Source organism: Mobula hypostoma, chromosome 4, assembly GCF_963921235.1.
Source record: "Mobula hypostoma chromosome 4, sMobHyp1.1, whole genome shotgun sequence".
Taxonomy (NCBI): domain Eukaryota; kingdom Metazoa; phylum Chordata; class Chondrichthyes; order Myliobatiformes; family Myliobatidae; genus Mobula; species Mobula hypostoma.
The window spans coordinates 31664476-31807170 of record NC_086100.1 but is presented as its reverse complement, the minus strand read 5'-3'; the positions used below and the strand labels follow the sequence as shown (position 1 = coordinate 31807170).

The 142695-nt window shown below is 42.5% G+C and overlaps 2 protein-coding genes across 2 annotated transcripts; one reads left to right on the top strand and one right to left on the bottom strand.

Annotated features, from left to right (window-relative positions):
* Positions 1 to 44150: 44150 nt before the first annotated feature.
* bdh1 (3-hydroxybutyrate dehydrogenase, type 1) lies at positions 44151 to 82110 on the top strand. The gene is made up of 5 exons (XM_063045515.1): positions 44151 to 44471; positions 56650 to 56760; positions 65185 to 65326; positions 68788 to 68940; positions 80536 to 82110. The coding sequence occupies exons 1-5, from the start codon at positions 44259 to 44261 to the stop codon at positions 81003 to 81005; spliced, it is 1089 nt and encodes a 362-aa protein (XP_062901585.1). The 5' UTR covers positions 44151 to 44258; the 3' UTR covers positions 81006 to 82110.
* Positions 82111 to 103559: 21449 nt separating this feature from the next.
* Positions 103560 to 111370, bottom strand: LOC134345215 (leucine-rich alpha-2-glycoprotein-like). Its single transcript, XM_063045514.1, has 2 exons — positions 111185 to 111370; positions 103560 to 104911 (listed from the first exon to the last, which is right to left on the bottom strand). Exon 2 carries the CDS (start codon positions 104904 to 104906, stop codon positions 103890 to 103892), a length of 1017 nt encoding a protein of 338 aa, XP_062901584.1. The 5' UTR covers positions 104907 to 104911; positions 111185 to 111370; the 3' UTR covers positions 103560 to 103889.
* Between the last annotated feature and the right edge of the window lie 31325 nt (positions 111371 to 142695).

Below are 142695 nucleotides of genomic sequence, written 5' to 3'. Positions count from 1 at the left end.
CTCTGGTTGGCAATCAGTGGTGACCGGTGTGCCACAGGGGTCGGTGCTGGGCCCTCAAATGGAAGAGGGGATTGAGTGTAGTGTATCTAAGTTTGCTGATGTCACTAAATTGAGTGGAAAAGCAAATTGTGCAAAAGACGCGCAGAGTCTGCAGAGAGATATAGAATAGGTTAAGTGAGCAGGCAAGGGTCTGGTAGATGGAGTACAATGTTGGTTAAATGTGAGGTCACCCTCTATGGAAAGAAAAATGCAAGATCAGATTATTATTTAAATGGTTAAAAATTCCAGCATGCTGTTGTGCAGAGGGACCTGGGAGTGCTTGTGCATGAATCACAAAAGGTTGGCTTGCAGGTGCAGCAGGCTATCAAAAAGGCAAATGGAATGTTGGCCTTCATTGCTACAGAGATTGGATTTAAGAGCAGAGAGGTTGTGCTGCGGCAGTACTAGGTACTGGTGAGGCATCACCTGGAGTACTGCATGCAGCTCTGTTCTGCTTACCTGAAGAAGGATATACTGGCTTTGGAGGAGGTGCAGAGGAGGTTCACCAGGTCAATTCCAGAGACAAGGGGGTTAGATTATAAAGAGAGCTTGAGTCACTGGGGACTGTATTTGCAGGAATTCAGAAGAATGAGAGGAGATCTTATAGAAACATATAAAATTATGAAAGTAATAGATAAGATAGAGGCAGAAAAGTTGTTTCCACTGGTAGGTGAGACTAGAACCGGGGGAACATAGCCTCAAGATTTGGGGGAGTAGACTTAGGATGGAGATGAAGAGGAACTGCTTTTCTCAGAGAGTGGTGAATCTGTGGAACTCTCTGCCCAATGCAGCAGTGGATGCTACCTCAGTAGATATATTTAAGACAAGGTAAGATAGATTTTTGAGTAAAAGGGGAATTAAAGGTTATGGGGAGAAGGCAGGTAGGTGGAGATGAGTCCATGGCCAGATCAGCCATGATCTTATTGAATGGTGGAGCAGGCTCAACGGGCCAGACTCCTGTTCCTATTTTTTATGTTCTTATGTTAGTAAATTGACTAAGAATTCTTGCATATCTCTTCATGGCCCTCTCCTAACTTTCCCCCTCATAAGAAAAGCCTTTCTTTTTATTAAGTCTGAAAACAGCACAGCACATTATCTCACAACAAAGAAGAGAAAATCTGTAGATGCTGAAAATCCAAGCAACACACACGAAATGCTGGAGGATCTCAGCAGGCCATGCAGCATCTATGGAAAAGAGTACAGTTGATGTTTCGGGCTGGATTTTCAACATGAGTGAAGTGATTTCCTCGTGAAAATTTGCCTCTGGATTGCGTGGCTTTTCAGGCCATTTCAGACAATAGTTAACTGGCTACTTCTGGTCAGGAATAACATGCAAGGTAGACTGGCAAAGGGCATCCATCTTGGATGGATGTCCACTGAATCAAACTGTCCTCAGCCCAATCCAATAGTTTTATGAATCAAGAGAACTTATAAGAATGATAAGGAAAACAAAAATAAAATAAACTCAAGAGTAGGAATTGTTCCATTGTTCACCAATTAAAGCGACGAGGGAGATTGAAACATTGAGATGAGTAAGGATGGTGTGTGCCGGCTACCTGCCTTTTGATTGCTGGGAAAATCACTCAGCTATTGGAGAGCGCAGACTGCCTTTTGATCGCGGGGGGCATTGCTCTGCTATTGGAGGCAGGAGTCTGCCTTTTGATCACTCTGCTGTTTGAGAGAGAGACTGCCTTTTGATCACTGGGGTGATCACCCTTCTATCAGAGAGTGGAGACTGCTTTTTGATTGCTCGTGGGTTGCTCTGCTATTGGAGAGGGGAGACTGTCTTTTTGTTGCAGGGGGATTGCTCTGCTATCAGAGAGAAAAGGCTGCCTTTTGATCACCAGGAGATTGCCTGGAGAAGGGTGAAACTGCTGCTGTGCCAGGAGAATGTTACCCAGGTTTTCAGCGTTTTGGATGTGGACTTGGACTGTAGACTTGTTTTCAGTCTTATAGCTTTTTAATATTCTGTGATTTTTTTTGCCCGATCTTCCTCGATTTTTGTGCACAGGGAAGGGGATTTGGGGTCAATGTGCCTGTTCTGTTTTTGTTTCTTTTTATGTGGGGAGGAGGGATTGGGGGGGGGCGTTGATGATTGTGCTGCCGTTCTTTTCTTTCTTGTTATTGTGGCTATCTGGAGAAGAAGAATTTCAGAGTTGTATACTTTGATAATAAATGAACTTTCAAGGAAGAAGATTCCATCAAAGTGCCTTCTTCCCTGAAGACAGATGAAAGCACTTGTTTAATGTTTAACCTAACCTCAGTATTCAAAGGCATGTTCCCATTTTCACCCTTAATGGGCCCCGATTGTTCACTATCATCTTTTAAACTCTTAATATGCCCATTGAACATTTTTTGATTCCCATTTATGTTAAAGCAAATCCATTCTTTTCACTTATTTTCTTATTTTACTTTCCACTTTTGCTCCAATATTTTGTAATCAGTCTGGTTCTCACTGCCATTACAGCTTCTTTAGCTTTATCATACTTGTATCATTTTTATCATCCAGGGAAAAATATGATTTATTCTCTTTTGAGAATGTGCCCCAACTCTACCCAAACCACCTTCCTTAAGGGAACTCCATTATTTTCTTATAGATTTGTCAGCTTTTGGTTTCACTTTACTCAGGGTAGACCTGCTCTCATCCCACTGGTCTTCTTCTAAGTAATAACTTCGTTGGGTTACTCCTCTTTCTTTTTTGTTGCTAACCTAAACATTCTGATGTCATGATCACTATTTCCCAGATGTTCATGAGAAGTCAAAAAGGGGAGTAATATTGTTAAATGGCAGAAATTTATAACTTGTTTTTGTCTGAAACAAAGGTTCCAATGAATGAGTGAAACTGAAAGAAAATAGTGTTATTAAAAGAAAAGCACATGAGAAATTCATGAGATGAAAAGCTCACAAATCTGCTGGATTGAAGACCAACCATAAACACGAGGAAATCTGCAGATGCTGGAATTTCAAGGAACACACATAAAAGTTGCTGGTGAACGCAGCAGGCCAGGCAGCATCTCTAGGAAGAGGTACAGTCGACATTTCGGGCCGAGATCCTTCGTCAGGACTAACTGAAAGAAGAGCTAGTAAGAAATCTCTCCGAAACAACGATTTTACCTCTTCCTAGAGATGCTGCCTGGCCTGCTGCGTTCACCAGCAACTTTTATGTGTGTTGCTTGAAGACCAACCATCTCGGGTTTTAATAGGGTGCCTCTAGAGATACTGGATAAATTGGATTTGGTCTTCCAGAAGTTCTTTCATTTGAGGACAATTCTGATGGGTTGGAAGGTAGGAGGTTAAAACAAAAGGCAACGAAAATGAGACAGGAATTTATATTTAAGTTAGGCTGATATTGGAAATAGAGAAAATGGACATTTCCAACAAGAACATAACAAATAAGCACTTTGAGAAGTGAGAACTTTGCTGGATTTCCTGCTATTATGATTTAAAATAAGTTTCCAAGCTTGCAATGAAACACGTAAGACTATTACGAATTTTATTATGATCAAATCCAAATAGAAATGTAGATCAAGTCCTTCACCAGTGTTTCTGGATGGACAGACCAGCTTCCCTTGCCCACCACAAGCCTGTGTGATTAATCCAAAGGTGAAAATTTAGCCCCATTAAATTTGTAAAGCTTCCGAATTGTGTAATGTCAAGTCCAACTGGGTTATTGAATATTAATGTGCGTTATAAACAAAATACATACTACTCAAGCTCATCTCTTACCTTTTGCTCTGCAAATATATGGAAGGAAACCCTTGGTCACTCAGATCGTCCCTCACAAGTTAACTTATATATAACTATATAAACCATATAACAATTACAGCACGGAAACAGGCCAGCTTGGCTCTTCTAGTCTGTGCCGAACTCTTACTCTTACCTAGTCCCATCTACCTGCACTCAGCACATAACCCTCCATTCCTTTCCTGTCCATATACCTATCCAATTTTTTTTAAATGACAAAATCGAACCTGTCTTTACCACTTCTACTGGAAGCTCGTTCCACACAGCTACCACTCTCTGAGTAAAGAAGTTCCCCCTTGTGTTAACCCTAAACTTTTGCCCCTTAACTCTCAACTCATGTCCACTTGTTTGAATCTCCCCTTCTCTCAAAGGAAAAAGCCTATCCACGTCAACTCTATCTATCCCCCTCATAATTTTAAATACCTCTATCAAGTCCCCCCTCAACCTTCTATGCTCCAAAGAATAAAGACCTAAATTGTTCAACTTTTCTCTGTAACTTAGGTGCTGGAACCCAGGTAACATTCTAGTAAATCTCTGTACTCTCTCTATTTTGTTGACATCTTTCCTATAATTCGGTGACCAGAACTGTACACAATACTCCAAATTTGGCCTCACCAATGCCTTGTACAATTTTAACATTACATCTGCAACTTCTGCAACCTCCTTATATGTTTTCATGGTGGTGAACTCTACTTCACCAAAAGTTGAGATGCCAGCATTATTAATCAGCCCTCAAAAACCTAATCAAAAAATTGTGTTGAAACAGCCCAAGTGTGAGATATTTTTGAAAAGCATGATTAATTACAATACATACATCTCAACAGAGCAGTATACTTCTATGTTTCATCTTGCAAAACACATGCTTTTTCCATTTTTTGTGATGTCACTACTATCACTGAAATACAAATTATTCAGTCAGGTTTCTCAGACAGTAGAAATGAGAGAGAGGAGAAGAGAAGAGAGAGGGGGAGAGAGAGGGGGAGAGAGAGGGAGAGAGAGAGGGGGAGAGAGAGGGGGGGGGAGAAGGGGAGGGAGAGGGGGAGAGGGGGAGAGGGGGAGAGGGGGAGGGAGAGAGATCTCCATGATTTCATTAAAATCTGTGTATGCCCACGAGATCTTACTGTGGATACCCATATCAAAAGCCATGGATGAACCAGGAGGTTTGTAGGTTGCTGACGGCTATATCTGTGGCATTCAAGTCTGGTGACCAAGGTCTGTTCAGGAAAATCAGGTATGACTTGCAGAGAGCTATTTCAAGAGCTGAGGAACAATTCTGTGTGAGGTTGCGAGTTAGATTGCATGCACGTCCACTCTGGTGTGTTCTGCAGGACATTACTTCTTCCAAAGCGAAATCCAACATCACGAATAGCAATGATGTTGCACTCCCAGATGAGCTCAATGTCCTTTATGCTCGCATTAAGAGGGAGAGTAAGACTACAGCTGTGAGAATCCCTGCAGCATCTGGTGACCATGTGATCTATGTCTCAGAGGCCACCATCAGGATGCCTTTCAAGACAGTGACCCCTCACAAGGTGACAGGCCCTGATGGAGTACTTGGTAAGGCTCTGAAACCCTGTGCCAACCAGCTGCTGGGGCTGTTCAAAGATATTTTCAATCTCTCATTGCTACATTCAGAAGCTTCCACCTGCTTCAAAAGAGCCACAATTATTGCCAGTGCCCAAGAAGAGCAGGATGAGCTGTCTTAACGCCTATCATCCAGTAGCACTCACTTTGAGCATTTATTTAACCCTAGAATCAACTCATGCCTCAACGAGGACCGAGACCAACTGCAATTTGCCTATTGCCACAATAGATCTGTGGTGGACGTGATCTCAATGGCCCTCCATGTGGCCTTGGATTACTAGGACGATACAAATACATATGTCAGAATACTGTTTACTGACTATAGTTTAGTGTTTAACAACATCATTCCTGCAGTTCAGATCGAAAAACTCCAGAACCTGGGCTGCTGCATCTCCATCTGGAACTGGATCCTTGACTTCCTAACAGTGCAGCTTGGAAATAACATCTCCATCTTGCTGACCATCAACACTGGTACACCTCGGGGATATGTGCTTAGCCCACTGCTCTACTCTCTCTACACCCATGATTGTGCGGCTAGTCACAGCTCAAATGCCATCTATAAGTTTGCTGATGATACAAACATTTCTTAGCAGAACCTCAAATGGTGATGAGATGGCCTACAGGAGTGAGATATATCAGCTAATTGAGTGGCATCAGAGCAACAACCTCGCACTCTATGTCAGTAAGACCAGAGAACTGATTGTGGACTTCAGAAGGGTAAGACAAGGGAACACACATCAGTCCCATAGAGAGTTCAGTGTGGAAAGAGTGAGCAGTTTCAAGTTCCTGGGTTCCTGTGGGTGTTCCAAAGGGGTCGGTGTTGGGACCACTTCTTTTTATGCCGCATCTCAATGATTTAGATGATGGAATAGATGGCTTCGTTGCCAAGTTTGCAGATGATAGGAAGATTGATGGAGGGGCATGTAGTGTTGAGGAAACAGGTAGGCTGCAGAAGGACTTAGACAGACTAGGAGAAAGGGCAAGAGAGTGGCAAATGAAATACAATGTGGGAAAATGCATGGTCATGCACTTTGGTAGTAGAAATAAACATGCAAACTATTTCCTAAATGGAGAGAAAATCCAAAAATTGGAGATGCAAAGGGACTTGGGAGTCCTTGTGCAGAATACCCTAAAGGTTAACTTGCAGGTGAGGAAGGCAACTGTAATGTTAGCATTCATTTCAAGAGGTCTTGAATACAAGAGCAGAGATATGATGTTGAGTCTTTTTAAGGCACTGGTGAGGATGTATCTTGAGTATTGTGAACAGTTTTTGGTTCCTCACCTAAGAAACGATGTGTTGGCATTGGAGAGGGCCCAGAGACAGCTCACAAGGATGATTCCAGGAAGGAAAGGATTATCATATGAGAAACGTTTGACGGCTCTGGATCTGTAATTGTTGGAATTTAGAAGGATGAAGGGGATCTCATTGAAACCTTTCGGATGTTAAAAGGCCTAGACAAAGTAGATGTGGAAAGGTTATTTCCCATGCTGGGGGAGTCTAGGACAAGAGGGCACAGCCTCGGGATAGAGGGGCACCCATTTAAAACAGAGATGCAGAGAAATTTCTTTAGTCAGAGGGTGGTGAATTTGTGGAATTTGTTACCACAGGCAGCTGTGGAGGCCAGGTCACTGGGTGTATTTAAGGCTGAGATTGATTGGTTCTTCATTGGACATGGAATCAAAGGTTACAGGGAGAAGGCCGTGGAATGGGGTTGAGGAGGGGAGAAAAGGTCAGCCATGATTGAATGGTGGAGCAGGCTTGATGGGCCAAATGGCTTAATTCAGCTCCCATGTCTTATGGTCAATATCTCCAAGGACCTAACTTGGACCCACCATATTGATGCAGCTATGAAGAAGGCAAAACAGTCGCTTTGTTTCATTAGAATTTTGAGGAGGTTTGGTGTGCCATCAAAACACTAACAAATTTCTACAGATATACCACGGAGCACATTCTGACTGGCTGCATCACTGTCTGGTATGGGGGGGGGGGTGGAGGGGCGGTGGGGGGAGGGGCTACTGCACAGGATCAAAGTGAGATGCAGAGAATTGTAAAGTTAGTCACCTCCGTCATGCCTTCATAGTATCCAGGACATCTTCAAGAAGAAGTGCCTCAAAAAGGCGCGACATCTATCATCAAGGTTCCCCATCACCCAGGCCATGCCTTGTTCTCATTGCTACCATCAGGAAGGAGGTACAGAAGCCTGAAGGCACATAGTGATTCAAGAACAGCTTCTTGCCTTCTGCCATCCAATTTCTGAAAGGACATTGAACCCATGAACACTATCTCACTGCTTTTTTAGTTCTATTTTTGCACTACTTATTTAATTTAACTATTTAATATATATTTCATTCTGTACAATACCAACATCCTGGCTGAAAACAATACATAAATATTAAATGAATGTCGCTTCATTCCAGCGCCAGTCGCAATGGTAGTGGTCTTTCTCAGACAAGGATGAAAGTAAGCAGGGAGCCTAATGTTGCTGTGCTTGGTCAGGTCTCGACAATACTGCAATGAAAAGAAGGGAGTTAAACAGCGCCATAATGAAGCAGCAGTTAGCTGGAGCTAGCACATTCACAAACACAATTGCCAAGCTGGCGGTGGTGCGTGGACCCTGCAGTAGAGTCCATGGTTGTGACTGGGCCCCCCTCCCTAGGTGCAGCTCCTGAGGTGCCACAGACCTGTGCTTGTTGGAAGTGCTGGATGAAAGACTTGTCCAAGCTGTCATTCGCCAGGATCCAAGAATGTTCCTCAGGACCATACCCTTCCCAATCCACAAGGTACAGCACATTACCATGTACCTGATGAGATGCCAGGAGGCACCAGACAGTATTTACCAGGGAACCATCCCTCAAGCAGTAAAGAGAGGGAGGTGGGGTGACTGGAGCCGGGGGGTGTTAATACTCGGCTTGAGCTCGAAAACATAAATCTTCATTGATGCTGGTGGATGCAATCTATACAAGACCTGGTTGATATCTTTTCCCACTACAAATGGTCTCACATAGCTTGGAGCTAATTTGCAGCCCTCAACTTTCAGGGAAGGATCCTTTGATGCCATCCTAGCTTGAGAGGCCTCACCTTTTGTTGGAACTGACTGGCTTGCTGAGCACGTGGTTTCTGAGCATGCGACACAGAAGCTCTGACTCATCTCCACGTGCACTTGTAGTGCTGGATCAGCTGTTCAGCAGCAGGAACTCCCACATTAACCTCCTCATCAGGGAAGAGCGGTGGCTGGAATCCCTTCTGGTATTCAAAAGGGTACATACCAGTGGAGGACTACTAGAGGTTATTGTGGGTAATCTCTGCCCAAACCAATTGGGAGGTCCCCCACCTGGGCCTGGATCAGACTGATGGGTGGCCCTCATCTCCACCTCTATTCCCCAAATCACCAGAGCGGGGATGCACAAGTAAGGAAGGATAGGGTCTAGATAGGCATTGCCCTCAGACCTGTTGAGCTTCTGGAAGAGAGCGTTGGCCTTGGTATTCTTGCTGTTGGGACAATAGGTGAAGATGAAATTAAACCAGGTGAAAAAGGGAGCCCAACAGGCATGACAGGAGTTGAACCTATTAGCATCCCGAATATAGGAGAGGTTCCTGTGATCTATCAAACCAAAAAAGAACTTTCTACCTGCTACAGCCAGTGTCACCATCCTTCCAGAGCCTCCTTGACAGCCAGAAGCTCTTGGTTCCCACCATCATAGCTACTCTTGGCCTGAGTCAAGCAACCGAAGAGAAAGGCACAAAGATGCAATCAGCTATCTGCAGAAGTGTGCTGAGAGAGTACAGCTCCAAAGCCAAGGTCAAATGCATCCACCTCGACAATGAATAGTTGGGATGATCTGGGTGTTGCAGTACTGGGGCAGTGTTAAAATGTTACTTTAGTTCCAATTATGCTTGGTCAGCATCATCTGCCCAATAGAGTCCTGCTGAGGTCTTCCTGGTGAGCGCATTAATGAAGCCATGATAGAGATGAAATTCCAGATGAAGTGGCGATAAAAGTTTGCAAACCCCATGAAGCACCACGCCCACTTGACCGTAGATGGTTTTGGCCACTTTGTTACTGCCTGAACTTTACTCACGTCCATTTGAACACTGGAAGGGGTAAGTATATAGCCCTAAATTGACACCTGGTCTTTATGGAAATCAATGCAGGGACGGAGCATGCCATCCTTTTTGCTCACAAAAAATAAGCCCGCTCCTGCTGGTGAGGTTGACAGACAGATGAACCCAAAGCCAAGGCCTCCTTGATGTACTCTTCCATGGCCATCATTTCTGGATGAGAGAGAGAAAAGAGCTGGCTCCGGGGAGGTCTAGTACCAGGCAACAAGTCAAATGCTCAGTTATTTGGCCGGTGTGGTGGCAGGGAGGTGGCCTTCTTTTTTCTGAAGACTTCAAGAAAGTTAGCATATTCCAAAATCCCAGATAGCTTTTGCTGACACAGGAGGGGATTCACAGAATGGAGCTTAAATTGGAGCCAGACAGGTAGACAGGCATGCTGGTCCCCACTTGTGGAGTGCTTTAAGGGACCAATCAATCCATGGGTTATGTTGGGATAACTAGGGGAGACCAAGCACCAGTGGCAGTTCAGGGGAATCAACCAGATAGAAGGAAAGTTGTTCCCTATGGTTGCCTTTGAGCAGAAGTGCAGGGAGTTGGGTGGAAAGGTGGATCTAGCCGATGCCCCGAGGTTGACTGTCCAGGGTCTTGGCGTTGATTGTTCCTCTTAATTCTTGAGTCGTAACTCCCCATCCTTGAGCCAGAGAGATGTTCATAAGGTTCCTGGCAGCACTGGTGTCAAAAAATGCCTTACGTTCATCGGTCCAAGACCCCCATGACAAGAAAGCTGGGAGCATCACCAAATTAGGGGAAGCCGATGGCAGGGGAAACCAACCCATGCGGACTCCCCTCTCTCTTTTACTGGACACTTTTGAAATGATGCCTAGAAATGTTCTGGATCACCACAACAGAGGCAGGAACCTGTTCTCTTGCACCAATCTCATTCTTCTTGAGACAGGTGCCTGCGCCCACTTGCATCGGCTCCTCTGCAGACTGGATGCTGGCTGATGAGGGAGAGGGTGAAGACTCACAGTGAGTAGGAAGCATGAGACATTCTTTCCTTGCCCCACTCAATTACCTGGTTGTCCACTCGAACAGCCAGATTAATCAGGTCATCCAGGCTATCCTGCTCATCACAGACAGGATCTCATACTGGACACCTGCGCCCAGTCCATGCTGGAAGGCAGTGAGGAGGGATCTTTCATTCTATCCTGTCTTCACTGCAAGTGTGTGGAATTTGACTGCATAGGCTCTCACCATCCCCGTGCCATGGCACAGGTCCAAGAGCTGGTGGGCAGCCTCCTGACCCCGTACTGGAAGGTCAGAAAACTCTCCTTAACTCAGCAACAAAATGTCGAAACGACTGGGCTGTGGGGTATCCTGGCTCCCGTAGAGCGCTGAATAGGTTGAGTGGAGGTCCATCTAGGAGATTCACCATGTACGCCAGTGTTCGTGCACCATCACCAAACAGACGAGGCTGGGCTAGTAAAGTCAGCTCACGGTGGGTAATGAAAATCTGCAGCCACTGGAGTCACCAGATGGGGGAACAGTCGATCCTTGTACAGATATGGAAGTAATTACTGGTTTGGATGTGGGAGTGGGAGCATCACTGGCAGAGGCGATCATGGCAGCTGAAAAGCAGGACGTGCAACATACTAGGAGCGGGACTGATGAGACCAGAGGCTGCTGAATTGTATTGGCGAGAACACTAATAGCTGTCAGCTGACGCTGGCTGTTTGCTGCAAGTTCATGGACTGCCACTGTGAGAGCAGAGATCACAGGCACCTGACTCCAATTGTCTGCCGTGGGCTGCTGAGAGGGATAATACTTGTTCCTCCGGATGAGACTGGGCTTTTAGGCACGAGATTATCTGCCACATTGCTCTGGTATCTTCGCCCAGAACAGATTCAATCACTTGTCCCCTACCTGGCCAATGAATCTCAGGGCCGAGGTCAGCTGTTCTCTTTCAGTGGTCAAGACTTGCTGTCAGAACATTCCGATATGGCCCAAGTATGGCGAGAGAGAGAGACAATGACCTAAGTTGACAGTTCACTGTCTTTAATGCATTGCAAAATTTTAAGGGAAAGGAAAACAATAAACTCTAGGCCAACAGGGTCGTTACTGAAAATTCTCAAACCGAAAGTAAAGTGGCACCTTTGCAGCTGAAAACAATATCTAAGTATTAAACAAATACCGCTCCATTCCAGCATCAGTTGAAATGGTAGTCCTCTTTCTCAGGCAAGGACAAAAGTAAGCAGGAGCATAACATTGTCGTGCTTGCTCAAGTTTCGACAGTACTACAATGAGAAGGAAGAAGGTAAATAGCGCCATAATGAAATGCAATTAGCTGGAACCTGCATGTCCACAAGTGCAATTGCCAAACCTGCAGTGCAGCCCGCTTGTGGGGGTGCGTAGACCCTGCTGTAACTTCCGTGCTGTGACGGGTTTCTCCTTCTACTAAACAGTATTATTTCCCCAAGTGAGGCAGTTTTGATACTCCAAACCGACATTATGCTGTAATCACACTCCAGAAATAATCTCCAGGACGCAAGAACACACTGTCATCATCTTGAATCACAAAACTAAAATACCAGTGATTCACTGCTCTGCAATAAGCACAAACACAGTTCCATTTAATTACTACATGTGAAATACTGTATAAACACAATAACCCCCTCATCCATAACCTTCTCCTCTGGGAATCAAGTTAAATTGATGGGAATTTAAGGTATTTATTCAGTACAATTTTCTGTAAAATATATCAGAGAGTGCAATATTTTAAATAAATGCAGACTCTTTTTAAGTGTCAGTCTGCACCATAATTAATAACATCATAAGATATAGGAGCAGAATTAGTCCATTTGGGCCATTGAGTCTGCTTTGCCATTTCATCATGGCTGATCCAGTTTTCCTCAGCCCTAATCTCCTGCCTTCTCCACATATCCCTTCGTGCCCTGACCAATCAAGAATCTATCAACCTCTGCCTTGAATATCCATAAAGACTTGGCCTCCACAGCTGCCTGTGGCAAAGAATTCCCCAAATTCATCACCTTATGGCTAAAGAAATTTTTCCTCATCACTGTTCTAAATGGACAACCCTCTATTCTGAGGCTGTGTCCTCTGGTGTTAGACTCTCCCACCATTGGAAACATCCTCTCCACATCCACTCTGTTAAGGCCTTTCACCATTCGAGGTCACCCCTCATTTTACTTAATTCTAGTGCCTACAGGCCCAGAGCCGTCAAACGGCATTGATGCTAAGTGTAAACCTCCACCCTGCTTAATCTAATAGATGTGGATTGAATAAACTTCTAACTACAATAGGTTTCTAAAAATCATGTTATTTCATCATTTTACTCCAATTGTGTGCACATTTGACCTGTATTGAGAATTCATTAGAACTAACCAACATTTTTCTGAATCCATCATATGTTCTTTCACAAATTCTACTGCCCTCTCCATGTCCTCATCTTTGCAAACATCTATCTGAATCACAACCATCCGATCACTCTTCATATCCAGCTTCTAAGATCCTTCCCCACCTTTATCCTGAAAGCAGGAAGTCACTGTCAGTACAGTTTGTGGGCAAATTAGCAATTAATTCACCTTCAGCACAATCACTGATTTTTCTATATTCATGGATCTTAATATGCACCACTGGCATTCAAGATTTGTCACAGGTTGGGTTCTTGATGCTCATATTATTTTAGCAGAATATTAAGATGAGGGTATCCGTGTTGGATTGACAAGACAAAAATCCACTCCGACCAAATATTACCAGTGTAACTGAACGTTAAGCACTGAAAGAGTTTAACCAAAATACATTTTTGACCCAAGCCTAAACTAGCAATTTAAAAATATGTAAACATGGATATTAGGACTAGGCATTCCTGTGATATGTTCACAGTTATTTCCAACTTGTACCTTAAGCAGTTAGATGATTAAATATTTATTGCAACTTTGGCAGTTCAGTCAAATTTATTCTTATAGAGTATTCTGAAAGAAGATCTGGATAGTAAAATCCTAGCAAAGCTATGAATTACTTTGCAGACCTGTTGATCATATCCCTGAAGAAATTCTATCGGTTGCAAATATTTTACTCAACCCTCATTCGCTGTATAGAATGTGTTGAATCCTCTGAGAGTTAGAGTCAATGAGTGTTGGTTTCCTTCCAGCGCTGTTTAACATGTGAATTGAAGATTATGCAACTGAACATTTCACGGACAAGCTGTTCTGCCCTTTCCAATATCTTCATTTACATACTTGTGTAACCCACTCACTGTTGGCTCGTAATTAGATTAGATTATATTCAACTTTATTGTCATTGTGCCGAGTACAGATACAAAGCCGATGAAATGCAGTTAGCATCTGACCAGAAATGCAAAGAATAGTGTTATTTACAAAATAGCTGCGAATAAAAAGTAAGTACTACGGTGCACAAATATAAAAGTACTGAGACAGTACAATATGTGTGCAATACTGCTTAGCGCTGTGGTGTGAGGTTCAGCAGGGTCACAGCCTCAGGGAAGAAGCTCTTCCTGTGCCTGCTGGTGCGGGAGTGGAGGCTCCTGTAGCGCCTACCGGATGTGAGGAAAGCAAAAAGCCCATGGTTAGGGTGAGATGCATCTTTGATAATGCTTTTCGCCCTGCCCAGGCAGCGTTTATAGTAGATGTTCTCAATGGTGGGCAATTGGGTGCTGATAATCCGCTGGGCAGTTTTCACCACACGCTGGAGTGCTTTGCGATCCGATACGGGACAATTGCCATACCACACTGAGATGCAATTGGTAAGTATGCTCTTAATGGTACAGCAGTAAAAGTCCGTCAGTATTCTGGGACAGAGGTGAGCTTTCTTGATGCTCCGCAGGAAATAAAGGCACTGTTGCGCCTTTTTGATCAGGGTGGAAGAGTTCAGGGACCAGGTGATGAGTTAGCTATTATTGTGAATACAAACTAACAGCAACATAACTCTACAATAGATGGGAATAACAATGAAAAGGCCATTTTCAATAGCAAAAACATGTCTAGGTAAATATGATTCTGGTAAACATAAATCATGGAAGTTTAAATGCTCCTTCTAAGGGAAATTGAGAGAATTACCTGTATAAATACTGACACACCCATACAAATTCACTGTACGCCAGTCGACAATAATTCATCTCACACCAGTATAAGCTTAGATTGAAATTGTATTGGCAAAATATTTTAAACTATAACAAACAAAATAATACCATATAAAACAAAATAAAGATAAAGTCCTAAACATAAATATATATATTGATATTAGTTGATAGTGTGCGCATAATCATTGGAGATTATTGTTGAGTAATCAATTCACTTTGCTTCACTTTGTTTAGTCATGGTACCAAACCGTTTTGTGCTGAAAAATCAGTCAAAGGACAAAAAATATCCACACAACTTCCAAGGATAAAGGTGCCGTTCCTTCTCCAATGCTGCGTGCTAATTGCCCAACTGGAAGTTAGCGGCACATTCTTCGTGAAGAAATAGTTTGCACGAGGCTTTTCAGCCGTCTATAGCTGTCCATAAATTTGGTTCTATGAGCATTTCACCACGTTTTTCCACTATGTTCATTGTCCATTTCCCAAAATTCCTTTGATCCCGTGCTCTCTTGAGAAAAAAATGGTTACCCCACTTTTCTTGTGCTCCCTCTAGAAAAAATGTTAACAAGACAAAACCCACAGGCTAATTAACAAGCCTAACTTATCAACTGAAGGTATTACTTTAAAGAGGCAAAAAATGAAATACCCAATTGTATAATGTAATTAAAGGTACACTTTTTAAAAAATATAGATATACATTTTGAAAAATATGCAGAAAATAAAATGCCCAACAGCCTAGCAATATTAATAAAGCATGGTCTTAAACCAGGGTACCACGTTTGTGAATTGATATCTTAAGCATAGATCAGATTAGTATTTTGGACACATTATATTTGATTATTTTGGTGGTGATTAATACAATATAAAAGATTATTTTTCCTACTCTATATCAAATGTTTTAAAGTAATAACTTTTACAACAAAAAATTCTCTTTGATTTGAAATTAGTTTCCGAATCTTGAACAATAAAGAACGTAGATCATCTGTACCTTTAGTAAACACACTGTAAAAATTCTGAATCTTTTTTTGTGCAAGTGCTGGGCCAATGAAAATCCAAAACCAGTGTCACACCCAGTGACGATAACATGTTTGCCTTCATTCTGCTTTAAATAACAAAAAATAAAATTATTGCAACTACAAGGCAAATTTAATCAAATAAGGACTTCTCAAAGTGTTCCTCGCTGAGAGAATGCTTTTATTTGCTAGTTGGTGGATATAATGGTTGCTGTGTATTTTCTTTTATTCAGTCATGTAATGGAGGTGTCACAGGCAAAGCTGTTTATGTCTGCTCTTGAGGTGACTGTAAATCATCTGGATGAACAATAGGACAACATGGGGCAAGACCTCATTAAGTGAGGGATTAAATGAATTCACTATGCGGAAGGACATTGTAGTAAGAAAATCAGAGTTGGGAGTGGTGGAATCTCAGAACAAATTATCAGTGAAAAGAAAGTATTACCAATGAAAAGCAAATATTATATGTCTTGGAGATTTACTCTGCATTTCAGAGATTACAATTTGTTTTTCTTGGAACAGAGAAAGTTGAAGTATACAGAATTATAAGAGGTGTAGATAGGGCAAAGAATAAGAAATCTATCTCTTAGCAGAAGTGTCTTTGACCAGAGGGCCTATGTTTAAGGTTAGGAGTTGGAGATTCAGAGTGGAATAGAGGAAGGCTTTTTTTTTTCCAATCAGGTTAAAATCTACTTTTCAGTCCATATTGGGATAAAAGAAATATAAATCTTTCAATTCTATATTCGGTATGATAGAGGTCAAAATTAGATATTCCACTTCTGCACTAGAGATAGAGGATACAGTCAAACATCGGCTTTCTCAAGGTATCTGAATAACCCTGTACATTGGAACTGAATTTTTCCATCAGATGCCATGCAATCATTTTACAGCCGAACTACCCTGAAAACTTTAATAATACCACCATAAAAAACTAGAAGTCACTCTCCAGTTTCAATATTAGACATATCAGAGAATCAGATCCCCAAAAATAAAAATCATGCACACTACTGCCTCATGTATAACCTTTGGCACAAAAAATACACCGTTCTACACAAAAAAAAAGCACTTTTCATGGTTGTTTTACTCTATGCAATTGTTGACAGAACTACTTAAAGTGATTTTTTAAATGTAGAACCAGCTGAAAATGAATTGTAATGCATTTAGAAGAAGAACAAGTTGGTTAACTGCATTACCTTTGAGAATTCAAGAACTGGTGAGAGAGTGAGGAGAAAATTGAACAAAATTGAAATGTGAAAAACTGACGGGTATTTCCATTATGTGTGTGTTTTTTGTGCCATAGGTTAATCATGGGGCAGTTGTTTGCATGATTTTTGACTTTGGGGATTTTCCAAAAGAACCCAATTAAAAAAGAGACCTACACCCAATGTGCAGAGAAAGAGGGAGAAACACAGATCTTGCAAACAATAGAAGTTAGCAATGGTATTCTGAACCAAATTGAGTCCATAGACCCGAATCCCAGAGTAGCAGGAGTAGGCCCATACCCTTGGTCTCAGTGCATCATATGGGGGGGGGAATCGTGCAATGTTTGCAGACATGAAGGGAGCAGAAGCTGGAGCAGTCCAGCAGTCTCAGCCTTAGCGCCGAGGAGAGCTGTGTCCACATTGCTGAGCAGAACCGGCGTGACTCTCACCTCCAGTCCTGATTCCCTGCCTTTCTAGCCCATCTGGCCCAGTGTTTAAATCATCAAAGTACCAGGATCTGGACCCCACAGCAATGATACGTTGCTTCTGGCCTGTACTCAACCTTTCCAAATCGTCACAGTGCTTCGATGGATCAAACCTCACTCCTGGTTCAGGTGGACAGGCTCCGGAACAACTCCACTCCGCTCGCTCCAACCTTGTCGCCGAAGTGCCAACTTCTCCTGAAGCATGCCTTGACCTCGTTCCCGACTCCATCTCGCATCTGCGCATCTTGACCCCTGGATCAGCCTTGCCTTCGCTCGCTTCTTCATTGTTTGTGGTGATTGTTTACCACAACCTTCCATATAAAAAGTGCTATTAATAGAGTATCTAGTCAAATTTCATGCTTTGAAAACCTCAGTAAACTGTCGCCCATGTTCAGTAGCACCATCATAAAGAGGAGCTACTATGTGTCAAATAAATTACTTTTTTTCTCTTTACCCCATCCAATATATCACACTGTTTCTCCTTAACTGCAACATCACACGAATCACACTTCTTTGTAAAGATGTTTATGAACAACCTCAAGCACACTTTTACTGTGGTCACATTTTTGGTTTCTGATAGGCCCTAACCTTTCCTGGTTAGCTTATTACTCCTTACGCATTCATAAAACATTTCTGGATTTTCTTTGTTTTTAATTACAATATGTTTTCATGCCTTCTGTAATTTCTTTTTTAATTTCTCTCCGCACTTTACAGGTCCATACTCTATTAAGCATTAAGCAGTGTTACGCTGTTGGTGTCTGACATGAACTTCCCATTTTTTTTTGTATTATTTTACCTCATCACTTCTTCAAAAAGAGCATAAATACACACCACTTGGATTTGTGAGAACTATTCTGCCTTGAATCTCTTTCTTGAAACCTCCTGGGATTGTTTGATCAAACAGTAATGGGACATACCACAAATGCAATTTTTCATTGTGTACGTTTCCCAGACAACCACGCTTCAAGTCCCACAATTTGTGCTGCTCTTGTCCATTACTCATTTGCTCTATTGCAACACTGACACTGAAACTACATCATCAATGTACTGATTGCTCATTATTGTCCATTTTAACACAAAGCTTTCTGTAACCTGTTTCACTAAAAGTGATAAACCTAACGTTTCAGAAACAGAAGGTGAGAAGTGGCTTGACAGAGATGTAAAGATGATAAGAGGCAAAGATTGAATGGGCAGCCAGCACTTTTTTCCAGGCTGGAAATGGTTAATATGAAGGGGCATTATTTTAATGTGATTGGGGTAAAGTATAGGTGGGGATGTCAGAGGTAAGTTTTTTTTACATAAAGAGTGGTGGGTGTCTGGCATGAGCTGCCAGAGGTTGTAATAGATGCAGATACTTAGAAACATTTAAGAAACTCTTAGGTATGGATGATAGAAATCAAATGAAAGGCTATGTAGGAAGGAAGGGTTAGATTGATCTTAGGGTAGGTTAAAAGTCTGCATGTCTTGAGCCAAAGGGCCAGTGCTGTGCTGTAACGTTCTACGTTCCTTATAACATTTATCTATTTCACCTGGGACCCCTCAACCTTTCTTCATATTGAACTACTCACCGCCCCGATTGGCTTGCAAGCAATTGAATAATTGGGGTGCAAATTTGCAAATTGTTGGCAGAACTCTCCTGAAACAGGATATAATAGGCAAAATATAAATTATTAATTGTGTTAATTTCAGCTAGTAAAGACAGCCCTAAATCAACCACCTTCCTTGTGCAGTCAAATAAAACTCTTATCAGTGTAGTTATGTAATGAGCCACAATTTACTATGGTTGAGCATTCTAAAAGAGGCTGTCATTATTTGTACACACCATTGCAAGTTTAGGCTTTTAATTGATTTGAAGGACATGCTGCCGAAAATATCAGCTTTAATATTGTGGTGAGACAAAGAAAGTGGGCTTCGCCTTAACCAATCAGACTGATGGTTTGTAAAGTTAACAGGAAATACTGCAGAAATTACAATGGCAGAATTTAATGTTAAGTCAACTTAAAGAGAAATAAAAGTGAGGGAAACAAAGATTTTATTGTGCAGGGGAAAATAAATGATTGAAAAAGCAAAACCAATAACAATTTAGCCCCTTTTTAACATTGGTAGAAGAGCCTCAAGCCTCAGATCAGGTTCAGGAACATTTGTCACCTTTCAACCATTAGGCTTTTGAACCAGAGAGGATTATTTCACTCATCCCAACACTGAACTGATTCCACATACTATGGACTCACTCTACAACTGATATTCTTGATATTTATTTCTTATTAATTTGTTATTATTATTCTTTTTTGGATCATGTCCGTCTTTGTCTTGTGTGGTTTTTCGTTGATTTTATAGTGTTTCTTTGTTCTACTATGAATGCCCACAAGAAAATGAATCACAGGGTAGTATATGGTGACATACATTAACTGTGATGGTAAATTTCTTTTGATCTTTGAAACTTGGTGACCTACATAGACTCCTAGTTAAATAACTCAATATTAAAAGTCTCATCTTAATACCAAATCATTCCATGCCTCAGCTCTGCCTACCTCTGCAATCTCCCATGGCCCTATAACATCCAAAATATTTGCCCTTCTGCAATTTGAAACTCTTGCTCTGCTTACTGTCATCCAGCAAATCACTTGTAGTACCAGAGGAACCAACACACCGGACCACTGTTACACCACTATCAAAATGTCCTTACATGACAAGCGGTTTAAACTTGGTATCATTTTCGTGAACCTCCTCTAAATACTTTCCAATGTCAGCACATCCTTTCTAAGGTGCCCAAAACTGATCACAATACTCCAAATGAGACTTCAGCAGTGTTTTATAAAGCCTCAAAATTACATCCTTGCTTTTATATTGTAGTCCTCTTGAAATGAAGGTTAACATCACATTTGTCTTCTTCACTATGACTCAAATGTAAATTAACCTTTAGGGAATCCTAAACGAGGACCTTTGCATCTCAGATTTTTGTATTTTCTCTCCATTTAGAAAATAGTCTACCCTTTTATTTCTTCTCCTGAAGTGTATGACCGACCATGCACTCTCCAACATTGTATTCATCTGCCACTTCTTTGTCCAATCTCCTAATCTGTCTAAGTCATTCTGTACCTGCCTTTCCACCTATCTTCGTATTGTCAGCAAATTTTGCCACAAAGCCATCAATTCCATGATCCAAGCCATTGACATATGACTGTGGAACACCCCTGTGGAACACTACTAGTCACTGGCAGCCAACCAGAAATTCTTCAAAGAATTCCTACAGTTTTGTCAGGCAAGATTTTCCCTTAAGGAATCTATGCTGACAATGGCCTATTTTATCACATGCCCCCAAGTACCCCAAAAAACACATCTTTAACAATCGACTCCAACATCTTCCCAACCTTTGAGGTCAGACTAACTGGCCTATAGCTTCCTTTCTCCTGTCTCACTTCCTTCTTGAAGAGTGGAGTGACATTTGCAATTTTCCAGTCTTCCTGAACAATTTCAGAATCTAGCAATTCTTGAAAAATCATTACGAATGCCTCCAGGATCTCTTCAGCCAACTCTTTCAGAACACTGGGGTGTACACCATCTAGTCCAAGTGACTTATGTACCTTCAGACCTTTTTTTCCCAAGAACCTTCTCCCGAGTAATGGCAACTTCACACACTTCATGACACTCTTGTACTTCCAGCATACTGCTAGTGTCTTCCATAGTGAAGACTGATGCGAAGTACTAATTCACTTTGTCTGTCATTTCATTGTCTCTCATTACTACCTCTCCAGTATTGTTTTCCAGTGGTTCACTGTTCACCCGTGCCTCTCTTTTATACTTTATGCACCTGGAAAAAGCTTTGGTATCCTCTTTAATATTGTTGGCCAGCCTACTTGCATATTTCTTCCGCGGTTTGAACGGGGTGTGACTGTGCAAGTGCGTGGAGGTCAGCCAGTAAGAACAGCGAGAAGAGTTTGTAAAGAAGACAGATTAATACAGCGGGCATCAGAGCAGTGAGCGTCGGAATAGAGGGAGACAGAGTAGGAAGGCTTTGGCCCAACGGGGCTTCAGCGATTAAGGTTGAGGTGAGGTAGGTTACCCGTGTAGAATACAGACAGAAAGTACATGTGTGAGACCGGTTTTCTGTGCTCAGTGTCAGATATGGGAGGTCCTGAAGACTCCCAGCCTTCCACAGGACCACACCTGCACCAGATGCATCGAGCTGCAGCTCCTTAGGGACCATGTTAGGGAACTGGAGATGCAGCTTGATGACCTTCATCTGGTCAGGGAAAGTGAGAAGATGATAGAAAGGAGCTATAGGCAGGTAGTCACTCCGGGACATCAGGAGACAGATAAGTGGGTAACAGTCAGGAGAGGGAAGGGCAAGAAGCAGATGCTAGAGAGTACCCCAGTGGCTGTACCCCTTAACAATAAGTACTCCTGTTTGAGTACTGCTGGGGAAAATGGCCTAACTGGGGGAAGCAACAGTGGCCTCGCCTCTGGCACAGAGTCTGGCCCTGTGGCTCAGAAGGGTAGGGAAAGGAAGAGGGTGGCAGCAGTGCTAGGGGACTCTATAGTTCGGGGGTCAGACAGGTGATTCTGTGGATGCAGGAAATAAATGCAGATGGTAGTTTGCCTCCCAGATGCCAGGGTCCAGGATGTTTCTGATCGCATCCACGATATCTTGAAGTGGGAAGGAGAGCAGCCAGAGGTCGTGGTACATATTGGTACCAGCGACATAGATAGGAAAAGGGAGGAGGTCCTGAAAACAGACTACAGGGAGTTAGGAAGGAAGTTGAGAAGCAGGACCTCAAAGGTAGTAATCTCGGGATTACTTCCTGTGCCATGTGACAGTGAGTATAGGAATAGAATGAGGTGGAGGATAAATATGTGGCTGAGGGATTGGAGCATGGGGCAGGGATTCAGATTTCTGGACCATCAGGATCTCTTTTGGGGCAGGTGTGACCTGTACAAATTGGACGGGTTGCACTTGAATCCCGGGGGAACCAATATCCCGATGGGGAGGTTTGCTAAGGCTATTGGGGAGAGTTTAAACTAGAATTGCTGGTGGGTGGGAACCGAACTGAAGTGATTGATTTAAGGGAGGTTGGCTCACAACTAGATAAAGCTTGGAGACAGTGCGAAAGGGAGGATAGACAGGTGATAGAGAAGGGACGTGCTCAGTCCAATGGTTTAAGATGTGTCTATTGTAATGCGCGGACTATTATGGACAAAGCGGATGAGCTTAGAGCGTGGATCAGCACCTGGAGCTGTGATGTTGTGGCCATTACAGAGACTTGGATGGTGCAGGGGCAGGAATGGCTACTTCAAGTGCCAGGCTTCAGATGTTTCAGAAAGGACAAGGAGGGAGGCAAAAGAGGTGGGAGCATGGCACTGTTGATCAGGGATATTGTCATGGCTGCCGAAAAGTAGGATGTTATGGAGTGATTGTCTACGGAATATCTGTGGGTGGAAGTTAGGAACAGGAGGGGGTCAATAACTCTACTGGGTGTTTTTTATAGACCACCCAGTAGTGACAGGGACATCGAGGAACAGATAGGGAGACAGATTATGGAAAGGTGTAATAATAACACGGTTGTTGTGGTGGGAGATTATAATTTCCCAAATATTGATTGGCATCTCCCTAGAGTGAGGGGTTTAGATGGGGTAGAGTTTGTCAGGTATGTTCAGGAGGTTTCTTGACACAAAATGTAGATAAGCCTACAAGAGGAGAGACTGTACTTGAGCTGATATTGGGAAATTAACCTAGTCAGGTGTCAGATCTTTCAGTGGGAGAGCATTTTGGAGATAGTGATCACAATTCTATCTCCTTTACCATAGTATTAGAGAGAGATAGGAATAGACGTTAGGAGAAATGTTTAATTGGAGTAAGGGAAAATATGAGGCTATCAGGCAGGAACTTGGAAGCATAAATTGGAAATAGATGTTCTCAGGGAAATGTACGGAACAAATGTGGCAAATGTTCAGAGGATATTTGCGTGCGGTTCTGCATAGGTACGTTCCAATAAGACAGGGAAAGGATGGTGGGGTACAGGAACTGTGGTGTAAATCTAGTCAAGAAGAAAAGAAGAGCTTATGAAAGGTTCAAAAAACTAGGCAATGATAGAGATCTAGAAGATTATAAGGCTAGCAGGAAGGAGCTTAAGAATGAAATTAGGAGAGCCAGAAGGGGCCATGAGAAGGCCTTGGCAGAAAGGATTAAGGAAAACCCCAAGGCATTCAACAAGTATGTGAAGAGCAAGAGGATAAGAAGAAAGAGAATAGGGCCAATCAAGTGTGACAGTGGAAAAGTGTGTATGGAACCTGAGGAGATAGCTGAGGTACTTAATGTATACTTTGCTTCAGTATTCACTACGGGTTAGTGATCTTGGCAAATGTAGGGATAACTTGCAGTGGACTGAAAAACTTGAGCATGTAGATATTAAGGAGGAGGATGTGCTAGAGCTTTTGGAAAGCATCAAGTTGGATAATTTACCAGGACCGGATGGGACGTACCCCAAGTTATTGTGGGAAGTGAGGGGGGAGATTTCTGAGCCTCTGGTGATGATCTTTGCACCATCAATGGGGATGGGAGAGGTTCCAGAGGATTGGAGGGTTGTGGACATTGTTCCCTTATTCAAGAAAGGGAGTAGGGATAGCCCAGGAATTTATAGACCAGTGAATCTTATTTCAGTGTTTGGTAAGTTAATGGAAAAGGTCCTGAGAGGCAGGATTTATGAACATTTGGAGAGTCATAATATGATTAGGAATAGTCAGCATGGCTTTGTCAAAGGCAGGTCGTGTCTTACGAGCCTGATTGAATTTTTTGACTAAACACATTGATGAAGGTAGAGCAGTAGATGTAGTGTATATCGATTTCAGCAAGGCATTTGATAAGGTACCCCATGCAAGGTTTATTGAGAAAGTAAGGAAGCATGGGATCCAAGGGGACATTGCTTTGTGGATCCAGAACTGGCTTGCCCACAGAAGGCAAAGAGTGGTTGTAGATGGGTCATATTCTGCATGGAGGTTGGTGACCAGTGGTGTGCCTCAGGGATCTGTTCTGGGATCCCTACTCTTAGTGATTTTTATAAATGACCTGGATGAAGAAGTGGAGGGATGGGTTAGTAAATTTGCTGATGATACAAAGGTTGGAGGTGTTGTGGATAGTGTGGAGGGTTGTCAGAGGTTACAGTGGGACATCGATAGGATGCAAAACTGGGCTGAGAAGTGGCGGATGGAGTTCAACCCAGATAAGTGTGAGGTGGTTCATTTGGGTAGGTCAAATATGATGGCAGAATCTAGCATTAACAGTAAGGCTCTTGGCAGTGTGGAGGGATCTTGGGTTCTGAGTCCATAGGACACTCAAAGCTGCAAATCAGGTTGTCTCTGTGGTTAAGAAGGCATACGGTGCATTGGCCTTCATCAACCATGGGATTGAGTTTAAGAGCTGAGAGGTAATGTTGCAACTATATAGGACCCTGGTCAGACCCCAATTGGAGTACTGTGCTCGATTCTGGTTGCCTCACTATAGGAAGGATGTGGAAATCATACAAAGAGTGCAGAGGAGATTTACAAGGATGTTGCCTGGATTGGGGAGCATGCCTTATGAGAATAGGTTGAGTGAACTCGGCCTTTTCTCCTTGGAGCGACGGAGGATGAGAGGTGACCTGACAGAAGTGTACAAGATTATGGGAGGCATTGATTGTGTGGATAGTCAGAGGCTTTTTCCCAGAGCTGAAATGGCTAGCACGAGAGGGCATATTTTTAAGGTGCTTGGAAGCAGGTACAGAGGAGATGTCAGGGTAAGTTTTCTACACAGAGAGTGGTGAGTGCATGGAATGGGCTGCCTGCGGCAGTGGTGGAGGCAGAAATGATAGGGCCTTTTAAGAGACTCCTGGATAGGTACATGGAGCTTAGGAAAATAGAGGGCTATGGGTAAGCCTAGGTAAACATAGAAACATAGAAAATAGGTGCAGGAGTAGGCCATTTGGCCCTTCAAGCCTGCACTATTCAGTATGATCATGGCTGATCATCCAACTCAGAACCCTGTACCTGCCTTCCCTCCATACCCCCTGATCCCTTTAGTCACAAGGGCCATATCTAACTCCCTCTTAAATATAGCCAATGAACTGGCCTCAACTGTTTCCTGTGGCAGAAAATTCCACAGATTCACCACTCTCTGTGTGAAGAAGTTTTTCCTCATCTTGCTCCTAAAAAGCTTCCCCTTTATCCTCAACCTGTGACCCCTCGTTCTGGACTTCCCCAACATTGGGAACAATCTTCCTGCATCTAGCCTGTCCAATCCCTTTAGGATTTTATACGTTTCAATAAGATCCCCCCTCAATCTTCTAAATTTCAGAGTATAAGCCTAGCCGATCAAATCTTTCATCATGTGAAAGTCCTGCCATCCCAGGAATCAATCTGGTGAACCTTCTTTGCACTCCCTCTATGGCAAGAATGTCTTTCCTCAGATTAGGGGACCAAAACTGCACATAATACTCCAGGTGTGGTCTCACCAAGGCCTTGTACAACTGCAGTAGTACCTCCCTGCTCCTGTACTCGAATCCTCTTGCTATGAATGCTAGCTACCATTCGCCTTTTTCATCGCCTGCTGTACCTGCATGCCCACTTTCAATGACTGGTGTATAATGACACCCAGGTCTCATTGCACCTCCCCTTTTCCTAATCGGCCACCATTCAGATAATAATCTGTTTTCCTGTTTTTGCCACCAAAGTGGATAACCTCACATTTATCCACATTAAATTGCATCAGCCATGAACTTGCCCACTCACCTAACCTATCCAAGTCACCCTGCATCCTTTTTGCATCCTCCTCACAGCTAACACTGCCGCCCAGCTTCATGTCATCCGCAAACTTGGAGATGCTTTATTTAATTCTCTCGTCTAAGTCATTAATATATATTGTAAACAACTGGGGTCCCAGCACTGAGCCTTGCGGTACCCTACTAGTCACTGCCTGCCATTCTGAAAAGGTTCCGTTTATTCCCACTCTTTGCTTCCTGTCTGCCAACCAATTTTCTATCCACATCAATACCATACCCCCAATACCGTGCGCTTTAAGTTTGCACACTAATCTCCTGTGTGGGACCTTGTCAAAAGCCTTTCGAAAATCCAAATATACCACATCCACTGGTTCTCCCCTATCCACTCTACTAGTTACATCTTCAAAAAATTCTATGAGATTCGTCAGACATGATTTTCCTTTCACAAATCCATGCTGACTTTGTCCGATGATTTCACCGCTTTCCAAATGTGCTGTTATCACATCTTTGATAACTGACTAGGTAGTTCTAAGGTAAGGACATGTTTGGCAGAGCTTGATGGGCTGAAGGGCCTGTATTGTGCTGTAGATTTTCTTTGTTTCTATATTCCATCTTTTCCTTCTTCATGACCTTTTTTAGTTGCCTTCTTTTGGTTTTTAAAAGCTTCCCAAGCCTCTAACTTCCCACTAATTTTTGCTCTATCATTGCTGTCTTTGGACTTTGTGTTGGCTTTGACTTCTCTTGAAGTCATCTTGCCTTTAGAGTACTTCTTCCTCTTAGGGATGTACGTTTGTATATATCCTGCACCTTCCAGCCAGAAATTCCAGCCATTGCTGCTCTGCTGTCAACCCTGCCAGTGTCCCTTTCCGATCAATTTTGACCAGCTCCTCTCTCATGCATTTCTAATTCCCTTTACTCCACTGTATCTACATTACAACTGACTTTAGCTTCTCCTCAAATTTGAGGGTGAATTCGATCACATTATGATCATTTTCCCCTTGGGGTTCTTTTACTTTAAACTCCCTAATCAATTCTGGTTCATTGCACAACACCTAATCCTGAACAGCTGATCCCCTAGTTGGCTCAACCACGAACCCCTCTAAAATGCCACCTTGTCTGCATTCTGGAAATTCTCTCTCTTGGGATCCATCACCAATCTTATTTTCCCAATCTAGCTGCATATTGAAATCCCCCATGACTATTAGACCAGGGGTCCCCAACCTTTTTTGCACTGCGGACCAGTTTAAATTGACAATATTCTTGCGAACTGGCCGACCCGGGGTGGGGGGGGGGGGGCGTGCGGGCTGGTGTTCAATTAGGGTTAAACTCACCTCAACATGTCTTTTGCAGTTAGGGTTGCCAACTTTCTCACTCCCAAATAAGGGACAAAAATAGCAGTCAAATCCCGGGACACTTTACCCCAGGAAAGACACCCATGACCATGAAGCCTTGCGCGGGCACCTGTGTGCGCATGGGTGACGTGTGCATGCACATACGAGCTGATTTTTTTCCCTACAAATCGGTTTTGTCTTCATCTTCCTGACTACACTGTACATACATTATTTCTACATTATATAGGCTGTGTAATTTTCATATCATTCCTGCTTTTACTATACATTGGTGTTATTTATTTTCGGTTTTATGTGTTATTTGGTATGATTTGGTAGGTTATTTTTTGGGTCTGGGAACACTCAAAAATTTTTCCCATATAAATTAATGGTAATTGATTCTTCGCTTCACGCCATTTTGGCACGAAAGGTTTTATAGGAACGCTCTACCTTAGCGGGGGAAATACGGGACAAGGGCGGTCCCATATGGGACAAACCAATTTAGCCTAATATACGGGATGTACCAGCAAATACGGGACAGTTGGCAACCCTATGTTCAAGTTCAACATGCGAAAGGGAATGAGGAAAGGTGCAGCTGACTCATATTGTTTCCTCGCGGCCCGGTAGCACATGCTTTGCAGCCCGGTACCGGTCTGCGACCCGGTCGTTGGGGACCGCTGTATTAGACCATATATCATAGGAGCAGAATTAAGTCATGCAGTCCATCCAGATGCTCTGCCATTTCATCATGGCTGATCCCAGATCCCATTCAATCCCATAGACCAGCCCTCTCACCATATCCCGCGATGACCTGATCCATCAGGAATTTATTAACTTCCACTTTAAATATACCCACGGTCTAGGCATCTGTGGCAGAGCATTCCACAGATTCACTACCCTTTGGCTGAAAATAATTCCTCCTTACTTCTGTTCTGAAAGGTTGCCCCTCAGTTTTGAGTCTGCGCCCTCTGGTTCTGGATACGCCCAGCACAGGGAACATCCTCTCCACATCCACCCCATCTAGTCCTTTCAACATGAGGTTCCCACACATTCTTCTAAATTCCAGTGAGTACAGGCCCAAAGCTGCCAGATGCTCCTCATATGTTAAGCCCTTTATTCCCAGAGTCATCCTCATTAACCTCCTCTGGACTCTCTCCAGTGTGTTGTCTGAGATATGAGGCCCAAAGCTGTTGACAGTACTTTAAGTGTGGCATGACTAGCAAAACCTCAGCATTATCTCCTGGCTTTTATATTCTATTCCCCTTGAAATAAATGCCAACATTGCATTTGCCTTCTTTGCCAAAAACTCAACCTGTAAATCAACCTTCTGGGAGCCTTGCACAAGGCAAAGTCTCTTTACACCTCTGTGTTTGAATTTCCTCCCCATTTCGATAATAGTCCACATTATTATTCCTTTTACCACAATGCATTATCATACATTTCTCAACACTGTATTCCATCTGCCAACTGTTGCTGATTCTTCCAATTGTCTAAGTCCTGCTGCAATTGCATTGCTTCCTCAGCACTACCTACTGCTCTACCTGTCTTCATATCATCCACAAACTTTGCCACAACGCCATCAATTCCACTATCTAAATCATTGACAAACCATGTGAAAAGTAGCAGTCCCAATACTGACCCCAGAAGAACACCACTTGTCACTGGCAGCCAATCAGAAAAGGCCCCTTTTATTCCCACTCACTGCCTCCTGCCTATCAGCCATTCCTCTGTCCATGCCATAACTTTCCCACAATGCCATAGGAAATTATCTTGTTAAGCAGCCTCATCTGAGGCACCTTATCAAATGACATTCACTGCCTCTTCTTTGTCCACACTACTTATTACTTCCTCGAAGAACTCTAACAGATTTGTCAGGCAAGATTTCACTATAGTAACTTTGCCCTTTTGGCATGCATTTTCATCTTCCTGTTGTAATTTGTAGAGCACATCCTTACTACTGTTTGGAGGTCTGTATATACCTCCCATCAGGATCTTTTCACCCTTGCAGTTCCTTAGCTCTACCCACAATGATTCAACACCTTCTGACCCTATGTCACCTCTTTCTAATGATTTCATTTAATTTTTTTTATCAACAGAGCCATGCCACCCCCTCTGCCTACCTGCCTGTATTTTTGATACAATGTATATCCTTGGAAATTAAGCTCCCAGCTATAATCTTCTTTCAGCCATGTTTCATCAAAACATCATGAAAACCATTCTGTAGCTGCGCTACAAATTCATCTAGCTTACTCTGTACACATTCAAATATAACACCTTCGGTCCATCTTGTTGTCAATCAACAATGATACAACTCAGGGAGGTGTGCTTAGCCCACTGCTCTAATCTCTGTACATCCATGACTGTGTGGCTAGGCATCGATAAAGTTGCTGGCAATACAACCGTTGTTTGCATTATATCAAATGGTGACGGATGTTGCAGCAAACACCTTAACTGATTGCGGACAAGAACACTACGAACACAGTTCTAAGTGTTCCCAGTGAGAACAGTGTTCAAAGAACACTGAGGCTATCTACAAGACGGGTCAGAGCCGTCTCTATTTCCTGAGGAGACTGAGGTTCTTTAACATCTGCCAGATGATGCTGAGGATGTTCTACGAGTCTGTGGTGGCCAGTGCGATCATGTTTGCTGTCGTATGCTGGGGCAGCTGGCTGAGGGTAGCAGACACCAACGGAATCAACAAACTCATTCGTAAGGTCAGTGATGTTGTGGGGATGGAACTGGACTCTCTGACAGTGGTGTTCGAAAAGAGGATGCTGTCCAAGTTGCATGCCATCTTGGTCAATGTCTTCCATCCACTACATAATGTACTGGGTGGGCACAGGAGTACATTCAGCCAGAGACTCATTCCACCGAGATGCAGCACAGAGCGTCATAGGAAGTCATTCCTGCCTGTGGCCATCAAACTTTACAACTCCTCCCTTGGAGGGTCAGACACCCTGAGCCAATAGGCTGGTCCTGGACTTATTTCCTTGCATAATTTACATATTACTATTTAATTATTTATGGTTTTATTACTATTTAATTATTTATGGTGCAACTATAACGGAAACCGATTTCCCCTGGGATTCATAAAGTATGACTATGACTATGACTTCTGAAAGGGTAAGATGAGGGAACACACACCACTCCTCATAAGTGTTCAGAAGAGGAAAGAGTGAGCAATTTCAAGTTCCTGGGTGTCGATATCTCTAAGGATCTGACCTGGGCCCAACATATTTATGCAGATACAAAGAAGGCACAACAGCAGCTATATTTTATCAGGTGTTTGAGGAGATTTGGTATGTCACCTGAAACACTTACAAATTTCTACAGATGCACCGTGGAGAGCATTGTAACTGGATGCATCACCATCTGGTATGGGTTGGGGGAGAGGTGTGGGGAGGGCTGCTGCACAGGATTGAAGTAAACTGCAGACAGTTGTAAACTTAGTCAGCTCCATCATGGGCATGAGCCTTTGTAGTATCCAGGACATCTCCAAGGAGCCGCCTCAAAAAGGTGGCGTCCGTTATTAACGACCCCATCATCCCGAACATAAAATCTTCTCATTGCTAGCATCAGGAAGGAGGTACTGAAGGCACACATTCAATAATTCAGGAACAGCTTTTCTGAAATTCTCTGCAATTTCTGAACGAACACTGAATCCATGAACAAATCTCCTTTTTCTTTATTTCTATCATTGCACTATTTATTAAATTTAACTATTTATATTTACTGTAATTCACAGGTTTTTTTCTGTTATTATGCATTGCATTGTACTGTTGCCGTAAAGTTAACAAATTTTACGAGGTGCTGATGCTATTGAGCAGATTCGGATTCTGATTTCTGATTCTGTGGGGTGGTGGACGGATCAATATGTGGATGAATTTTGGTGTCAGTCAGAACCCAATCGATTCCACATTCCATTGAGTGGAATTCTGGAACCAGTTCTCCAAAAGGCTTTGAATGCCGGGTTTGTCCATAAGGCCATTAAGACATAGGAGCAGGATTAGGTCATTTGGCCCATCGAGTATGCTCCGCCATTCAATCATGGTTGTTCCTTTGTTCCCCTCCTCAACTGCACTACCTGGCCTTCTCCCCGTAACATAGAAACATAGTAAACTTACAGCACAATACAGGCTCTTCAGCTCACAATGCTATACCAAACATGTACTTAGTTAGAAATTACCTATAGCCCTCTATTTTTCTAAGCTCCATATACCTATCCAGGAGCCTCTTAAAGGACCCTATCGTAACTGCCTCCACTACCGTTGCCAGCAGCCCATTCCACGCACTCACCGTTCTCTGCGTAAAAAACTTACCCCTGACATCTCCTCTGTACCTACTTCCAAGCACCTTAGAACTGTGCCCTCTCGTGTTAACCATTTCAGCCCTGGGAAAAGGAGATCATAGTAAAGGAGATAGAACTATGATCACTATCTCCAAAATGCTCTCCCACTGAGAGATCTGACACCTGACCAGGTTCATTTTCCAATACCAGATCAAGTACAGTCTCTCCTCTTGTTGGCTTATCTACATATTGTGTCAAGAAATCTTCCTGAACACACCTAACAAACTCCACCCCGTCTGAATCCCTTGCTCTAGGGAGATGCCAATTTAATATTTGGGAAATTAAGAACTCCCACCATGACAACCCTCTTATTATTAAACCTTTCCAGAATCTGTCTCACTATCTGCTCCTCGATGTCCCTGTTACTATTGGGTGGTCTATAAAAAACACCCAGTAGAGTTATTGACCCCTTCCTGTTCCTAACTTCCATCCACAGAGACTCAGTAGACAATCCATCAATGACTTCCTCCTTTTCTACAGCCGTGACACTATCTCTGATCAGCAGTACCACAAAGCCCACCTCTTTTGTTTCCCTCCCTCCCTGTCCTTTCTGAAATATCTAAAGCCTGGCACTCCAAGTAACCATTCCTGCCCCTGAGCCATCTAAGTCTCTGTAAAGGCCACAACATCATAGCTCCAAGTATTGATCCACGCTTTAAGCTCATCCGCTTTATTCAAAATACTCCTTGCATTAGAACAGACGCATCTCAAACCATCGGTCTGAGCGTGTCCCTTCTCTATCACCTGCCTATCCTCGTCTCGCACTGTCTACAAGCTTTCTCTATTTGTGAGCCAACTGCCTCTTCCTCCGTCTCTTCAGTTCAGTTCCCACCCCCCAGCAATTTTCGTTTAAACTCTCCCCAATAGCCTTAGCAAACCTCCCCACCAGGATATTGGACTCCCTTGGATTCAAGTGCAACCCGTCCTTTTTGTACAGGTCACACCTGCCCCAAAAGGCGTCCCAATGATCCAGAAATCTGAACCCCTGCCCATGCTCCAATCCCTCTGCCACGCATTTATCCTCCACCTCATTCTATTCCTATACTCACTGTCACGTGGCACAGGCAGTAATCACAAGATTACTACCTTTGAGGTCCTGCTTCTCAACTTCCTTCATAACTCCTTGTAGTTTGTTTTCAGGATCTCCTCCCTTTTCCTACCTGTGTCGTTGGTACCAATATGTACCACGATCTCTGGCTGCTCTCCTTCCCACTTCAGGATATCGTGGACGCGATCAGAAACATCCTGGACCATGGCACCTGGGAGGCAAACTACCATCCACGTTTCTTTTCTGCATCCACAGAATTGCCTGTCTGACCCTATAACTATAGAGGCCCCTATCACTGCTGCCATCCTCTTCATTTCCCTACACTTCTGAGCCACAGGGCCAGATTCTGTGCCAGAGGTGTGGCCACTGTTGCTTCCCCCAGGTAGGCCATCCCCCCAACCCCCAAACAGTATTCAAACAGGAGTACTTATTGTTAAGGGGGACAGCCACAGGTGTACTCTTTAGCATCTGCCTCTTGCCTTTCCCTCTTCTGACTGTTACCCACTTATCTGTCTTCTGAGGTCCCGGTGTGACTACTTGCCTATAGCTCCTATCTATCACCTCCTCACTCTCCCTGATCAGATGAAGGTCATCAAGCTGCATCTCCAGTTCCCTAACTCCATCCCTAAGGAGCTGCAGATCAATGCACCTAGTGCAGATGTGGCCGTCCAGGAGGCTGGGAGTCTCCAGGAGTTCCCACATCTGGCACTGAGCACAGAACACCGGTCTCACACACATACTTCCTGAATGTATTCTACACAGGCAACCTACCTCACCATGACCCGTTATCGCCAAAGCCCTCCCACTCCAACACCCACTCTATAAAGCTGTTTCCTTTTAAACTCTTCTTGCTGTTCCAACTGGCTGATGTCTACATGCTTGCGCAGTCATGCCTCGATCAAACCACTGAAGAGATAACCGTTGATGCTGTGTCTAAACAAGAACTTAACAAGCTCTGCCTTAAATACACCCAACGATCTGGCCTCCACATCTGCCTGTGGTAATAAATTCCACAAATTCACCACCCTCTGGCTAAAGAAATTTCTTCTTATCTCTCTTTTAAATGGACGCCCCTCTATCCTAAGGCTATGCTTTCTTGTACTGGACTCCCCCACCATGGGAAACATCCTTTCTAACTTGCGGAGAGTACAGACCCACAACTATCAAACGTTCCTCATTCTGGAATCATCCTTGTGAACCTCCTCTGAACCCTCTCCAATGCCAGCACATCTTTTCTTGGATGAGAAGACCAAAGCTGTTCATAATTCTCGAGGTGAGGCCTCACTAGTGCCTTAGAAAGACTCAGCATCACATCCCTGCTCTTGTATTCTAGACCTCTTGAAATGAATACTAACATTGCATTTGCCTTCCTCACCATCAACTCTGCCTGCAAGATAACCTTTAGGGTGTTTTGCACAAGGACTCCCAAGTCCCTTTGCATCTCAGATTTTTGAATTTTTTCCCCGTTTAAAAAAATATTCTGCACCTTTATCTCTACTACCAAAGTACATGACCATGCATTTTCCAACATTGTATTTAACTTCCCTTCTTACCATTGTGCTAATGTGTCTAAGTCCTTCTGCAGCCTACCTGTTTCCTCAACCCTGCCTACCCCTCCACCAATTGTTGTATCGTCTGCAAACTTGGCAATAAGGCCATCTATTCCATCATCTAAATCATTCATATACAGCTTAAAAAGAAGTGGCCCTAACATTGATTCCTGTGGAACACCACTAGTCACTGGCAGCCAACCAGTAAAGGATCCTTTTATTCCCACCCACTGCCTCCTACCAATCAGCAAATGCTCTAAGCATTCCAGTATCCTTCCTGTAATGCCGTGGTCTCTTAACTCAGTAAGCAGCCTCATGTGTGGCACCTTGTCGAAGGCCTTCTGAAAATCCAAATATACAACATCCACTGCATCCCTTTAGTACTCCATAACCTCATCCTTAAGAATTAACTCCAACTTCTTCCCAACCATTGACGCAGGTGGATTAGTCTGTAATTTCCTTTCTGCTGCCTTTCTCCTTTCTTAAGGAGTGGAGTGACATTTGCACCATGCTAGAGTCCAATGCTTTTTGAAAAATCATTGCTAATGCCTCCACAGTTTCTACCACTACCTCTTTCAGAACCCTAGGGTGCAATTTTTCTGGCCTGAGTGACTTATGTACCCTTAGGTCTTTCACCTTTTTGAGCACCTTCTCCCTTGTAATAGTAACTGCACTCGCTTCTCTTCCTTCACACCCTTCAACATCTGGCACACTTCCTCAGTGAAGACTGATGCAAAATATTCATTCAGTTCATCTTCCATTTCCTTGGCCTCCATTATTATTTATCCAACTTCAATTTCTAGAGGTCCTATATCCACCCTCATCTCTCTTTTATTTTTTACATACATGAAAAGCTTCTTACTATCTATTTTGATATTGTTTGCTAGTTTGCTTTCATATTTCATCTTCTCCCTCTTCATGATTCTTCTGGTTGCTCTCTGTAGGGTTTTAAAGGCTTTTTAATCCTCTGTTTTCCTACTAATTTTTGCTTCGTTAATACTTTCAGCAGAAGTCTGATTTCCAGAAAGATGTAACAAAAAATATGAATCAAGTTTGACAGCAAGGTCAGTTGAGACAAATGTCAGTACCTCCAGTTGAACTCTGTCTTTTTGTGTGTTTCCCCCAGCTGTCAGTCTGTGGTTTTGTATTGCCATGTGCTTCTGTCCCCGCTCCTGCTCTACTCCGGCCCCTGTATTACTGAGTTCTCTGTCTCTCACCTGTTTCTCGTTATTGCCTGTATTGCTGCCATCTGTGTCTCATTGTGCTCCACCTATCATCTGCCCCTCTGTTTATTGCACAGATTCATCACTCCCTGGCTAAAGAAATTCTCATCATCTCTGTTCTAAAAGGACACCTCTCTATTCTGAGTTGTGTCCTCTGGTGCTAAACTCTCCCACCATCGGAAAGATCCTCTCCACATCTATTTTATTGAGATCTTTCAACATTTAATAGTTGATTTAAGTCCCAAGAATTATTTAAGTGACATCAATGAAGCCTTATTGGCAATGTTGTCCTGGAGAGACAGGATTTCTACCACGGAGGTGCTCAAACATGAGAAAATCTTCAGATGCTGGAAATCCAGAAGCGACACACACAAAATACTGGAGGAGCTCTGCAGATCAGGCTGCATCTATAGAAAAGAGTACACAGTCATCGTTTTGGGATGAGCCCCTTCTTCAGGACGCAGCAGCCTAATGAATGGTTCCCACTTGTTAACCTTCTCGCAGAACTTTTCCCGGATCGATACGATTCGCTCCCCAATTCCGCACTTCCCTACCTCAGCATGGGCGCAGCCACCTTCCACAGCACGGCCATGGTCGTGCCACTCCGACGCACGTGGTACATGATGCCAGCAGATCTGATTATTCTGATCAGAATAATGTATATCTTTTAATCAATGTCACAGTGGCAGCATCACAGCCTGGTACAGAAACACCAATGATGCCTTTGAAAGGAAAATCCTACAAAAGATCATGGATTCTGCCTAGTACATCACAGGTAAAGCCCTCCCAACCATTGAGCACACCTATATGAAACATTGTCATACAAAAGCAGCATCCATCATCAGAGATCCTCACCTCCCCAGGCCACACTCTTTCCTTGCTGCTGCCATCAGGTAGAAGGGACTCACACCACCAGATTCCGGAACAGTTACGAGGCCTCAACCATCAGGCTCTTAAACAAAAGGAGATAACTACATTTGCCCATCCATTGAGATGTTCCCTCAAACAAAGATCTCACTTTAAGGATTCTTTATCTCTCATTATCCCACGTTCCTATTATTTATTGCTATTTATTTATATTTGCATTTGCAGTTTGTTGTCTCTGCACTCTGATCGATCTTTTATTGATCCTGTTATAGTTACTATTCTATAGATTTGCTGCGTATGCCTGCAGGAAAATGAATCTCAGGGTTGTATATGGTGACATATATGAACTCTGATAATAAAATTTACTTTGACTGTGAACTTTAAGGTGTTTCTACGTGGTTGCATGGGAACATTTGTGGGCTGGGCCCAAGCACAGTCTTGTCCTGTTTTTGATCATTGACACAAAACAATGCATTTCACTGTATGGTTCGATGTACGTGTGAATCTTGCACTATGATTTAGTACATGCTTTCAGACTTTAGTATCTTCTGATCGGTGGGAGACTGGGCCGGGTGGGTCTCTGATTATGCTGACTGTTTTACTGAGGCAGCAGGAAGAGCTGATGGAGAGAGTCTGGTTTCTGTGCTGAGCTGTGCCAACAAACTCTGCACTTTCACGCGGTTGTCACACCAAGCCTTGGTGCACCTAGGTGGACTGTTTACAATAAAAATAAATTGGTGAGGGTTGATGGGGATTTGACCAATTTCTTTAGCATCCCGAGGAAGTAGATGCATTGGTGAGCCTTCTTGGTGTGACATGAACTGGTTGGACTAGGACAGGGCTTTTTGTGATGTTCACTCCTAGGGATGGGAAACTTTCAATCCTCTCAACCCTTGATGTAAACAGGAACATTTGCACCTCTCCCATTGATGACCAGTTCTTTTGTCTTGCTGACTTTGAGGGAAAGATCATTGTCTTGACAACATATGACTAAAATCTCTGTCTTCTTCCTTTACTCTGACTTATTGTTATTTGAGATACACCCACTATCATCTACAAACCTATAGATGAAGTTGGAGCAGAATCTGGCCAGGCAGTCATGTGTGTACATGGAGTAGAGCAGGGTGCTACAGACATAATCTAGTGGGGTATCAGTGTTGAGAATAGCTGTGGTGGAGGTGTTGCTGCCTATCTTTAATGACTGACTGCATGAAGTCACATATCTCCGTGTTGAATCCCAGGTCTCAGAGTTTGCTTGGAATTATCGTATTGAAGGAGTAGCTGTTGTCAATAATCCATGATCCAATTTGCCTATTACAAATCTACCCAAAACTATCCCCAATTTCGGTAGTTACTGTGGGAAAACACATAGTGTAGGGTAACACAATTGGGTAAATGAATATAATTATAAATTATAAATTATAATGAGTATAAAGTATAAAAGTATAAAGTATAATTCACAATGACCGACATTGAGTTAGGGTTTCATTTTAAGATGCTGGTCTGACGTAATGACGTTTTATGAAACGTTTTTAGTGCACTTTTTGTGTTGGTTTTGGAATTTAATTAAATGTGTTACAGATTTCATTAAATATAAAACGCCTCACTTCGTTTTATGTGCAAATCCGACATTGGTGACCCTGATGCTCTACAATAGTTTTGTAGTTACTGAACATGTTGGCCACCTGCCGGAGTTACTGGAGCAAAATACCACCGCTTGGCAAAATGTCGTTCAAACTGAGGCCCGGTTCGCTCTGCGAGAAATCTCCGCCGACAATACCAAATCTCTCTATGTGGTAGTGTGGCTCAACAACACGATAAACACTGATCACTGAAAACTCACCTTTTACAGATTTTTGGACCATCGGAGTCTGAGCACGCTAAACCTCGCCCAGTCTTGGCGATGGTAAGCCTTCGAAGCTAATGGACCACATGCTGTCTCTCCTGGGAAATCACCACCCTGTTTTATTTTTTAAAAAACGCTTCATGCAGCCTGATCCAAATTGTATAGCCCTCGCTAATGCACCCGTGAAGGACAGTCGGGAGCTTGCTAAAATGGCTGATAGTCTACACTACGCCAGGCAGAGGTGCATAATTCCTTCTCCTTTGTCCACCTCAATAAGCCCGGTCAGGAAGCCCCCAGTAAGGGCAGCTGCGGCTGCAAAACGGACGACGCCGGACTTGTGTTTTTACTTTGGTAGGAACACTAGAAAGGGCCGATTGCCTTGCGGCTTCAACAGTGCCAGCGCATCAGGACATCAGAAGTCTGTGAACACTGTGGGTTCCAGCTGGCAGGGATGTCCCCTGTTCATTATGGACACCCTTTCGGGGTGACGCTTCCTGTGTGACACGGGTGCTCAGATGAGTGTGCTGCCAGCATCGACTATTGATGAGAAGGCAAAGAGCGATGAAACATCACTGGAGGCTGCCAATGGCAGCAAGATCCAGACTTACAGCAGCAGGATCTGGAATTATGAGACACAACAAGTGACACTCTGGTTTAGTGGGTGACGTTAAACATGGGACTTCGTCCTGGCTAAAGTGGCTAGACCTCTGCTTGGTGCAGGTTCCCTTTGCCCAAGGTCTGTCAGTCAATCTTAAGAACTGCTGGCTTATGGATTTTCGGGTCGTTATCCTGCTCCCCCATTAAGATCCTTGCAACGACTCTGTCAAACGCATGCACCACCCCATGGGAGTTTACTAGACTGCTGGGCAAATTCCCAAACCTCACTAAGCACACATTCTCTAGTACAGTCACAAAACAAGGGCTCAGATTCCCACAACTGGCCCACCAGTCCATGCCTGAGTGCGTAGACTGGACCCAGAAAAGCTGGTGACCACCAAGTCTGAATTTGCCAACATGGAAAGACTTGGCATTGAATGCCGATCGAATAGCCCCTGGGCTTCACCCCTTCATGTGGTCCCTAAGTCTGCTTTATACCGGCAGACGCCGAAACTGTGCTTCCCCTGTATAATGCACTTAAAGTCAGTACCCCTAATCACGTGTTTGACGGGTCAGTGGATTTGATGACCACCAAACGAGCTCTTTCTAATGTGATCCTACTGGTGCGTCTGCTCACCAATGCACCTGTAGTCATTACGACTGACGCTTCAGACTACTCTGTGGGTGTTGTGAGCAAACAGTTGGTCGGATGTGTGTGGCAGCCGCTCACCTCCAGTCGGCAGTTCCATCCCCCTGAAAGGAAATACAACACGTTTGACCGTGAGGTTCTCGGTCTCTATTTAGATGTCCATCATTTTCTTCTAGAGAGTCTCCATTTCACACGATCGTTGACCACAAACATTTTGTGCACACAATGGCCAAAATATCAGACCCTCGGTCTACACGAGCAACACCAACTGGCCTACGTGTCCGAGTTCACAAAGGCTATGCAGCATATCAAGGGGAAAAATAATGCTGTGGCTGATTGCCTCTCACAGCCAGCCATTGAGGTCGTACACGTAGGGATTGTTCCGTGCAGGTATGGCAGCTGACCAAGTTACTGACCCAGTTTGTTTGGCACAGCCTCAGAAAGTACTATGTGATTGGACTGCAGCCTGTGTGGAGTGCCAGCGGTCAAAAACTAACTGTAATGGTCAGGCGTCATTGGCACTTTTTGGGGTTCTTGAGCAACAGTTTGACCATGTCAATGTGCACATTGTTGGTCCTCTTCCCCGCACCCCCACACCCCCCCCCCCCGTGGTTTCATGCACTTTCTTCCTATGTTGTACTATGCCACTAGGTAGCCAGAGGTTGTCCCTCTAGCATCAACAACAACCACTGACCCACCAAGTAATGCCTTTGGCATCACAATGTGAGCATGAACGTGTCTAAACACCTCAGGACGAGCCAGAGGCACCTGCTGTTCTTCTACTCGTAGAACTTCGGACCTGAGCCAGGAGGCTCAGTCGTGGTCCAGACAGGCTCACAATACCAGTTTTAGTGAATTCTGGAGTGGGGCCCGTGTAGGGTAACATAATTGAGGGAAATGTACATAGTTCACAACCACTGACATTGAATTTCACTTTAAGAGGTTGGCCTGACATAGTGACGTTATTACGAAAGGTTTTTTAACACGCTTTTGTTTGTAGGTCTTGGAATTCAATAAAGTTTGTTACAGGCTTCATTAAGCATAAAACGCTTCGCTTAATTTTATTTGTGAAAACTGTTAATAGAACAATACAGGTTAAGACTACCTGAGTAAAAGAGTAAGATTGAATAGTTTAGGATTTTATTCCCTGGAGTGTAGGAGAATCATTGGAAATTTGATAGGTATACAACATTATGAAGGGTATAGATTGTTACAAGATGCATCCAATTGTACCAGCTTTGAGGGTTGTGACGCTCTAACTTTCTGGAGTATGGATAGCTGGCACGGCCCCTTTATGATTCAGGACTGTACTACTAATTGTCAATTGAGTATTTAAAGAGCACCAGAACAAAGTCTCAATGCTCAATCAGCAGCCCAACTAGAGATATTGTCTAACATTTTGTTTATGCTCAGTTCGCATTCCAGCTTCTCGATCCTTCCCTCGGATACTCCAGCATTTGGATCCTAACTATCCTTATTAAGGTTTCTTGTCACATTGATAGGATAAACACGAGTAGGCTTTTTTCCACTGTCATTGGGTGAGACTACAACTAGAGGCCTTAGGTTGAGGGTGAAAGGTGAAATATGTAAGGGGAACATCTTCACTCAGAGGATGATGGGAGTGTGGAACGAGCTGCCAGCAGAAGTAATGGATGCAGATTTGAATTCAACATTTAAGAGAAGTTTGGATAAGTATATGGATGGGGAGGGGGTGCATATGGAGGGCCATGATCTAGGTGCAGCTTGATGAGGCTGGGCTGAATAACAGTTTGGCATGGACTAGATGGGCCTAATGGCCTGTTTCGCGCTGGACTCCTCTATGACTCTACATATGGATGCATCACAGCTTGCTATGGCAACTGCTCTTCCCCTGACCGCAAGAAACTGTAGAGGGTTGTGAACACAGCTCAGCACAGAAACCAGCCTCCCCTCCATGGATTCTTTGTGCTGCCTCAGTAAAGTAGCCAGAATAATCAGAGACCCCAACCATCCCAGTCTCCCATTCAGTAAAACAAACAAGTCTGAAAGCTTGTACCACCAGGCTTAAGGACAGCTTCTATCTCGCCGTTTTAAAACAATTAAATGGTTCCCTAGTACGATAAGATGGACTCTTGACTTCACAATCTACCTTGTCACCTTATTGTTTTTGTGCACTGCATTTTGTCTGTAGCTGATACAATTTATCCTTCATTTTGTTACTGTTTTATGTTGTACTATCTCAATGTATCCTTCCTTCATTTTGTTACTGTTTTATGTTGTACTATCTCAATGTACCATGTAATGATGTTATCTGTTTGAACATTGCTTCAGTATTCACTAAGGAAAAGGATCTTGGCAATTGTAGGGATGACTTACAGTGGATTGAAAAGCTTGAGCATATATATTAATGAGTATGTGCTGGAGCTTTTGGGAAGCATCAAGTTGGATAAGTCTCTGGGACCATACGAGATGTACCCCAGGCTACTGTGGGAGGTGAGGGAGGAGACTATTGAGCCTCTGCCAATGATCTCTGCATCATCAATGGAGACGGGGAATGTTCCGGAGGACTGGAGGGTTGCAGATGTTGCTCCCATATTCAAGAAAAGAAGTAGGGATAGCCCAGGATATTATAGACCAGTGAGTCTTACTTCAGTGGTTGGTAAGTTGAGGGACAAGATCCTGAGAGGCAGGATTTATGAACATTTGGAGAGGCATAATATGATTAGGAATAGTCAGCATGGCTTTATCAAAGGCAGATCATGCATTACGAACCTGATAAATTTTTTGAGGATGTGACTAATCACCTTGATGAAGGTAGAGAAGTAGATGTAGTGTATATGGATTCAGCAAGGCATTTGATAAGGCACCACATGCAAGGCTTATTGAGAAAGTAAGGAGGTATGGGATCCACGGGGACCTTGCTTTGTGGATCCAGAATTGGCTTGCCAACAGAAGGCAGAGTGATTGTAGACGGGTCATACTCTGCATGGAGGTCAGTGACCAGTGGTGTGCCTCAGGGATCTGTTCATGATTTTTATAAATGACCTGGATGAGGAAGTGGAGGGATGGGTTAGTAAATTTGCTGATGACACAAAGGTTGGGGGTGTTGTGGATAGTGTGGAGGGCTGTCAGAGGTTACAGCGGGATGTTGATAGGATGCAAAACTGGGCTGAGAAATGGCAGATGGAGTTCTACCCAGATAAGTGTGAGGTGGTTCATTTTGGTAGGTCAAATATGATGGCAGAATATAGTATTAATGGTAAGATTCTTGGTAGTTTGGAGGATCAGAGGGATCTTGGGGTCCAAATCCATTGGACACTCCAAGCTACTGCAAAGGTTGACTGTGTGGTTAAGAAGGCATATGGTGGCTTCATATATAGGCCTTCATCAACCGTGGGATTGAGTTTAAGAGCCAAGAGGTAATGTTACAGCTAGATTGGATCCTGGTCAGACCCCACTTGGAGTACTGTGCTCAGTTCTGGTCACCTCACTACAGGAAGGATGTGGAAACTATAGAAAGAGTGCAGAGGAGATTTACAAGGATGTTGCCTGGATTGGGGAGCATGCCTTATGAGAATAGGTTGAGTAAACTTGGACTTTCCCCTCGGAGCAACAGAGGATGAGACTTGACCTGATAGAGGTGTATGAGATGATGAGAGGCATTGATAATGTGGATAGTCAGAGGCTTTTTCCCAGGGCTGAAATGGCTAGCACGAGATGGTACCCAGGTCTCATCACATTTGAGGCAGCAGTTGTGTCACACAGTTTACTTTTTAACTTGCACCTCATTATTAGTTAATTTATTTGTGGTAATATTACTTAATGTGGTATGTGTGTGAGTTATATGTACTGTGATGTGCACCTTAGTCAGAAAACGTTTTGTTTGGTGGTATACATGTCTACGGTTGAATGACAATGAACTTGAACTGAATGCCGCAATGGAGAGAGGCTGCATCACCTCCCTTTTCTCAGCTAAGTATTAAAAACGTTCTGCTTGAAGTTGTTAGTTATTATTTTCTGTCGGAAGCAGAAAGAATTGTGCTCTCACCATGATCCCCCCTGCTCAGCTATTTGGGCAACAGACAGGAAGTGTCAAACGATCTGGTGGAAGAACTCAGGCCAACACACACAAAATGCTGGAGTAACTCAGGGATCATGCAGTATCTGTGGGAGGAAAGAAATTGTCGCTGTTTTGGGTCGAAACCCTGCTTCAGCAGAGTGCGGTGAGATGGCTAGAATGAAGAGAAGAAAGGACTCCGAGGCCATTGGCGGACTGAGGAAGACTGGAAGAAACAGGCGGGGGAGTCGAGCGGGCGCAGAATTGGAAGACTGTGGCAGCTGAATGATAGATGAAGACAGACAAAGAAAGGAAAAAGGGGAAACAACAGATGGAGCAAGGTGGGCGGAGAGGAGTGTGAAGACGGGAGAGAGCTGCTGGAGGCTGGCGCGCAGGATCACCAGTCCTGGTTCTGATAATGAGGTGAGAATGGGAGTTGGGAAGGGAGAGGTGATCGACGTTTGCAAACAGATGGGAGGTGAGGGGGAAACGTGTGTGTGAAGTGGATGGGGACAAAGACAGGCAGAGGGTACCGGCGGATCAGAGAGAGAGAGGGAGCTTGCAGCCACAGCACATCACACATTACTCCGGATTCAGGCACCTGAACCCCTTCCGTCTCTCCACATGAAGGAAGTGATCTGGTTCTGTATCCGGGGCGGGCGGGCTGAGGCGGAGTCCATCCGGAGTGGGAAGGGGTCTGCTTCGCTGTTGACAGCATCTGCGGTTTGCTGGTCAGCAGACAGCCAGTCCGGGGCTGCAGGGAGGCGAGAAAGATGACCAAGTTCTCTCGCCCGCAGATGGTTGCCATGGTGCTGTTTTCCTTCCTGCTGACCCTGAGTTTGGGCTTGTGGCTGCCCGAGATGCTGAAGGCGTTTTTCAAGGTGTTTGGTTGCCCGGAGGAACTAGTGACCCAGAACATCTTTCTGGTGTATCTGATGTTTGTGCTGTGCGTGGCGCTGCCTACTCTGCCCCGCGGCTCTGTGAAGGTAGGGCTCTCTATCGGCCTTTTACTCCGGTTAAATGCTGCTCACTTTCACCGCAGGCGACGTTTTGCAGTAACACCCGACTGGTCTCAGTCTCTGAATGATCTTCAGATGGACAAGTGTCTTGCTGGGTGGCCGTTAGTGACATTCAGAGCAGGGCATTTTAACTCGTATATCTGACTTGATTATTTATTCTTTTTCATTTTGTTTTAACTGTCCGACAATCGAAGGGCTCCGTAGTCTAAGAAAGATCTAATAAATCCATCAACTTCTAAATAATTGCCACGGGATAATTGGCTTACTGTGCTGAATTATACTACTGTTTTCAGCATTACCATTATACTCCCTGGAAGGCTATTGATTTCGTGTTGAGGATCCAGTTCAAATCTGTTTACTCCTTTCCACTGTCAAAGTTTATTCTACCATTCATTCGCGTAAAGGTAAACACAATTGGAGAAAGATGTTCTTTCTATGAAAATCTGCTTCTCCTGTATATATCTAGTTTGTCTCCCTTCAGAAACAAAAGCCTTAGTTTGGTGGCCTTGGAATGAAAAACTAAATTACCCGTCTTGTTATGAAACTCCTTCAACATTTTTCTTTTGTCTAGACAATGCAGTATTGACTATGTTTAAGCTTGATCATGAGATGTGAATTCCATTTCTTCTCAATGAAGAAGCTTCTAGGAGGAGTTTGGTTTTAAAAAATGTATTCCTGGTCTTCAGTTGCATAACGCTCAATCACCAGAAGAAGCCTTATTTTAAATTTGTTGTTCTCACAAAAAAATACAATTCATTCAGCTTTTATCATTTGGAATTTCATATTCAAAGCTTTACTCCAGTGAGTTTTTATTTTTTCCCCCCCTTTAAATTTCATTTTCTTTGTAGCATGGAGCCAAATAGTTTTTGCATTGTGATCATATTTTGATCTTAAGGTTCCATGTAGGACTTCTATTATTTTTTGAGTTCATTGTAATAAACCCCAGAATTGTTTTTGAACTTTACTGTGTTATTGATTTAAGATTAGTGTCTTTTAGATTATTTGTACCAGTGCATTATAGAATCTTAAAAAATATCAGACTCAGAAGGGGCCATTTATTTCATTGTGTTTGTGCTGGTCAAAAAACAACTACTTAGCCTAATCGTGCTTCCCTGCATTACATCATCGGCCTACCTCTAATTACTTTTTAATGCAATGAAAATATCCACCCTTGTACCGAATGAAGTGGCCACTGGGTGTATATGCATGGTCTTCCGCTGCTGTAGCCCATCCGTTTCAGGGTTCAATGTGTTGTGCTATTCTGCGCACCACTGTATAGACACTTTTCGGTTGCTCTCAGCTTCCTGTCAGCGTGAAGCAGTCTGGCCGTTCTCCTCTGACTTCTCTCATTAACAAGGCATTTTTGCCTACGGAACTGCTGTTCACTGGATGACTTTTGTTTGTCACACCATCCTCTGTAAACGCGAGAGATTGCTGTGCATGAAAATAAGGCGGGGGCTGGGAACGGACCCAAGTGCAAGACACAGGCACTGAAATACTAGGGATAGGACTAGGATACAGGGCGATGGCAAGGACGTGGACAGGAAAACCAGGAACCTGGAACAGGACTGGACAAAAGAGCTAGGAGCCCGGGCTTGGACTCTGAGCCAGAGACTGGACAGGGACCCAGTACCTGGGTCTTGCCTCTGGCTCGGACCCCAGAACTAGGCAAGGATGAGGCTTGGCAGGCAGGCAGGACGAGGCTGGAGTCTTAGAGACTTGAGGAGAGGCTTGGCAGGAGGCTAGAGACTCGAGGCGAGGCTTGGCAGGAGGCTAGAGACTCGAGGCGAGGTGAGGCTGCAGTCTTCAGGCTTGAGGCTAGGCAGGCTCCTCCAGGGCAGGGCGCGGTTCATCACCCAACGGAGGCATGGGACAGGAGGGGACAGAACCAACCGCAGGTAACGGCAAGACGGCCTGGCTTACCCGACGGAGGCAAGGGACAGGAAGGGAGCTAGGTACTGGGTGGCTCCTGGACAAGACTGCAGGCAAGACGAGGCAAGAGTTACCAGCAAGGCAAGGCTTCTGGCAAAGCAAGGCGAGACAAAAATTTCAGGCGAGGCGAGAGTTACCGGCAAGACAATGCAGGGCTTCAGGTGACAAAACAGAAGGCAGAGGAAGGGATACAAGGAGTAAGGACAAGAACAATCCAGCAACCACGCCCTGCTCTGGAGGTATTTATGCAATCAGCCCCAATGAGCATCAGCTGCCTTAATTAGAGCTAAAGAAGAACAGAAACTGGGTAAATAGGAAAACCTGGAGCAAGGGTCAATGGACCGGACCGTGAACCGGAATACAGACTTTGCGGACTGGACCATGACACCTAGGAGATCACCAGTTTCTGAGATACTCAAACCACCATGTCTGGAACCAGCATGTCAGTCCATGGTCAAAAGCGCTTAGATCACATTTGTCTGAGCAACAAATGAACCTCTTGATCATGTCTGCATGTTTTTATGCATTATGTTGCTGCTACATGATATGCTGATTAGATATTTGCATGAACGAGCAGGTGTAATTTAGTGGGCACTGAGTGTATGTCTCCCTTTTGGATTGTGAGTGCTGGTCCCTTGGCTCCCTTAAGGTGAAAAGAAATTCCGTTTTTTTTTCCTGATGGTTTAACTGATACTTTTAAATCTGTTCCCTCTGATTATTAACCACCCTGTAGTGGATAATAGGCCCTGCAAAACACATCCAATTAAATTTTTCCCACAAGCTACTCTTTTCCGAAGGAAACAACCTTAGGAAAGTTGGATACGGAAAGACTTGATAAGCTACAATTTACCAGTGTCCTTTGTACTGTCCAAAGTGCTTCACATCTTTACTGATGTGGAGACTCGAATTGTCTGCATTACTCAAGTGCCTATCTTGTGTCCAGTCCTAGCATAACCTACCTGCTCTCCTGTTTCATTTGTCATAAAATAAAGGTGAGCATCTTGTCCATCTCTATTATTTTATTGACTTGTCCTGCTAGGTTTGAGGATCTGTGTTGTTTCCCAAAGGTCCTTGTGTTTCTCCACAATATCGTGCAACATATTTTTACTTGCCTTTATGCACCTTCCCAAATACATCACTTTTGATTGGATTCTGTTTGTAGATTTTTTGCAAACCCCACCAAACTATTTATATTTTCCTGCTGCTTAAAGCAACGGTTCCCAACCTTTTTTATTCCATGGACCCCTACCATTAACTGAGGGGTTCACTGACCCCAGGTTGGGAACCCCTGGGTTAAAGGTTTGCTCTTCACTCAACTACATTGCTGATTTTTATATCATTAACAAGCAATCTTTTTACCATGACCCCTAAAAATGTGGTTCTCCTTCATTAGTCTATATTAGAAAAAGCCAAGGGTTGAGTACTAAACCTAATGAACCCTATTGTTTACAATCTCAGATCACAAAACACCCCTTTATTCATTGGCCCTTGCCTTTTGCCACTGATTTGATTTTGGAAACTGTTTCTCACATCATTTGGATCCCATAGGCTTTCATTTTTTTTTAAACCAGTCTACTGTGAAGAATCTTGCTGAAGTCCACATGGACTACATCGAATGCGCTGCTTATACAATTCTAAGCATGGATTCCTATAAATTGCGCAATGTTTAAGTTATGGTATCTGTTGCCTATTTATATAGTTCAATCAATGGTTCAACTTAATTTCAGAGATAGTATACAGTATGCAACCTGAAAATTTTACTCTTTACAGACAGCCACAAAACAGTAAAGACCCAAAGAATGAATGACAGAAACATCAGAGCCACAGTCCCCCCTCCTCCTCTCACACATAAACAGCAGCAGAAGCATTTACCTTCCCCCTCCCCACACTTGCACCAGCAAAAGCACCAACCCCCTCTTCCCCCACTATGCAAGCAACAGTCAAGACCCCAAGAAACCTTGATTGAGGGTCCAACAAAAACCACAGTTGATCCCGACCCTTTGATATCCCAGACATGCTCGTTCTCACTAGTTAATCCTTTTTTTTCCTTTTCTAAACAAAGCATGATGAGATAGATTCCTCTAATCAAACAGTACTATTTCTGGAGGCAGGGAGGACTGCCAAATTGTAGACCGAGCGTCTGCATTTTTCTCTCTTCTAACAGCTGTGATGTGTTTCATTTGGCAATTGATACTGTCCAAAGATCGAAACCCCCTTAACACTGTTTTTTTTTTATCATGTGACATTTTGCACTAAATTGCATTAAATGCAGCATTATCATAATCCATTCCTTTTGTGAGATATTTTCAGAGCATTCATTCAGAATTTCACCCATGCAGTTTACCTTGAAGGTTCTTTAAGGCTCCTACACCTTCTTAAGTTATTAACTTTATCCTTATGTGCTTAGAATGCATCTTTGGATTTCTTTTTGATTTTGATTACCAATTTTTTTCTACTAAGAAACATAGAACATAGAAAACATACAGCACAATACAGGCCCTTCGGCCCACAAAGCTATGCTGAACATGCCCCTACCTTAGAACTACCTAGGCTTTACCCATAGCCCTCTATTTTTCTAAGCTCCATGTAGCCATCCAGGAGTCTCTTAAAAGACCCTATCGTTTCCGCCTCCATCACCGCTGCCGGCAGCCCATTTCATGCACTCACCACTCTCTGCATAAAATCTTACCCCTGACAACTCCTCTGTACCTGCTTCCAAGCACCTTAGAACTATGCCCTCTGTGCTAGCCATTTCAACCCTGGGGAAAAGCCTCTGACTATCCACACGATCAATGCCTCTCATTATCTTGTACACCTCTATCAGGTCACCTCTCATCCTCCGTCGCTCTAAGCAGAAAAGGCCGATTTCCCTCAACCTATTCTCGTAAGGCATGCTCCCCAATCCAGACAACATCCTTGTAAATCTCCTCTGCAGCCTTTCTATGTTCTCCACATCCTTCCTGTAGTGAGGTGACTAGAATTGAGCACAGTATTCCAAGTAGGGTCTGACCAGGGTCCTATATGGCTGCAACATTACAAGCTCAATCCCATGGTTGATGAAGGCCAACGCACTGTCTTCATACTTTCCTAATTTCTGTTTTAATTTCACTTCTATATTTTCTGTGCTCTGTGGTCACTTTATTAGGCCTGTCCTGTGCCTATTAAGGTGGCTACTGAGTGTCTGCTTGTGATCTGCTCCTGTAGTCCAGCCACTTCAAGGATTGACTTGTGCATTAGGAAATGCTCTTCTGCACACCAGTGTTGTAACATATTGTTATTTGAGTTAGAATCTTCTTTCTGTCAGCTTGAACCAATCATGCATTTTCTCCTCTGACCGCTCATCAATAAGGCATTTTCATCCACAAAACTTCTACTCAGGGGATTTTTTTTTTTTTTGCTTTTTGCACCATTCTCTGTAAACTTCCAAGCAGGAATTTGTGTGTGAAAATCAGCAGGAGATCAGCATTTTCTTAGATTGTCACACCACCCCATCTGGTACAAACAATCATTTCATGGTCAAAGTCACTTAGATCATATTTCTTCTTTATTCTGACCAGACTGATACTATCACTTCAAAGTCCAAGGTAAATTTATTATCAAGGTACGTATACCTCACCATGATTCATGACCTGTGATTCATTTTCTTGTAGGCATACTCAATAAATCCATAGAATGATAGCCATCGCAGAATCAAAGAAAGACTGCACCAACTTGGGTTTACAACCTGCGTGCAAAAGATTACAAACTGCGCAAATACAAAAAGAAGGAAATAATAAGAATAAATAAATAAGTATCGAGTACATGAGATGAAGAGTCCTTAAAAGTGAATCTATAGGTTGTGAGAACTTTTCAATGATGGAGCAAGTGAAGTTGAGTGAAGTTATCCTCTTTGATTCAAGAGCCTGATCTTTGAGGGGTAATAACTGTTTCTGAATCTGGTGGTGTGTGTCCTGAGGCTCTTGTACCTCCTTCTCATGGCACCAGTGAGAAGAGAGGATATCCTTTGCAAAAAGAATAGCTGATCTATCAATACTTGGAAGATTTTTGTACTCGGAGAGTTAGCATTCATGGCATTAATTTTGGGTATCTGAGATATCTTTCCCCATAATTTTTTTAGACCATCTGCATGAAAAGGTGTCTGAAAAATAATCACATGCATGTGAAGTCACCCAAGTGGCAGAAAAACAGTATAAATATAAGAGAGCAGTTAGGCTTGTTAGGAATGGTCAAGGAACAGCAAGATGAATGACAGAAAGACAGAGTGAACCAGAATCCATTCTTCTACCTTCATTTTCTGTGACAGACAACTTGTTTATCTGCAACTGGCTGGAGCTTCTTTTTAACCAATAGGAATTGTACATGTGTTTTGGAAATCCCTTGTGTTTTAGAAATTATAATTTAGAAATCTTTGATAAGATGGAAATCCTCTTGAGCTTTAAATGTGTTTTAAGAATTTTATCTAAATTTAAACATGTATTACTAAAGGTAAATGAACTGTGTTTAAACTACATTGTTAGCTCCTCCTTGGAGGGGATTTGTCACTTTTATAGGCTTAGTGTTATATTAAATTCCTGATATCTGTTATAAATGTCCTTTATTTTTGCCTTAATGTACTCTATATGCATCTTCTGGTCCACTTGGCTGTCATCCCCTCCACTCCCTATTTTGTTGTAATAAATTTACCCCACGTCCACTGAATTTCCTTCAGTGCTCCTGTTGTTGTGGGACTGCTATACCTTCAGTGTAGAATCTGCAGCACAGTGATGTAGCCTACAGAGCCATTGCCAAACAGCTTCAGTGACTAATATTTGATTGATCCTCATTTCTACCGCTGACTGTGTTGAGTTAGTATGTTCTCACTAGGGCTATGTTGGTTCCCTCGGTTGCCCATATTTCCCCCACATCTAAGACGTGCATGACAGTCGATCAATTGGACATTAAACTGCCCTTAGCATGTAGCTAGAATCTTCTTGAGGAACTGAAAATATAGGAAGAGGAAAATGGGATTAGTAGGTACTTACTTGATGGTTAGTGTGGGGTGTTTTGTTTGTGTTGTTAGAATTTTTACTTATATTTTATCTTTATTTTTTTGAACATAACAATGCTAAATTTAACTGGATTATGTTCCCTGCATGGAGATTATCTTCCATGGCTGTTCCTTTAATCTGCCCAGTTTAATTCCCTGAAACTAAATCTGGAACTGAAACCCTGTCCTTTTTTGTTGGCCTTGCAGAATTATGGCTTAAAAATTCTCCTGAATGAAATTTAGGAGTTCTGTGTCCTTTTTATTTTAGAAACTGTATCCCAGTTAATATTGGGGTAATGGAAATCTACTGGTACTGGTCAGAAATTTGCTCGTTGACCTTCCTTATGTCAGTTGAAGCCCTGTTGTATACTCCAAACAGGGTGCTCGTACCTTTTTATGTTTGTGTTGAATTCCTTATTTGATAATCTTTCTGACAATGATTCTTTAAAACAGTTATGATTGTATTTTTAACCAATACTGCCAACTTCTCTGCTATCTCGTCTGACAGGAGGGTTGAGCTTCTAGTCCTGCCCCTCTTTACATGCACTGTTTTCACAGTAGCTATAATATCATATGTCCAGATATCAATTTTGATCACTGCTCTATCGAACTGAATTTCCAACTTGTATTTAAATATATGTCATTAAATATAGACAGATTCCTTTTTTGTCTACTTCTACTTCCATTTCCTCTGCCTTTTATCTTTGCCCTTCATTTCTAGTTCTTTGTTGTCCCCTTTTGACTCTTCGTCAACCTTCTCATCATCCTGTCAAGCTAATTTAAATCCATCCCAATAGTACTATCGATCAGGATATTAGTCTCATGTCTGGGGAAGTGCAAACCCACCTGTCCAACATGTCTCAACTTCCTTAGAACAGGTCTCCTTGTCCCTGTACTCCAAAGCATTGCTGTTCAACTGAACATTCATCAAAACATTCCAACAATTTTCTTTACCCACTTGGCTGTTGCATCAGCAGCAATCCAGAAATTATTACTCTGAGATCCTGATTTTTAATAATTTTGGCTCCTTTTTACCACAGGTGGACCATGATCTCTTTCTGCTCATTTTCCCACTCCAGCAAACGCTCAGTGATATCCTAGTTCTTGAGACCAGAGGAGCAGCATGTTATTCTGGAATCATACCTGCAACCACAGATACACTGTCTGCTCTTCTGAGTAAAATCTCCTTCAACTGTTATTCTTTTGACTCTGCTCCTCCCTCTTTTTACAGTTGAGCTACTTTTGGTGTCATGGTCTTGTGCCTGGCTGCACTCTTCTGGAGAGGAGTTTTCCCATCACTTTCTGGTAAGAGCAAAGATCTTTGGTGGTCTCTTGAACTAACTGCCCCTAGTTTCTTTTTTTTAACATGCCAATTACCATTTCCTTCTCTGACTGCACTTGTCTTCAAGTGCTATTTATCATCTCCCGAATATTTTATTCCTGAAAAACACGGACCATAATGGCATCATCTGTTGCTTAAGTTTCAAAACTAAGAACTCAGACTCATTCAAGTGATGATACTTCTTCTGCCTACGGTTGTCCATGACACGGGAAGCTTGCTGGAATTGCATGGGGCAGGATGTGCATTCTATATGTCTGAAGTACCCTGTCATATTCCCTTCTGTTTTAATTAGCTCAATAAGCAGGATCTAGACTTTAAATGGCTTTGCCTCCTGAAAAAAATTGAACATGTAATTGGCCATTATCAGTCCTTGGCAGCTTATTGGAGTCCTGATATTACTTCTAATATCTGAGCCAGTTTTGTTACGTGCTCGTGATCAAGTATCTTACCCATCGGCTCTGCTTTATCCAATATTAACTCACATCTGAAATTTCCTTTCAACTATTGCTCATCAGTGTTAACTGCACCAAGACTTGGCTCTCTGCCATGCTTTCGTTCAGTAATAAGGGTCAATAGGCTCATATTACAGAAAAGAGTTTTCTCGGAATGCAGCCCCTTCCACTGAATCAATTTATTGATATGTTCAGAAGCAAACAGCATGGCAGGTATCTGCTTTATTAGAAACAAGAATAAATTACACAATGATAATTGCCTGGCAGATGATAATGGGCAAGTCATAATTAGGGAGGAATTTGATGAAATGGTAAACCACTAAGAATGAAATGGAGAAATTCAGACTAACAGGAAGGGATGGTTAACTGCAAGTATGAATTATAAATTGTTAACGTTACAAGATTGTTTACAACAGCAGTTGCTGAAGTACAAAATAAACAACACCTGGGTTGGCTATGATGGTATTCCCCTGCCTTTTCTGCCTTTGTCCTTGTAGCTGTTAGATGATGTGTGTTTGGAAGGTGTTGTCTGAGGAGTCTCCATGCATCCTGTGGATGGTACCCTCTACCATTACTGTGTCGGTGGTGGGGTGAATGAATGGTTGTGGATGAGGTGCCTGTCAAATGGACTGCTATGCCTTGTATTGTGTTAAGCACCTTGAGTGTTATTGAAGTTGCTCAAATCCAGGGAAGTGGAGAGTACCCCATCACACTATCAATTTGAGTCTTGTAAATGGCGGACAGTCTTGTGGAAGTAAGCGAGTTACTTGCTGCCGAATTCCTTGCCCCTGACCTGATCTTGGTGTCACATTGTGTCTACCGCTACTTCAGTCCAGTTTCTGATCAATGGTAACCCCCAGGATATTGATAGTGGGGGACTCAGTGATAGTAATACTGTTGAATGTGATGGTATGAGAGCTGAATTTTCTCTATTCAGAAATCATTGCCTGGCAAATGCGTGGCCCGAATGTACTTGCCATTTATCAGCCCACGCCTGGGTATTGCATTGCTGTTGTGCGTTTGGTTGTGGGCTGCTTCATTAACTGAGGAGCCATTAATGTTTGTTCAGTCATGAGCAGACATCGTTACTTCTGACCTCATGACAGCAGTGTCTACCCAACAATATGAAAGTTGCTCAGATATATCCTGTCCATTTAAAAAAAAAGATGAATTCAGCTCAACTATTGATTATCTATTGGGTCTATTCTCAATTATCAGCAAGATGATGGAAGGTGTTGTGATAGTTCTGACAAGTGATACCTAAATTGGTAAATCAGTTTATTACTGTACACTGTAAAACTCATCTTGCATATCATTCATACTGATCAATACTTGTTTTTCAATTTGCATGTGACAATAAAAACCAAGTTATCACTTGATGGAACAGTCACAAACTATTCACCAATGCCTGTTTTGGGTTTTGTCAGGTCCACTTGGTTCCAGACCTCTTCAGAGCTTTGGTCTAAACATTGACTGAAGAGTTTAATTCTGGAGGTGAAATGAGATTGACTGCCCTGTACATTAGGGCATTTTTCACCTACATGGCACAGCGCGCTGTGTAAAACTGAAGTCATAAGCTATCAGAGAGAGACAGTCCAATGGCTGGAGTCATCCCTCACACAAAGAAAGATGGTTGTGATTGTCTGCTGTTAACCATCCCATTCTAAAACAGCACCAAAGGAGTTCCCCCGGGCACTGCCTGAGGCTCAACCATCTTCAATTGCTTGCTCATTGTTCTTCCTTTCATCATAACGTCTAAACTGGATCTACAGAGCTTTCGCTTTTTTTCAGAACATCTCAGAAATAAAGCAGCCCGTGCCTGAATACAGTAATACCTAGACAACATTCAGGCTGAGCTGACGAATGCTAAATAATCCTCGACAAATGATGATCTCCTGCAAGTGAGAATCTAACCACCTACCCTCATATTCAAAGGCATCACCATAACTGAGTCCCTGACCATCAACGTGGACTAACCAAATCCTTTTCTATTGCAAAAATCTCAAGTTATAAATGAATTTAGTTGCAGTGGGATTTTTAGAAGATTAACGTTAGAAACTGATTTTAGTTCCTCACTAATCAACTAGTGTTGAGTAAAGTGAAGGTTCAAACTGAAATGAAGTAGATTGACTTTTTCTCCTCTTGTTCTCTTTCATTCCCACGTTGGATCAGGACCCTGTCTTCAAATTCACTTTAACTGTACCATGATTCATTTTCTTGTAGACATTCACTGTAGAACAGAGAAATACAATCAAACCAATGAAAAACTATACACAAACCAAAACTGACAAACAATCAATGTACAAAAAGAAGGCAAACTGCAGATTAAGTAAGTAATACCGACAATATGAGTTGTAGAGTGCTTGAAAGTGGGTCCATAGGTTGTGGAATCAGTTCAAAAGTGAATGTCAGTATCCCTGCCAGTTCAGCAGACTGATGTTTGAAGGGTAATAACTTCCCTAAGCTGGTGGTGTGGGATCTACTTTAATGAGAATTGCACTCACAGCACACCTATAGAAATGTATCAAGACAACCTTGTGGAGTGTTAGAAAAAACAGTTGATGTATGTGAAAATTTGTTAGATTATGAATCACAGTCACTGATGTAAATTACAAACAGTGGAGATTGCAACACTGAATGGCAACTGGCTCTTTCTGTAAATCCCCGATCATTAAATTTTTACAGATCATTTCCTTCCAGAGATTTCTTACATTCTGACAGTAAACACAAAAGAGACATTTGTTTCTAAACCTGGTGCGCTCTATTGGAGCACAAATCTAATTTAATTTGAATGGTTACAACAACCTTTGTTAAACCCTTAATGAAAAGGAGTATTATTTCACTTAAAGTCAACGAATATTCTTTATTGTTTATGAGGTAAGTAGATAAGTGATTTGTTATGTTCAGATCCATCTGAATCATATCAAATCTTTTACACAAGCCTATTGAGAATTAAATGGATTATACAGTGGGAAATGTTGCAAATATTTTCCAAGTCAAATCATGTCTTTGCATATCTTGTCATGTATTGAGACACTGTTGTATTAAATATTTATTTGAAGGGTCAGATCTCCAATTTTGATCTGCTTTGTTAATCAGTGACTGTTCAGATGCTTCAATATGGAATATTTTGTAATGTTTCTGTGAAATGGCATAGTCAAAATGTTCGTTCGGATGTAATTTTTCAATACTCGGATAGCAAATACCGTGGACACAAGAATGTGTGCTACTCATGGTTATCGGTGTTACAGCAGTTGAAGCACCATTGCATTCCCTTGTGGGTCAGGAAGCTGTATATGATATTTATCAGCTTTAGTCTCTCACTTGCAGCAAGTGAATTAGCTGCTTTCTAGAGGTAAAATTAATATACGAGTATTATTTTATTGTTTCTAGGTTGAGGGCAAGGCCATCTTAATCACAGGATGTGATAAAGGATTTGGTTTTGCTTTGACAGAACATCTACATGCCAAAGGGTTTTCTGTTTTTGCTGCCTGCCTCTTAAAGGTGAGTCTGTGACACCTTCTGTGGATATGGAATTGAATCTGCTTTGTATATTTTCTGATCATCTTTTTGCTCAATTCAGAATTATGTAGTCATGGAAAAATAATTCACCTGTGGTTTGGAAAGGATTGGAAATTTTGAGCATTTAGATTGGAATTGTTAATAAATTTGTGAACAAAATTTCTGGCTGGATTTTCTCATTGGTCAATGTGTCTTGTGAATATTAATAACATCTAGTCGGCAGGGAGGGGAGTCTTGCAGTTGACCAGACTTACAACCTGGTTGCTGATGAGATGTAATAATAGTGTGATGTACTCACTAATGTTATTCACTATCTCTTTACAATTCCATACTGGAACATAAATCAATTGGAAGTGTTAAAGTTAGAAATATTAGAAAACTGAAGATTACATATTTTAATATTATAAAATTGAAAACCAGAAGTGCCTGTCTCTGAATTCTTAACAATGAGTTTTTATATTTCAACTTTGCCTAAAAAATTCTTCCAGGAACAAGGAGAACCTTAGGAGCACATCTCGTGCCTCTATTATTTCTAACACTAACACAATTCTTCTTAAACTTTATTAAACTCTGGTGTCCATTACCTAAAGTCTGGCATGACCAACTGACTCTCTGCCAATCTGACTAGTATTTCATAGCTCTGGGTTCAAGAACAAGACTTTACAGTGCTGTTTTCTATCCTTTCAGTTCGTCAACTGCACAACATTAAAACTTTTGCACATTTAAACACTTGAGTGTATGTTTTTCATGTTTCCCACAAAACCATTTGTCACACTCCTTCTGCTTGAAATGGTTAGAAGTATTACTCAATGGAACTTATAGTGACTGAGTCAATTATTAAAGGAGTGCATCATGCATGACTGCAATTTTGTTTACTTTTTGTCTGTTGACTGGACATTTATCCTTGAAATTCCTTTTTTTATCGTTAAAGAGCAATGCAGGAACTGCTGATTAAAAAGGGATGGAAGTTCACCTCTTTTGCCCACTACCTTCTTATAGTTATGAGATATATTGATAATTGAATTTGAATTGTTAATCAATTTCTATCGAATTGTTTGTATGAATCCCAGAATTTCCACAATGAGAATTCCAGTAGTAGACAGATCTGACAGTAAGTTCAAAATCCACTTCCCACATCAAATTGGTCAGAATGTTATTTTATGAGGGTGATAGTCTGTCATGGTTCTGTTTGGTTGTTCCCCTTTAACGCTCCTTTCTCCCTGATTATGCCCCATTACAGACATTAGATTTCCAATTGCTGCTAGTTTACTCAATTATGGTACACCTGTGAAATAAGTACGCTGGCGTCGCGACACAGGTTCGCAAGTTTGTTGGTCGACTCTTGTGAGAGTAAACCTTGTTTCCTATTCCTGAGAACTGTTAGTTTCTAAGCTTCGCATCATCTCCTGGATATTAGCTCCCCGTTCGTGGAGGTGCTACGCTGAACGACTCTGCCTCAGCATCTGTGTCCTGCACTTGGGTTCGTCCCCAGCCATGTCCTTGCAACAGCACGAACTGGCCAACATGAACCCAGTGGACACGAACCCTCTGCAACAAGCCCTCGCCAGCCAGGGCTCCCTATTGGGCTTGCACGATCAGCTGCTCCGGGAAGTCATGGCAAACCTCCGTTGCCTGTCAGAGGTAAGAAAGGTCAGTGAACAGGTCGACCGAGTATCCACCCATCTTACCCCGTCGACTCCGGGAACTCCGTCTGACCAGCCCAGACAGTCTGTGCGGCGACGCCCGAGGCGTCAACAACACGTCCGCTAAGGGAGCCTCACGTCCCTGAACCAGAACCCTACGCCGGGGATCTGGGGAAGTGCCGGGCTTTTTTGCTACAACGTTCCCTGGTGTTCGAGCAGCAGCCATCCACGTACGCCACGGACAGATCTAAAATAGCTTACATTATGGGGTTGTTACAAGGAAATGCCTTAGCGTGGGCCACCGCGATTCGGGATAATCAGCCAGAGACCTGCTGTTCCTTCCCCACCTTCATCTCAGAAATAAGGAAGGTTTTTGACCATCCTGTCTGCGGTAAAGATGCCGCTAAGCGGCTACTCACCCTCCATCAAGGCTCACGCAGTGTTGCCGAATACTCTGTGGAGTTCCGGACGCTAGCGGCCGACTCGGGCTGGAGTGATGAGGCACTCCAGGAGGTATTCCGGCAAGGCCTCTGTGACAAGGTAAAGGACGAGTTGGCGGCTAGGGATGACACTAACAGCCTGGATTCATTGATCTCCCTAGCCACCGGGCTAGACAACTGACTCCGAGAACATCAGAGAGAGAGAACCAGTTGTCCTACTCCTTTGGCCACCCCATGGCACGCTTTACCATCTACTCCCAGCCCTAACCTCTCTCCTCCTCCCACTCCTAGAATAGCATCCGGCCCGGCCGATTCCACCACCCCGGGAGAGGAACCAATGCAGCTGGGACGGAGCCGTCTTTCTCCATCAGAGCAACTCCGGAGGTTAAGAGCAGGGGATTGTTTCTATTGCGGTCAGTCGGGCCATTTTCATGCCACCTGTTCTCTTCGGCCAAAAGGGAGGGCTCACCAGTAGAAAGGGGGACCCTGGTGAGTCAGACCACATTCCCTTCTGTCCCCCAATCCCGGATGCAAGTCCAAGCCACTGTAAGCTACAACCAGCAGTCCCTGTCCTTGTCTGCCTTGATAGACTCCGGTGCTGAGGGGAATCTGTTGGATGAAGATATAGCAACCCAGGCCGGAATTCCTTGAAAGCCGTTGATTACCCCTCTGGAAGCCCGGGCACTGGACGGAAGACTTCTGGTCCGAATCACTCACTGTACCCCACCACTGTCTTTGATTCTCTTGGAGAACCATCGGGAACAGGTACAATTTAACTTGATCTCCTCCCCTCAAGCCCCAATAGTTCTTGGGTACCCATGGTTGAGCCACCTCAACCCTTGCATTGATTGGTCCAACGGGAGGATAGCCAGCTGGAGTCCGTTTTGTCACGCCACCTGTTTGCAGTCGGCCCTTTCCCTTGTGAAAACCACCTCCACCTCACCTGCAGGTGAACCCCCTGACTTGTCCAGGGTTCCAGTGGAGTACCACGACCTGGGCACGTGTTTAGTGAACAACGTGCCCTTTCCCTGCCTCCACACCGACCATATGATTGTGCTATCGACCTTCTCCCCGGAGCTCCTCTGCCCACCAGTCAGCTGTATAACGTGTCCCGGACAGAGAGGGAAGCAATGGAGGGTTACATCAGTGAATCTCTCGCGGCGGGCATCATCCGACTCTCATCCTCCCTGGTGGGCGCAGGGTTCTTCTTCGTGGGGAAGAAGGATGGTTCACTACGTCCCTGCATCGACTACCGAGGCTTAAATCATATAACCATAAAGAACAAGTACCCACTGCCTCTGATAAGTCCTGTGCTCGAACCACTTCACGGAGCCACCATCTTCTCGAAGTTGGACCTAGGAAGCCCCTGCCATCTGGTCCGAATAAGGGAGGGGGACGAGTGGATGACGGCATTCAATACCCCCTTAGGCCACTTCGAGTACTTGGTCATGCCTTCTGGCCTCACCAATGTCCCTGCAGTCTTTAAAGCCTTGATTAACGATATACTAAGAGACTTTATTAACCGCTTTGTGTTTGTCTATCTGGATGACATCCTAATCTTTTCCAGCAGTCCCCAGCAACACGTTCTTCATGTCCGTCAAGTCCTGCAGAGACTGGGGGAGAATAAGTTATTCATAAAGGCGGAGAAGTGCGAATTCCACGTCCCCTCGGTCAGCTTCCTAGGTTATATCATCGAGAGCGGACAGGTGAGAGCTGATCCCGAGAAGATCCGGGCGGTGACGGAGTGGCCCAAACCCACAGACCGCAAGCAACTCCAACGGTTCCTGGGGTTTGGGAACTTCTATCGCCAGTTTATCAGAAACTACAGTCAGGTGGCGGCTCCTCTGACCCGACTTACCTCACCTGCCACACCTTTCCTTTGGAACTCCGAGGCGGACTCAGCATTCGCGGAACTAAAGAGGCGCTTCACGTCTGCTCCCGTTCTGATTCAACCGGACCCCTCCTGTCAATTCATTGTGGAGGTTGACGCCTCCGACTCCGGGGTGGGAGCGGTACTGTCCCAATGTTCGGGGCCAGATCATGAAACTACATCCCTGTGCCTTCTTCTGTCACCGACTGTCTTCCTCTGAACAAAATTACGACATGGGGAACCGGGAGCTGCTGGTGGTCAAACTGGCGTTGGAAGAATGGAGACACTGGTTGGAGGGGGCGGAACACCCGTTCATCGTCTGGACAGATCATAAGAACCTTGAATACATCCAGACTGCCAAACGCCTGAATTCTCGCCAGGCCCGTTGGGCATTATTCTTTGGCCGGTTCAGGTTTACCCTCACCTGTCGTCCGGGGGTCCAAGAACGGGAAGCCTGATGCTTTCTCCCATCAGTATGTTTCCGAGGAGGACCTTCCCAAACCCGAGACCATCCTTCCATCATCCTGTGTAGTGGCTGCCCTCACCTGGGAGATCGAATCCAGAATCAAAGAGGCCCAACGGATTCAACCTGACCCAGGCATCGGACCTCCCAATCGTCTCTTCGTACCTGATTCTGTCCGGTCGCAGGTTCTCCAGTGGGGGCACACTTCTTGTTTCGCCTGCCATCCCGGAATCGATCGGACTCTGACTCTTCTGAAGAGACATTTCTGGTGGCCCTCCATGGACACCGACATCCGTTCCTGTGTCTCTGCATGTTCCGTCTGTGCCCGTGGAAAAGCTTCCCATCGGCCACCTGTGGGATTGCTTCGCCCCCTGCCTGTCCCTGGTCATCCCTGGTCACATATCACTCTGGATTTCGTCACCAGGTTACCCTCTTCACGTGGAAACACTGCCGTACTAACGGTGGTGGACTGTTTCTCCAAGTCGGTGCATTTTGTAGCCCTCCCTAAACTCCCTCCCGCGCAGGAAACCGCAGACCTTCTCGTCACCCACGTTTTCCGACTTCACGGAATCCCTTCGGATATTGTCTCCGACCGGGGACCTCAATTCATTTCACAAGTTTGAAGATCTTTTTGTTGAGCCCTCGGTGCCTCAGTTAGCCTATCGTCCGGGTTTCACCCACAGACCAACGGGCAAACGGAGCAGGTCAACCAGGAGTTGGAGGTGGCGTTACGTTGTATAACAGCCAACAACCCGCCTACCTGGAGCAACCATCTCGCATGGGTAGAATACGCCCATAACTCTCTGGTTAGCACCGCGACTGGAAAATCTCCTTTTGAATGCTCTCTGCGTTATCAACCCCCACTGTTTCCTGCCCAGGAAGAGGAGATTGCATTGCCGTCAGTCCAGGCCCATATACACAGGTGCCAAAAAATCTGGGAAGAAACACGCATGGCCCTGCTTCGTTCAACCAACCGTAACCAGAAAATTGCTGACTGCCATCGTACCCCTGCTCCTGAGCATCGACCTGGGCAGATGGTGTGGCTCTCATCTAGGGACATTCCTCTGAGGAACCAGCCCAAGAAGCTCGCCCCCTGCTTTCTGAGACCTTTCGAGGTTGAGAGCATATTCAACCCCACGGCAGTCCAGCTCAAACTACCTACGTCCATGCGGATCCATCCTACATTTCACGTCTCCCAGTTAAAACCAGTTTCTGTAAGTCCCTTGTGCCCTCCGACTGAACCCTCTCCACCCCCCAGATCATCGACGACCATCCGGTGTACACCGTCCGGCGGTTATTGGATGTCCGCCGTCGGGGCAGGGGTCTCCAGTACCTGGTTGACTGGGAGGGGTACGGCCTGGAGGAACGTTCCTGGGTTCCCTGCTCCTATATTCTGGACCCTTCTGTCATCTGGGATTTCCATCAGGACCGTCCAGACAAGCCTGGGGGATCGCCAGGAGGCTCCCTTTGAGGTTGGGGTACTGTCATGGTTCTGTTTGGTTGTTCCCCTTTAACGCTCCTTTCTCCCTGATTATGCCCTATTATAGACATTAGATTTTCAATTGCTGCTAGTTTACTCAATTATGGTACACCTGGTTTGCACTGTGTTGCAGGAAGTATGGGATACAGAGAGAGATGATGAGAAATAAATTAAGGGAGTTGGGGATGCAGGAATTCACATTAAAAGTGTTGCTGGGCATGGGTGAGAGAGCACAAGTCCGGGTATTTTTAGCGTTTTTAAGGGGTACAGGGGTTTTTTATAGAATATGACGAATAAACAGGAATAGGATACTAGGATGGTCAAAGGTGGGAGAGTGAAGTGTAGGTGTGTGTGTGTGTGTGTGTGTGTGTGATTGGGTGAAGGGATTTAGAATGTATGTGCACATTCTGGAGCAGAGGGTGGCAGTAATGCACCATTAAGCTGGATGCCAACCGCCGTAAAACAAGATACAGACAGACAGACCTGGTTTGCATCAGAGACTGAAACAAGTACGATGGCGTCACGACACAGGTTCGCCAGTTTGTTGGTTGACTCTTGTGAGAGTAAATCTTGTTTCCTATTCCTGAGAACTGTTAGTTCTAAGCTTCGCATCGTCTCCTGGATATCGGCTCCCCATTCACGGAGGTGCTACGCCTAATGACTCTGCCTCAGCATCTGTGTCCTGCACTTGGGTTTGTCCCCAGCCACGTCCTTGCAACATAGTCATGTTTTTATAGTTTTTGTAATTGTGCAAAAGATTAAGTGCAATTATAATTAAGATTACAGCTGTGAAAGGGTCAGAACTTATAAAATTGCAGTATTGAATATGAAGTTTCTAGCGATTTTTTAAATTGGTAGGCTTATTTATTTTGAAATCGAAAGGTCTTTGTTGTACTATTTTAGTTGGAAGATGCATTTTAAAGACAAGAAGAGCAAGGAAATCTAATGTCAGTGGGGGAAAAATGGTAATTATGTTCATATCTAATTAGAAGGCCCTGGGAATGGATTATTTTCTGGTGTAGGTTGGAAAAATACTGTTCCAAAATCAAATTGATGTTCAGTAAAATGTAAAAGAGAGGAACAGAAGATGCTCAGGTTTGTGATTTTTAAAGGCAAACTTTTAGTATGTTTCTCAGCTGAGCAGTATTTGCAATGAATATAGATTTTAACTTAAAAGCTTCAAAGTTCGAAGTAAAATTTATTATCAGAGTACATACGCATTACCACATACAACCCCAAGATTCTTTTTCCTGTGAGCATACTTTGCAAATCTACGGAACAGTAACTGTAAGTAGAATCAATGAATAACAAACTGTGCAAATGCAAGTATAAATAAATAGCAACAAATATCAAGATAAAGAGCCCTAAAAGTGAGATAATCGGTTGTGGGAACAGCAGAAATAGAATGAGTGTAGTTATCCTCTTGTGTTCAAGAGCCTGATGGTTGAGGGGTAGTAACTGTTCTTGAACCTGGTGGCGTGAGTCCTGAGGCAGTTGTACCTTTTGCCTGATGGCAGCAGCGAGAAAAGTGCATGGCCTGGGCTGTGAGAATCTTTGATGATGGATGCTGTATTTCTGTGGCAATGTTTCATGTAGATGTGCTCAGTGGTTGGGAAGGCTTTTCCTGTGATGTACTGGGCTGAATCCACTACTTTTTGTAGGAATTTCTGCTCAAAGGCATTGCTGTTCCCATACCACTTTTCACCGCACATCTATAGAAGTGGACATAGTGAAAATGAGAGAAATGGGCATTTTCTGTGTGACTGTATCACCCTATCATTTTGAAATGAACACAAAAACATAGGGTATAAATTCTGTAAAGTTTGTTACTTCTCTGGCACTGCCTTCCTCTGGTGATCTCTTTCAGTAACGCGAGAGCTGTGTAGCCAAGCCCAATCCTTTAATGTTCACCCGTCTGTTGTACCTGTGTGCTTTTTAGCAAGGATCGGTGAGAGTGTGGTCTGGCAGTCCACAGGAAGTATCCGTGCTGAACTGTTTGCTTCCACTGTTTTTACCTTGGCATCCCTGAGAAGAGATATCACATTCCACTGCTGTCCTGGACCATGTTGGGTAATACAGGATGATGGTTCGTGCAATGCTATACAGCGCCAGCAATTAGGATTCAATTCCTGCTGCCGTCTGTAAGGAGTTCGGGCGTTCTTCTCATGACCGCATGGGTTTCCTCTAGGTGCTCTGATTTCCTCCCACATTCCATAGACGCAAGGGTTAGTAATTGTGGGCGTGCCATGTTGGCACTGGAAGCGTGGCAACACTTACTGGCTGTTCCCAACAAATCCTTGGTCTGTGTTGGTCGTTGACGCAAACAACACATCTCACTGTATGTTTCAATGTACCTGTGACAAATAAAGCCAATCCCTTTATATCTCTCTCTATGTGGAATCATTCTGTTTAATGCTACTCCTTGTGCTATATATACCCTCTGGGGACAAATGGTTTTAATTTTGACTTGGTTTTTAAAAATGTAGTGTAATTGTATTTTTCTTTGGAAGGATAAAAATGGCGAAGGTGCTCAACTACTTGAGGAGAAGAAATGTGAGCGTCTAAAGGTTCTTCAAATGAACGTATGCTCGGATGAGGAAGTGCTACAGGCGGTGGAATTTGTAAGGAGACATTTGAGGGATCCGGAGAAAGGTATGCTCTGGGTTCTACATTGGATTGTGTTCTATCAGCCAGATAATTTAACAAAATGTCCTTAAAGTTATTCTGTTTGTTAACATAAAACAATACTTAATTTTCAAAAATGATTTTAAAAAGAACTGGAAATGGAATAAAAAGAGAAAATCTGGAAATACTTGTCAGGCAGCTACCACGAGAAAGAATTAGAGCTACATTTTGGGTTGATAATCTTGCATTAGAATCCTGATGAAATATCAACAATCTGAAATCCTTATGTTAACCTTGCTTCTGCACAGATGCTGCCTTACTTGTTGGGCATTTCCAGTGTGTTCTGTTGAGACACTATTGATCGGGACAGTGAAATGCTGATATGCCGTAATAAAAATGATTTGTGGAGATGAAGGGGCCTTTTTTTTAAGTTTCTTCAAAGTTCAAAGTAAATTTTATTATCAGATTGCATAAATTTTCACCACATACAACCCTGAGATTCCTTTTCTTGTTATCACCACACTCAATAAATCTATAATAATAACCAAATCAATGAAACGCTGCCCAACTTGGGTGTTCACCCAAAGTGCAGAAGGCAACAAACTGTGCAAATTCAAAAAGAATAAATAATAATACTAATAATGATAAATAAGCAATATGTATCAAGAACATGAGATGAAGAGTCCTTGAAAGTGAGTCCACTGGCTGTGGGAAAATTTCAATGATGGGGCAAGTGGAGTTATCCCCTTTGGTTCAAGAGCCTGATGGTTGAGGGGTGGTAACTGTTCCTGAACCTGGCGGTGTGGGTCCTGAGGCTGTTGCATCCTCTTTCTGATAGCAGCAGTGGAAAAGATCATGTCCCAGATGGTGGAGGTGAGGGGTCTCTGATGATGGGTGCTACTTTCCTGTGACAGCATTTCATGTAGATGTGCTCAAAGGTTTGGAGGGCTTTACCCGTGATGGATGAGGGCCATATCCACTACATTTTTGTAGGATTTTCCGTTCTTCATCCTACTTTAACTTTCTGACGTGAGCAGATGAAAAATTGATCTGTGAAAACCAGATTTTATTGGACAGTTTTGAATAATTTTTTTCAGAATATGCAGCAATCTGTGATATCTAGAAAAGCATTCACCCTGCATGTGGTTTTACTGTGAACCACGAAAGACATGGGTAGCCTGACAGTGCAGCTAAATGATAAATGACCTGTGCAAGTATCAGTAACAGCAGTTTTTTTTTGTTATCACCAATGTGCATCAAAAGCAGTGCTTTTCTCAAAAAAACCAATGCAAATAAGTGAATCCTAATAGATTACCTCTTCATTTTTCACTGCAGATGCCTTTTGATATTAGCTGAACAAAATTGCTAATTAATTTTAACATTATCAGTGGTTTTGTAATGTGTACTTGTCCTTGATTAGGTTTAACTGAATATATTTTGTGTAGGACTTTTTGTAATCAAAGGCATCAGAAATTATTCTGATAAACTCATTGGTTGGATTTCATCTAAGTTCTAAATGTGATAAGATTGCAGCAAGTGAATATAATTTGTACTGGGGCATGTTCATGTTTAGTTTTTAAACCAGGCTTATCGAGAAAAGAAACCATAGGTTTATTTTGTCTTTCTTTTTATTTAAATAAGTAAAAGTTGCAACCTTGTGCACTAACATACACTAGTGCATGCTTTTGTTAAGTACAAGCACTTCAGTTTGCTGCTATTCTAAATGGAAGCCAATCTCCAGCCAATTTGGTTGTCTCTGCCATCAAGAAATGGCTGAGAGCATTGAATGTTAATCTGTTATGGAATAATTCTCTTGACTTCAATGGGATTCATCTTGGGTTGATGAATCTCACTGATTTCATCTTCACTAATTTCCTATTTTCCTATTGCTTTGTTAGAACCTAGTCTTTTTTTGGTTGACATGTGGAGTAGGATAGATAAATGTCCACCATATATCACAAATTCCAGCATGGTGAAGTTTGAAATTAGATCTTAAAGCAATAAGAGGAAGCTCTAAAGACTTTTTGTGAGGAACTCTAATAGACCCAAGCCTATTGTGTGATATGTGATATTATTTTCAGTCCTATGCTGGTCCTCTTCCTCAGCTCTTCTGCACTTAAAGAGAGCTCACGCCTTTTATTAATTTTGCTGCCAATTTCAGCCCTGTTGTCACTTTTACATTGTCCATCTCTGACTTTCTTCTACATCTGTTTCCACTTTGGAGGATAGGGCTAACTGCAAACAGCCAATATAAACCCACAGACTCCCACAGTGGTCTTGATTATACTTCAGGAGGCACAAGGGTTTGAAAATGCTGGAAGCTGGAGTAAATGAGTGGGTTAGTCAGCACCAATGAGGGGAACGCAACAGTCCATGTTTCGAGCAAGGAAAGAGTTCTCTTGTCCTTAATTTCCACCCCACCAGCACATCGCACTTAATGCATCGTTCTCTCCACTGTCTTCAAAGCAATTTCACCACCAGGCACTACTTCCCTTCTCTTTTCAGCATTATAAAGGGGCCTTCCCCTTTATGTCCCCCTGGTTTGCTCTTCTGTTCCCACCTGCCATTCACTTTATTGTAACACCTTCTCATGTAACTGCAAGCAATGCAACACTTGTTTGTTTGCTTCTGTGATTATCAGCACTCAGGGACTGACAAAGGTATTCCAGGTGTAGCAGTAATTGTATTTCACTTCCTTGTGTACCGTATGCGGTGCTCTCTCCTTCGTGTTTGAGAAACTAAATGCAAATTAGGTGACCACTTTGTGGAACATCTTTATTCAGTAAGCAGGGATAACCTTGAATTTGCTGGTGCCCGTTACCTTAATTCCTTAATAAAAGATGCTGGATATCATGAGTACAGATGCTAAAGCATCCTATCCTCATTATATTACCTTACAAAAATAGGGTAATTGTTATTGTGGAAGCCATGGCACGGTAATGGTGTAATGGAATAAGCTGAATCTAGTGCAATTGAAGTAATCCAGTTTCTTTTTGTTGTAATGTGCAATGAAGCACAGACATACAGATACTTTGTGAGATTCATCATTTTGTACTAGTTGTATCATATATTCTGGGAAAGATGCGAATCTTATTGGTTGTGAAGGAAGGTAAATACCACTAAGGAGCATCATAATCATTGTTGCTATTCATGATTCAGCACTAGCTCAATGGTTTTCCTTTGTCATGGTCCTCTTCTAATTTCAGTATAAATCTTTGGTTGAAAGGCCTAAAAAAAAGTGGAATCCATGGTTGCTGTAATAACTAGAATTCAAAAAGCAAGCAGAGATGTAATTTTTATTTGGTCAGGAAATGGTGATAATCAGATTAGTATTTTGCTTGTCCAGAAAACTTTTGAATAGAGAGTTTCAAACTATAGGTCAACTAGCAGCTTTTAATCCATTGTACCTGACACAGAGGGTGATATGATGCTTGATGAATTTATATATCTGTACTGTACTGATTGAATATGTTGTGCCCTTTATTCAGGACTTTGGGGCGTGGTGAACAATGCTGGCATTTCCACTTTTGGCGAGGTGGAATTTACAAGTATGGCACATTACAAGGAAGTTGCAGATGTCAACATATGGGGAACCATCCGAGTAACTAAGGCCTTCCTTCCCCTTATCCGGCGAGCGAAGGGTGAGTAAAACTGTGTTTTAAATCATAGATCAATATCAACTAATGGACTTGCATGAACTTGCACAGTTTTGAATTAAGAATTTAACTGAGTATTGATTGAAGAAGCCCTCTCCGATTTGGTATTTATATCTGATTTTACTTTCTGTACTTTGTTTTGCTATCAATGCAGGTTGATATCTGTGAATACTATATCTGTGAACAAAACTCCAGCGTCTTTTTCTCTATTAGAAAAAAAAATGCCCCACTCCATTTGAAAAAAATGTTTCTTATATTTGTCCAAAAATCAGTATAAAGGTAAAACATGATGAACAAAAGAAAACCTACAGATGCTTTAAATCCAAAGCAACAGACACACACAATACTGGACCAACTCAGCAGGCCAGGCAGCATCTATGGAAGAGAGTAAACAGTTGACATTTTGGGCCGAGACCCTTCATCAGGTCTGGAAAGGAAGGGGGAAGGAGTCAGACTAAGAAGGTGTGGGGGGGTGGGGGTAAAAGGAAGACTTACAAGGTGGTAGGTGATAGGTGGAGGGGAAAGGGATGAGGGGGAGAGGGATGAGGTAAAGAGCTGGGAAGTTGATTGGTGAAAGAGATAAAGGGCTGGAGATGGAGGGGTCTGATTCGAGAGGACAAAAGGCCATGGAAGAAAGGGAAGGGGGAGGAGCACAGAGGGAGGTGATGGGCAGGTAAGAAGGTGTAAAAGGGAAACAGGAATGGGGAATGGTGAAGGAGAGGAGGGGAAGCAATAATGGGAAGTTCAAGACATCGATGTTCCTGCCATCATGTTAGAGGCTACCCAGAGGGAATATAAGGAGTTGTTCTTCCAACTTGACTGTGGCCTCATCATGGCAGTAAAGGAGGCCATGATGAGCTTTGCAACACTCGGTCATAGTTGTGTCTGTGGAAAGCCAGCTGTGCAGCCTTGCTTGCTCTGGTGACCTCTGTACTTAAGCACTGTTGCCTCCTACAGCATACCTTGTTCCTTCTTGTCACGGCCCACAGGTGAAGTAACGGACTTGTTGCAGCAGCAAGCGTAAGTTGGTTTCAATCAACTTCATTAATGATCATCAAAATGTTGGCATTAATTTGGTGCCTTCCCTTCACCCAGAACACCATCACACTTTCTCCAAACAATCCTGCTATCTTTCTGTGCCAGACTGAGGCAGGTGCCCTATTTTTTTTCCCTTTCCCTTTCATTCTGAGGCCCCGGCTATCTAAGTGCGCTGGAAAAATATTGGTAGAGTCTATTGCCCTGAATGAGAATGCTGCCCATTGAAGTACAGGAAGTTCACCGAATCAGTGGGACTCCCATGATCCAGTCACCTTCCAACCGGATGAGAAGTACTGGCTGTTTCTCCAGTACTTCTGGTTGTTGGCTGAACGATTTGGCTTACAAACTGGGTTGCTGTGCAGTGGCTTCTGAGATTCTAAACCTGGAGCAGATTTGAATGGCCAATGAGTCATCTGACAGCCCATCTAACAGACAGGAACTTTTTCACCCATGCAGCTGACATCCAGTATTCATGTGACAAAGCAATCTGGAAACTCAGATAACTTGTGTGGTACATATGTATGTAATACTGATGTGTCTGGAAATTGTATCAGCCGTGATCAAATGGCAGAGCAGATTCAATGGGTTGAATGGGCTAATTATGCTACTATGTCTTTTTAAATCTTTTTATTAATTATTATTGAAAATCAACAACAGAGAAAAATACATCAAAATAATCAAGACAACATATCCATATGTAGAATAAGAGTTAAACTATCAACCAGGCTGAACAGTATATCAATAATAATCAAAAAACAAAATGTTAAAGCTTTTTTTTATGGAAAAAGGAAAGAAAGAAAAAAAGAACCCCTACCAACTAAAACAGAGAAAACCCCTAATAACTAACAAAAAAGGGGAAAAAAAAAACATTTGGAGCACAAACCCGGAGCTATGTGCCATACAAGCTTCCATTATAAAAAAAAGACATCAAACCTCCAACCAAATCCATATACCCAAGCATCAGAAAAGGACCATCCTTATTAACTCAAGTCAAATGATAATAACGGGCAAAAGAACCCCACCTCTTCTCGAAGTCAAATCTAGGATCAAAAGTTCGACTTCTAACTTTTTCCAAACTAAGACATAACATCACCTGAGAGAACCATTGTATCAAAGTGGGAGCAGAGGCATCTTTCCATTTTAATAAAATAGCCCTTCTAGCCAATAATGTGACAAAAAATGCAATTACGTATTGGTCAGATATAGAAATACCGTGAATATGTTGAGGAATTATACCAAACAAAACTGTCAATTTATTAGGTTGTAAATCGATTTTTAAAGCTTTAGAAATTGTAGAAAAAACAGATTTCCAAAATTGTTTCAATACAGAACACGACCAAAACATATGTGTCAATGTAGCTATCTCAGTTTTGCATCTATCTCACTGACTATTTACATTAGGAAATATTTTAGACAATCTCTCCTTTGTCAAATAATAACGATGTACAATTTTAAATTGAATTTGAGAATGACTGGCACAAATCAAAGAAGAGTTAACCAGCTTCAAAATTTGCAACCAATCCTCTGTTATCAAGGTCATATTAAGCTCTTTTTCCCAATCTTGTTTAATCTTAAGTAAAGGATAATTATCCTGTTGTAATAGTAAATTATAAATTTTCCCAATAAAACCTTTCACTAAAGGGTTCATTTTTAAAATAATGTCTAACAGGTCAGAGTCTTGTATATATGGAAAATTACTTAAATATTCTTGTAAGAAATGACTGACCTGAAGATATTGCAAAAAATGTGAATATGAGAGAGAGTATTCAGTTACTAATTTCTCAAAGGACATCAATTGACCTTCTTGAAACAAGTCCATAAAGGAAAAAATTCCTTTATTCCTCCAAGGAGAAAAGGTAGGATCACTAAGTGAAGGTTTAAATAAATAGTTTTGATAAATTAAACTAAAAAGGTTAAATTTTTTAAGATTACGAAACTTACGAAACTGGTACCGGATTCGTAATGATTGATTAATCATAGGATTTATATTTAGAACAGAAATTTTGGCTAATTGTACAGGTAAAGGAGCTCCTAATAACGAAGTTAAATGAAATTATTTCACAATTTTCAATTCCAAATCAACCCATGATGGTCGTTCCTTTTTATCGGTCCAATATAACCAAGAACACGCATAATGTATATTAACCGCCCAAGAATACATTCTTAAATTAGGCAAAGTAAGACCTCCATCCTTTTTTAATTTTTGTAAATTACATTTTCCAATTCTTGGTCTTTTATTATTCCAAACAAAAGATGAAATAATAGAGACAACCTGATCAAAAAACTTCTTAGTTAGAAAAATAGGAATGTTTTCAAATACATATAAAAATTTTGGTAAAATCATCATTTTAACTGCATGAATTTGACCTACTAATGAAAGTGTAAGTGGATTCCATCAAAAAAAAAATTGCTTCATAAAATCCACTAAGGGAACTAAATTAGCTCTATAAAGGTCTCCATAATTTTTAGTGATGATAATACCTAAATATTTAAAAGAATCTGTAACTTTTAGAGGAACGTCATCATATCTAGAAGCAGAATCATTTAAAGGAAATAATTCACTTTTATGCAGGTTTAACTTATTTCCTGAAAACAATCCAAATTCATTTAATAATTTCAAAAAGCTAGGAATAGATTCTTCGGGATTCGAAACATAAACCAAAAGATCATCCGCATAAAGGGAGATCTTATGAATAGTCCCATTTATAGAAATTCCTTGAATATTTTTAGCTCCACAAAGTGCAATAGCCAAGGGTTCCAACATCAAGTTAAATAACAGAGGACTTAACAGACATCCTTGTCTGGTACCCTGGGAAAGTTGGAAAAAGGGGGATCTACAGTTATTAGCGATAACAGTGGCAATAGTGCTTTTATATATCAATCTGATCCATTTATTAAAATTAGTACCACAGCTAAATTTCTCTAAAACTTTAAATAGTTATTTCCATTCAGCTCTATCGAATGCCTTTTCAGCATCTAGAGAAACAACACATTGGGGAGTCTTAGAGAGGGATGAGTATATAATAATCAACAATCTCCGAGTGATAGAAAAAGAATAATGGCCTTTTATAAAACCCGTTTGATCCTGAGAAATAATTTTAGCTGGTATATTCTCCATCCGATTAGCCATTATTTTTGAAAGAATTTTGGCATCAACATTTAATAATGAAATAGGTCTATATGAAGCACAATCAGTAGGGTCTTTATCCTTCTTAAGAATTAAATAAATAGAAGCTTCATAAAATGTGGAAGGTAACTCTCCTAACAGAAAAGAATCTTTAAGCATTTTCAACATATAAGGAGTAGGCAAATGTTCAAATTTTTTTATAAAATCCTACGGTAAAACCATCCAATCCAGGAGCTTTACCAGATTGCATTGAAAGAATAGCTTTCTGAATTTCTCTATCAGTAAAAGGAGCCTCAAGAATTTGCTGATCTTCAACAGATATTCCAGGAAAAACAAACTTTTGTAAAAAGGCATACATATTAGAAGGGTCAGCTGGAAACTGAGATTTAGAGTTCACTGTAGTAGTTTTGAAAAATTTTATTAATATCTTCATAATTACAAGCTAAACTACCATCTCCCTTACGAATTTTTAAAATTTGTCTTTTAGCTCTAACTGCTTTAAGTTGAGATGCTAATAGCTTGTTACTTTTATCTCCAAACATATAAAATTGACTTTTTAATTTAAGCAAATTTCTTTCAATTGGATAAGTTAATAGTAAATTATATTGTGATTGAAGTTCAACCCTTTGTTTAAATAAATCAACATTAGGAAAAAATGCATAAGTATTATCCAGATCTTTAATTAGTTTGGAAATTCTATCTAACTCAATTTTTGTCTGTTTCTTGAGTTTAGCCAAATAAGATATTATCTGACCTCACAAATATGCTTTGAGTGTATCCCATATAATCAATTTCGAGACATCTCCCGTATTATTAAAAAGAAAGAAATCTTTTATCTGACTCTCTATAAATTTAACAAAGTCTGAACTTTGTAATAAATTTTCTGGAAAGCGCCAAGGCAAGTTTACATTACTAACATCATTTAACCCAAAAGTTAAGCTTAAAGGCGCATGATCCGAGACTGCAATAGCATCATATTCACATTTCTGGACTTTGGACAAAAATTGGAAATCAGCTATAAAATAATCAATTCTCGAATATTTATTATGAACATGTGAATAAAAAGAATAATCTCTGTCATTAGGATGTAAATTTCTCCAGATTCCTATGAAACCATAATCAATTAAAAAGGAATTAATAAGTGTTGTGGAATGACTCGGAAGCTGCTGATTGGTTGAAACAGCAGTTGAAGTCACCGCCCGTCAGCAGCATATATTCATTTAAGCCTGGTAATAAACCAAATACATTTTTAAAAAAAGAAGGATCATCTACATTAGGTCCGTATAGATTAACCAGGACAATTTTTCTATTACAAGTTGTTCCTGTAATAATTAAAAATCTACCATTATTATCTGAAACAATGTCTTCTTGAATAAATATTAGATTTAATAAAAATAGATACTCCCTTTGTTTTATTTTGACAAGTAGCATGGTATTGAAGGCCCTTCCATGTTTTAAAAAATCTATTTTGATCGCCTGTTCTGATATGCGTTTCTTGAGCAAAAATTATATCGGGCTGGAATCGATTAATAACTTTAAAAGTCTTCCTTCGCTTAATAGGGTGATTCCAACCGCGTACATTCCAACTAATAATGTTTATCTGTTTAAGTACCATTGGATATTATTCTTAAACACGACAATACACACATACCATCGCGGGCTAATCAAAGATGGCAGTGATGAATATAACCAAACAGAAAACACGCATGCTCCGGAACTCCATAATGGGAAAAAATACAAAAGGTGTGTGTGGAAACAAAAAACCCACAATAAACCCCAAAATACAAAAATACCCCCAAACCTCCCACCATCCCCAAAGAAGGAAATCTGGCAAAAGAGAGAAAAAGCCGGAATGCATCCCCAAGAAAAGAAACATAAGATCGGAATTCCGCGTGCCGCTCAATTTAAATAATGATTAAAAGTTTTTTCTCCCAATTCCCCCCTCCCCCTTACAAAGAAAATACGTAACCGTAAGATAAGAAAGCCCAGCAAAGAAAAAAAATGTTTATACAGGTGTCCCCCACTTTTCGAACGTTCGCTTTATGAAACCTCACTGTTACGAAAGACCTGCATTAGTACCCTGTTTTCGCTTTCAGAAGGTGTTTTCACTGTTATGAAGAAAGGCAGCGCGCAATAAAAAATCAGCACGCGATAAAAGGCAGCGCGCGCCCCGAGCGGCCGCTCTCCCTCGGATTGGGAACGGCATTGCTTTAACACGTTGCATTGAGCAGCCGTTAGCAAGATGAGTTCTAAGGTGTTGAAAAAGCCTGAAAGAGTAAGGGTGTTACACTTAGCAGAAAACTAGACATAATTAAGCGTTTCGATCGTGGTGAACGAAGCAAGGACAAAGTGAGTTTGGCTTGTGGAAGTTGATGAAGATGATGTTGAAGAGGTTTTGGCATCCCATGACCAAGAACTGATGGATGAAGAGCTGATGCAATTGGAAGAGGAAATGATAACAATCGAAGCAGAATGCAGAAAGTGAAGCAACTGCGTGAGATTTTCGCTGCAATGATGAAGTATGACTTTAATTTCGAAAGGGTACGTAGGTGTAGGGGATATTTGCAGGATAGTTTGCGTGCTTACAAATAACTGTATGATAGAAAAATGCGCGAGGCTCAGCAGTCAAGCAAGCCTTCCACATCAACCACAGCAGACGACGAACCTCGACCTTTGACATTGAGGTGGGCAGTCATAGGAGAAGATGAGCTCCCTGCCCTGATTGACGATGAGATGACACCCCCGTGTCTCACCATCCCAACACCCGGGCCCCGGACATATACTGTACCGATTCGCGGAGAATGCAGCGGTAGCCGGGAGGCACACAGCACATCTTTAAGAAAAAAGCTGAAGTAAACATGCTAATTAATTAGGTGCCACCTAGCACGTAATTGTCGGCCCAGATCAGAGGCGATGCAATCGGCAATCACCTCTTCTTTAAGTAATCCATCAATCAAAAGATATCCTCAGCATACCGAAATCTTCAAAACCTGTGTTCTTTCAGAAAATTATTCAGAAACTCTATTACCCTTCATACATCAGCCGATTCCACAATAGAATTGACAAAGTCCGATGCCGCTTGGGGATCCAAGAAGACACGAGGGGTAGAATCTTTAGGAAATAACTTTAGTCTCACTGGATATCTCAAGGATGGAAAAAGTCTTTTTCCGTGAGCGATCTTCATGACCAATATGAATTTGATCCATTGTTCCATAACTTCCTGTGGATAACCTTCATAAAAACGGATCTTGGAACCGTTAAGTTTAAAAACTTTCTGTTTTCTTGCACATTTTATGATTTGGTCTTTAACTTTAAAGCAAAGAAAGTTGACTAAAATTGGTCGAGCTTTATCTAACAAAGTGAAAATTCTGTGAGCTCTTTCAATATCAGGAGGCTGAGATAGAATATCCAGGAACAGAGATTGAAACAGATTGGCAAAATAATCCAATAAATTCCCATTTTCGGAGCCTTCCTGAAGACCCAGAATACGAATGTTATCCCGACGAGACTTTGCCTTTAAATCGATAATTTTGCGTTGAGCCTGTTCCAATCGGGTTGAAATATCCACAATCTGACGTTTCGATTCTTTAAACTCAGTATTCAAGGAAAGAATATTTTCCTCAATAGTCTGTAAACTCTGTCGGAACGACTTCAACTCAGAAGTGTTATTGTCCATTTTGTTATTGAGACCCATCAACACACGTTCCAAACGCTCAGCCCAGACAGGCATATCTTCTGATCTTTCTTTCGAAGTTTTTCCCTTTCCATTGCTGGGTTCAAAAGGCTGTTTTCTACTTTTTAAAGGATACGACATAATGACCACTATTTCCCTCCAAGATCCAAAAAATAAAAGTTGAATAATTCAAGGATTAGACTAGGGAAAAGGAGGAATTAAAGGCAGCCACAAAATTTATGTGTTACTCCATTGAGCTACAGGCGGAAGTCCCATGCTACTATGTCTTGTGGTATTTATTACTTCTAAACCCCATACTGTAGTATTCTATACTGGAGGAGGAGGAGAAGATGGTGGCGCGACGCAGCACGCGCGGCTGCTCCGAAATGATATCGTATCTGTAAGTAGGTACAGTGCACAATCCTGATTTGATGGAGACGGATGTGAGAAGCACGGAGGAACATCTGGAGAAACTTCTGAAATGCCTGCTTCGCTGCCATTGCTACTGTGCGATCGAGAATCTCTGGAGGGGGAAGGCCCCAAATCCTCGGCTTTGCCTATTGCCTGTTGCCGGGGCCGGGGTCGAAGCACTCGGCATGGATGGTGCTCGGTGCTCGGTGTCGGAGGCTCGAAGTTTTCGGACGGACTCAAGAGTCGGCTGTGGTCGGTTGCTTCCAGGATGCTGCATCAGCAAGTTTGCGGTGCTGGAGGTTCATGGCAGGGAGAGTTTTTCTTCCTTCTACCGTCTGCATGAGATGATGGGACTTTCAACAGACTTTGAAACTTTTTTTTACCGTGCCCATGGTCTGTTCTTTATCAAATTACGGTATTGCTTTGCACTGTTCTAACTATATGTTATAATTATGTGGTTTTTGTCAGTTTTTTTAGTCTTGGTTTGTCTTGTGTTTCTGTGATATCATTCTGGAGGAACATTGTATTATTTCTTAATGCATGCATTACTAAATGACAATAAAAGAGGACTGCGTGTCCTCATAATCTAATCTAATCTAGTTATATAATTCACTATGAATCACTAAATCTGCCTTTTTTTCAATGAACAAAAAAAATGTCTGCACAAAGGCATTGAGTGTGGATTTAAGTCACATAGCACATTTCTTGCCTCACTGGTATTGACATGTATGGGCAAGTAGTGTTTGCGTTCCATGCAATGAAATCAAAAGTGTTGAGCTTGTCCTTTCATTCTTATTAGGTTTGTTTTGGTAAAGATTTGCAGATGCCTAGAGGCAGTTGCACATTATGTACTCCATTCAAAAACATTGTGATAAAGGATATAGCAAAGACTACAGTGTCAAACAATAAGGGGAACTGTTGTCAGAAGACATGAAAGGACATTAAAGGTGCCATCACTCTTAGTTTGAAACCACAGTCATCAACTTTCCAATCAAAAATGACTCAGACTGAGTGACTACTTCATTAGGTACACCTGTACATTACTGCAAATATCTAATCAGCCAATCATGTGGCTACAACTCAATGAATAAAAGCACGCAGACATGGTAAAGAAAGTTTTGTTTGATTCAGACCAAACATCAGAATGGGGAAGAAATGTGATCTAAGTGACTTTGGCCATGGAATGATTGTTGCTGTCAGATGGGGTGGTTTGTGTATCTCAGAAACTGCTGATTTCCTGGACTTTTCATGCACAATGGTCTAGAGTTTACCGAGAATACTGTGAAAGACAGAAAAAAAATCCAGTGAGCAGAAGTTCTGTGGGCAAAAACAGCTTGTTAATGGGAGAGATCAGAGAAGAAAGCCAGACTGATTCAACCTGACAGGAAGGCACCAGTAACTCAAATAGCTACGTGTTACAACAGCGGTGTGCAGAAGAGCCCTTCTAAATGTACAGCACACCAGGTTCTACTCCTGTAACCAGTAAAGTGGCCACTGAGTGTAATTCTTTGTGGCAAGCTTCATTATCTCCAACGTCCTTCAAACGAGAGTCATGAAAACATGAGTTCTTATCCCATTAAAGTAGAGAGAGATTTTGAATTAAGTACCTTCAATAATTAGAAATCTGGAATTCAAAAATATGTGGCATTAATGGTGACCATGAATCCATTGTGGTAAAAATCTATTTGGTTTACCAGTTCACACAAATATATTCTGCAAGAAAACCTGCTGTCTTTACTTGTCTGACACCAGACTCATAGCAATGCAATGCAATTAACATTGTAATGACTCTGAAATGGCCTAATAAATCACACACATCAAGGATATTTCTGGATAGGCAGTGAATAGTCTGCAATATGTCCCGTGGAAAGGGATTGACAGAGGAAAAAAGGAGAGTAACTAAAATCAATGGGATTAGCGTTCCATGGTTAAAAAATACATCACTGAGGCATGTTACTGACTTTAAAATGTGAGAAAGATATGAAAGAAATTACTCCAGAATAAGATTAGTGAGGTGAGAATATCTCATTAAGCCATGTATTAGTAGGCTAATAAAGGGCTGAAGAGCTAGTAGATGAACTAAATATGGGTGAGTATCTTGAGAATAGAGATCATTGCATAAGATCCAACAGCAAAGCGAAAAGAGTTCGTCCATAAATCAGAACAGATTTCTGAAAGGCAAGATGTGAACCAACTAACCAAAAATGGTAAATAATATATTTAAATATATTGCAAAGGTATAAATTCCGAGATGTACCTTAAAAATAAATAAGGAAGTTATAAGTAATTTTAGGAGGTCTTGGATTAGTAATAGTGTAACAATTGTTCAAGAATTAACTCCATTTGGAACATTACATGCTTGCATGTAGTCAATACTTGGACAATGTTCAGGCATGGCTGCAAAGTACTTGCACAGGTACTATGCAATGGCTTTCCCCAGCAAGGGATTGTCAAGGTATTTCCCCTTGACTTTTAAAAGGGTACCATCATTTACTCCCATGTCAGCACTCTGTAGTGTGGAATGTGATTTGCCGCGAATGCAAAATTGAGCTGAATTTACTGTGGCCACAATGCCAAGCCTAAGCCTGGGTAACCTATGGCAAGAGACTCACCTCCCGCCTAGCCAAAGCATTTAAACCATTAGGACAGCATTACAGCATAATGGTTAGCTTAACCCTATCTGGGATCAATTTCTGTAAGGAGTTTGTACATTCTCCCCATGAACATGTGGGTTTCTGCCAGGTGCTCTGGTTTCCTCCCACATTCCAAAAACGTCCGGGTAAGTAGGTTTGGTCACATGAGTGTATTTGGCTGGCACAGGCTTGTTGGGCCAGAAGAGCCTGTGACCATGCTGTATCTCTACATAAACAAAATAAATAAATTCAAGACACAAGCTAGGAGAGTGTCCTTGCCCTTCTATTCTCAACCTGAGGAAATATCTCAGGACTTCAACCGTCCAAAGTAATGGTTCATGGCTACCTCGATTAGTGATGGTCATTGAACACCAACAATCCTCACAAACAAGGATGAACAAAGCAGAGACTAGAAACCAGTTAATAATGATGAACAATAATAATGAAAGCTTTGGGGTAATATGAAATATTCAGATATATTTTGTACATTTTTTTCAATAATATTTTTGTGAAATTCTGTGAGTGAAATGGGTACTTCTCGATAATATGTTTGTGATTCTGTAATAAAATTCAGAATAAATCTATGATACTAAGTCTTTGAAAGAATTTAATAGTTTAACTGTAGAAAAAAAATCAAAAATTTATAGTCTGTACAATTAATTCTCCTTTTTGAATTTGACTTTGAATTTATTTTGCAGGCCGTGTTGTGAATGTCACCAGCATGTTTGGACGCGTTGGAATCTCTGGCCAGTCTGCCTATTGTATTTCAAATTATGGAATGGAAGCATTCTCAGACTGTCTGCGTTATGAGCAGCGACGTTGGGGTGTTAATGTCAGCATAATTGAGCCAGGGAACTGTATAGCTGCTACCAACATCCTTACTCGTGATCGTATTGAAAACATAGCTCACAGACTATGGGATGAAACGGATAGAGTTGTTCAAGAAGATTATGGGAAAGGATATATTGATCGACAGACATTGGCAATGAAGTCTTTCTGTACCAGCAGTTCGAAAGACATGTCTTCAGTTATTAATGCCATCACTGATGCACTAACTTCTAAATATCCATACACTCGTTATAAACCAATGGATGCTTACTGGTGGATTAGATTGCACATGATGACCTACTTACCTACGCCAGTTGCCGACTGGTTGTACAGAAATTAACCAACCTGTCAATTTGTTACCAGGATTATCTGCTTCTAACATATTACGACAATTTCCTCATGCTTCCAGCTCTATTACTTAGTGTCCATTAACTATTATCCTGACCCAAGATTACTCAGCAAAATTGCATAAAAGTTAACCTAGTTATACTGTATGTTTTATAAGCACTTGAATGCAATAATTTTTTACTTGATGCATTTTGCAGTAGAAAATACTGCACGGAATGAATATTGCATCTTCACTTCTGACAACTGATTCCCATTGAGGAGCAGTGCACAGTGTGTGCCTTCACACCCATTTCATTTGCAATTTTTTGTTGTATCATCACTGATTCCTTTTAGATGTGTCTGCAATTTGTAAAGTGATTTTCTAATATAATGAACCGAAAAATGCTTTTTATGCATTTAATACACTGTACCAAGTTTTTCTGATATATGAGAATTTTGCTTAAGGTTTTCCCAGAATTTATCCACTTTGTAAGTTAAGGAATGATGTTGCATAAACTTAAGTTTAATCCTGACCTGCAAGGTTTGCCTGTGATTATATAGCTTTCCCTCAGGTGGACCAGTTTCCTTGCACATGCCAAAGATGTGCAAGTTTGGTAGGTTAATGCCTATTGTAAATTGTCCCTAGTGCAAGTGGGTTTCAGGAGAATTGGTGAGGTAAGGGTTGACATGAAGAGTTAATTGGGATAAGAGAAGAAGTAATGAGAGCAGTGTAAAGTTAGAATGGGTGGGTCCTTGATGCTTGATACACATGTAGTGGGCCAAAAGACAGCCTTTTATGCTGTATGATTCTGAAATTTGTCTTGTTTGTACTGTTTGTTGAAGGTAACTATCCCAGAGAATTCATGGAACTTTAGTAGGGGCCAGGGCATTCGTGAGAGATGCTTTTTTTCTGATTTTAACTGTATGGAAGTGAATTTCCCTGTTGTAGGTGAAACTGGTGTTTTCATGTACTGTATTCCAGAGCCAAATATTGAGCATATTCATGATATAATCTGGGATGTTGGACCTTCCACAAGAAGAGTACAATTCCTCTCTCTTGATCTCTTATGAGCCTGCGAAGTATCATAAAATAAATTCACTAAGCTTTAAACCTAATGCAGGTAAAGAGAGGCATGTATGGTCTATTTTACCATTCTATCTCAGCTGGGTACGCAGCGCTGATGATCACTGATAATCCTACCTCACTTGTGCATACTGTTCAACAAAAAAGCTCGATTTGATCACCCCCTACATCGTGTATGCATCTTTATTGGTGTCCCTTTGAAGACTGGTTGGTGCCAGTTGTTGAATGGGACTTTTAATTTTAAGTCAAGTAATCCTACTTCTAGGAACTGAACAAACATTCTTTACAGCTACATATTTAACCAACGGGCAGCACAGCCATTATTTCCATAGTCATTCATTCTCACAGGCAGGCAATGATGCAATAAAATGTTTAAATAATAGAATAATAGACGGGAGTTCAGTGAAACCATCTCTCACTGCTCCCCATCTGTAATTTCTTCGGCTCTTCAACTTTTCGACCACACTTTGACTCAGACTCGCTATCACAGCCATATATCCTTTCTTGGAACGTGCCTCCGTTGCCAACTTACTCCAGTTGGCTTTAGGATTCGTTTCCAAGCCTCTCAATTTGGACCTTCTGAGGATCCCAGGTACTCACATTTTATTGACTCTACCTCTCGCCGCTTCTCCCGTCAAGCTCTGAAAGCGACTCTCTCCGCCATGAGGAGGTACTTGGTGTCCCTACCCCGACCCTTCCACACCTTCGGGACACTTTCTTCGCCGTCTGTAATGGTCCTACCCGTTATTTCATCCTCCGTCGGATTCACGCCTGCAATCGCCGTTTTTTTGACTTTGTCATGTTAGGCAAAGATCGCAAGATCCTACATCTACGGACTCCAGAGCCTGCTGGCCATGAAACTAGCGGGCATGAACTTCAGATTGTGGCCCCTGCCATTGATATCGCCGGCTCCAACACCTCAGGGCATATTCAAAACCCGGACTCCAGCAACGACCATGGACACCTTCACAGCAATTGCGCAACCACCAACTGCGACTCCAGCCTTGAACTCCAGGCCGGGTCTTTAAGTGCTGCTGTTGTGACTCCCGTCTCCCCTTCCCCCACCACCACGCCGCAGCCCCGTCTTCCTCAGATCCCACCGTCAACTCCTGGGTCCTCAGAGGCTCCATCTTCCCCTCACCCCAACCCTCCCCTCTCCATTGACACCCTCAGCCTCCCCCCTCCCTCCTCTGATCCCAGCTTTCATCCATGCCGGGTCTTTACCATCCCCTCCGACCTTCAACTGTCGGAGGCAGAACGCTCTGTTCTCAGTAAGGGCCTCACCTTTGTCCCCCTTCGCCCACACCTCAGCGAGTTCCGTGTTCGCCATGATGCGGAACTTTTCTTCCGCCGTCTCCGTCTCCGAGCCTACTTCTTCGGCAAGGACTCTTCCACCCCCACCGATGACCCCTTCTCCCGTCTTCAACCCTCCTCTTCTTCATGGACACCCCGCTCTGGATCTCTTTATTGCTAACTGCCGGCAGGCATCAACCGTCTCGACTTCACCGCACCTTGTCCCCATTCCAACCTCACTCCTTCGGAATGCTCTGCTCTCCACTCCCTCTGCACTAATCCTAACCTTATTATTAAACCCGCCGATAAGGGGGGTGCTGTTGTAGTCTGGCGTACTGACCTCTACCTTGCCGAGGCACAGCGACAACTCGCGGATACCTCTTCTTATTTACCCCTCGATCGTGACCCCACTAAGGAGCACCAGGCCATTGTCTCCCACACCATCGCCGACTTTATCCGCTCAGGGGATCTCCCATCCACTGCTACCAACCTTATAGTTCCCACACCTCGCACTTCCCGTTTCTACCTCCTACCCAAGATCCACAAACATGCGTGTCCTGGCCGACCTATTGTCTCAGCTTGCTCCTGCCCCACCGAACTCGTTTCTGCATACCTCGACACGGTTTTATCCCCCCTTGTTCAATCCCTTCCGACCTATGTTCGTGACACTTCTCACGCTCTTAAACGTTTCGATGATTTTAAGTTCCCTGGCCCCCACCGCTTTATTTTCACCATGGATGTCCAGTCCCTATATACTTCCATCCCCCATCAGGAAGGTCTCAAAGCTCTAAGCTTCTTTTTGGATTCCAGACCTAATCAGTTCCCCTCTACCACCACTCTGCTCCGTCTAGCGGAATTAGTCCTTACTCTTAATAATTTCTCCTTTGGCTCCTCCCACTTCCTCCAAACTAAAGGTGTAGCTATGGGCACCCGTATGGGTCCCAGCTATGCCTGCCTTTTTGTTGGGTTTGTGGAACAATCTATGTTCCGTGCCTATTCTGGTATCTGTCCCCCACTTTTCCTTCGCTACATCGATGACTGCATTGGCGCTGCTTCCTGTACGCATGCAGAACTTGTTGACTTTATTAATTTCCCTCCAACTTTCACCCTGCCCTCGTTTACCTGGTCCATTTCCGACACCTCCCTCCCCTTTCTAGATCTTTCTGTCTCTGTCTCTGGAGACAGCTTATCCACTGATGTCTACTATAAGCCTACTGACTCTCACAGCTATCTGGACTATTCCTCTTCTCACCCTGTCTCTTGCAAAAACGCCATCCCCTTCTTGCAATTCCTCCGTCTCCGCCGCATCTGCTCTCAGGATGAGGCTTTTCATTCTAGGACAAGGGAGATGTCTTCCTTCTTTAAAGAAAAGGGCTTCCCTTCCTTCACTATCAACTCTGCTCTTAAACGCATCTCCCCCATTTCACGTACATCTGCTCTCACTCCATCCTCCCGCCACCTCACTGGGAATAGGGTTCCCCTGGTCCTCACCTACCACCCCACCAGCCTCCGGGTCCAACATATTATTCTCCGTAACTTCTGCCACCTCCAACGGGATCCCACCACTAAGCACATCTTTTCCTCCCCCACTCTCTCTGCATTCCGCAGGGATCGCTCCCTACGCAACTCCCTTGTCCATTCGTCCCCCCCATCCCTCCCCACTGATCTCCCTCCTGGCACTTATCCGTGTAAGCGGAACAAGTGCTACACATGCCCTTACACTTCCTCCCTTACCACCATTCAGGGCCCCAAACAGTCCTTCCAGGTGAGGCAACACTTCACCTGTGAGTCGACTGGGGTGATATACTGCGTCCGGTGCTCGCGATGTGGCCTTTTATATATTGGCGAGACCCGACGCAGACTGGGAGACCGCTTTGCTGAACATCTACGCTCTGTCCGCCAGAGAAAGCAGGATCTCCCAGTGGCCACACATTTTAATTCCACATCCCATTCCCATTCTGACATGTCTATCCACGGCCTCCTCTACTGTAAAGATGAAGCCACACTCAGGTTGGAGGAACAACACCTTATATTCCGTCTGGGTAGCCTCCAACCTGATGGCATGAACATTGACTTCTCTAACTTCCGCTAGGCCCCACCTCCCCCTCGTACCCCATCTGAGACAAGACAATTCATGCTCTTCTCTCATGCGTATTTTTGGAAATGCCACTGGTCTTCAGCTGCAAGGTGTGCTTTGATATGTTTGGTGATGTATCTGCAATATTAATGGGTTCCATCTCTAAAGTTGATTTATGATTTGTTAAAATTGGCATAAAGGAGAAGGAAAGGTACATTTGAGGCTGTGTTAAAGAAATAGAAACACATTTTACCCAAGAGTCAGTTTTGAAGATTGAGTAGACTTATTAGAATCAGTGATCTTTGGTTGTCTGCTACAGGTGGTGCAAAACTATTCTGAGTAAGAGCACTACCTTTTTTGTTAAAAGAAGTCCATTTTTTAAATACATTTTCTATGTTGGAGATCTTGCTGGTTGTGAATCTGCTTTAAGAAGGAGGACAGAATCCTTTCCAATCATTCACATGAACCAGTTAGTAAACAGCAGAAATGGGTTGACTGAAGGAAATCATCTCTGCATAATGCAAGTTGCGAAACAAAGGTTATCATTAACTTGTTTTGAATCTCTAACCTTGAGCAAGGTAAATATCTCTCTGCAGATGGGACGTGATGTGCTTACTGACATTAGATTAAAGTGAATGGTGAAGTTCATTGATACTGTGTGTCAAGATTATGTAGTTTACACAAAATAAAACAATTTACACAAGATTCATGTGAGGTTTATTGCACAACTGTATTTGTGGTACATTAGATGTTGTGCCATATGGCATCAAACAAGATTCTGAAGGGTATAGATAGGGTAAATGCAAGCAGGCTTTTTCCACTGAGGTTGCATGAGACTTGAACTGGAGGTCATGGGTCAAGGGTGAATGGTGAAATGTTTAAGGGGAACATGGGAGGGGGGACTTCTTCACTGATAGCATACGTTCCCAGTCTTCTTTTATGCCATGGACCAATACCATTAAGTAAGGGGTCTGTGGACCCCAAGTTAGGAACCTTTAACATAGAGGGTGTTGAGAGTGTGCAACAAGCTGGCGCCTGAAGTGGTGGATGTGGGTTTGATTTCAACATTTAAGAGAAATTTGGATAGGTACATGGATGGGAGGGGTAGGGAGGGTATGGTCCAGGTGCATATCGATGAGATCAGGAGGAACAATAGCTCGACATGGACTATAAGACCGTAAGACATAGGAGTAGAATTAGGCCATTTGGCCCATCGAGTCTGCTCCACCATTCTATTATGGCTGATTCTTTTTTTCCCTTCTTCAGCCCCACTCCCACTCCTCTCAGATTTTTGAATTTTCTCCCCGTTTAGAAAATAGTCTGCTCATTTATTTCTACTACCAAAGTGCATGCCCATGCATTTTTCAACATTGTATTTCATTTACCACTTCTGCTAATCAGTCTAAGTCCTTCTGCATCCTACCTGTTTCCTCAACACTACCTGTCCCTCCACCAATTGTTGTATCATCTGCAAACTTGGCAACAAAGCGATCCATTCCATCATCTAAATCTTTAATATACATCATAAAAAGAAGCGGTCCCAACACCGACCCCTGCAGAACACCACTAGCCATTTGCAGCCAACCAGAAAAGGATCCTGTTATTCCTACTCACTGCCTCCTATCAATCAGCCAATGCTCTAACCATGCCAGTAACTTTTCTGTAACACCATGGGTTCTTAACTTGGTAAACAGTATCATGTGTGGCACCTTGTCAAAGGCCTTTTGCAAGTCCAAATATACTACATCCACTGCATCCCCTTTATCTATCCTACTTGTAATCTCCTCAATGAATTCCAACAGGTTAATCAGGCAATATTTTCCCTTAAGGAAACCACGCTGACTTTATCCAGTCTTGTTCTGTGTCTCCAAGTACTCTGTCACTTCATCCTTAACAATTGACTCCAACATCTTCCCAACCACTGAGATCAGACTAACTGGTCTATAATTTCCTTTCTGCTGCCTTCCTCCTTTCTTAAAGAGTGGAGTGACATTTACAATTTTCCAGTCCTCTGGCACCATGCCAGAGTCCAATGATTTTTGAAAGATCTTTGTTAATGCCTCCACAATCTCTACCGCTACTTCTTTCAGAACCGTGGGGTGCAGTTTATCTGATCCGGGTGACTTATGCACCCTTGCGTCTTTCAGCTTTTTGAGCACCTTCTCCCTTGTAATAGTATCAGAATCAGGTTTGTTATCACCGGCATGTGATGTGAAGTTTGTTAACTTAGCAGCAGCAGTTCAATGCAATATGTAATATAGAAGAAAAAAATTAAAATAATAATAAACAAATAAGTAAATCTTATTCAGTATACTTTATACAGTATACATATATTGAATAGATTAAAAACCATGCAAAAAACAGAAATACTATATATTAAAAAAAGGGAGGTAGTATCCGAGGGTTCAATGTCTATTTAGGAATCGGATGGCAGAGGGGAAGAAGCTGTTCCTGAATCGCTGGGACTTCAGGCTTCTGTATCTCCTACCTGATGGTAACAGTGAGAAAAGGGCATGTCCTGGGTGCTGGAGGTCCTTAATAATGGACGCTGCCTTTCTGAGATACCACTCCTTGAAGATTTCCCGGCTACTTTGTAGGCTAGTACCCAAGATGGAGCTGACTAAATTTACAACCCTCTGCGGCAGCCCCCACATACCAGACAGTAATGGACTCGCTTCTCCTCCCTCACACCCTTCAATATCTGGCACACTGCTAGTGTCTTCTGCAGTGAAGACTAATACAAAATACTCCTTTAGTTCATCTGCCATCTCCTTGACCCCCATTAATATTTCTCCAGCCTCATTTTCTAGCAGTACTATATCTACTCTCATCTTTCTTTTATTTTTTACATACATGAAAAATTTTCTACTATCCACGTTGATATTGTTTGCTAGCTGGCTTTTACATTTCATCTTTTCCCTCCTAATGATTCTTTTTGTTGTTCTCTGTAGGGTTTTAAAAGCTTCACAGTCCTCTCTCTTCCTGTTAATTTTTGCTTTGTTGTATGCCCTCTCTTTTGCTTTTACATTAGCTTTGACTTACCTTGTCAGCCATGGTTGTACTAATTTGCCATTTGAGTATTTCTTGGCTTTTGGAATACACCTATCCTGCACCTTCCTCATTTTTCCCAGAAACTCATGCCATTGTTGGTCTGCTGTTATCCCTGCCAGCATCTTCTTCCAATTTACTTTGGCCAACTCCTCTCTCATACCACTGTAATTTCCTTTACTCTACTGAAATACTGCAATGTCAGACTTTACTTTCTCCCTATCAAATTTCAAGTTGATCTCAGTCATATTGTGATCATGGCCTCCAAAGGGTTCTTTTATCTTAAGCTCCCTAATCACCTCCGGTTCATTACACAACACCCAATCCAGTATAGCTGATCCCCTAGTAGTCTCAATGAGAATCTGCTCTAAAAAACCAACTCATGGGCACTCAACAAACTCACTCTCTTGAGATCCATGTCCAGTCCAACCTGATTTCCCCAATCAACCTTCACATTGACATCTTCCATGATTATCATAACATTTTCCTCTTGACACGTCTTTCTATTTCCTGTTGTAATCTGTGGTCCAGATCCAAGCTACTGTTGGGAGGCCTGTTTATAACTGCCATCAGGGTCCTTTTACATTTGCAGTTTCTTAACTCAACCAGAAGGATTCAACATCTTCTGATCCTATGTCACACCTTTCTACTGATTTGATGCCATTCTTTACCAATAGAGCCACACCACCCCCACTGCTTACCTTTCTAGCCCTCCGAAACAATGTGTAACCCTGGACATTTAGCTCCCAGCTATAACCATCCTTCAGCCACAGTTCAGCAATCATCCACCATGATCTTGTACTCCATTTCTTATACTCCATGCGTCGAAATAAAACACCTTGAGTACTGTATTTCCTACCCTTTTTGATTCTGCATCCCTAATGCACTGATACTCACCCTGCTAGCTGCAAATTATGTCCTATCATCTACCTACCCTTTCTGACAGTCTGACTGCACACTATCCTTGGTTTTTCACCATTTGTCCTATCCTGAGTCCCTTAATTCTGGTTCCCACACACCTGCCAAATTAGTTTGAACCCTCCCCAAGAGCTCTCACAAACATCCCCCCAAGAATATTGGTTCCTCTTGGGTTCAGGTGCAACCGGACACTTTTGAACAGGTCATACCCCCCCCCACCCCCAGAATAGATCCTAATGATCCAAGAACCTGAAGCTCTGCCCCTGTACCAGCTTCTCAGCCACACATTTATTTGCTAAATCATCCTGTTTCTACCCTCACTGGCACACGGCACAGGCAGCAATCCAGAAATTACTACGCTGGAGGCCCTGCTTCTCAGCTTTCTACCTAAGTCTCTAAATTCACTTTTCTGGATCTCTTTGCTTTTCCTTCCTATATCATTGGTACCAATATCTACCAAGATATCGGCTGCTCTCCCTCCTTTATTACTTACATTCTTCATATACATGAGTAAAAATCTTTACGTTACATCTCCGTCTAAATGTGCAATGTGCAATTTATAGTAACTTGTAATGAACAGGACAGTCAATATAACATAGAAATACAATTGTATCAGCGTGAATTAATCAGTCTGATGGCCTGGTGGAAGAAGCTGTCCCGGAGCCTGTTGGTCCTAACTTTTATGCTGCGGTACCGTTTCCTGGATGGTAGCAGCTGGAACAATTTGTGGTTGGGGTGACTTGGGTCCCCAATGATCCTTCGGGCCCTTTTTATACACCTGTCTTTGTAAATGTCCCGAATACTGGGAAGTTCACATCTACAGATGCGCTGGGCTGTCCACACCACTCGCTGCAGAATCCTGTGATTGAGGGAAGTACAGTTCCCATACCAGGCAGTGATTCAGCCAGTCAGGATGCTCTCAATTGTGCCCCTGTAGAAAGTACTTAGCATTTGGGTGCCTGTACCAAACTTATCAACCGTCTGAGGTGAAAGAGGCTGTGTTGTGCCTTTTTTACCACACAGCCGGTATGTACAGACCATGCGAGATCCTCAGTGATGTGTAGGCCAAGAAACTTAAAGCTGTTCACCCTCTCAACCCCAGATCCATTGATGTCAATAGAAGTTAGGCGTCTCCATTCCTCCTGTAGTCCACAACCAGCTCCTTTGTTTTTGCGACATTGAGGGAGAGGTTGTTTTCTTGACACCGCTGTGTCAGGGCGATGACTTCTCTGTAGGCTGCCTTGTTATTTTTGGAGATGAGGCCAATCAATGTAGTGTTGTCAGCAAATTTAATTAGCAGATTGGAGCTGTGGGTGGTGACACAGTCCTGAGGGGCACCTGTGTTGAGGGTCAGAGGGTCAGAGGGGCAGAGGTGAGGGAGCCCACTCTTACCACCTGCCAATGATCTGACAGGAGGTCCAGGATCCAGCTGCACAAGGCAGGGTGAAGGCCGAGGTCTCTGAGCTTCTTGTCAAGCCTGGAGGGAATTATGGTGTTGAATGCTGAACTGTAGTCCAAGAACGGCATTCTCACATAAGCATCCTTCTTCTCCAGATGTGTAAGGACGGTGTGTAGAGCTGCAGCTATTGCGTCATCTGTCAATCGGTTGTGTCGGTAGGTGAACTGTAAGGAGTCCAGTGTGGGTGGTAGCAAGCTGCAGGTGTAGTCCCCGACCAACCTCTCAAAGCATTTGCTTATTATGAGGTGAGTGCGACAGGACACCAGTCGTTCAGGCTGTTACCTTGGTCTTTTTAGGTACAGGGACAATGGTGAATGTTTTGAAGCAGGAGGGCACTCTACACTGGAAGAGGGAGAGATTAAAAATGTCAGTAAACACAGCTGCCAGTTGTGCCGTGCACATCCTGAGTACCCGCCCTGGGATGCCGTCTGGTCCCGCAGCCTTGCGACTGTCCACTCATTGGAGATACCTGCGTACTTCAGCCTCAGAGATGACCAAGGTGCAGGTCACTTTGATGGCTCTCCTCGGGGGCTCAGTGTTGGTGACATCGAACTGAGCGTAAAAAAAAGATTTAGCTCATCTGGGAGAGAGCCAGTGATGTTGGCTCTGCGTTTAGCTTTGAAGTCTGCGATGCTGTGCAGACCTAGCCATAAGCTGCGTGTGCCGTTGGTGAAGAGTTGTACGTGGATATTGTCCTTGTATTGTTGTTTCACTGCCTTGATGACTTTGCGCAGAACACAGCTGCATTTCTTGAGTTCCTGTTGGTCACCAGCAACGTAAGCTCTGTCTCGCGTGGTAAGTGCAGCTCGCACGGAACTGCTGATCCAGGGTTTCTGGTTTGGATAGACCCAGACCGATTTCTGGGGGACAATATCCTCGACACACTCCCAGATGAAACTCGTGACCCCTTCCATGAACTCGGAGACATTTTCATCATGAAAGGTGTTCCAGTTGACGTATTCAAAGCAGTTCTGTAGCATGGAGACTGATTGGTCGAACCAACAGTGAACAGTTTTAGCTATGGCTGCCTCTTGTTTTAGTTTCTCCTTGTACCTCAGCAGCAGCAAGATGGCGGAGTGATTCAACTTTCCAAGTGGAAGGCGGAGGAGCGCATTGTAAGTGTTGCGGAAGGGAGAGTAGCAGTGGTCGAGAATGCTATCTCCCCGTTTACTCACCTGGATGTGTTGGTAAAACTTCGGAGAGACTTTAGACAACAACGCTCTATTGAAGTCACCGGCAACGATGAAGGCAGCCTTTGGATGTGCAGTCTCCAGGGTGCTGATGGTCTCGTACAGTTCCATGAGAACCAGGTCAGTATCAACCTGGAGCGGAATATACACGGCTGTGATAATAACAGCCATGTACTCCATAGGCAGCAAGAGCGGTCTACATAGCAGCACAAAGTACTCCAGATCCGGGGAAAAAAGCATTTGAAAGCATGCACATTCTGGGGGTCGCACCAAGCATTGTTGGCTATGAGGCATATCCCACCTCCTTTACTCTTCCCAGAGAGGTTTTTTGACCTGATCGCCCGGTACAGGGAGAACCCAAAGGTCTCGATGGCGTGATCCGGTACCTCCTCCATCAGGCAGGTCCCTATGAAGCACAAAATATTACATTTCTTTGTTTCCCGCTGATAGATCCTGGCTCTCAGTTTGCACAGCCTATTGTCCAGGGACTGAATGTTAGCCAGGTGTATGCTAGGGAGCAGCGGTCGATTAGCACACCGTTACAACGTCACCAGGATGCCAGCCCTTCTCCCTCACCTCCGGCGCCACTTCTGAGGTAGTGGCGGTGTAAAAGATGAGTCTCCTGTGGATCGCACGAGCAGGGGTTCCCAGTGTAGAAAAGGCGGCAGGTAATGGGTAAATGCCGTCTTCCCAATGTCCAAAAGAGTCAGTCTACCATATCTGATGTGACTATCAGCTACTTGAACAAGAAGAAATTACAGAAATTAGAAGCATACTGTAAAGTTGGAAAGGAGCTCGCAACATGGGTACTGTACGTGGCGCTATCTTGAATGTGTGAGTTGCTCATACAAGATTATTAAACAAAATTCGAGCACATGCTATTGGGGTCTGAGGATTGATTAGTGGATGGAAAGTGAGACTAAACAGATCATTTTTAGCATGGCAGGCTGTGCCTAATTGGATACCACAGGAACTGATGCTGGACCTCTAATTATCAATAATTTAATTCAATAATTTTGAAGAGGATCAAGAGTAATATATCTAACTGTGTGGATGACACAAAGTCAAATAGCATTATGAGAAGAACGCAGTGAGGATTTAAGAAAAATGCGCTGGCTAGGTGTCTGGGGCAATGATATAGCAAATGGAACATAATTTGAAAAAAAAGAGATTATTGGATTTGGTAGAAAAATGTAGAATAAGTTTCTTCATGTCAAGGGGTTCTAGATCCATGTGAGACAACCACAAATGCAGAAATGTTTTCACCAGGAGGATAGTGAATCTTTGAAATTCTTTATCCAGAGGGTTATGGTACCTGAATATGTTCTCGATTTGTTTTTATATATGGAACAGATAAAGGGACATGAGATGAGTACAGGGAAATGGCACTGGAGATGTGTTTTCTTGAAAATAATTAATTGTATCAATAATGTCAGAAACCCACTTTAAAACGTGTTCCAAGATAGTGCATAGATTCATAGTGCTGTGCAAAAGTCTTAGGCACGTATATACCAGACTTTTTCACAGTACTGTTAGTAATTTTATGTGTTGCATGGTACTGCTGCTGCCAAAAAAAAAACAAATTTCACAATATATGTGAGTGATGATAAACCCAATTCTGATATGGGTCTCTACTGCAGACTAGGAGTGGGAAGGGGGCAAGGAGAATGGAGTAATGGTTGCAAAAAGGGGAAGGGAGAGGGGAGGGATTGGGAAGCCCCGGAGAAACTTTCTATAATGATCAAAAAATCAATTGTTAGGAATCAAATGACCTTGCCTGGTATCTTAGGGCTGGGTGTATCTGCGCCTGTGTCCTATTCCCCCTCCCTTGGCACCCTTTTCTGCCACCTGTCCCACACCCCTCCCGCGGTGCTCCACCCTCATCACTCCCAATATCCTTTGCTCCCACCAGATTTACAAACTCGCTCACTGCTCCACGTTGACAAACATAGTACTGTACAAAAGTCTTTGGCACCCTAGCTATAATTAAATGTGACTAAGACTTTTGCATAGTACTGCATACCAGTTTAAATAAGTTAGTACAAAGCACAGACCAAAAAAGGGTTTCAAAGACAAGAAATATGTAGCTAAGTGAAAAGATTTACAAGGGGGTTTCTTTAGAATGAAATTAAAACAATTGAATGATTTTCTTTCACCAAATAAGAAATGCTGGGAAGGATATGTGGTCATCAAGAGGCTAAAACAGTGTATAAATGAGAAGACTGTGAGTTCAAGGAATTTGATTTCACAATCCATTGCTGAATTCAGCACCAATATCTGGACCTTACTGAGGCTAGAAATTCTTGGAAATTGTCAAAAGTGATCTCTTGTATGTTGATATATTTTCTTTCCACCTTCATACTTTCCAAAAAGTTTTCAAAACTGCTGTGTTGGTTATAAAGTGCTTTGAGTCACCATGAGGTCATGTGATACAAAAATTCAATTCATTTAGTTTCATGGTTCCTCAGCTCTTCTCTTGTCCCCAACTGCATATCGAAAGATGATTGTTGGTCTTGGCACATCCAATGAATGATGGTATAGACATTTACCTGAAGTACTAGCTAGGAAACGTTTGTGTTCTAGGATTGAGATGTATAGCCAGCAATCATCCAATAAGTGCTAATTTTTGGGAGGACAACTGCTTTGAGTTTTACTTGCACCCTCCACCATGACATGGAATGATGTTGAGAAGAGATTTTTTATTGTAAGTTTTTATCCACAAGTATTTAAATTTTTCTCTTTCCATTCCTAAGATCCACACTTCCCTGTTCATTATTAGGTATTTTTGTCCTTCCATCAATTTCAGCAGAGCTTGAGATCGTTTGGGTCGGTTACTTGTGGAAAAGTATCATGCCAGATTTAAAGAGCGAGTGGGGCCTGTTCGGACTTTTTGTGGAGTTTCAGACTGAGTTAGGTCTCTGGCTCTGTGACTCCGAATGGATGGGGGAGAAGAAACGAGCAGTAGTGATAGGAAATACGTTGGTCAGGGAAACAGACAAGAGGTTCTGTGGATGAGAATAAGATTCCTGGATAGCATATTGTCTCCCAGGTTTCAGAGCCAGGGACATCATGGATCGAGCCCGTAGCATTCTTAAGAGGAAGAATGAGAAGCCAGAGATCATGGTCTGTGATGCTTGGAATGACATCGGTAGGAAGGGAGACAAGGTACTGCAAAGTGAACTTGGGAGTTAGGTGCTAAGTTACAGGACATGTCTTCCATGGTGGTGATCTCAGGATTGCTACCCATGCCACACGCTAGTGAGACTAGAAATACAAAAATACTACAACGTAACACGTGGCTGAAGGGATGGTGCAGGAGCAAGGCCTTTACGCTTCTGGATAATTGGGCTCTCTTCCAAGGAAGGTGGGACCTATGCAAATGAGACAGTTTGCAGCTGAACTGGAGAGGGCCCATTATTGTTGCAGGAAGGTTTGCCAGGAGAAATTACTTCAGTCAGAGGGTGGTAAATCTGTGGAATCTGTTGTCACGAGCGGCTGTGGAGGCCAAGTCATTGGGTGCATTTAAGACAGCAATAGATAGGTTCTTGATTAGCCAGGACATCAAAGGGAATGGTGAGATAGCAGGGGAGTGGGGATGACTGGAAGAATTGGATCAACCCATGATTGAATGGCAGAGCAGACTCAATGGGCCAAATGGCCTACTTCTGCTCCTATATCTTATGGTCTTATGATCTTATGATGCTGTGGGGGCTTTAAACTGGAGCTGTATGGGGGTGTGAGCTTGAGTGCCAGGGCAGGTATTGGAGGGCTTGTGGATAAAGTAGATGTTAAGCCTATATACAAAGATAGGATCCGAGAGATTGAGTCTGGTTGGACTAATGTTCTGTATTGCATCTGTTTGTTTAGAGATACAATGAGGAACAGGCCCTTCCGGCATAATGAGCCACATGGGCCAGCAACCCACCCACTTAACAATAATCTAATCATAGGACAGTTTACAATGACCAAGTAATCTTGTAACCGGTACGTCTCCAAACTGTGGGAGGAAACCAGAGCACCCAAAGGAAACCCATGTGGTCATGGAGAAAACGTGCAAACTCCTTCCAGATGGCACCAGAATTGAACTCCAAATGTGGAGAAGTTGCTGCCAATTGGAAGCGACTGGGGTCATTGATTAGTTTTGAGGGGCTGATGCTATTGAATGCCGAGCTTTTGTCGACAAAGAGGATCCTGATGTACGCATCTTTGCTGTCCGCGTGTTTCAGTGTTGAGTGAAGAGCCAATGAGATGGCATCTACTGTGACTCTGTTGCTCTGGTATGCAAATTGGAGCAGATCCAAGTCGTGTTTCAGGCAGGAGTTGCTATGTTTCAACCAACCTCTCAAAAGACTTCACCACTTTGGATGTGCATGCTGCTGGGTGGTAGTTATTGAGTAGGTTCCCATGTTTTTCTTAGGTTATGAAGACACACAGTCCTCTTTTATTGTCATTTAGTAATGCATGCATTAAGAAATGATACAATATTTCCTCCAGTGTGATATCGCAAAACACAGGACAAACCAAGACTGAAAAAACTGACAAAACCACATAATTATAACATATAGATACAACAGTGCAACAATACCATGACTTGATGAAGAAGTCCATGAGCACAGTAAATTTCAAAGTCTCTCAAATGTCCCACAACTCACGCAAACAGAGGAAGGAAGAAAAACTCTCCCTGCCATACCCGACCACAATCCGACTCTGAATCATCCGAAAACTTCGAGCTCTCATCAGCTTTCCGACACCGAGTACTGAGCGCAGTCTCTTTCCGAACGATTTGACCTCCTTCTCAGTCGCCAAAAGCAGGCAAGGCCGGGGATTTTGAGGCCTACTTTTCAAAAGATCCCCAACCACGCAGTAACGACAGCAACGAACGAGCATTTCAGAAATTTCTCCAGATGATCCTCTGTGCTTTCATGTCCATTCTCCATCAAATCAGAATTGTCCATGGCCCCTATTTAACAGATACAATATCATTTTTCACCGGAGGGCTGCGCACGCGCAGGCACGCCGCCATCTTCTCCTCCCTCCTTATAATCAAAGCCTGCGTGAAGCAGGTGGCGACCGCACACTGCCAAAGTGAGAGGTTAAAAATCTCAGCGAACCCTCCAGCCAGTTGATCAGCACAAATCTTTAGTGCTTGTCCAGGTACCCTGTCTGGGCCAGGTGCTCTCTGTAAGTTCACCCTCCTGAAGGCTGCTCCCACATTGGCCTCAGAGACTGAAATCACAAGATCATAAGGGGGCTGTGGGAGTTCATGATGGTTCTACCATGTGTTTTGATGGTCAAAGCGAGCATAGAAGGCATTGAGCTCATCTGGAAGTAAAGCCCTGTTGTCGCCTATGTCGCTTGATTTAACTTATAAGAGCTGACAGTATTCATGTCCTGCCTCAACTGTCAAGCATCTTTTCTGAGCCCTCTCACTGGGCTCGTATACAACGCAAACACGAGGAAATCTGCAGATGCCGGAATTTCAAGCAACACACATAAAAGTTGCTGGTGAACGCAGCAGGCCAGGCAGCATCTCTAGGAAGAGGTACAGTCGACGTTCGGGCTGAGACCCTTCGTCAGGACTAACTGAAAGAAGAGCTAGTAAGCTAGTAAGAGAAAGGGAGATCTCCCCCTCCCCCTCCCACTTTCAAATCTCTTACCTCTTCTTTCAGTTAGTCCTGACGAAGGGTCTCAGCCCGAACGTCGACTGTACCTCTTCCTAGAGATGCTGCCTGGCCTGCTGCTTTCACCAGCAACATTTATGTGTGGGGCTCGTATATAAACTTGGCTCAATAGCTAACTCTACTAACAGCCATGTGACTCGGTGGTGAGAAGGCCACTTTTATAACAATATACCTCTAGGGTCGGTATGATTTGGGGTTCACCTAAACAGAAAAGTTGGGATGTTCTAATTAATTAAACCTCGATTTGAACGAATATTGTGTAAATACTAGCCCATACAGAATTACTGGTCACCAAGAAATGACGAATCAAAGACCAACATAAAATTATAAAGGAAATATATTTACCAATTACAGCTTTATCAAACAGTTATTAAGAGAAAGAAAAGAAAGAAAAATAAATACAAGGGCCCATTACAGTTAAACCTGGCTAAATGTGCACATGACTGTTGGAGCTCATTTCTTCCAAAAGCTGGATATAACCGTTACTTATGGTGCTGAATTCTAATCACTAAGCACTGGTAGATCTTCCCATCTTAGTCTCCTTCGTCTCATGAAGCATTCCTTGCAATCGTGTCTTCCCATCTGATTGAATCCTATGGGCGTCTCCCCTGATCTTCTCTTCTCCACATCTCCGGCCAAAAGACCAAGAACCCCATCACACATTGTTCTCCACCCAGCTCTTTCTAGAACTTTCTCCCAATGCCACCATCCTGGTTGGCTGGCACAACATTCCTAAGGTGAACAGCATAGTCCCTTATCTTCAGTCAATACCGAAACATTCTACCAGCAGAACACACTGCTTTTACTGAAAACTACTAAAATGAAATACCTCACAGCATAGCAGTAAAAATCCTAACCAGGACATTACATTTTATTGATTCAAGTTTAGTCCGGAAGTGCCACTTCAGCCATGAAATTGCTTTCTGGAGATCATAACTAGACCTCTTGTAACTTCCTTTGTCACCAGACTTGAATGCCTCTGATCTGGCCCTCAGCAAATTATGATTTATTGGTTCATTCAGGACTTTGTGTTGGGGAAGTCTCTGTATGATTTTGTGGTGATGCACTTGTCTAGAACTTTTTAAATGAAGTCCATGACAACCATGGTGTCCAGATCTATGGATGAGTTCTTGAACATAGCCCAGTACGCCGACTCAACGCAATCCTGTAGCTGCTCCTCTGCCTCCCGTGACCTCCTCTTTGCTATCCCAATCACAGGAGTTTTGCTCTTTAGCCTCTGCATGTATGCAGAGGCAGAGGTGGACAGCCAGGCGATCAGATTTGTTGAAATAAGGTCTGGGCATAGAATGGTAGGCATTCCTTACCTCACTATAACAGTGGTCTAGTGTGTTGGGCCCTCTGGCGATACAGGTTATAAGCTGATGGTAATTGGGCAGGGTTTTCTTCAAACAAGCCTGGTTGATCTCCTCAACTATCATTTGAATTGTTTTGGCATGGACTGTTTCTTGTTCAGAGATGGGATGTTATAGAATTTGTATAGGATGTTGGTGAGGCCTACACTGGAGTATTGCGTATAGTCCTTGTCATTTACCTATAGGAAAGATATCAATAATATTGAAAGATTGCAGGGAAACTTTATAAGGATGTTGTCTGGACTTGAGGACCTGAGCTATAGGACTATACTCCATCGAGCAGAGGAGAACGATGGGAGATTTGATAGAAGTATACAAAATTATGAGGTTTAATGCAAACAGGCTTTTTTCCACTGAGGTTGGGTGAGACTAGAACTAGAGGTTGTAAGTTAAAAGTGAAAGGTGAAATAATCTGGAGGAAAACACACAGAGGATGCAGAGGGGGATCAACAAGGCGAGAGAAGAGGACCGGGTTGAGACAACAGAGGCTTATGGAGAAGAGAAGTTATAAGCCATGTCTCCCCTCTCTCATCATGGGAAATGTGAGATCACTGGGGAATAAAATGGATGAACTGACGGCGCTTGTCTGGAGTCAGAGAACATTTCGGGAGAGCAGTGTCATGTGCTTCACTGAGACATGGCTGCACGAGGACATACCCAATCAAAGCATTTCCATAGAGGGCTTCCAGACCACTTGAGCTGACTGGAATTGCACTGAGAGCGGTAAGCATAAAGGAGGGGGGCTGGCGGTTCTGGTAAATAACAGATGGTGCAATCCTGAGCATATTATGATCAAGGAACGTGTCTGTAGCCCAGATATTGAACTTTTTGCTGTTGGACTCCGGCCATATTATTTGCCAAGGGAAATCTCGCATGAAATTGTGGTTGTTGTGTACATACCTCCCTCTGCCAACTTGACGTTGTCGTGTAACATCACTTACACCGTCATAGCCAGATTACAAACCCAGCACCCAAGTGCCCTCATTACCATCTCGGGTGACTTCAACCATGTTACCATGGCTAGAACTCTGCCAGCTTCACGCAGTATGTGAACTGTACAACCAGAGGGGAGAGGACTCTGGATTTGATGTACGCTAATGTTAAGGATGCATACAGCTCCTCTCCTCTCCCCCCACTGGGAAGGTCAGATCATAACCTGGTGCATCTAAAACCCTCCTACATGCCTCTGGTGAAGAGTAAACCTGCAACCTCGAGGACAGTGAGAAAATGGTCGGAGGAGGCTTATGAGGCGCTCCAGGATTGTTTTGAGGTGACAGACTGGCAGGCACTCTGTGAGCCACATGGGGAGGATATTGATGGGCTCACAGAGTGCATCACTGATTACATCAACTTCTGTGTGGACTGCAATGTTCCGACAAGAACTGTCCTTTGTTATTCAAATAACAAGCCATGGGTGACGAAGGACATTAAGGACATCCTGAACGCTAAAAAGAGGGCGTTTAGAAATGGAAATAGGGAGGAGCTGAGGGCAATACAGAGGGAGCTGAAAGCCAGGATCAGGGAGGCTAAAGACAGGTACAGGAGGAAGCTTGAGTGGAAACCCCAGCAGAACAACATGAGAGAGGTCTGGAGGGGGATGAGGACCATCACTGGGTTTCGGCAAACTAGCAACAGAGGAGCTGAAGGCAGTGTGGACAGGGCCAACGATCTGAACCTGTTCTTTAACAGATTTGACATTGTGGCCCCTGCCCATCCCACACATGAGCCATCTGTTGTCCACCCCCAACCAACACATATTCCACTCTCCCCTCCTACCCCTCCTCACAGTCCCCTACCCTGATCTCATGACTATACCCCTTCCCCACACGAAACCACCACGGTGGGCTTCACAGCTCTACAGGTGAGAAGACAGCTGAAACGTCTCAACCCAAGCAAGGCTGCAGGACCGGATGGTGTCAGTACCAGGGTGATCAAAGCCTGTGCCCCTCAGCTATGTGGAGTACTTTGCCATGTATTCAACCTGAGCCTGAGGCTCCAGAGGGTTCCTGTACTGTGGAAGACGTCCTGCCTCGTCCCTGTGCCGAAGATGCCGCGCCCCAGCGGCCTCAATGACTACAGACCGGTGGCATTGACCTCCCACATCATGAAGACCCTGGAGAGACTTGTTCTGGAGCTGCTCTGGCCTATGGTCAGGCCACACTTAGATCCCCTCCAGTTCGCCTACCAGCCCTGACTAGGAGTTGAGGATGCCATCGTCTACCTGCTGAACCGTGTCTACGCCCACCTGGACAAGTCAGCGAGCACTGTGAGGGTCATGTTTTTTGACTTCTCCAGTGCGTTCAACACCATCCGCCCTGCTCTGCTGGGGGAGAAGCTGACAGCGATGCAGGTGGATGCTTCCCTGGTGTCATGGATTCTTGATTAAATGACTGGCAGACCACAGTACGTGTGCTTGCAACACTGTGTGTCCGACAGAGTGATCAGCGGCACTGGGGCTCCACAGGGAACTGTCTTGTCTCCCTATCTCTTCACCATTTACACCTCGGACTTCAACTACTGCACAGAATCTTGTCATCTTCAGAAGTTTTCGGATGACTCTGCCATAGTTGGATGCATCAGCAAGGGAGATGAGGCTGAGTACAGGGCTACGGTAGGAAACTTTGCCACATGGTGTGAGCAGAATTATCTGCAGCTTAATGTGAAAAAGACTAAGGAGCTGGTGGTAGACCTGAGGAGAGCTAAGGTACCGGTGACCCCTGTTTCCATCCAGGGGGTCAGTGTGGACATGGTGGAGGATTACAAATACCTGGGGATACGAATTGACAATAAACTGGACTGGTCAAAGAACACTGAGGCTGTCTACAAGAAGGGTCAGAGCCGTCTTTATTTCCTGATGAGACTGAGGTCCTTTAACATCTGCCGGACGATGCTGAGGATGTTCTGCGAGTCTGTGGTGGCCAGTGCTATCATGTTTGCTGTTGTGTGCTGGAGCAGCAGGCCGAGGGTAGCAGACACCAACAGAATCAAGAAACTCATTCGGAAGGCCAGTGATGTTGTGGGGATGGAACTGGACTCTCTGACGGTGGTGTCTGAAAAGAGGTTGCTGTCTAAGTTGCATGCCATCTTGGTCAATGTCTCCCATCCACTACATAATGTACTGGGTGGGCACAGGAGTACATTCAGCCAGAGACTTATTCCACCAAGATGCAGCACAGAGCGTCGTAGGAAATTATTCTTGCCTGTGGCCATCAAACTTTACAACTCCTCCCTTGGAGGGTTAGACACCCTGAGCCAATAGGCTGGTCCTGGATTTATTTCATAATTTACTGGCATAATTTACATATTACTATTTAACTATTTATGGTTCTATTACTATTTATTATTTATGGTGCAACTGTAACGAAATCCAATTTCCCCCGGGATCAATAAAGTATGACTATGACTATTTAAGGGGAACATGAGGGGGAACTTCTTTACTCACAGGGTGCGAGAGTTAGGAGCAAGGTGTCAGTGGAATTGGTGGAAGTGGGTTTGATTACAAACTTTCCGAGGAGTTGCGATAAGTACATCGATGGGAAGGGTATGGAGAGCTATAGTCCAAGTGCAGGTCAATGGGACTAAGCAGAATAGCAGTTCGGCATGGATTAGATGGGCTGAAGGCCTGTTTCTGTACTGTATGACTATATGTTTGAAAATGTGCTAAAATGAGTTGATGATATCCTGCCCTCTGACCTATATGGCACAAGAAAGTAGATTCCCATCTCTTTACTGTTTTGTAAATGTTAGCTGCATCTCACTCTCACTTTTAAACACGGAAAGATTTCTGGTAAAGAATCTACTGTGAATACGATTTCCTGCAATAGAGGATTAGTATGACTGTATTCACACTGGTCTTTGCATTGACAGGTCATTCCAAATATTGGTAACTTTTATTTTTATTGCTTGGCTTGGGATATCCACAGTTTGTTTTACAAGAAAGTGTTAATTGGAGAAATATTCTCTCTATGTACAATATGTAATTTCATAAAGAATAGGCTTACTATTTTCATGTGCATAACAAATTTTTTATGGTAAGTACAAACATTATTTTCCCCAGCTCATCACAATTCTGGCTAATAGGATAGATGGTGGGCTGTTAAATAACACCACCAATTCCATGGTGTTACTCTCCTGAAGTTCGGGAGCTAAGATCTGTTATTTATTTTTGCATGTCCACTGTGTCACCTGAGTGTAAAATCCAAACAGCAGAACCATGATGGTGTCATCACTGAACAAACAGTATGCTCCTTGTGCTGGCTTTTGCAATTTGATATCACTGTCATCTCACCCAGCATCCTCACTGGACTCCACCCGAGTATCTAATTTACAGTGATGACGTATGTATATGTGTTGCTTGTGATAGTGACATAGTCAAAGCAGTTGATTTGCAAAGTCAATAAGTTGCTGTCAGGTAATTAGGAACTAGAAGACTAGATGTCAGAGGCAGGAGGGCATATTTAACTTTTATTTTCTTTACACTATTTATACAAAGTAGAAATTAAATGTTTTAAAAATGATTATAGTAACACGTTAACATGTGCAAATGAGTTCTGATGAAGGGTCTCGGCCCAAAATGTTGACTCTTTATTCCTTTCCATGGCTGCTGCCTAACCTGCTGAGTTCCTCCAGCATTTTGTGTGTGTTTCTCTGGATTTCCAGCATTTGCAGAATCACTTGTGTTTATTTGAGTAGGTTACATGGTCGGCACAACATTTTGGGCTGAAGGGCCTGCAATGTGCTGTAGATTTCTATATTCTATGTTCTAAGTTCTATTTTAACACATTAGTTCCTCTTCAGAAAGTGTTTTAATTTCTTTCCCCCTTAGTGCCTCAGGTTTGGCACATAATGTTGTGCTCACAAAATATACCTTCTTAAAATTCACATTTAACCATTGCCACAGATACCTTAAATCACAGTTACACATCCATGGATTCTTTGAGATGTCTAATCCCTGTTCCCACTTTGCCCCAATTTGCTGGAGGTTATCTAATATTCTTGGAGGCAATGATGTTAAGTTGTTGTCTGAAAGATCCAAAGTATCTAGCTGTGGTAGGTTATTAAACAGACCCTTGGGAATCTTCACAAGCTTATTGCTATTAAGAAATAAATAATTTAAATTGATTACATGATTAAAGGTACCAGGAGCAAATGTAGTCAACTGATTTTTTCCCAGGTTTAAGCGCTCCAGATTGGGTAGTTTGCTAAACAGATTAGCTGGCAAAAATTCAAGTTTATTACTGGATAAATCAAGTACTTGCAGATTAGTCAAATTATTAAATGTATTGGAAAGTAAAGATGTCAGCATATTGTTTGATAAGTCAAGCCTCTCAAGACTCTGAAGTTTACAAAACCAAGAAGGATTTGCGGTTTGCAGTCTGTTACTCTGTAAAATTAGAGAGGTTAGTTTGAAGGTCGTGTTAAATAAGTTCGGTGGCAATGTAGTCAGCAAATTGTTGGTTAAATCCAATACTCTCAGCTGTTGAGTATCTTTTAGAACACCTGAAGCAATGTTTTCCAACAAATTATTTGAAAGATGAAGTTCCTGTAACTGGAGAAGTCCAACAAAATCTTTGTCTGTTAGAGTGCTAATGTTGGTGAATTCAATGGATATGATGGTTGCCTGAGTTGGAATGTTCTGTGGGACTTCCAAAAGAGTTTCAAGTGAAACACAAGTCACTGATGTGGTATTGCTAGAAAAGTTGCAGGTGCAGTAACTTGGGCAATCGGTCGTGGAAAATGTAGAGGAAAAGTAGCTCAGGATCAGCACCACTGTTATCTTCAGCACATCCATTTGATCTGAAATTTGTAAGAAATACAGGAATGTTCTTATTTATGGCTAGAGTAGATAACAAGCAAAAATGAATACAAAGAACTTTCATTGAGATTTGTAATATTTTGTTTCCTTCCCTATTTTGTTTTTCTCCACAAACCATCCTTGTTTAAAGAGAACATCCCATTGAACAGTAGATGCCCTCTCATTTACGGCTTGCATTAACTGAAGTCCCATTCAGCTGAGGCTAGAAAAGAACAGTAATGGCATCAATCACTGGGTTGGGTTAGAATGACTGATCCAAAATACAATTACTGATAAATTGGGATCGTTTGAAAAATGGGCAAATCAATCTTGGTCCCCAGTTCCCTGACCAGCATTCTTAGAACATAGAACAATACAAGGCAGGAACAATCCCTTCAGCCAGTGGTCTCTGTGCTGACCAAGATGCCAAATCATTTCTGCATGCACATGCTCTATATCCCTCCAGTCCTTGTATATTCAGTGACCTGTCTAATTGTCTCTTACACATCACTGTTCTCACTGTTTCACCACATCATTAGCCACGGACCAATCAATTCGAAGCAAGAGGTAGCTTCACACAGGTCAGGGAGAAGAGTTTAAAAAAAGAGAGTTTTGCTGAGATTGGTGCATTAGCGGCAGACCAATCGATTCGCGATTCATTATCAGGGGCAAATAAAAGTAGAGCAGGGTCAAAGCAGAGCGGTCATTGTGTGAGTGGACCAGTGTAGGAGTGGGAACTTAAGGCTTTGGCGAGGAGGGACAGGTAAGTAGCAGGTAAGGCTTTTGTAGTGGTTAAATAAAATGTCACTAATTACAGCTGATTAAATTAAGTAGGGATGATGCAGGATCAGGTGATGTGCTATAGCTGCTTGATGTGAGAGGTGGTGGATCCCATTATGGTTCCTGGTGGCCAAATCAGCAGCAAGTATTGACTGTCCGAGGAATTCAGGCTCAAATTTGATGACCTGGCATCTGGGGTTCAAACACAGCAGCACATCAGGGAGGGGGAGAGTTACCTGGATTCTCTGTTTCATGAGGTAGTCACACCCATTAGATTAGCTGCCTCAAATTTGGTCTGTGGTCAAAGACAAGAGGGTGTGACTGTGAGTGAGTCTGGTGGAGGGATCTATGAGACAGTGCTGGAGGAGCCTCAGCCCTTGAGCTTGTCCAACAGGTCTGAGGTTCTTGCTCCCTGTGTGGATGAGGGTGGGGGCTGTAGGAAGGATGAGCAACCTAACTGTGGCACTGTAGTTCAGGGAGCCATTCAAGAGGGAGGAGAGAAGAGAAATGTAGTGGTAATTGGGGAGAGTATTGTCAGGGTAATAGACAGGGTTCTCTGTTGTGAGGATAGAGTGTCCTGAAGTCTGTGTTGCCTGCTTGGTGCCCGGGTTTGGGACAGCTTATCTGACTTGCAGAGGAATTTGCATTGGGAGTGGAAAGATCCGGTTGTTGTGGTCCATGTGGGCACCAATGACATAGGTAGAACAAGGAAAGGGGGTCTGCTGAGGGAATTTGAGAAGCTAGGGACTAAATTAAAAAGCAGAATCAAATCTCTGGATTACTACCTGAGCCATATGCAAATTCGCATAGGGTCAAGAAGATTAGAGAGTTAAATGTGTGGCTCAAGGATTGGTGTGGGAGAAGTGGGTTTGAATTCATGGGAAATTGGCACCAGTATTGGGGAAAGAGGGAGAAAGTACAGGGATGGGTTCAACAGATTGGACAAGTATGGATAAAGTAAAAGAGAAGAGTGTGGATAAGAATAAAGAAAAAGCAAAAGACAAAGAAGAGAGAAGTAAGAGTGGAGTGATGAAAAGTCAAGTGCAAAAGAGTAAAAGATTTGAAGATTTTAAAAGCTCAATGAGTGTAAAGGCACTTTATTTGAATGCCTGTAGTATTTGAAAAAAGGTCAGTGAACTTGTGGCACAAATCAGTATAAACAGGTATGACTTAGTGGCCATTACACTGACGTGGTTCCAGGGTAGAGAAGACTGGGAATTAAATATCCAAGTTTATCCGCTAATACGGAGGATAGACAGAAAGGTAAGGGAGGGGGTAGCGCTCTTAGTTAAGAATGAGACCAGGATGATAATGAGAGACGATATAAGATCTAAGGAGCAGAATGTTGAATCTATCTGGGTAGAGATTAGGAATAGTAAAGGGAAAAAAAATATCACTAGTGGGAGTTGTCTATCAGCCACTGACTAATAACATTACAGTGGCACAGACAATAAACAGAAATATCTGAGGCATGTAAGAATGGAACAGCAGTTATCGTGGGAGACTTTAAATTGTACATAGATTGGGTGAATCAAGTTGGTCAAGGCAATCTTGAGGAGGACTTCATTGAAAGCGTCCATGATTGCTTTCTTGAAAAGCATGTTACTGAATGTCTTATCTTAGGTCTGGTCCTGTGCAATGAGACAGATAAAATTAGTGATCTTGTAGTTAGGGATTCTCTTGGAAAGAACGATCACACTATCATTGAATTTCTCATACAAATGGGTGGTGCAATAGTTCGATTGAAAACCAGAGTATTATGCCTAAACAATGGAGACCACAGTGGGATGAGGGAGGGTTTGGCTAGTGTAGACTGGGAACACAGGCTATATGGTGGGACAGTTGAGGAACAGTGGAAGACTTTCAAAGAGATTTTTCATGGTGCTCAACCAAATTATATTCCAGTTGAAAGCAAGGACAGTAAGGGTGGGGAGAGCCAGCCATGGATAACTAAGGAAATAAAAGAAGGCATCTAACTGAAAACTTGTGCATACAAAGTCACTAAGAGTAGTGGAAAACTGGAAGATAGGGAAAACTTTAAAAAGCAACGAAATACCAATAAGTGAGCAATAAAGAAAGGGTAGCTAGATTATGAAAATAAACTAGCACAACACATAAAAACAGATGGAAAAAGCTTTTATAATATATAAAGTGGAAAAGGGTGGTTAAACTGAACATTTGTCCCTTGGAGCAGTGGTCCCAGGCCCAATACATTGCCGCGAAGAATGCAGTGGTGCAGCGGTGGCTGGAACGCACCCAGCACATCTTTAAGAAAAAAGCCAAAATAAACAAGCTAATTAATTAGGTGCCACCAGGCATGTAAATGTGGCCCAATCAGAGAATGTTATGGATGCGATGGGAGGTGAGGACCTCGATACAATAACTATCACTAAAGAGGTTATGCTGAGCAAACTTGTAGGTTTAAAGATAGAGAAGTCCCTGGTCCTGATGGAATACATCCCAGGGTACTGAAAGAAATGGCAGAAACTATAGTAGAGGCTTTGGCAATAATTTACCAAAATTGTCTGGACTCTGGGCAGATCCCGGAACGCCACTGTTCAAAAAAGGATGTAGGCAAAAGGCAGATAACTATAACTATAACTAAAAGAAAATTACAGGAGTTCTGAGGATATAACGAGTGCAATGGATAGAGGGGAACCAATGGACGTTATTTACTTGGATTTCCAGAAGACATTCGATAAGGTGCCGCATAAAATACTTATCCATGTGATAGGGATGCATGGAGTTGGGGGTGATGTATTAGCATGGATAGAGGATTGGTTAACTAATAGAAAGCAGAGAGTTGGGATACACGGGTGTTACTCTGGTTGGCAATCAGTGGTGAGTGGTGTGCCACAGGGGTCGGTGCTGGGTCTGCAACTGTTCACGACATACATTAACGATCTGGAAGAAGGGGGCCGAGTGTAGTGTATCTAATTTTGCTGAAGATACTAAATTGAGTGGAAAAGCAAATTGTGCAGAAGATAGAGAGTTTGGAGAGAGATATAGATAGGTGAGTGAGCAAGGGTCTGGCAGATGGAGTACAATGTTGGTTGAATGTGAGGTCATCCACTTTAGAAGGAAAACTGAAAGAGCAGATTATTATTTAAATAGTAAAAAATTGCAGCATGCTGCTGTGCAGAGGGACCTGGGAGTGCTTGTGCATGAATCACAAAAGGTTGATTTGTCGGTGCAGCAGGCTATCAAGAAGGCAAATGTGATGTCAGCCTTCATTGCTAGAGGGATTGAATTTAAGAGCAGGGAGGTTATGCTGCAACTGTACAGGGTAATGGTCAGTCCAGACCCTGGAGTACTGTGTGCAGTTCTGGTCTCCCTACTTGAAGGATATACTGGCTTTGGAGGCGGTGCAGAGGAGGTTCACCAGGTTAATTCCAGAGATGAAGGGGTTAGACTATAAAGAGAGATTGAGTCACCTGGGATTGTAGTCGCTGGAATTCAGAAGAATGAGAGGAGATCTTAAAGAAACAAATAAAATTATGAAAGGGATAGATAAGGTAGAGGCAGGAAAGTTGTTTCCACTGGTAGGTCAGACTAGAACTAGGGGATATAGCCTCAAGATTTGGGGGAGTAGATTTAGGACGGAGATGAGGAGGAACTGCTTTTCCCAGAGAGCGGTGAATCTGCGGAATTCTCTGCCCAGTGAAGCAGTGGAGGCTACCTCCGTAAATATATTTAAGACAAGGTTGGATAGATTTTAGCATAGTAGGGGAATTAAGGGTTATGGGGAATAGGCAGGGAGTTAGAGGTGAATCCATGGCTAGATCATGATCTTATTGAATGGCAGAGCAGGCTCGACTGGCCTGATGGCCAATTCCTTCTCTTATTTCTTATGTTCTTATCTTCTGGCAGTACATTCCAGATCCCCACCATTTTCTGGCAAAAACAGAAATTTCCATCCACAGTTCAAACCTATGCCCTTTGGTATTTGGTGCTTCCACCCTTATTTGTGGCTCGTATAAATTTATATCAGGTCTCCCTTTGGTTTCTAATGCTCTAGTGAAAACAATCTTACTTTGTCCAATCTCTCCTTATAGCTAACACTCTCTAATCCAGTTATTCTGGTGAACCTCTTCTGTACCCTTTCCAAAGCCTCCACATCCTTCCAGTAATGCGGGAACTAGAACGGTACACAACATTCTAAATGTGGCCTGATTAAAGTTCTATACTGCTGCAACATGACTTCCTGACTTTCATGCTTAATTTCCCAGCTGATGAAAACAAGTGCTGCCACTTTCAGGGAGTCACGAACTTGCATCCTAAGATCCCTCTGTAAAGCAGTGCTCCTGAGCATCAACCATTTACTGTATACTTTCCCTTTATATTTAACCCCCCAAGTCCCAAAATTTCACCTCACACTTCTTGGATTCAATTTCATCTGCCAACTCTCCCCCCATAACTCTAACTGATCTCTCGCCCACCTTGACAACCAACTTCGCTGTCCAACATTCCACCAATTTTTGTTCTTGTGGAGTAAAGCTTCCTTATAAATGCAGTCTCTCTAAATTTACCAATTATAGCATAATCTATTTATTAGACATTAATGTAGATGATCATGTAGGCTTGGGCAGTTTAAAGGGTTAAAACATATTGGAACTGAAAACACAGAAGGAGAGCAGACAGGAAGCAGGAAAGAGAAATGCCTCATAGGAAATGAAGGAAGCTAACCTCAACAATTCTGTCAGGACATGAACAACTGATCCCAATTACTGCTTCACTAACTGGAAGGAATAATGTGAATTTGAGACAAGTTCAGACCAGAAACTATGCTAAATGGCTTTATTTAGTGCATTGTAATGGCAGATGCAATAATTGAGGGTACATTGTATTTCAGTCTTAAGAGCATTTATTGCTTCTATAAATATAATCCTGATAATTTGGCTGTAAGTAGTTAAATGGCTTATATAATGTTTAATGGCAGAGATATTTTAGTTTTAAAGTTTGGAGCCAGTTCATTCAGTAAATAATAAAGCATGACCCAATACAAAGTTACTTAATGATATTTTACTCATCTCACGTTAATCTCGGAGTAGTATATGGTGACATACACATACTTTGTTAATAAATTTACTTAAAAGATTTTGAACTCCATGTCTTTCAGCACACAGAGGTTTGAGCAACGCAAGAATAAATTTATTACTAGTTCTTTTTAATCAACTGTAACTGAACCACCTTTTTCCCCTTTTTGAAATGACATGCATTTAACAATTGGCATTTCAGCAAATATTATTTACCCTTAACCTGTTAACATAAAACACAAGTTGTTAATCCTTCTACACCCCCCTCATGCCAAGTTTGGGAAATAGCTAAGTCATGAGGTGGAATCTTTCTTTGCATAGGCCCGGTGTGCAAAATGTGCAAACAGATTCATAGATAAACTTCTCATATTCATCAGGAAGAACTTACCTTGACAAAAGGAAAGAGAGAGAAGCTGTTAAAAAAAGACTAGACAGTCAATTCCACCAGACTATTCTTACCTAATTGTACGGAGTCCGTGTTAACTTTGTTCTGTCTGCTTTGTGAAGTCAATTGATGTGGAGGAGTATCTTAATGATTCAGCAGTTCTCCCTGCCCAACAAGCAACTGGTTTACTGTTCCTGTCTCAGGTAAGACTAAAATACTGGGGTTTGTCACATCTGAAGTTACACCATCGCAGGAATGGTAACGTTGCCCAAGTCTCTTCAACCTTTATGCAATATTAGTTGGTTGATAATTAACTTGTTCAGAACATGCAGTACACTTGCAGATTTTGGCACTTGCTATTTAATGTAAATATATCTCTTTAATAAGAAGATAGTGGTGTTAAAGGACTGAAATGTGGACATACTTATATTGCAAAATTTCCATTGTAAGCCAATCTATTGAAAACATAAAGTTCTCTCACTGAGAAATTTGCTATTTTAATCAATATGCATACATCTTGTTTGAGAGAGATTTGGGGCCTGCAGGATCAAGATTTTTGAAGAATTCTAAAATTACTCAGTGATTATTGTAGAAATACACTGAGTGGCCACATTATAAGGCACAGAAGTGGAACCATGTGTGCGGCTTTCTGCTGTAGCCCATCCACTTCAAGGTTTGACCTGTTGCGCTTTTCGAGATGCTCTTCTGCACACGACTGCTGTAGCATGTAGTTATTTGAGTTATTGTCATTGTCTTGAACAACGACAGTAAAGTTCTATTCTACTGTCTGCTTGAACCATTCTGGCCATTCTCCGCTGACCTCTCTCATTAACAAGGCATTTGAGGTGGCAGGGTAGTGTAGTGGTTTGCACACCGTTTTACAGCACCAGCGATCTGGGTTCAATTCCCATCGCTGCCTGTAAGGAGTATGTACGTTCTCCCTGTGATTGAGTGGGTTTCCCCTGGGTGCTCCGGTTTCCACCCACAGCCCAAAGACATATTGGTTGTTGGGCTAATTGGTCATTATAAATCGTCCCATGATTAGGCTAGGATTAAATCGGGGGTTTGCTGAGCAGCAAGGCCCTATGCAGTCAATGCAATATCTCAATCAATTTTTTTTTTGCTCACTTGATTTTTTTATCGCGCCATTTTCTGTAAACTAGAGACTGTTGTGTGTGAAAATTCCAGGAGATCAGCAGTTTCTCAGATGCTCAAACCACCCCATCTGGCACCAACAATCATTCCGTGGTTGAAGTCACTTAGATCACATTTCTTCCCTATTCTGATATTTGAACTGAACTCCATGACCATGTCTGCATGCTTTTATGCATTGGGTTGCTGCCATGTGATTGGGTTCATTAGATACAGGTACTTGTACTAATGAGCAGGTGTACAGTACCTAATAAAGTGGGCACTTATGCAGAATAGTTGAAAGTGTTAATTCTGCCCAAGTCATGATTCAGATATTTATGGATGTCTGTGCATACTAGCAAGAAATGCGTTGTTTTCTGCCTTAAACAATTTTATTGTTTAAAATCACAGAGCTATCTTTCTGCAGTGGACAAGCAGAGTCCACTGCCAAGAAGGCCCACCAGCGCCTTTACTTTCTGAGAAAACTAAAGAAATTTGCTCTGTCCCCTAAAACCCTCACTAATTTTTATAGATGCACAGTAGAAAGCATTCTTCTAGGGTGCATCACAACCTGGTATGTAAGTTGTTCTGTCCAAGACCAGAAGAAGCTGCAGAAGATTGTGAACATGGCGCAGCACATCACACAAACCAATCTTCCGTCCTTGGACTCACTTTACACCGCACGCTGTCGGAGCAGTGCTGCCAGGATAATCAAGGACGCGACACTTTTCATCCCTCTTCCCTCCGGGAGAAGGCTTAGGAGCTTGAAGACTCGTATGACCAGATTTGGGAACAGCTTCTTTCCATCTGTAATAAGACTGCTGAACGGATCCTGACCTGGATCTGGGCCGTACCTTCCAAATATCCAGACCTGCCTCTTGGTTTTTTTGCACTACCTTACTTTCCATTTTTCTATTTATGATTTATAATTTAAAGTTTTAATATTTACTATTGATTTGTAATCCAGGGAGCAGGAAGCGCAGAATCAAATATCGCTGTGATGATTGTACATTCTAGTATCAACTGTTTGGCGGCAATAAAGTATAAAGTATCTTAAGTATTTATATTTATTGTGTTTTATTCTTGTGTACTTCAGTTTTTTCCATCCTGCATCAGGTCCAGAGTAACAATTATTTCATTCATCTTGCAGTTGTGTACAGAAAATGATATTAAACAATCTTGAATCTTGAGTAATAGAGCATGGAAACAAGCCCTTTGCCCCAACTCAGGTGTGCTGACCATGGTGCTCTCCAAGCTGGTCCCTTTTGCCTGCGTTCAGCCCATGTCTCTCTGAACCACTCCTATACATGTACTGATCCAAATGTCTTTTAACTGTTGTATTGTACCTGCCTCAACCACTACCTCCTTATGATCTTGCATTTTATTGTTTACCTGCACTTCACTTTTTCCAGTAGCTTTTACACTTTATTCTGCATTGCTGCTGTTTTACCTTATTCCAGCTCAATGATTTGAACTGTGTAGCAGCAAAACTAATCCGTAATCAGAACAAAACAATTCCCGCTAGGCTGTGACCCTGCAGAGTCATTTTACTTCCGTAACCTGCCCACAGTTCCAATGATTGCTCCAAAAGTCAAACCCTTTATTCGATCCTTCATTAGCAATTATTAAACATACAATCTTGAAGTGGTGAACTTAAGTGTACCCAAGTAAGCTAAGCATTATTCCGCGTTATCCAAGCAGTCGGCAAAAGATATGACCTCCGCCGGTCCCAAGCTGCAAACTGCCATGAAATAAGCAAGAATATATAACTTATTCCGTTTGCTTTACCACACCATCACTCATGTGACTAGTTACCATAATAAATGCACAACACAAATACATGGCTACTACAATCTGTATAAACAATATGCAAGTTAAGCTTTTCACTGTTTATGTGGCAATAACAAATCAATATGAATACATTTTCCCAGATGGTATTAGATACCCTTTAACCTTCTTTCCTATCCTGGTTTGGTTCTGAAGCTCAGTGGGGCAAGGGTGTCAGCAGAAAGGACAAGAGTGATAGGGATCTTGATATTTACAGGGGAAGACAGGAGATCTCTGGCCATTAAGGGAATCCCGGAATGGTGTTGCATCTCCTGTGTCAGGATCCAAGAAGTCACAGAGGATGCAGAACATTTTCAAGAGCAGCCAGAAGTTGTCATGCTCATTGGCACAACGATGTAGGTTGAGAAAGAGATGAGGTCCTAGAGTAAATATATGGAGCCAGGGAAAAAGTTGACAGTAGAAGCTGGAGGGTAGTGATCTTTGGATTCCATCCAGTGGCACGTGCTAGTGAAGGGTAAGAATAGAAGGACATTGCAATTGAATGCGTGTCTAAAAAATTGGCATAGAGAGCAGAGATTCAGATTTTCGATTGTTAGGAAATCTTCTGGAGCAGAGGTGACCTGTACAAGAGGGATGTGTTACACCTGAACTGGAAGGGATACAATATCATTAGCACTATTGAGATGGCAGTGGAGATGGTGTGAGTGGGATCCCAAGCATCAGGGAAGCAAATGAAAGGTTGGAAAGTGATGCAGAAATCACTTACAGCATGTTTAACAGGCATGAAAGGCAGGGAAATGGCCAGGAGCGAGGAGAGATTACTGTACTAAATTCCATTTGTTTCAATGCAAGAAGTCTGTCAGGGAAGATGGATGTTTTTAGGGCTTGGACAGTTACGGTACATGGGACTGGTATCTTACAGGTTGAGCACCCCTTATCTGAAATTCCAAAATCTGAAAACCTCCGAAATCCAAAAGTTTTTTGTGCACTAACCTGATGTTGCAAATGGAAAATTCCACAAAGCGTGAGCAAGGTTCCTAGACGATGCACTGGGCTCTGCACACCAAGGATGGTTCTGAGAAGTGACTTCAGATATGTAATGAACAGAAGTTAATGAAAAATAGAAAAGCTGTGCATAAAGCTAAATATCAAGATGATTGTGTATTGAAAGAGTGGCTTCATCAGTGTTGGAATGAACATATCCTCCTTAACAGTATGCTGATCATAAAACAGGAAAAGATATATCACAAACTGAAAATTGAATGTAATTGTGAATATTCAGCAGGCTGGTTGCAGAAATTTAAGAAAAGACAGAACATTAAATTTTAAAGGTTTGTGGCGATAAAGTGTCTGCTAATCACGGCGCAGCAGAGAAATTCATTGATGAGTTTACCAAGATAGTCACTGATGAAAATCGAACATGCTCTATGGCTGCATCAGGATGTATGTGTGATGAACAAGTGTAAGACAAACACTGCTTACCGCTATCACATAAATTAGAATTCAGGAATGATGGCAATGCTGGAAATCTGGAGCAACGCACAAAGTGCTGGAGGACCTGAGGAGTCAGTGGATTTGAAAACCTGCACCAGCAATGCTCCTCAACCCTTTCTCCAATACATTGACCACTGCATTGGTGTTGTTTCCTGCTCCCACCCAGAGCTTGTCAATTTCACTATCAGCTTCCACCCTCCCCTCAAATTCACAGGGTCCATTTCCGACATTTCTCTCCTCTATTTTGATCTCCCTGTCTTCATCTTGGGAGACAAATTATCTACTGGCATCTTTTACAAACCCACTGAATCCCAGCTATCTTGACTACACCTCTTCCCACCATGTCACTTGCAAGGATGCTGTTCCCATTTCTCAGTTCCTCCAGCTCCCCCACATCTGTTCTGGCATATCTTTCCCTCCTCTACCCACTCTGCTTCCACAGGGATCGCTCTTTCCATGACTCCAATGTCTGCTTGACCCTCTCCACCAATATCCCCACAATCTCGCTGTTTTACACCTGCCCCTACACCTTCTCCCTCATCACCATTCGGGGCATTAGATATACCTTGCAGGTGAGGCTGCACTTCACAAGTGAATCTCTCAGTACTACTTATTGCAACTAGTGCTTCTGATGTGTCCTATTCTACATCAGTGAGATCCAACGCAAATTGCAGAATTGCTCCAAGAGCATCTTTGATCATCTGCCATAACAGCCAGGATCTCCTGGTAGCCTGTCATTTTAATTCTATTTCCCATTCCCACACTGACATATCTGTACACAGCCCCGTCAACTGCCGAGTTGAAGCTAGATGTAGATTAGATAAACAGCATTTCATATTCCATCTTGATAGTCTCCAACCTGATGGCATGAACATTGTTTTCTTTACATTCCAGTAACAACTCTCTTTTCTGCCCCCTTTTCCCCCCTTATCAATGGGGCTTATTACTCCTTTTTCTTCTCCTCCTCCCTCTCCATCTGCCCATCACCCACACATTCCTCCCAACAGTTTTCCTCTTCATGTCTTTTCCTTTATTCCACCGTTTACTGTCCAGAGAAGGGAGAAGTTTGTCCTGGGCTTGCTAGTAGAGGGACATAGAGTTCCAGCCTCAGTCACAGGGTAAAGACCCTAATAGACTGATTGTGCATGACGTTGAAGAGGAGAAATAATAAACATTAGCCCCTCTGACCAGCCCAGCTTCCTGACAATCTCTTGCAGCAGCGGTCGTCCTCAACTTGTCTTCTTCGAGGCTCAGTCGGATCTGTGTGTGTCAGCTCATATGCTTCCTTGCTCAATGCACCCAACCCAACCCATCCAAACTAAAGCAACACACATCAAAGTTGCTGGTGAATGCAGCAGGCCAGGCAGCATCTCTAGGAAGAGGTACAGTCGACGTTTCAGGCCGAGACCCTTCGTCAGAACTAACTGAAGGAAGAGTTAGTAAGAGATTTGAAAGTGGGAGGGGGAGGGGGAGATCCAAAATGATAGGAGAAGACAGGAGGGGGAGGGATGGAGCCAAGAGCTGGACAGGTGATTGACAAAGGGGATATGAGAGGATCATGGGACAGGAGGCCCGGGGAGAAAGACAAGGCGCGGGGGTCCAGAGGATGGGCAAGCGGTATAGTCAGAGGGACAGAGGGAGAAAAAGGAGAGTGAGAGAAAGAATGTGTGTATAAAAATAAATAACGGATGGGGTACGAGGGGGAGGTGGGGCATTTGCAGAAGTTAGAGAAGTCAATGTTCATGCCATCAGGTTGGAGGCTACCCAGATGGAATATAAGGTGTTGTTCCTCCAACCTGAGTGTGGCTCAGCAACATTGATGTGTGTTGCTTGAATTTCCAGCATCTGCAGAATTCCTGTCATTTCCATCCAAACTGATGTTCTACAGCTCAGAAGAAGAATGGCAAATCCACCAGATTAAAGAGTAGCAGTTTTGATTAATAATCTTTGACTAATAATCTAGTGTGGAAGGCACACTAGAGTCAGAAAATTCCTTTACAAGTTAACATTGTGCAATATTTAGACTGAGTTTTCAATGTAAGTACTGAAATCAAGTCAAGCCAACTTTATTGTCACAGGAACAAGTAGGAACACTTTGTTAGCCACACCTGTACACAGGCTTGGCCTAATGTCTAACAGCCACAGCAACTGAGTACATAAAAGCATGCAGATATGGTCGAGGTTTAGTTGTTCACACCAAATATCAGAATGAGGGAAAATGTATTCTCAGTCACTTTGACTATGGAATGATAATTGGTGCCAGACAGAGTGGTTTGAGTATCTCAGGAACTGCTGATCTGGGGTTTTTATGTACAACAGACTCTAGGGTTTACAGAGAATGGTGCAAGAAACAAAAGAAATATTCAATGAGCACTACAATGTGGGCAAAAATGCCTTGTTAGTGAGAGAGGTCAGAGGAGAATGGTCAGCCTGGTTTAACCTGGTGGAAAGATGACAGTAACTCAAAAAAAAACGGGTTACAACAGTAGTGTGCAGAAGAGCATCTCGGAATGCACAGTGCGTGGAACCTCGAAGTGGATGGGCTACGGTAGCAGAAGACCATGAACATACATTCAGTGGCCACTTTCTTAGCTGCGGGAGGTAGCTAATGAAATAGCCACAGTGTATAGGTAAAATTACAAGTTTGCTTGCAGCGACATCGCAGGTACATATATTCAGTCAACACACAGAATACAATTTATGCATAAAATATTGACGAAAAAGACAAAATGCAAAAAGTATAATACATAAAACAAGTCCATGGCAAAGGCTGATAAATTTAAATTTGAATGGTGTAATGGGGGATAAACTGGACTATGTTAATCGAGAGTGAATACATCTAAAAGACTCAATTTATCCATATTTTATATTATTTTAACGACTTTATCCATATTTGGGATCTTCCGATTAAGATGTACCTAGCGGGAGGTAATAAGAAGTTAGAAATAATTGAAAATTTCCCTGCTGACAGGAAGGCACAAAAGACAAATATTTAACTTTTGATAAATGACACTTTCAAATTAAGTAATTGTGAAATTTTGTGATTGGCCATGACCCCAAAACTCGTCACTTCCCAGCACACTCCAAACATCCAAACCTGAGCAAGCACTATTGTCATACTGGGTGACCAAACGATGATACTTTACTGGAAGAAATCTGCTCTTGACAGTAAAGCCAACGCAAAGAGGATCGATTTTGAACCATTTCACTCAAATCCTGATGGCAACCAAGGCGCATAAATTTCTCAAGTGTCTGCCGCCAAATGTTAATCAACTTTACACGAATGTGTCTTTGCCTATGTCACAGAAGGGTTGCCCCTGGAGATGGTACTTTCTTCCCCGGTTCAATGTGAGGATACAGAAGCCAGCATCACGCTGCATCTCATATCTCATCTTTGGGTGGAAGGAAGGGGGAGGAAGAATATTGCTTTTGAATGGTAAAAATAAACTACAAAGGTGCAGTGCTGCGATGGCGATAGCAAGTGACTGCGCTGGCCACAGGACACTGAACGCAGTGCCAGCTACAGGGTGGCTTCACTCTGGGGTCCATACCATGCTCGTTCTGTTGCGGAATGGTGCTCGCGGTGGCTGCCTGACTTTTACCTGTACATGCGCCAGGTGGGGCTCTAACCCCATGATCAGAAGGTGCGTACACTGCTTACCAGTGATTTGTATCGTCATTTGCATCACTGAGTATTTCCTGGGCTGTGACTACTTCACCAGAAAAATGCAGACGGTGTACTGTTCATTGCTGGCCAGCCACATAACTGCAATTTATTCATCCTAGACCAAGTTAACTTCTATCTTTTGCAGGAGATATCAACATCTAGCACTTGGCGCATTTCAAACTAAATTGGGAATAAGTAAGAGTGCTCTTAACTTGAAACCAATCTTTAAGACTGCCAGTGTGAGGAAGAACTTGATAGAGGTATTTAAAATTACGAGGGGAATAGATAGAGTTAATGTGGATAGGCTTTTTCCATTGAGAGTGGGGGAGATTCAAACAAGAGGACACGAGTTGAGATTTAAAGGGCAAAAGTTTAGGGGTAACATGAGGGGGAACTTCTTTACTCAGAGAATGGTAGCTCTGTGGAATGAGCTTCCAGCAGAAGTGGTTGAGACAGGTTTGATGTTGTCGTTTAAAGTTAAATTGGATAGGTATATGGACAGAAAAGGAATGGAGGGTTATGGGCTGAGTGCAGGTCGGTGGGACTAGGTGAGAGTAAGAGTTCGGCACAGACTAGAAGGGGTGAGATAGCTTGTTTCCGTGCTGTAATTGTTATATGGTTATATGTCAATCTTATGAGAAGTCTGATCTGCATGCCTGTCAGATGGGAATAAGAGTAGCACATTTTGTCTCCTGAGCAGATTTTTGTATTTAATAAGGCACTCACTTCCTATGACACAGAAATATCAGATGGAAATTCAGCCCCTCAGATCCAAGTCAGATCCAGCAGACCTGTCACCATAAGCCCTATAACTGAGTTCCTCTCAAATTGCTCACAATTTGCTTTCAACTCACCCACAATTTGCTTTCAACTCACCCAGAAGACAAAAAAATTACCGGAACCCCTTTGAGATTTGGGTGGGAGGGAGAACCTGGGAATTGGGCAGAAATGCATATCTTCACAGGAAAAACATGTGTATTCCATGTAGGTAGCTCCAGACTCTGTGGACCCAACAGGGGTTCCCATCCTGGGGCTCACAGACCCCTTGCTTAATGGTATTGGTCCAAGGCATAAAAAAAAAGATTGTGAATCCCTGTCTGGAGGATGGTATCAAAAACCCTGTGCTGCTCAATCATTGATCAACAAACATATCAACTTCAACCTTAAAACTAACCATGGATCCAGCAAGTACTACTGCTTTCAGAAGCGTGCTCAAAATTTCTGTTATTTCACGCACTGACCCAAAGTTTAGCTCTTCTTCCAGCCCAGATACAATAGTCCAGGGGGAATATTTTTATCTGTACCCAATCACTTTGAGTCATAGATCAGGCCCTATGGCCCAACGAGTCCATGTCGAGCACAGTGCCGGCCCAACTCATCACAATTCCCTGTGTTTTGCCCATGTCCATCTGGGACCCGTCCCTGCCTGTTCCCATACTAGTGTTTCTTAAATTATGCTTTTCGACCTATCTCAACTACTTCCTCTGGCAGCTCATTCTACATACTCACTACTACCCGCTGTGTGGAAAAGTTGCTCTCAGGTCACTCGTAATACTTTCCCCCTCATCCAAAACCTGCTTCCCCTAGTTTTGGGTGCTCCTTTCTTGGGGAAAAGACTATTACCATCACATTATCTATGCCTCTCATAATTTTAACCATTTTGACAAGGTCACCCCTCATTCTCTTACGTTCCCAGGGATAAAGACCTTCCTTGGCCAGTTCAGACCCTCTAGCCCTGGCAACATCCTCATAAATCCTGCTAAACTGCATCTTTTCGGTAACAAGATGACCAAAACTATATGCGGTGCTCATAAATAGATGCTGGAAATCTAGAGTGACACACACAAAATGCTGGAGGAAATCAAGTCAGGCAGCATCTATAGAGGGGAATAAATAGTTGACGCTGGTCTCAGCCTGGAACATTGACTGTTCTCACTCCAAAGCTGTTCTTCCCAAGGTCAGTGCTGCTCATGTAGTCGACAAAGTGTGAAGTGACTAAACCATTGTAAAGCTACCAATTGATTCCAGATTACTTCTACGCTCGCTTTGACCGAGAGAACAAGGAGGTCACCCTCAAAGCAGATCTCCCACCTGGTGAACTGCCTCTCTCACTTTCCACCTCCGATGTTTACGCCACCCTAAGCAGGGTGAATGTACAGAAGGCAGCTGATCCTGATGGAGTACCTGGCCGTGTGCTCAGTCTGTGCAGGGCAGCTGGCCGGGGTCTTCACGGACATTTTTAATCTGTCCCTGGCCCAGGCAGTTGTCCCCATAAGCTTCAAGATTGCCACCATCGTGCCAGTGCTGAAGCATTCCACTGCCACGGGCCTGAATGACTTCTGTCCAGTTGCACTCACCCCCAACATTGCAAAGTGCTTTGAGAGACTGGTTCTATCACATCTGAAATCCTGTCTGCCCACTACCCTGAACCCCCATCAATTTGCCTATCGCACCAACAGGTCAACAGAGGACACGATCTCCACGGCACTTCACTCTGCCCTGACCCACCAGGACAGCCCCAAATCTTACGTCAGAATGCTGTTCATTGACTTGAGTTCGGCATTCAATACTGTGATCCCCTCCAAGCTGATCGCCAAACTTCGCCAGCTTGGTATCGGCTCATCCCTCTGCAATTGGACCTTGGACTTTCTGACTAATAGACCCCAATCAATTAAGGTAGACAACCTCTCCTCCTCCATTCTCACCCTGAATATGGGTGTGCCTCAAGGCTGTGTGCTGAGCCCTCTTCTGTTCTCCCTTTTTACCTATGTCTGCATTCCTGTACATGGTTCTAACTCCACAATCAAATTCGCAGATGACACCACGGTGGTTGGTCTGATCAGAGGGGATGTCGAGACGGCCTACAGGGACGAGGTCCAGCACCTGGCTGCATGGTGTGCTGACAACAACCTGGCCCTTAACACCCAGAAGACCAAGGAGGTCATTGTGGGCTTCAGACATGCTAAGAGCCACACTCATTTCCCCACCTACATCAACGGAGCTGTAGTGGAGCATGTATCAAGCTTCAAATTCCTTGGTGTCTACATTTCCGAGGATCTCACCTGGTCCCTGAAATCCTCCATCCTGATCAAAAAGGTGCAATAGTGCCTTTATTTCCTGCAGAGCATTAAGAAAGCTCACCTCTGTCCTAGGATGCTGATGGACTTTTACCGCTGTACCATTGAGAACATACTCACCAACTGCATCTCAATGTGGTATGGCAGTTGTCCCGTATCAGACTGCAAAGCACTCCAGCATGTGGTGAAAACTGCTCAGCGGATTATCGGCACCCAATTGCCCACCATTGAGAACATCTACCATAAACGCTGCCTGGACAGGGCGAAAAGCATTATCAAGGATGCATCTCACTCTAACCATGGACTTTTTACTCTCCTCCCATCCAGTAGGCACTACAGGAACATCCACTCCTGCACCAGCAGGCACAGAAAGAGCTTCTTCCCTGAGGCTGTGACCCTGCTGAACCTCACACCACAGTGCTAAGCAGTATTGCACCCATATTGTACTGTCTCAGTACTTTTATATTTGTGTGCTGTAGCACTTACTTTTTATTTGCAGATATTTTGTAAATAACACTATTCTTTGCATTTCTGGTCAGATGCTAACTGCATATCATTGGCTTTGTATCTGTACTTGGCACAATGGCAATAAAGTTGAATCTAATCTAATCTAATCATAAATTCCACCCCGCCCAGACCCCTAACGCTCCAGGTGACCTAGTCAACACCAGGGAAATTAGAACCTCTAACTAATGCAATACTAGTATTATTACAAACTATGAGCAATTTCTTTGCATTAGTTCCTCAAGTTCGTGATGACCATTGGGGGTCCATCATACAGCCCTACTAGAATGACTGTCCCCTTCTTGTTTCTAAGTTCTACCCATATGGCCTCACTTGATGAACCACAGGGATGTCATGTCTATACGTTGCTGTTACAGCCACCCTCATCAAAGAAGTTACATCCCTTCCTTGCCTACCTATACCTCTGTCACACTTTTATCCTGGAATACTCAGTAACACAGAAGATGCTGGAGCAACTCAACAGGTCAGGCAGCAGCTACAAATGGGAATGAGCAGTCGAAGTTTCCAGGGCAAGGATCTTCATCAGGTCTGGAAAAGAAGGGGAAAGAAGCCAGAAACCTGGAATATTGAGCTGCCATTCCTGCCCTTCTGTCATCCATGTTCCTGCTATGGGTATAACAGCCCAGTGCTCTGAGCCAATCCATGCTCTCGGTTCATCTACCTTATCTGTTAAAACTCAAACATTGAAATTAATGCAGTTTAAACAAATATTCCTTTCCCTGACTTTGCTGTGCCTCTGGTTATCCTGATTACCAGTCTTGCTCCCATTGACTACTGCCATCTCCCATGATGTGCTCCTACTCAGAGTCCCCCTCCTCAATCCTAGTTTAAACCCACTTGTGCAGCGCTAGCACATTCCCCTGCAAGGATATTGGTGCCTCTCTGCCTTAAGTGCAACTTGTCCTTCTTGTACATGTTGCCTCTACCATACAAGAGATCTCAATGGTCCAAGAACCTGAATCCCTGCCTCCTGCACCAGCTGCTTGGCCACAAATTCACCCGGGCTTTCCTATTTCCGACTTGCGTAAATGTGGCATCAGGAGTCAGTCAGGGATCACTCCCTGCGAGGTCCTGCTTCTTATTTTCTTACCTAACTCCCTATGCTCATTCTGCTGGTTCTCATCCCTTCCTCTACCTGTAGGGTAACATAATTGGGAGAAATGTGCCTAATTCACAACCACTGACATTGAGTTGGGGTTTTGCTTTAAAAGACTATTCTGATGTGATGACATTATTATGTAAAAGATTTTTAGTGCACTTTTGTGGTGTAGATTTTGGAGTTCAATCAAATGTGTTATGGGTTTCTTTTAACATAAAACACCTCACTTCATTTTATTTGTGGAAACCCATATACCTATGTTGTTTATACTACAGTGTACAATGATCACTAACTGTTCACCCTCTCCCTTGCAAATTCTCTGCTGCTACTCAGAGACATCTTTGACCCTAAACACACCATCCTGGTATTGTATTAACACTTCATAATAATTTGAACAACACACATCAAAGTTGCTGGTGGAACGCAGCAGGCCAGGCAGCATCTCTAGGAAGAGGTACAGTCGACGTTTCAGGCCGAGACCCTTCGTCAGGACTAACTGAAGGAAAAGTTAGTAAGAGATTTGAAAGTGGGAGGAGGAGGGGGAGATCCAAAATGATAGGAGGAGGGGGAGGGATGGAGCCAAGAGCTGGACAGGTGATTGGCAAAGGGGATATGAGAGGATCATGGGACAGGAGGTCTGGGGAGAAAGACAAGGGGGGGGGAACCCAGAGGAGGGGCAAGGGGTATAGTCAGAGGGACAGAGGGAGAAAAAGTAGAGTGAGAGAAAGAATGTGTGTATAAAAATAAATGATGGATGGGGTATGAGGGGGAGGTGGGGCATTAGCAGAAGTTAGAGAGGTCAATGTTCATGTCATCAGGTTGGAGGCTACCCAGACGGAATATAAGGTGTTATAACTCCAACCTGAGTGTCTGAAACGTCGACTGTACCTCTTCCTAGAGATGCTGCCTGGCCTGCTGTGTTCACCAGCAACTTTGATGTGTGTTGCTTGAATTTCCAGCATCTGCAGAATTCCTGTTTGCGATATTAATTTGAAATTTACTTCGTTCTCACTCTAAGGCTATTCTTCCTAAGGCAAGGCGGTTGATGTTGTTCATGTAGTCTACCAAATGTGGTAAAACTAAGGTATTGCAAAGCTGCAGTATGATTCCAGATCACACTATAAGGAAAACTGTCTGCTACTTTTCATTGGTTATTTTTGTGCCTATCCACGGGATTTAAGAACAGCTACCTGTGGTATAAAATTGTCAAACAATTCAATAAAGTTTCAAAGCAACTTTTTTGCTGAGATATTTACCATATTCTCTAAGCAATGCAGGTTTTTTTTTGACATTCTTGTCTGATAGTGTTTTTTTTTCCTTCGGGAATATCTTATCTGGAGTGTTTATTCCAAGATTGCAGCCTGGTGCACACTATGCAAGTGAACGAGGAAAGGTGAGACAAACAGCTGAACATATGCCAGCTTACATTACACCACAATAATTAGAATCTCATTGATTCATATGATGATTAAAATGTTCAATTATTTAATGTCCGGATCCAGCAACCTGTCGTAGGTGAATTTCTTGTTGCCAATCTCATCACTTGTCCTCATACAAATTCAAGCTTATTGGAAACACCAATGCCCTTGAATGGAAAAGGCTACAAAAAGAGAAACATTACTTCAGTACTAATAACTATGTTACTGTAGCGTGGAGTGATTGAAGGCAGCTCAAAGTCTCAGATAGCTCAATTGCTGCTTCTTTTCAATTGGCAACAATTGGCACCTACTTTTACTATTTTTAAACCTGTTGCCTTCGGGAAGGAAGTACAGTAGCCTTAGGTCACAAAGAACTGGGTTCAGGAATGATTATTACCCTTCAACCATCAGGTTCCTGAACAAATGTGCATAACTTCACTGAACTGACTCTACAATCTATGGACTTACTTTCAAGGATACTACAATTTACATAGAACAAAGCACAGCACAGGAACAGGCCCTACAACTGACAGTGTTGAGTTGAATTAATTAAATTAGTAATCAAATGCCTAACTAAACTAATCTCTTCTGCCTACACAATGTCCATATTTCTCCATTTTCTACACATTCGTGCGCCTATCTAAATGTCTCATAAAATTCCCTAATGCTGCTATTGTCACTCTGGGCGGTACTTTCCAGGTATCCACCACACTGTGTAAAAACCTTTGCCCCTCACACCTCCTTTGAAATTACCCTCTCTCACCTAAATGCATGTTCTCTGGTATTAGACATTTCAACCCTGGGGAAAAAAGATACTGACTGTCTGCTCTATCTACTTGTCCCTCTCTTAATCTTATAAATCTCTAAAAGATCTCCCCTCAGCCTCTGGTGTTCCAGAGAAAACAAACCAGGTTTGTGAAGCCTCTCATTACAGCACGTGCACTCTAATCCAGTCAGCATCCTGGTAAACCTCTTCTGCACCCTCTCCAAAGCCTGGACATTCTTCCCGTAAAGGGGCAAACAGAACTGTCTGCAATTCTGTGGATGGAGCCTAACTCAAGTTTTATAAAACTGCAACATAGCTTCCTGAGATTTGAGCTCAATGCCTCGACTAATAAGGGCAAGTCATGGCATTTGCCTTCTGTATAAATGTGTATATATTGTATTTGTACAGTGCATCTTCTTTTGCACTTTGATTTTTTGTTGGTCTTTGTTTCATTGATTCTGTTGTATTTATTTACTCTAGTGTGAATGCCTACAAGCTAATAGTTGTATATGGTAACATATATGTACTTTGATAATAAATTTACTTTGAACTTTGAATTTGAACATATGCAGGGTTTAAATGCCATGAAAATGAGTTTTTGGCAGCAGTAGCACAGTGCATTGCAAACATAGGTTAACATAAACAAATTAACATAAATCATACATAATTTACAAGACAAAATAAACAAAATGACACTGGTACAAGTTGACTGCACTGATATAATGTGTTATCTTCCTCTGTAGGAGTCATTATCCTTTGGTGTAAACATTTTTAAGGGTAAAATCATCACTGAACAATTTTTTCCTTACCCATCAGGTGAGTGGTTTACTTTGAACTTTGCTTTTATTTTAGTTCCCCAAATATATGAAGTTGTGCAGTTTGTGCTGTACAAGTAGTTGGCAGACTTTCTGAAAATCACCAGTCACATCATCTCGGGAGGTGAGAAACAAAATAGATATTCAGTGCTCAGGAATTGATTTAATAGATTTCCTGTCAGAGTAAGGATGCAGGGTGAACATGCCCTACACAATCAGCATAGACACAATGGGTTAAGTGGGCTCTTTCTGTTCTATAGCTCAATGCTTAACGTTCTCTGAAAGAGTGGAAGAACTGAGTGCAGTAGCTGAGCTGAGGCTTAACCAGTACTTTGTAATGAGATTCAGAGAGTCATAAAGCTATAGAGCATAGAAATATACTTTTCAGACCGACTTGTCCATCCCTATACTCCAATTACCTGCACTCGACCCATATTTCTCAAAATCATTCCCGGTTAGGGAGTCAGTCCCCAAAGTAATCAAAAGTTATGTGTGTTTCCATTCTTATAAATACTTAAAAGTAGTTCACACAAGGTTATTTCTATGGGTTTGGAATAAATGTAGCTCTAAAGGTTTCATGTGGGTTCCCTGTTAGATGACTCTATGAAACGGGTTTAGAAATAGCAAAAGTAGGTGCCAATTGCTGTAAGTTGAAAAGAAGCAACAACTGAACCATCTGAGACTTTGAGCTGCCTTTGATCTCTCCGCACTACAGTAATGTAGCTGTTAGTTCCAAAGTAATGTTCCTCAAGGAAATTATATTGTTAGGTGCAGGAATGTAACATTTACCTGCCTGTATAAGTTCCCTTTCATGCACACTGCAAAATCTTCCCTCTCACTCTGTTGTGCACAAAAACAATACCTTTAGCCCATTCATCCATGCCGACCTGAACTATTCTGATTTGCCTGCATTTGGTCCTCTAAGACTTACCTATCCTTGTACCAGTCCAAGTTTCATTTACATGTTGTTCATATACCCACCTTTACCACCTCCTCTGGTAGATTGTTCCATATGTCTACCTTCTCTGTGCAAATCATGCCCTTCAGACCCACATTATATCTTTCTCCTCTCACCCTAAACCTATGTCCTCTGGTTTTAGAGTTCCCACCCCTGGGTAAAAGACTGACCATCTTATTTCTGTCTCTCATGATTTTATAAATTCATTAAGTCACTCCTCATCATCCTTTGCTTCAGGGAAAACAGTCCCTTCCTTTGCTGTCTCACACCCTCCAGTCCTGTCAATATCCTTCTAAATCTTTTACTGCAGTCTCTAGCTTTTTCACATCCTTCCTATAGTATGAGGACTAGAATGACACAGAATGACGCATTTGTGGATGTGAACTTCCCTCCATTGAGGACATTTACAGCAGTGGATGCAGAAAAAAGGCCTGGAGGATCATCGGGGACACCAGTCACTCCAACCATAAACTGTTTCAGCTGCTTCTGTCTGGCAAGTGGTGCTGCAGAATTAAAGCCAGGACCAACAGGCTACGGGACAACCTCTTTCTACAAAGCCAATAGACTTATAAATTCACATGTCTGTACATTGCAACAGAGTCAAAACAAAGATTTTTACTCATGTTGTGGGATGAATGTAAGACTTAAATAAATTCAAATTCAAATACTTTGTGTGATTTTATGCAGCTGTGCACAAATTCCCTGACCAGCAGAGGCAAGCATGCCATCTGCCCCTTTTCATCACTTTGACTGCTTGTATTGCCAGTTTCAGGGAACTACATATCCATTGGTCCCTCTGTTTACAATTACCCCCAGCATTCTGTGTCACTTCCTAGCCTGATTTAACTTTTGAAAATGCATCACTCAGGAATCAAATAGTTGATCATGTTGTGATTAATGTCCTGAGCTGCGTTTATTTCAATGCAAGAAGTATCGTAGGAAAGGCAGATGAGCTCTGGGCATGGATCAACATTTGGAATTATGATATTGTAGTCTTTAGTGAGACTTGGTTGTAGGAGGGGCAGAACTGGCAGCTCAGTATTCCGATGTTCTGTTGTTTTAAGCGTGACAGAGTGGGAGGGATTAAAGGGGGAAGGGTGGCTTTTACTAGTCAGGGAAAATATCATGGCAGTGCTCAGTCAGGACAGATTGGAGAATTCCTTTAGCCCACTCATCCATTTAGTGAGGCATATAGGTGGAAATGAGAAATAAGAAAGGTATGACCACATTAATGGGGCTATACTACAGAGCACCTAACAATTCGAGTTATTTCGAGGAACAAATTTGTAGAGAGATCACAGACTGTTGCAAGAAACATACGTTTGTTACAGTAGATGATTTTAATTTTCCACATTTTTGATTTGGACTCCCATATAGTAAAATAACTCAATCTGGTGTTTCCTTAATCATTATGGAGAAATCCGAACGAGCGAGTGTGCAATACTGGATCTGCTATTAGGGAATCAGACAGTGCAGGTGACAGAAGTTTGTGTAAGGGAACACTTTGCACCAAGTGATCACAATGCCATTAGTTTCAAAGTACATATGCAAAAAGATGCGTCTGGTCCATGGGTTGAGATTCTAAATTGCAGAAAGGCCAATTTTGATGACATCAGAAAGGATCTGAAAAGTGTGGATTGCAACAGGCTGTTTTCTGACAAAGATACTTGGTAAGTGGGAAACCTTCAAAAGTGAAATTTTGAGAGTACAAAGCTTGTATGAGCCTGTCAGAAAAAAAGGTAAGGGTAACAGGTTCAAAATTCAAGATTCGAAGTGCGCTTATTATCAACCAATGTATAAATTATACAACCTTGAGATTTATTTGCTTAACAAAGCAAGGATCTCAAAAAAACACAATAAAAAATAAGACCAACCCCTCATGCCCACAGAAAGAAAAAAAACAAAACAAATCATGCAAACAATAGAAGCGAGTAACAACAACAGCATTCCAAAACAAATCGAGTCCTTCGATCCAAATTCCTCGAGCAGCTCGGAGAAGGCCCAAAGCCTCAAACTTCACGGACCAGACCATGACATTTGTGTTGTGAGTTATCTCTATGTTTATATGGAGTCACAGAGTCATAGAAAGGTATAGCATAGAAATAGGCCCTTCAGCCCATCTAGTCCTTGCAAACCATTTCGGCACAGTCTAGATGTCTTCTTTTTCAGATACGGTAATTTTTGGGGCAAGTGTTTCTTCTGGTGCTTATGCATGTCCGCTGTGTATTTCTGGTACATGACCTTGAGGCCCTTAATCTCATCCAACATGCTTATTTTCTACTTGGTGTGGTCATTATTAACTCTATATAACATGTCTGCCATTCCATTTCAGAGGAACAGGTAAACAAGACTCCTGTTAGCTTTGAATCCAAACTGGAAACTTCCTTCCTTAACTCCTGTATGTGCACAACCCCATGTTTTCTTCCCCTATTTTATTTTCAAGACTCAATATTCAAGATTAAAAGTACTAAGTAAATTTCTTATCAAAGTACATATATGTCACTATATACCACCCTGAGATTAATTTTTTGTGGTAGATACAAACACACACAATAGAATCAATGAAAACTACACACAAAGATGAACAAACAACCAGAGTGTAATAGCAGACAAACTGTGCAAATACAAAAATACTAGTTATAATAACAATAAATAGATAAGTACTAAGTGATATTAAGAACATGAGTTGCGGAGTCCTTGCCAGTTTGTGTAATCAGTTCAGTGTTGAGGTGAGTGAAATTATCTATGCTGGTTCAGGAGCCTGATGGCTGTAGGGTAATAATTGTTCCTGGAGGAAACTCAGGGGTTGCAGAAAGAACATAACAAACCCCATGCAGACGGCACTGGGTGTTAGGGTTAAAACTGTGATGCTGAAAAAAATATTGTTGCCTATTGATGGGAGATTTAGACTGGAAGATTTAGTGGCAAGGGATGGGCAAGGGACTGAGTCACTGACTGACGGGAAGTGGAGGAATGGTGGCATGGAATTGCAAAGGAACTCCATTTATTCTGCTCCGTTCTGACCATATTTCTGGACTGTGGTCCATGAGTCAGATCATCAAGTTCTAGAAGAAAGGACAGAGGCTGAAATGTTGTCACTGTTTTCCTCTTCACAGCCGTTGCCTCTTCTGTTGAGTAATTCCTGCATTCGCTGTTTTATTTCAGATTTCCAGCAGTTACTGTATTTTGCTCTTTAATTATCTACTTCTGTTTCATTCATTTACGTAGTTCAGTGAAACACAAGGGCAAAAATTCATTCTTGATCACTTGTGCTGAACACACACATCTATAGCTATGGCTCGTTACAGTTTGCTTCTAAAATTTAATTCTAGTGCCAAGGAATTTTGGAAATTCTGTACATAATGTATTTGCATGTTTAGTGCTCATAATCAAAGCTGAATTTCCATTATTTAGTTTATATTTTTCTTATCAAGATTAATCTCTAAACACTTTCTCTTACAGTATGCACGACTGGTAGAAATTGTTGGCCTTCATGACCTTGCAGTGGGTATAACACTTGGAGCTCATCAATCCATTCGTTTCAAAGGAATCCTATTGTTTGGCACTGATAAACAGAAGGAGAAATATTTGCCTGATCTTGCATCAGGTGGGTTAGAATAATTTTAGCAATTTGCAATTATGCAATTTGCATAGTGCCACAAAAGGCAGACGCAATCTCATTGGCTCTCCACATGGCTTTAGACCACCTGGACAACACAAACACAAACACTTATGTCAGGATGCTGTTCATTGACTATAGCTCAGTATTTAATACCATCATTCTCACAATCCTGATTGCGAAGTTGCAGAACCTGGGCCTCTGTACCTCCCTCTACAATTGGATCCTCAACTTCCTAACCAGAAGACCACAACCTGTGCAGATTAGTGATAACATATCCTCCTCGCTGATGACAGCACTGGCGCACCCCAGGGGTGTGTGCTTAGCCCACTGCTCTACTCTCTATATACACATAACTGTGTGGCTAGGCAGAGCTCAAATACCATCTATAAATTTGCTGACGATACAACCATTGTTGGTAGAATCTCAGGTGGTGATGAGAGGGCATACAGGAGTGAGATATGCCAACTCGTGGAGTAGTGCTGCATCAGGTAGGAGGTACAGAAGCCTGAAGGCACGCACTCAGCGATTCAGGAACAGCTTCTTCCCCTCTGCCATTCGATCCCTAAATAGACATTGAACCCTTGGACACTACCTCAATTTTTAAAATATACTATATTTCTGTTTTTTGCAGTTTTTAATCTATTCAATATATGTATACTGTAATTGATTTACTTATTTATTATTATTATATTTGAAATTTTATTTATTATTTATTTATTCTTCTTTTCCCTTGCATTGAACTGCCGCTGCTAAGTTAACAAATTTCACGTCACATGCTGGTGATAATAAACCTGATTCTGATTCTGAATTATTTTAATAATTCTCACAATGATTATTAATACAAGCTGGCACTGTTATAAACTTTAGCCAACAACACTGAGAGGGAGCGTTTGCTGGCTGGATACTGTTGTAACTACCCACAATGGAAATGGAAGATAAGTAAATCAGACAGGTTTTAGCTATGGATTTTCATGACCACTGTTAGATTTTCTCTCTTCTGTTACAATTAACACTCTAGAAAGTAAAGAGGCTGATTTTTTTTTTCAACAGAAGCAAAGAATTCTCACTATTTCAGTGTGATGTGCCAAGATCCAGATCACAATACAGAGCTAATCCATTTTAAACTGCATATCATAACAAATATTTACAATTTAATTCTTTGTCAGACAGAAGTGATTCTGAAGATGTTGGGAATCTTGAACAACACATAAGAAATGCTGCACGAACCCCGCAAGTCAGGCAATGTCCATGGAGGGGCTGAGACCCTTCCTCAGGATCTCGGGCAAGCAAGGAAGTAAAATGACAAATCTGGATTGTTAATGTCGCCTGCGACATAATTATTCTTCCTTTTGGTTGTTGGCATTTTAGGAGTTTAGGGGATTTAGCATGTCACCAAAAACACTCACAAATGTCAACAGATGAGCTGTGCAGAGAATTCTAACTGGCTGCATCACTGTCTGGTATTTGGGGACTACTGCACAAGATCGAAGTAAGCTGCAGAGAGTTGTAAAATTAGTCACCAGCCTCCAGAGTATTCAGGATATCTTCAAGGAGTGATGCCTCAGAAAGGTGGTGTCCGCCACCCAGGACATGCTTTCTAACATCATTGCCGGAAGGCACACACTCAACGATTCTTCCCCTTTCTGAATGGACATTGAACTCACAAACACTACCTCACTATTTTTTTATTTCCTGCTTTTCGTATCACTTGTTTAACTGTATATATATAACTGCATATACTAACTGTAATTCAGTTTTTTCTCACTGCTATTATGTATTACATTGTACAGCTATTGCAAAGTCAACAAATTTCTCTGGTCCTCTGGTCTATCCTTAAGGAATGTAACACATCCTGATCTGAATGCTAGTGGAGATTTGGTAATTATTTATAAATATACAGTTATACTGTATTTTACTTAAAGGGAGGATGTTTCTTAGTTTCAACTATTTATTGAGGTCCAATGTAGTCTCAGAACCACAGGAATAGTTAATTGCATGCCAGGCCCACAGTAGACAATGGCTTGAGTGGGAATACCTCAGTATCGTGATGTTAGCAACATCTTCATATTCAGAGTGGGACCAACTTTGAGAAATTTCTCATAGGTTTATTTCAATATGTCATACAAGACTTTTTAAATGGGGAAGATGGCGGGGAGGGAGGTAGATAATACATTCGTATTAAAATATGTTAATTCTGATCCTTAGCATTCCCCTACCTCCAATAAGATGATCCTTTATCTTCCCGCCTTATGTTTTTTCTCTTTTAAAACTCTTAAAGCCTGGTTCTTGAATATTCTAATCTTCTCCTAATCTCCTTATGAAGCTCGGGATAGAATCAATAATATATTGAAATGTTGCAAGACCCTTCATGAAGCTGTTTATCACAGTACCATGAAGTCCTCTGTAATTCCTTACTAATTAAAACTGCAATTTATATGCAATCTGTTGTTGCTTATGATATATGCCAGTCACAGACACTGAAGTGAGTTCTCCATAGTACTTATGTTAAACTCTAGCCTAAACTGGTAAGTTGTCTGTTTCTGAAAGAAAATGACAAAATACTATGAAACTTTTCTTTAACTTACTGCTTGCAGCTGGAAGGAACCTCTCTCAGCTGTTAACAATTCTATCAAGTATTTTCATTCCACAAATAAAAATAAAAATATACAGGTTAATCGCAGATGGACATGAAACTCACGTTGACCTGCTACTTGAATAAATTTTAATAGCACATGCAGATGTCATTTAGGAAACAATGAGTGTTAGGAGTTCACATATGTTAGAATAAACATTTGACTATATATAGATTAATGGCCTCTACTTCTGTCCTTTATTTCCATTCTTAATATTTGGATTATGTGGGAGCCAGAGCTAACATTTTAAGTTTTATTTGGTAAAAATCAGCCAGTCACCATATATAGACATAGAACAGGAACAAGCCCTTCAGCCCTTGATGTCTGTGCTGATCATGACACCAAATTAAACTGCACATGATCCATTTCCTTCCATTCACTGCATTTTCATGCACCTGCCTAAATGCCTCTTAAACATTGTAATGGCATCTGCTTCCACCAGCTCAACCTGCCCCCACCTAACCTCAGTACAGCACATTCCAGCCACCTTTCACTACCTGTATAATAAACCTGCCCTGCATGTCTCATTTAAACTTTACACTCTTCACCTTAAAACAATTATTCTAGTATTTGACATTTTAACCTGGGAATAAGTTCTGGCTGGCTACATTATATATGTATCTCATAACTTTATAGACTTCTATCAGGTCTCTGCTCTGTGCCCAGCATGCAACAGAGATGATAGAAAGGACAGGTAGGAGATGAGGCATAATCACTGCCAGTGGGATGAGTTACAAGGCAAGAGAGGTGTTGTGCAGTTAAAACAGAAAGCAACAAATACTGGACTGAGAGTGTTGTATTTGAATTCACACAGCATAAGAAATAAATTGGACGATCTTGAAATTCAGCTACAGATTGGCAAGTATGACATTGTGGCCATCTCTGAAACTTGGCTAAAGGATGGCTGCCATTGGGAGTTGAACGTCCAAGGATATACGAAGTATCGGAAAGATAGATTAGTAGGCAGAGGGGGTGGTGTGGCCCTGTGTATAAGAAATAATATTAAATCATTAGAAAGGGATGACATAGGATTGGAAGGTGTAGAGTCTCCATGGGTTGAGTTAAGAAATGGCAAGGGTAAAAGGACCCTAATGGCAGTCGTAAACAGGCCTCCAAACAGCAGGCGGGATGTGGATTACAAATTACAGCAGGAGATAGAAAAGGCAAGTCAGAAAGGCAATGTCATGATAATCATTGGGAATTTTAACATGAAAGTGGATTGGGAAAACCAGGCCAGTACTGGACCTCAAGAAAGAGAATTTGTAGAATGACTAAGTGATGACTTGTTAGAACAGCTTGTTGTTGAGCCCACTAGGGGATCGGCTGTGCTAGATTGGGTGTTGTGCAATGATCTTGAGATGATAAGAGAGCTCAAGGTTAAAGAAACTTTGGGGAGCAGTGATCATAATATGATCAAGTTCACTTTGAAATTTGAGAAGGAAAAACTAAATTCCAATGTGTCGGTATTTCAGTGAAATAAAGAAAATTACAATGGCATGATTATAAGGTTGACTGGAAAGGGACACTAGCAGAAAGGACAACAGAGCAGCAATGGCTGGAGTTTCTGTGAAAAATGAGAGAAGTTCAAGACAGATATATTCCAAATAAGAAGAAATTTTTGAATGGAAGAAGGACACTACCGTGACTGACAAGTGAAGTCAGAGCCAAAGTAAAAGCAAAAGAGAGGGCATACAAGGAAGCCAAAGCTAGTGGGAAGATAGAGCATTGGGAAGCTTTAAAAAACTTGCAGAAGGAAACTAAGAAGGTCATTAGGAAGGAAAAGATGAATTATGAAAGGAAGCTGGCGACTAATATCAAAGAAGATACTAAAAGCTTTTTTAAGTACCTATATAAAGGGTAAAAGAGAGTTGAGGGTGGATATAAAACCAATAGAAAATGATGCTGGAGATATTATAATGAGAGATGTAGAGATGGCAGAGGAACTGAATGCGTATGTTGTATGTCTTCACAGTGGAAAACATTTGCAGAATACTGGACATTCAAGAGTGTCAGGGAAATGAAGTATGTGCAGGGAAATGAAGTATGTGCAGCGAAAATTACAACTGAGAAGGTGCTCAGGAAGCTTAATGGTCTGAGAGTGGATAAATCTCCTGGACCTGATGCACCCTTGCATTCTGAAGGAAGTAGCTAGAGAGATTGCAGAGGAAATAACAATGATCTTTCAAGAATCAATAGATCCTGGCATTGTACCAGATGACTGGAAAATTGTTGGAATCGAATGTTAGGGATGAGATTATGGAGTACCTGGAGGCACATGTTAAGATAGGCCAAAGCCAGTATGGTTTCCTAAAAGGAAAATCCTGCCTGACAAACCTACTGCAATTTTTTGAGGAAATTACAAGCAGGGTAGACAATGGAGATGCAGTAGACGTGGTGTACTTGGATTTTCAGAAGGCCTTTGACAAGGTGCCACACATGAGGCTGCTTAGCAAGATAAGAGTCCATGGAATTACAGGGGAGTTACTAACATGGGTGGAGCATTGGCTGATCGGCAGAAAACAGAGAGTGGGAATAAAGGGATCCTATTCTTGCTTGCTGCCGGTTACCAGTGGGGTTCCACAGGGGTTGGTGTTGGGACTGCTGCTTTTTACAATGTATGTCAATGATTTGGACTATGGGATTGATAGATTTGTGGCTAAATTTGCCAATGATACAAAGATAAGTGGAGGAGTGAGTAGTGTTGAGGAAATAGTGAGGCTGCAGAGAGATTTAGATAGTTTAGGGGAATGGGCAAAGAAGTGGCAAATGAAATATAATGTTGGACAATATATGGTCATGCACTTTGGTGGAAGAAATAAATGGGCAGACTATTATTTAGATGGGGAGAGAATTCAAAATGCAGAGATGCAAAGGGACTTGGGAGTCCTTGTGCAGGATACACTAAAGGTTAACCTCCGGGTTGAGTCGGTTGTGAAGAAGGTGAATGCAATGCTGGCATTCATTTCTCGAGGTATAGAATATAAGAGCAGGGATGTGATGTTGAGTCTCTATAAGGCATTCGTGAGACCACACTTGGAGTATTGTGTGCAATTTTGTGCTGCTTATTTTACAAAGGATATATTGACATTGGAGAGGGTTCAGAGAAGATACACGAGAATGTTTCCAGAAATTAAAGGGTTCCTGTATGAGGAACGTCTGGCAGCTCTTGAGCTGTATCCCTGGAGTTCAGGAGAATCAGGGGGGATCTCATAGAAGCATTCTGAATGTTAAAAGGCCTGAACAGATTAGATATGGCAAAGTTATTTCTCATGGTAGGGGAGTCCAGGACAAGAGGGCATGACTTCAGGATTGAAGGACATCCATTAGAACAGAGATGTGGAAAAATTACTTTAGTCAGAGGTTGATAAATCTGTGGAATTTGTTGCCACGAGCGGCTGTGGAGGCCAAGTCATTGGGTGCATTCAAGGCAGAGATAGATAGATTCTTGATTAGCCAGGGCATCAAAGGGTATGGGGAGAAGGCAGGGGAGCGGGGATGACTGGAAGAATTGGATCAGCCCGAGCGGAGCAGACTCAATGGGTCAATTGGCTTACTTCTGCTCCTATATCTTATGGTTTTATGGTCTTATGGTCTAACCTCTTCTGCACCCTCTCCAAAGCCACCACATCCTTCCTGTAATGCAAATACCACAGTGGTCCCCAACCACCGGGCCGCAAAGCAAGTGCTACCGAGCCGTGAGGAAACGATATGATTTGTCGATATGAAACGATATGAGTCAGCTGCACCTTTCCTCATTCCCTGTCATGCACTGTTGAATTTGAAATAACCTACCAAATCATACCAAATAACAGATAAAACCTAAAATAGCACTAACATATAGTAAAAGCAGGAATGATGTGATATATACACAGACTATATAAAGTAGAAATAATGTATGTACAGTGTAGTTTCACTTAACAGAATTGGGAAGATTAAACCTAAATGGATTTGTAGAAAAAAAAAGGCACGTAGACGAATGCGCACTTCATGTACGCATACATCACGCATGCGTACACAGGTGTCCGCGCAAGGCTTCATGGTCATGGTAGTCTTTCTCGGGATAAATACAAGTCTCCCGTATTTGACTGCTACTTTTGTCCCTTATTTGGGAGTGAGAAAGTTGCCACCCCTACTTGAACACCCCCCCCTCCCCCCGGGTCGGCCAGTCCGCAAGAATATTGTCAATATTAAACCGGTCCACGGTGCAAAAAATGTTGTGGACCCCTGAGATACCAGAACTGTATACAATACTCCAAATGTGGCATAGCTGCATCCTGACTTCCTGACTTTTATACTCAATGCCCCAATCACTGAGGGGAAGTATGTTATATGCTTACACAACACACCTCCCTCTGTTGCTTTTCCCACTTTTCTTTCTTCCATGGCCTTCTGTCCTCACCTATCAGATTACCCCTTCTCCACCCCTGTATCGCTTTCACCATTCAACTTCCCAGCTATTTACTTCACTCTTCTCCTCCATCAAGCAATTAGAGACGAGAACGCACATTTAAATTATCATCAAGTATAATGCAGAGATTTTGATTTGTTCCGAACAGAGGAGCATTACTCTGACTTTAGCTTGACTTGTCTGAATGCTGTTATTCTTAGAGCAGTAACTCAATGAGAGTTCTTCTCAATTATGTAGAAAACTAATGAAAGGCTTTATGTTTAACAGGTGGTGAAAGCTCTTGAGCACTTTGGAACATCGATTGAAGAACTGCTACTGAAATATGGAAAGAAAATAATAGGTACATGTGCCATTACTTATATGATCCAAAATTTGCTGCAGTGCAAGGCAGATTCTTGGTATGGTTACAGTACAAAAGCATAATGCATTGTTCTATAAGCTGATCTTTGGTGAATCTGGACAGTGCCCAATGTTCTTACTGTTAGCCACTGATTCCAGTTTGATAATGGGAAATTGGCAGTACTTGCTCTGGACTGTAATTGCAAACCCAGCTCTGAGATTTTATTTGTTTTCAGTTCAGTAAATAACTTTAGGTTTAATCAGATGAAGCTGCTGCTCCACTACACATGCCTGAGATTTTCTTCATTTAATTCCCACGCCATTAGAAACAACTGTGTTCAAATACAAGTTCCCTAATGGAAATGAAATAGTGAGAAGGGAAGAGCACCATGGAAAGGATAGATGTAGAATATTACTCCATAACTAACATGAAAATATGATAAGTAGCATGAGGTTCAAGCTAGTAATAGTACTAATACTTTGCAATTGTCATAAAGTAGGTGCTTAAAAGGTAGCATTGTTGAATTGAAAACCATGAAAGAATAATTATGGTAAAATTGGATTCCTTCATTATGGTTCAATTTAGAAACCAAACATGTTCTGTGATTTATGTCCCAGTTTGGTCTTGTGGTTTGCAATTATGTCAAAACTAATGATAAAATGCAGTCATGGACAACAGCTACATCATAAAAGTCATTTCAAGGATGATATTTCATTTTGGTGCTTGCATGGCACCAGTCAGCTTTGGATTGTCCAATTTGGGTGAGAAAATGCTTTGACTCATTACCAGTATATCTTTAAGACTATGAACATCAATGTAACCTGAAGTGAGTTGTCTATTGTACCTCTGCCTCTGCCGATTCTTCCATGTCAGGCAGTGTTCAATCTCACACTCATTATTTCAATTGGCTTTGTGGGTATGTGTGGGTGGGGGGGGAGGGGTTGGAATCAAAGGATATCTTCTGGGTTCCATATGCTCAATTTCAATGTCAAACTAAAACTTTTAATGGTACACTAAAGTTCATTCATCATGCTTAGCGTTTTACATTATTGCATTTAGCACAATATTGACAACGGGTTTTAGGGGAATGCAGTTCAAAGTATTCTATTTATTCAGTTCCCTTTCAGATTCTTTAACAGTCCTGATGGATTAAAGGGCCTGTACTATGCTGTATTGTTTTAAGTTTTATCATGAACCGCATTTAACAAAGTCCTCCATTGCCATGAACATTTAAAATGTTTGACTGCAATGAGATATTTTCTGTGATTTCAAAGAGTAGTGGATACAGCCCAGTCCATCACAGGGAAAGCCCTCCCCACCATTGAGCACACCTACAAAGAGCATTGCCACAAGAAAGCAGCATCCATCATTAAGTACCCCCACCATCCAGGCCATGCTCTCTTCCTGCTGCTGCCACCAGGAAAGAGGTACCACATTATCAGGTTTAGGAACAGTTTTACTCTTCAACCATCAGGCTCCTGAACCAACATGGAAAACTTTACTCACCTCAATACTGAACTGGTTCCACTACCTGTAGACTCACTTTCAAGGACTCTACAACTCATGTTCTCAGCGTTATCTATCTATCTATCCATCTATTCACCTATTTACTTATTTATGTATTTATTTATTTATACTCCTACTATTGTTATTATTAGATTTTCTGTTGGATTTTCACAGTTTGTCTTTTTTCACATTGGTTTTTTGTGAGTCCTTGTGTGTAGTTTTTAATTGATTCTGTTTTATTTCATTGTTCCACTGTGAATGCATGCAAGAAAATGAATCTCAGGGTAATATACAGATACTTTGAAAATAAATTGATTTTGAACTTTGAACAGTAATATACTCTAAGATGTTCTTTCTTAATGCAGAGAATACTCCTTTAATTCAGATGTTTGCAATGGAGTACCCAGATCAGGGGTTCCCAACCTGTGTCTACAGACCCCTCACTTAATGGCATTAGTCCATGGCATAAAAAAGGTTGGGAACCACTACCCTAGATTAAGGCTATATTCACCTTTAGCACAAACCCACATAAAACAGTGATTTTACTCTGCCTTCTGGATTTCCAAAATTCACACAGGGAAAACTGCAAATAATAAATACAGTATAAATGCATGAAAGGCTCTGTTGCCTGGGCTTTAGGGAAAAGTCCATTAGGTGAGGAGAGTAGCTGCAGACTAGACATTGCATTATAGTTGTCTAATATCAAAGCTTTCCACTAACAATAGACAATAGACAATAGGTGCAGGAGTAGGCCATTCGGCCCTTCGAGCCAGCACCACCATTCACTGTGATCATGGCTGATCATCCACAATCAGTATCCAGTTCCTGCCTTATCCCCTTTGATTCTGCTATCTTTAAGAGCTCTATCCATCTCTTTCTTGAAAGCATCCAAAGACTTGGCCTCCACAGCCTTCTGGGGCAGAGCATTCCATAAATCCACCACTCTCTGGGTGAAAAAGTTTTTCCTCAACTCCATTTGAAATGGCCTACCCCTAATTCTTAAACTGTGGCCTCTGGTTCTGGACTCCCCCAACATCGGGAACATGCTTCCTGCCTCCAGTGTGTCCAATCCCTTAATAATCTTATATGTTTCAATAAGATCCCCTCTCAGCATTCTAAATTGCAGTGTATACAAGCCCAGTCGCTCCAATCTTTCAATATATGACAGTCCCGCCATCCCGGGAATTAACCTTGCGAACCTATGCTGCACTCCCTCAATAGCAAGAATGTTCTTCCTCAAATTTGGAGACCAAAACTGCACACAGTACTCCAGGTATGGTCTCACCAGGGCCCTGTACAGCTGCAGAAGGACCTCCTGCTGTTTTTCAGGTCACCAGTTTTTATTAAAGAAAATTGCTGATGCCGCCATTGATATTTACACCATGACTGTTGCCATTTCCAGGTAAGATCTTGAATGACAGTTTCCTGCTCTCAGTGTGCACTCTACCTTTTTAAGATGATATTGGGATTGTATTGAGTGGGAACAATATAATCCCAATATCACCCTCAACAGATACAATTCTAAAATTGTATGGGAGAGAAATTTGGCACTGCCAATAAATGCACAATTGGTATCAGAGTGGACTTTAATTAATAAATATGTGGACTTTTGTCTCCAGGTAAAGCAAATATAAAGCTGTGTCCATATTTAAGTAAAAGACTTAAATCCTGCTTGAGTACCCTTCCCTATGTTTGGATTGTGCTAAAGCAGAAAAACGCAGCATAATATTCAGTTGTGCAGCTTGTTACGTACCCCGTAACTGGGTTGCCAAACCAGCAGAAACGGACCACTTAGCGGGAGTCTGGATTACTGGAACTAAGATAGTTTTATTAAAGAAATAAGCAACACAGTACTCTCATCAAAAGGATAATAAATGCAACAGTTCAGCAATGATAAACACACATGTACACAGAACTAGGATAATAGGATCAATCAAGCTCTATCGCCATCTAGGGGTAAATGACCAGTTTCAAGTGACGCAAAGTTCAGTTCAATTGAGTTCAGTTCAGTTCGCAGTAATCACTGTTGTGCCGTTGGGGGCGGGTGATGGGGGAGAGAGAGAACGAATGAATATTCAAATCGGATTCCAAACAGACCTTCAATATTCCTCGCAGTCAGCTTTCGGGCGAGCCCTTTGTAATGTCATCTGAGGTCACCGACCGTGACCCCTCCATTTCCAGATACGAATCGTTTCACTGTGGTGAAGCTGGCACCCAGGCAAGGGTGGACACACACACCAGGTTCCCGCCGATCCGTACCTTTCTACCCTGTGCGTCTATGGCTGGTCCCGCGACCAGACCTCCAAAAAAACTCCCACCGACTTGTGAGAGGCGCACC

Bases quoted from the DNA above. Each gene is read 5' to 3' on its own strand.
- bdh1 (XM_063045515.1), top strand. From the start codon at position 44,259: ATGACCAAGTTCTCTCGCCCGCAGATGGTTGCCATGGTGCTGTTTTCC. The intron at 65,327-68,787 runs GTATGCTCTGGG...CCCTTTATTCAG, and splicing joins TTTGAGGGATCCGGAGAAAG to GACTTTGGGGCGTGGTGAAC. The intron at 68,941-80,535 runs GTGAGTAAAACT...TTTATTTTGCAG, and splicing joins CCTTATCCGGCGAGCGAAGG to GCCGTGTTGTGAATGTCACC.
- LOC134345215 (XM_063045514.1), bottom strand. From the start codon at position 104,906: ATGGATGTGCTGAAGATAACAGTGGTGCTGATCCTGAGCTACTTTTCC.